General features: G+C 36.1%; 3 protein-coding genes and 2 long non-coding RNA genes across 15 annotated transcripts; 3 read left to right on the top strand and 2 right to left on the bottom strand.

The window, feature by feature from the left end:
• The first annotated feature begins 5,266 nt into the window (after positions 1 to 5,266).
• Positions 5,267 to 5,973, top strand: LOC119770599. Its single transcript, XR_005278906.1, has 3 exons — positions 5,267 to 5,458; positions 5,533 to 5,619; positions 5,677 to 5,973. It is a non-coding gene; the product is annotated as an uncharacterized LOC119770599 (long non-coding RNA).
• Positions 5,974 to 25,081: 19,108 nt separating this feature from the next.
• On the top strand, positions 25,082 to 31,342 carry LOC6050603 (lebercilin). 7 transcript variants are annotated; one of them, XM_038265357.1, is made up of 7 exons: positions 25,082 to 25,374; positions 25,475 to 25,511; positions 28,255 to 28,456; positions 28,513 to 28,769; positions 29,834 to 30,053; positions 30,109 to 30,216; positions 30,291 to 31,342. In XM_038265357.1, the coding sequence occupies exons 2-7, from the start codon at positions 25,480 to 25,482 to the stop codon at positions 31,185 to 31,187; spliced, it is 1,716 nt and encodes a 571-aa protein (XP_038121285.1). In that variant the 5' UTR covers positions 25,082 to 25,374; positions 25,475 to 25,479; the 3' UTR covers positions 31,188 to 31,342. The 7 variants fall into 7 exon arrangements, with proteins under 7 accessions (XP_038121285.1, XP_038121284.1, XP_001867180.2 ...); XM_038265356.1 differs by having other exon boundaries at positions 30,285 to 31,342; XM_001867145.2 differs by having other exon boundaries at positions 30,109 to 30,234.
• Positions 31,343 to 36,040: 4,698 nt separating this feature from the next.
• LOC6052234 (transcription factor mef2A) lies at positions 36,041 to 92,024 on the top strand. Of its 5 annotated transcripts, XM_038260650.1 has the most exons (11): positions 36,042 to 36,168; positions 36,368 to 36,927; positions 44,152 to 44,217; positions 77,112 to 77,220; positions 80,187 to 80,468; positions 80,734 to 80,874; positions 85,796 to 85,894; positions 86,104 to 86,193; positions 90,280 to 90,638; positions 90,699 to 90,792; positions 90,853 to 92,024. In XM_038260650.1, the coding sequence occupies exons 2-11, from the start codon at positions 36,848 to 36,850 to the stop codon at positions 90,961 to 90,963; spliced, it is 1,431 nt and encodes a 476-aa protein (XP_038116578.1). In that variant the 5' UTR covers positions 36,042 to 36,168; positions 36,368 to 36,847; the 3' UTR covers positions 90,964 to 92,024. The 5 variants fall into 5 exon arrangements, with proteins under 5 accessions (XP_038116579.1, XP_038116578.1, XP_038116580.1 ...); XM_038260651.1 differs by having other exon boundaries at positions 36,041 to 36,927; positions 80,737 to 80,874; XM_038260652.1 differs by lacking the exon at positions 85,796 to 85,894 and having other exon boundaries at positions 36,042 to 36,927.
• On the bottom strand, positions 38,378 to 39,084 carry LOC119768889. Its single transcript, XR_005278285.1, has 3 exons — positions 38,810 to 39,084; positions 38,665 to 38,745; positions 38,378 to 38,577 (listed from the first exon to the last, which is right to left on the bottom strand). It is a non-coding gene; the product is annotated as an uncharacterized LOC119768889 (long non-coding RNA).
• Positions 92,025 to 99,847: 7,823 nt separating the features above from the next.
• Positions 99,848 to 110,933, bottom strand: LOC6052233. Its single transcript, XM_038259947.1, has 4 exons — positions 110,918 to 110,933; positions 106,892 to 107,113; positions 101,286 to 101,416; positions 99,848 to 101,221 (listed from the first exon to the last, which is right to left on the bottom strand). Exons 2-4 carry the CDS (start codon positions 107,101 to 107,103, stop codon positions 100,941 to 100,943), a joined length of 624 nt encoding a protein of 207 aa, XP_038115875.1. The 5' UTR covers positions 107,104 to 107,113; positions 110,918 to 110,933; the 3' UTR covers positions 99,848 to 100,940.
• Positions 110,934 to 113,320: the final 2,387 nt, after the last annotated feature.

The raw sequence follows: 113,320 nt of genomic DNA, 5'->3' as shown, positions 1-113,320 counted from the left end.
CTAAAATCTTAAAATTCTTAAATTTTTAAATCCTATAACTCTTTTATTTTAAAATTCGGAAATTCTTGAATTGTTAATTTTTTTTTTTATTCTTCAATTCTATAATTGTTTAATTCTTTAATTTTTGAATTCAACAAACATAACATTTTTGCCACCGTCTTAAATTACAGAAAATTAGGTAATTTTGGAGCATTGTTGAGTCAGTTTAGGTTAGAGGTCTCAAATTTAAAAAAATGTGATTCGAATATCCGGAGTGAAATTTTGGCGAGGACTTTGGATAATCGAGTACGAACTATGATTTTGAAATCCCAAGATTTCAGAATTCTTAAAATATTTTATTTTTTATTTTTTAGAACTTTGAAATTTTGATTCTGAATTATAATTTCATATTTTTATTTTTAAATAATTATTTTTTTTTAATTTTTGGATTTCATTTTTCTGTTTCTTTTTCGTTTTAATTTTTTTGTTGAATTTTTGAGTTAAAGATTTTTTAAGTGTTTGAATTTTTAATTCTTTTTTTTTTCATTTAAATTTTTTTGAACTTTTAAGCTTCTGTATTTAGGATGTTTTAAATTCTTAATTTGTTATAGTTTGTGAAATTTGTAATTTTCGTTTTCGTTTTCGTTTTCGTTTTACGGAGCAAGGTGGGGGGCGCGGCCTCAAGTCAGTCCAAGTCCGGTTTCTTGTGGAAAAAAGGGTAGTGGCCGAACTAGTATTGCATACCAAATGAACACCACCGGAAGATATAGGGGATCGGGAGGGGGAAGGTGAAAGAAAATTAGTGTAGGTGTGAGTAGTAAGAATTTGGATGACTTGAGCAGTTACGTTAATCTAACTTTAAAACTGAATATAGGAAATCTGAAATTATGATTCAATCAAAAACTCAATCGAGATTTATACAAAGGGAACCTATGATGTATTTCAAATCTAAAGGTAATCAAATAAATTAACTGGAAAATGAAAGATGAAAACTAACTTGTCAGGGGCATTTTTTCTGGACCCCGTCCTGTCGCGTCCGTCAGTAGTCTTGTCGTACACTGCAACTAACTTTAATTTAACTAATCATTTATGTCCTAAATTCATTTCAGAAAAACTAACTAACTTGAAACAACAACCTCAACAAAACTGTCTGAAAGTAACTTGAATCTCAAATCCCCGAAATTTTAATTACAAAGCCAAACATTTCTTTGCCTATTTTAAAACCTGTCTTGCTGCTTCCAAAAACAATAAACATTAATGAAACGTTCATATTTTACAAGTTGAACGCTCGTTGTTAAGACGAATATTTCGTGCCTTCCATTTCATTAGGGCACACAAGCTCTGCAAACAAGAGTGTATCCCTATCATATATCTTATGTAATTTGAGTGAAAGAGACACAATCCTGTTCACACCTGTATGTCCTTTTGAAATGTTAGGCTCTATTTGATCGTCAAAACTCCAGTAGATCCTCGATTCGCAACAATGATCGATACAACCATAATCCGAAAACCGTTAGTTCAACAGATTAACGAATTTTGTCCGATATCATTTCATTATTGATTGATCGAGACTCTATGGATTTTTGACAATTCAGAATGGTTAGTATACCACTTCAATTGAAATCAGAAATTCTGATAGCATTACTAAACTGGCTTACACATAACTGAAGTCTGGAATTATTAAACAACCTAGAAAAAGTTACAAAAACTAACTATTCCTCCCCATTATCAAACAGTTTTAAACCTGTTTCTAACAGATTTTACGAACAAGAATATTGAGACTCGAATAAAAAATTTCAATATCTTGTAATTTTACATATTATAAAAGCTGTGATTTCTATCAACACAAGTATATAAATATAAAATAAATGTGTGATATATATCAACATCGGAAACCATCTTGGCAAATAGCCCTGAAACGACGGCAACGTGTGGTTCCATCTCCAGGGAAAAAAATGAAAAATGAATGTGAAATTTGTAATTTTAGAATTTTAATTCTTATTTTTTTTAATGATTTTGCCTTCCTCACATCAATGAGGAAAGGCTATAAAATCACTTGAAAATGAACTTCTTTATTTAACCTCGTAGACCCACCTTCCCGTATACCTATCGACTCAGAATCAAATTCTGAACAAATGTCTGTGCGTGTGTATGCAGTAAGTCCGTGCACCGAAAAATATGCACACGATTATCTCCGGACTGGCAGAACCGATTTTGACGGTTTTGGTCTAATTCGATCCGTCTTGGGGTCCCACAAGACCTTATATAATATTATGAAGTTTAGAAAAGTACTTCAAAAGTTATGCTAAAATAAACCATTTTAGCTAAACTTCGAACGATTGTAAAAAGGGTAGTTTTTGTAAGGAAACTCGTCATGCTTTTAGAAGGAGCGGCCGTGGCTGACTGGTTACGGTGTTCGCTTTGTAAGCGAATGGTTCTGGGTTCGATGCCCATCTGCTCCCAACGAGAAAGTTTAGAACACATAAATTTGAAATAATGAATATGAACGAAAAATCAAAGTCGCTCGAGGCGGGGTTCGATCCTCCGTCCTTTGGATTGGTAAGCAAAAATGCTAACCACTAGGCCATGACGACTTGGTGAGTGTGGACTGGAATTAGGAATACTGTTACAGAGAGCGAGTTGTGGCGCTATAACCACGGCAAAAAGTGTCCAGGGCATTCGTGGAAATACAATGTCCCATCCCAGAGGGTCATAGGGACGTGGCGTTACATCGTGCTGCCACCTGGTTTTTTTAAGCGCAAGAGTGGAAAAGTGCTGAGTCATCGTCTAAAAATAGACGGCGTCCTATCTCGCCCAGCAAAATGAAGTCGATAAAGTAGTCGGTTTCGATGAGAAAAAGTGGAAAACGTGGTCTAAAAATAGCGACGCCATCCCCCTATGGAGTACCAAACCTTCTTAGCATGGTGCTCCCAACGAATACAACCAAATCTCGGAGCGTATGGTGGTGTGTCCCCACGCTTCTTCCTCCCCTGTCGACTCAGAATTGTGTTGTTGTTCGAACACTTAGTGCTCAAACTCAACCCAATTACGAGTAATCTCTGCGATATGGCTTTACGCAGTAGGCCTGGCCGCTTTAACGCTTGTGATGTTTCAATGCATTCTAATGCAATGGCGCACTACAAATGTTAATAAATGACAAGAAGAGTGCTAGGCGTCATCTAACCTAAGGCACTCTCCAGGATCCCTTCGAAAGATTGGCTGCGCTAGGGTCTGATTAGATTAGATTAGATTATTAGAAACTCGTCATGCTTTTAGAATTCATTTTAGGAAGGTATTTAAAATACCTTTCCAACGAAACGTTGAAGATCTGACTACCCTATCAAAAGTTATAACCCCATAATTTTATTTATACACTTTTTAGAGGCCGGATCTCACATATTTTGATGAAAACGTTGTCCGGATCTAGCATGCGACCTATCTTAGGATGGGTAATCAAGAGATCTTTCCTAAGAGTCCAAAATATTAAAAATCTGACAACCCTATCAAAAGTTATAAGTACTTTAGTGTTTCTATTATTTTTTTTAGGCCGGATCTCAGCTATTTTGATAAAGTAAGTGTTATTTATACATTTTTTTGAGGCTGTGAAGTGTATTCACTTTATGAATGTTAGGAAGGCACCAACCACCTAAAGGTGGATTATGCAACGTTTTTAGTTTTAAATTTCTATACATCAGTAAAGCTTACTCATGCTCAATCAGCTGGTGTATTTGCTTCAGATTTAATTTCGATTTAATCACAATCTATTTTTTGTACATAGCAGGAAAATGTGACAAAAGCCAACTAATCTAATCTAATCTAATCGAACACAAGCGCAGCCAGTCCGAAGAAAGCATCCTGGAAGAGCTTGTGGTATTAATAATTGCAGTACATTCGAGTTACCTCGATAATGTAAAGCAAAAATTAAAGCGGCCAGGCCTACTGCGTTGCATTAACCGCAGAGACAGATTCTGTGAACGGACCACATTTCACAGAATCAACAGGGGAGGAAGGATGCGTGGACATACCGTACCAAACGCTCCGAATAAGTTGGGTGTGGTGTGTTAGTGTAAATTGGCAATTATTTATATTTTAGGGGAGAAGTGGAATTGGAAAATTGGAGTTGAGGAAATTGGGATTGGGGAAATTGGGATTGGAGAATAGAAAAGTGAGAATGGGGTAGGAGGGTTATTGAATTTATAATATTTTATTATAATAAAGGGGAATATAGTTAAATAACAAATAATGATGGAAAGCTCTTACCAATGAACAGCAAATCTTCAAAAGACACAGCCAGGTGGGGTCCCGATCGTCAGACCCCAGATTCTTGGCTGTTCCGCTTGCCACCGCCATCACCGTAGTCTGCTCCATCGTCCTCCTTTTCCACCTCTTAGGGAACTTGCCACGCAGCTGCGTTCCACGTAAAACGGTGCCGGCGCACTAATCCGTGCCCCACGGCTCCGATTCTCTCGCGGGATTTTTACCTTGACGGGGACCGTTCACGCTGTGACCGAGGACCGCCTCGCTAACTGCGCTCGCCACCTTCTCAATTCGGGCCAGGGCCCGCATGCTTCCGGTTGTTGTCTATTTCCCGGTCGAACCATCACCACCCTGGTCTTTCGGGAAGTTTCGACGGACACCCTGGAACAAGCACCAGTCCTGATTGAACCGTCCTCCTCCAGCACCACGATCCATCCATGTCGAATGTGAGAAAACTGATTCATTTCCCGACGACTTTAACACATTTTTTAAGACTATTCCAAAATTGGGAAAAATGACGCGGAGCGGAAAAAAAGTTCAACCTCGCGCACCGGTTGCTGCGATCAGGAAAATGTGACAAAAGCCAACGGCAACAAACGCCGGAAGATTCGACTGTCGAAATAATTCAGGACCAAAACTGGACTGAATGGAAGCAGTGGTATATCGATTTTGTGAGTATATGTTCGAGTAATTTCACGTTATAGACATAATTGTACCATGTTCGATAAGTGAGAAATGATAATTATTGGAATTCAGTCAAAATCTAGTGATTTTATAGCCACTCCTCATTGAGGTGAGGAAGGCAAAAACGGTTCTGTTTACAAAAGGTGTTTTCTATTTATTGCATACTAAAACTTGATTTATTCGTATGTAAAAGAAAATAACGAAGAAGATGCTTCCGTTTCATTGAATTCCGCGGAAAAAAAATAACCAAATCTTTCAAAAATAACATGCGACAAATATGCGTACAAAAGCAAAACAAAACAAAAGTGAAATATAAATAATGAACAAATTAATCTTTCAGAAATTTTCGACATGCAGAACTGCCGAATGCTTCACGCAAGTTAACGCTGAAGACGACGTAATCAGAGCTGGTGTTTGAAAATATTGCAACAAAGTTGTTCAGATTTTCATAAAAGAAAAAAACGACAAATGGATCCCAAATCTTGCAGGTATCAAGACTCACAGGAAACAATGCAAACCATGTCAGGAGTATTCGAATGTAAGAACATTTGTTTGATATAAAATTATTTCTTTTAATAACGTTGCAATTTTAATTTTAATGTAACAAAAAAGACGTACTATAAATGCACGTCCATGAGCATGCCTCGAGTCGAGTCCGTGACGGATCCTAATGAATGGCCTGAATGGTTTACCAATTTTGTAAGTATTTCTATTACGAAAGCAAGTATACAATAGTTCAACATAATAATATTACAGGCCACCGACATTTCACATCAGCAGGCTCGATTTTTTTTGCCAGTTCCTGTTGAAATAACGGACAAAAAGTTTGCTGTATGCAAGGAATGTAACCGCGACGTTCTGGTGTACGAGCGCAAAGGTGAAAAGTAGATGTATAAGGTCAACAATTTTTACGAGCACAAGGAAAAATGCCCCCCCGTCAAAGCGGTCATTGACGTAAGATTTAACAATAATGTTTGCAAATCTCTCCAAGAACCGCAATAAAGCGAGCAAATGTGTCGTGCTTCTTGAAGACTGCCGAAACAGCGATTGACTTATTCTTAAATACCAACGAGTGGTAACTGTTATTATTATTTAACTAAACAACTAAACTCCCAAGCTCGAGAAAAAGGGGAACGAACAATGTAATTTCCTGAAGAGAAATAAGGTTTTATTTCGGTTTGTTTGTTTTGATTTATTTTTAGTGCGATTTTATCCTCAGACGCTCTGTTGAATTTGGTGTTCGATGTTGTTTTCAAACTATTTTGTTTTTATACTGTTATTGTTATACTGTTGAATGCTTTTCATTGAAATATTTTTTTGCTTATTAATAAATAAACTAATAAAACATAATGTTCTGCCGTCGTTTTTGGATAAACAAGCAAAAACAGCCACGTCAATGTCACCCCGTTTTATGGTTTACTAGTTCAATGCAACGACGGAACAGGCAACGGCTGGACTAGCAACGGCTGGACTGGCAACGGCTGGACTGGCAACGGCTGAACTGGCAACGACGGAACAGGCAACGGCTGGACTGGCAACGGCTGGATTGGCAACGGCTGGACTGGCAACGGCTGTTGAAACTGACAGGCAACGGCTGGACTGGCAACGGCTGGACTGGCACAGCTGGTCAGGCAACGGCGGGGAAGCCGACACCGACGTCTAATTGTAGAATGGTGTGAAGAATAAAAACGAAGTTTAGTGATTGTTTCAAAAATGTCAGAAATGCCTAAATCTAAAGTTGAAACTGACAGGCAACGACGGAACAGGCAACGGCTGGACTGGCAACGGCTGGACTGGCAACGGCTGAACTGGCAACGGCTGGTCAGGCAACGGCTGGACTGGCAACGGCTGAACTGGCAACGACGGAACAGGCAACGGCTGGATTGGCAACGGCTGGACTGGCAACGGCTGTTGAAACTGACAGGCAACGGCTGGACTGGCAACGGCTGGACTGGCAACGGCTGGACTGGCAACGGCTGAACTGGCAACGACGGAACAGGCAACGGCTGGACTGGCAACGGCTGGACTGGCAACGGCTGTTGAAACTGACAGGCAACGGCTGGACTAGCAACGGCTGGACTGGCAACGGCTGGATTGGCAACGGCTGGACTGGCACAGCTGGTCAGGCAACGGCGGGGAAGCCGACACCGACGTCTAATTGTAGAATGGTGTGAAGAATAAAAACGAAGTTTAGTGATTGTTTCAAAAATGTCAGAAATGCCTAAATCTAAAGTTGAAACTGACAGGCAACGACGGAACAGGCAACGGCTGGACTGGCAACGGCTGGATTGGCAACGGCTGGTCAGGCAACGGCTGGACTGGCAACGGCTGGTCAGGCAACGGCTGGACTGGCAACGGCTGGTCAGGCAACGGCGGGGAAGCCGACACCGAAGTCTTATTGTAGAATTGTGTGAAGAAAAAAAAACTACCTGTTCTTACCTGTTTTCGGATCTATCAGGTTATAGTCATCGCAATCTGCCTGAAACAGTTTGTAGAAATGTTTATCCTTGTAGAAGTGACATTCTCTCTTCACGGTCTGTTCCAAAGAGTCAGAGGTCAAATGTTCATACGTAAAACACGACACCTTGCGCAAGTTATCGTACAGGAGTGTGTACCCATCAAACTCAACCAACTGATAAAGGCAAGGTATCTTTGAATTATGCCGAGGTAACCCTACGACCCCCTGAACTCTTCTATTCTCCAACCACAACGCAGTTTGCTCAGCTGTAAAGTGAACCGCTTTCTTCAACATCTTAGTCGACTTGTATGCAGCTTTTGCCACAACCGCATTTATTGAAACCATATCTTTCTTGAAAGCATCCGGTAACTCTCTCAAAACTTCTGCGATGATACAGGAGGCTTTTGATATGGCTGTGGTAGTAACGCTCTCAACAACCATCAGCGGTTCAAGCAAGACTGAGTATAGTGCTGTCGAAATTACCGACGGCACAAAACCCACTCTCAAAAACAAATCGCAAACAGATTTTTTTGACGAACCCGGATCAAAAACCTTAGCGCGAGTAAGTTTGAGGTCTTCATGCAGTTGAGCAACTTCCGTCGGTGTGTGTGTCGGTGATTGAGCAGAATCGGCGTAGGCGTCCGTTTTGTCTTCTTCTTCGTGAAAATTGTGTAGAACTCACTCTTAAAAAACTCTTCGAGTAATTCCTCGGAGGTTTAGTTCTTTGCTGGTTCGACTGCAATATTTTTATCACCTTCCGGTTCCTCTGCTGCTGTCTGGTTCTGATCGGTTTTCATTGCTGGGTCCACTGCTGCTGGCTGGTCCTGATCAGTTCCCATTGCTGTCTGGCCCTGTGCAGCTTGCAAAGCTTTCGGTTTCGTTCGGATCGTCGGCACGGCGTTTTTTTATAACGCCAGACCTTGCGGTTCGCCCAATGTTTGATCGGTGGGATCAACATTTCTGGTTCGAAATGTTCGGTACAAATCCCAGCGCTCTGAGGGAGTTTCTTATCTGGATCTTCAAAGCCGCAGAAATCAATCCGCTGGCTAAGAAGAAGTCCATCCTTCGGAAACTTGAAGATTCCCACGTCTTCGGGACAGTACTTATCACGATTGTTTGTACAACCGGTCACGTAGCATTTGTTCACCATGGCTTGAAAAAAAAAATGTTTGGAAAATGTTTAAAAATTGTTCAATTCAATCAGACTAAAGCTATTTTATTGGTCTTGACAAAAATTTCAGGTTAGATTTTATTATGTCATTAAGGTGACGACTTCCATCATTGCCATGAATTTTCGTTAAACGAAAAGAATAGGGAATAGCATATAATTCTCTAAAAAAAATCTAATGTTTGTATATCTTCGACGTTTAGTTACACATGGTGTCGATCCAAATTCCAAAATAAAATTCCCTGACCTCTCCAGACCACCAATTATTTTTTAAGAATTTAAGAATTTAAGAATTTAAAAATTTAAAAATTTAAGAATTAAAGAACTTAAGAATTTAAGAATTTAAGAATTTAAGAACTTAAGAATTTATAAATTTAAGAATTTAAGAATTAAAGAACTTAAGAATTTTAAAATTTAAGAATTAAAGAACTTAAGAATTTAAGAATTTAAGAATTTAATAATTTAATAATTTAATAATTTAATAATTTAAGAATTTAAGAATTAAAGAACTTAAGAATTTAAAAATTTAAGAATTTAAGAATTTAATAATTTAAGAATTTAAGAATTTAAGAACTTAAGAATAATATTCTTTTTGTTCTCTTGATTGTTTTTATTTTATTTTTTTATTTTTGAATACCCGAGCAGACGGAAATAACGGGTAAATAACATTTTTTAGTATTTGAAAATACTAGGCCAATAACATTAAATGTTATTTATAACAAGATTTGTTATTCGCCGTTACGATTTTTTTGTTATTGGATTGTTATTGTAATAACAGACTAATAACATTTTAAGTTATTCTTCGAACAAATCTTTGTTATTATTTTTTGTTATTTTAACAACTAATCCGATCATCCCAATAACAGTTGGCGGTATTCTTCCATAACAAAAAATGTTATTCCAAAGTTGTTTTGGCTTTCAACCAATATCAGACCAATAACAAATTTTGTTATCATAACATAAACTGTTATGCAGGCCAAGTGCGAATGATTCTGATGATATCTCTTCAGTTGACGCTCAGGCGAGGAACATCCTGGAAGGAGCGTCACTGACTACGTCCGTAGTTCTGTTAGATCTTTCTTGATCAGGACAGTATAGCTCTGGTTCCTTGCAAGTGTCCTATTTTCTTACCTCCACGTTGGCTTGGTTTTCATGATGACCTAGCTGGTGGCCTGTGGAAACGGATCGTAAACCTTTGACCAGCGAGGGTCAGAGTCGAGACGGCTAGAAGAAAGGGGCGCGCCAATGTGGGAAAGGGAAGTTTGTTGTGATTGTAGACGGTATTGTTTAGATTCGCAGTATGTTGAGTCAACTGCTGTGGATGTACCTGAATGTTGCAGAACGGGGTTTCCTCTCTCTTTTCCATTTCCAGCTACCATCTATCATCTGTTTATTTTGTTTCACTGATTTTCTCACGGAGAGACTGTGCCCAGAAATTTTAACAATTAAAATTGTTGATTTTACTTTCGTAAATTTCACAAAAACGTACTTGTTACGGCCAATTTTCAGTTGAATCAACCAAAATTCAGTAATAATTTAATAACCTGTTTGTTGAAAATGCTAAAGGCAAAAAGCTAACAGATTTCCCGAACTCGAATGAACGTGCTCGACTGTTAGCTTTGGTTTTAGAAAAATCAAGATTTTTTTTGGTTAAATGTAAATATCAATTGGTTGATTATTTAAAAGATGAACTTGGGTTTGTTTACGTTTGTCATTTGAAGTCAGGATTCGAACAAGAGCGGTCGATTTGTTGAGTTTGTGTTGTTAATTGTGAAGTGAGAGAATGTGAAAATCACACTATTTGGCTAATGTTGAAGTGCAAATCGAAGTGAACACTGTTGCAACTGTGGAGGTGCAATTGGTGAGTAAGTTTGTTGATGATTTCTTTGCAGGTGATAAACTATGAAGAACAAGACGAGGACATTCGCAATGAGGACCTCTGATGCGAGGGGACTTCATGACAATGTTTTAAGGAAAGGGAAGGGCAGTGAAAGGAAGAGGCGGGCGAACTCTTGCACGACAATACTTGCACGGGCAAATTTAACAAAAGGTTGGTATTTAACAAAAAGTAAGTATGGATTTATTTTTACATAACAATTTATCTGTTGTGATTTTAATTAGAAAACTGAATAATCAAAAACCTTCGTGCTTACGATGGATACAATTTTAATGAACCATTTTTTTCAGAATCATCAACCATAAAATATATGGAAATGAGTACACATAATATCAAAATAAAAATTAGATGATGGGAAATGTCTAAAAAATAAAATTTATAAAAGATATACAAAAGAAGATAGAAATATTTTAAAAATGCTGTTAATAGAAGACTGCTAAATAAACTGGTAAGTAAAACTCAAAATATTGTTATCAGGAAACGGAGCATTATTGATATTTCTTCTTTCCTCATTATAATTACATTTATTTACGATCCTTTTTTCAGTTTATATAGACAAAATTAAGGATTTTGTATCAAATTACTAATAAATTTTATATGTCTATTTGCAGCAAATGGTTCGTTTTGGTGTAAATTCTGTGTGAAAAATAACTAAACCTGAGACCGTTGTAGATGATGATGACTTATCGGATGATTGCACAGTGATGGTAAGTGAATACAACACTTAATTTTATACAACATAATAACTTACTTGGTGAAATATCTTCAAGGAATTCACGAGAAATTAAACATCTTTTATAAATATGTTTAACAAAATTTGTAATATGTTTTATTATTATTTTTTAGATTTATGCAACGTATTTTTTCAAACTTTAATCAAACTTTACATGTTTTATAATAACAGATAATAAAAAGTTTTGTTTTGATGCTTTTTAACAGTAATTTAATAACTTCATGCAAAAAAACAAATTAGTACAAAAGTTAAAATTTTAGGCAGAATAAATGCGAATATAAAAACACCCAGCATTAATTTGTGAGGCATTATTATAAAATTTACTGCAAATTCAATAAAAATATTGCTAACAATAGCTAATTATTGACTACATGCACGAATGTTTTTCTGTATTTAAGTAAGACATTAGTTAAAATTATAGCTAGAAATTCAGCCCGGCCTGTATCGTTAGATAATTAAAGAAAATATATATCGACAAAAACATAAATTATGTTTAGTTAAGAAATGTTTTGTTATAATTCACTAATAATTTGCAGCATGCAAAAATATTTCAGTTAATAAAACAAAAAAAATTGTTGAAAAATAGTTGAAAAGTATGGCCCATCCTGTTTTTTACAGAATATTCCACAATATTTCAGCTTAAAACAAAAAAAAAATAGTTAATTTTCTGAAAAAAATATTCTAGCAGTCGACTGCTAGAATTTTTTTGGCCATTTAACCAACGAAAATGGCAATTCCAACTATTTTTTTAGTTAATTTTAGTTACTGGTGGTCAGCAATTTTGAGTTAACAAAATCAACAATCGATTGTTGAAAAAAAGCTGTGTAAAAAATTAACCCATACTTTTAGTTAAATTAACCAAGATTTTCTTAGATTTGCCCTGGCCGGTCTCTCCGTGTGTTTTCGCTGCAAACGCAGACAGACACAGAGACAGTTGTAGAAAAGTACAGATACGTCTAGTTTGTAGCTTGTAGCAATTTAAAAAGCCGACTCGGTCCCAGCACCGAAAAGCGTGCCTTCCATTTCATTAGGGCACAAAACTTTTGTAAAAAGTTACTTTTGTCTGGTTCGGTTGTTGCACCAAAATTAATCAGCATAATATGCAGGTGGTACCTTGATGCTTTTTTGTGTGTCTCAACAATTTTATAATGTTGTGATGTGATTCACTTCCTGGATGGCAATAATTGAAATGATGATTTTCATAACTTAACTATAAGGTAGAGGAAATTCGTTACCAAAAAGTATCAACACGTGCATTTAAGGGAAATTCTCATATGTTTGGCATTATTAAGCGGTCGGTCTTAACTCCATATAATTTGCTGATTTGCAATATTCACTAGCGTGCACAGGGTGGGGCAACATGGGGCAACTGCCCCACCATCCACAGAAATTTGTTCTAAATTTGGTCAGGGGGTGTCCACAAATTACGTTTTGTTTAAAACGTCCATATTATTGCCCCACCTTCCTCAAAGAGCTGGGCACGCTGGGACTGGGCCATTCGGCAGAAAATTATTCGGCAGAATGACATTCGGCGGAAAGCCGAACGGCAGAAAAACAATCGGCGGAATGGGTCATTCGGCAGAAAAGTCATTCGGCAGAAAATACGTTTGGCAGAAAAGCTTGTTCGGCAGAAAATCAATTGGCAGAATGTCATTAGGCGGAATGGTACAAATGGCAGAATAACTCGTTAGGCCGAATAAGTCGTTTGGCAGGATGTCGTTGAGCGGAATAGTACAAATGGCAGAATAACTCATTGGGCCGAATAAGTCGTTCAGCAGAAAACCATTCGGCAGAAAGCTTTGTTTGGCAGGATCTCTTCTTAGTTGGAAACGTTCGAATACAATACACAAAACAATAATGAATTAATAAATCTATTTGTTTAGACTCAAAATCAAAGTACAAAAAGATCACATTTTCGCGGCACTTTTGTACACCTTGCTGAGTCCGTCCATCGTTTGTCGTCCGTGCAACCGTACGACGTCAAAATTCAAAATATCAATATTTTTCGACATTGTTAAGCGGTTTTCTAGCGACGACGCACGGTTTTGTTATTCAGGACCATTGTGATGTGCTGTAATTTCGGTTTTCAGGTCAATCATACAAAACAAATAACTTGTTCGAGCTTCAGCATTGTCTTGGCGTTTCTCTATTGCGTGATTTCTACTCGAAACTAGGTGTCCACAGGTTTGAAACGGTAAAGGTGAGAACAAGATTATTCGTTTGACGCAGTGGTGGACGCAGCACTTTGCGCCAGTTCGATTTTTCTGTGATCTGTCAGTTGAACAATCTACAGAGCATACTATGTTCAATGGTCGATGACAGGCAGGCTATGATGACAGCCGCAAAGTTCTGCGTCCATCACTGCGTCGAACGGATAATCTGGTTCTTAGCTTGAGGTGAAGCCGTTGATCATTTTCGAAGAAAATTGATCATCATCATTATAAAATACAAGCCTTACCCGACAAACTTCGTTCTGCTTTTTTTTCGTTTTTTGCTTTTTTGCTAATTCAGCCTCCTGTGATCAAAATTTGAGTTTACGTACATTTTTCCATACAATCTGCAGATGCTCCGGAATCGCTCCAAGAGTGGCCAAAGTGGAAATTTTTTAGCATATAAACCTTCCTTGGGCTTACACGAACCTAACGCAACAAAAAGCACCTCGATCCGACGCTCCGTATTGAACTGATTCGTGTTTGAACAAAACCGTCGAAATATATAGATTCTGTATTAAATTCAATTTAACGAATTTCAGCACCAAAAGGAATCAGCATGTGCCGGTTGTTACCTTCTTGAAGCCACTGAAAGAATTTTTGATCTAAATCAAATGTGCTTCAAAATTTATAAAATTTGGTGGCACAGTCATTGACGTCCTACTTGGCAGTCATTGATTAATGACGATTTCCATAACTTTTCAAGGAATGGGATAATCGTTACCAAAAGGAATCAGCATGTGTAGGGCACTATTCTAAACAACTTGTTGGAGGAATTTTGTCAAAATAATGATAGCGACGCAAAATTTATATCTTTGAACGAAAAATCATGACAATGATGGAAGTCTTCACGTTAAGATAATCCAAACCTCTCTTTACAATTATTTATCGCTGTCGTGCTGTCTTGTCGTACGTCGTATTTGACGTTCCGAGAAAAACGAGTTTTAAAGTTTGATCTTGAATAAACAAAAACGAGAGCACGCAATGTAAACAATAACAATTACGTTATGTTTGGTTGACCATTCTGTGCATTGCCCCGAAGTTTGGCTGAATTTGGTTGCCGGAGTCCCGAAATATAATTGAAAAGGTTTACGGTAGTCGAGCTCGTATCTGTGTCAAACGCTTTCTGACCTGAAATCCCTTTGGCCAATTGGGTCCTAAAATGAAGTTTAAATTTGTGATATTATTGGTCATAACGATAAAGCTTATTTTTCTGAGTACAACGACCGCAAAGGATTTAAAATGGATTTTTAATTCAATTTTTTTTTTAAAACCCTTGAAAATGATATTATATATAAAAATACAAAATTTTCGTTTTACTTGCTACTGGGACTGATAAGCCGAGAACTAAATTTGAGAATTGATCCACCAGTTAAAAAATTAACTTCACTGTCCTTCTTGACATGAAAGGTCCTACTTGACAGCCCGTTCCAAGGGGACCATACTTGATCCATCAAAAAAATTTTGTCTTGTCAATATTTTTTTTTGCATTAAAATAAAAAAAAAGTGATCACAAATGGTTTTTTATCGTGTTTTTTACAATTGTTCATAAAAATTTACATAGGGCTTTATTACCCAATTGTCGCACTTACATCAAATTTCAGGCTGTGTCAAGATAGCACGACAAGTTTCAAACTTCTTTCATATGGAAAATGACAAAAATGCACGAAGTTTTTTTGGTTTTTGTAGAATATCTCAGTATTGAAATCGAATTTTCGGGGTCTGTTTCTATAATGGTACGTTCGTTTGAGGGCTAGTTTCGCACTGAGTGCCGCACTGTCAAAGTGTTTGTTTGAAGAAACTCGCGCTAGTTCCGCACGAGTTTCACCGCCATCTTGGAACTGAAACTCTAGTGCTTTTCAATATATTTTTCAGTTTCATGCGAGTTCCACGCACACTGACAAATGACGTTCGATTGAACCAAAACTGGCACCGACGAGTGCGTCACTCAGTGCCGCACCGGCTCTTTAAACGAACGTACCATAAGTTTACAATAAACTAGCGCTCCTATTCCGTGTACGTATCGGTTGTTGCGTTTGACACGGAATATGTAATCGATTCGAATTGAATTCCGTTTCAGAATTCCGATTGATTGACTGGGAATAATTTTCACTTGTACTGCACAAAATTTCACAATTCTAATGATAATGGCAAACACGACAATGTAGGTTAGGGTAGAGTAGTCATCAATGAGACACGGGGAACAATGATAAAATGGCTCTCACAAGTAGTAGTTTCAACCAAACAGGCTCATATTTTGGGGAAATGTGTGTCTACACGATACACGTCTGCCATAATAGTGGCTTTGGTTATGGAAGCTCCCTTGAAAAGTTATTCATTAATGTTTGATTCTGGGGTGTAACAGTAAATTATGGACAAAAATTAGTTTTTCGCTCATAGGCAGCCATAAACACCAAAACTAACATTTCTCCAGATTTTTTATGACGTTTCATAAGGAAAGAGTTGGGCTACAATGTCCTTTCATTTGGTTTGGCCAAAATTAAGAATATACCAAGAATCCAGGGCTACCTTATTGTTTATCACTCCTTTCAGCCCATGGGTAACAATGAGACACTTTGATTTTTCTTCTTTTCAAAATCTATGTAACTTAGGGCGATAAAAATCATGGATTTAGCTCAATACTGTTCATTGGTGAAAATCTACTCTTCAATCTGAACAAGAATAGCCGTTTTAGATAGCTTGAAAGATTAGTTTTTGCTCTTTGTTGTGCTTTGGTTTTTAAATGTATCAAAATTTTTAATCCAGTGTGATTCAAATTAAATAAGTCTCTTATAAATACATATTTTTAATTTTTTATATGACATGACCAGAAAAGCTTCAACAATTTTTTAAAATGTCTAAAACAACAAATAAAAAAAACAGCAAATAAAATCATAACAAACAATATTTTACAAATTATCTTAATGTCCCTACCGCCAACTGGAGAAAATCTGGAGTACAAACTGAATAAGTACACGAGATTTCAGAGCAATTAATTTGGAGATCGGTGTACTAATTGTTTTGTTCTGTTTCTGTTTTAACCGAAATCAATCAGAAAAATCAAAACATTATGCAAAAAATAAACTAAAACAGCTGTTCTGATTCGATACATTCGTCTTTGTTGCCAAAGATGTTTCATAAAAAAATATTTAAAATTACTTTTTTTCAATTTAAATTCATGAATATAAAAGTGAAGAGAAAATATTTCAAGCGCTAGGCAATTTACGGATCTAACCATTATTCTCTATAAGTAAAATTATGCTTAATATTTATTTTTGATTCGTTGTTCATCTATTTCCACAACAAAATCTGAATTTCCAGACCAAAATTTGATATTTTTGCCGATTTCGGGGATTCCCGGATAAAATATAAAAATCCCGGGATTCGGGAATTCCCAGTTTTGGAAAAATCCCAGGAATTTTGTCCCGGGAATTCCCGGGATGGACGCACTATATGTAACTCTTTCAAAATATTAATTGAAAGTGATTTTTGGCAAATTTATTGAGTTTTAACTCCATTTAACAAAAAATATAAAGTTTTTTGGTATAAATATTAGGATGTAACAAAAATGACTTTTTGGCGGGCATTCAGGGGTTTGTTCTGGGCATACTGAGCCTAAATCCCGAGCTTGATTGACGTATTCCGCCCTTCAATTTTAAATGGGATTTAACCCGTAAAAGATTTTTCAAAATGTCACTTTTTGAGGCATTTTGCCACTGCGTTTGTCACTGGCGTGTAGGCTTGCGCATCTTTTGGTATATAAACATTGAAGTTTGAGCTGGAGCTCGGTACAGACCTTCAAAGTTTGGCATCTTTTCGAAAAATCGGTCCCAGCAAAATCAAATGGCGTCTCGGGCGTCGCGAGGTGCGACGCATATCTTTTTTGCCGGGGCCGATTTTTCGAAAAAATGCCAAACTTTGAAGGTCTGTACCGAGCTCCAGGATGCTCCAAACTTCAATGTTATATATACCAAAAGATGCGCAAGGATCTGGCCTACACGCCAGTGATGTTTTTGGTAAACGCATTGGTGGCCAAAATGCCTCAAAAAGTGACATTTTTGAAAAAATCTTTTTTTACGGGTTAAATCCCATTTAAAATTGAAGGGCGGAGCGCCAGCTCCTGTTACGTCCAATCAAGCTCATATTTGGGATTTAGGCTCAGTATGCCCACCGGAACAAACCCCTGAATGCCCGCCAAAAAGTCATTTTTGTTACACTCTAATAAATATATGGATTTTACAAAATTCTAATACTTTTTGGTATAACTTTTGTTAATTAAAGTTTCAAGTTGGTAAAATTGCTTTAAAATAATTAAGGCAAGTTACCTGCAACGGAACAATACTAAAACATGACATTTTATTAGAAAATAATTGATTTTCGTAGAGTGTCTCATTGTTCCTGCCAAGCCATAATGAGACAGTTGAATAACTCGGGCTGTAGACGTAATACCGATGTCATATTTTGGTCAATGTTGGTACACATTAAAAGAAAGTACTGTATGTAAAAAAAATATTTACACTCCTTGGGCACTATACACATTTTGTGATGAAACATATAAACAATTAAAAGTTTGACAAAAACCTAGTACTACGTTTTATTCAGAAACTCATGCCGAACATTTTGCTATAAAAAGCTCATGAAAAGATGATTTTCATAAAAAGTTATATAACTAATACTATTACAGAAATAAAAAAAGGTGCAACAAAAGTTTGTACACCTTTCGAAAAATTAACATAAATAAAGTTATTTGTTGATAAATCACCATAATTCCAGTCTCCCAACTCCAAATAGGCATCCTTGACTGATTAAAAAATAATTTGGATTGAATAACAAGTTTACTACTTACTTAGTATGAAAGTTTAAATAACTCTGGAAATTCTATATAAAACTTATCTAAACTTAGTTTTGCAAACATTTAATTTAACTGAACGTCAATATATTACCATAGAATTGCTAATTGTGGGTATAACACCGTTTTGGGAGTCTTTGTATCGATAGAATAGATTTTTCGTTGGAATTTCGTTTAAACCCGAAATTTCGTCGTCGGAAAATCCGCCGGCATCCGAACCGGTCCACGATTCACAAGTCAATCTCTGTGGCATTGGAAAGGGCATACCATTTCCGATCTTTGATACCCATACATCAAGGTTTTCTATAAAACCCACGTTTTTAAATACTTAGGCAAAAACGTTGTTATGGTTTCGTTTGAGCAATCTGCCAAAAATGTATGGACTTTCGTAATTTTTTTTCTCGTGGATCAAACTGGGCAAAAAGCCCAGGTATTTAAAAACGTGGGTTTTATAGAAAACATAGATGTATGGGTATCAAAAGATCGGAAATTTTATGCCCTTTAAAGATTTGTCTGGTCACGCCTTCCGTCGGACGGGAAATTGAATGTTGGCCCCCGTCGGACCTACAGGTTAAGTCGTAAGCTCAGTCCAGGTTGTCTCACTGGGTCCTGTCTCGATAAAGTTGCTGGTAGGAAGTTAGACAAAAATGACTTTGTCTGCCAAATAATATTCTGCCTTATGATATATTCTGCTTAATGATCTTTTCTGCCATTTGTTTGTCTGCCTTCTGTACTTTTCTGCCATATGAACCTTTCTGCCTTATGTGCTTTTCTGCCAATCGACGTTCCGCCAAATGACCCTGTCTGCCATTTGACCTTTTCTGCCGAACATTTTTCTGCCATTCGTACTTTTCCGCCGAATGTACTTTCTGCCGAATGTTTGTCTGCCGAATAACCTTTTCTGCCTTCTGGTTGTCTGCCGAACGTCATTCCGCCGACCGTCATTCTGCCGAATGGACCAGTCCCATTTGTTACTAAATTTAGGTTGAAAAGGCTTTTTATGAGCTGTAACATGGTGTCGATTTCTGGAAAAGTCAGGAAAACCTGGAATTGTCAGGGAATTTTATTTGACCTGGAAAAGTCAGGGAAAGTCAGGGAATTTTAAGCTGGGTCAGGGAATTTCGATGATCTTAAAAATATTACTACAAAATTTCATTTCTTTTTGAAAATTCGCCCTTGATGTATTTGAATGTTTTCCAGGCCAAACTTTGCAACATTGAAAATATTTAAATTGTTATATTGGTCAGTCCGGAAGGAACGCAGAACTCCATATAAAAAATGCTTAAGAAAAGGGTCACGATGAAAAGCGCCTAGCTTGTTTGCAATATGTTTAGGTTTAAAAATCAAATAATTTGGATTTGATTTGGATTTCCGTTCAACAGAAAATTACAAATTACTAGCGCACACAGGGTGGGACAATATGAGGCAGTTGCCCCACCATCCTCAGAGATTTGTTCTAAAATTGGTCGTTTGCTTAGCATATAGGGACCATAGAGAAAATCATACATTTTGTCAGAAAAATTGAATGATTTAAAAAACCAAAAGTTAAAAATTCGAAAAACATCTAAAATTCTGAAGCATAAAGATTCTATTTTTTTAATTTTGAATTTCTGATATTTTGGAATTGTTGATTTCTTAATTTTTTAAATTATTATTCTAAAATTCTAAAAAAATGTAAGGTTAGAAAATTTTCCAAAATTTTACTTTAGTATTCGTTATCTAAATTTTTATTTTTTCTCAAAACGTAAGCAAAATAGTGATGGTGAAATGGAATTCAAAATTAAAGAATTGAATTCAAGAATTAAAGAAATCAAACAAAAATTTATGGAATAAACAGGGTTGTTACGGACTACACTCAACTCATTTTTAAACATACTGACTCTGAATATTTAATTTCTTTAAAGTTTTGAGTTTTTTATCCTTATTTATTGATTGGACGTAACAGAAGCTTCTCCGCCTTTGAATTTTAGATGCGGTTCAACCAGTAGAAATGTTTTTTTTAATTTGAACATTCTTGAAGAAAAATAAAAAAAATCAAAACATTCAAAAATTACCACTCCAACATTCAAAATTGGATGAATCAGAAATTAGGAAATAAACTTAGGGAAAATAGTATTTAAAAACCCAAAAAAAAATTCATATTAAAAAAGAAATTAAAAGATCCGAATTTTTTAAATTAAAAAATTTAGAAAATCTGAAAACAAAAATCAAAGATATCAATACCCGAACAGACGGTAATAACTAAATTCATGCCATTTCAATAACAAATACTGTTAAAATAACAGAAAGTGTTATGGAATATTCTTGCAAAATCCATTTTAGCATAAGAATTTAATAACAGTTTATGTTATTCGCAATTCGCAATTTTCAGTGTAAGAACGGGCCTTGACCGATCTTATGCACCAGGTTCCCGACGAACACGCACTGCCCTTACACCTACATCTCACCCTTGCTCTGAGTCAGTACGAGCAACACGCTAGAACACGCTTTGAGTGTTCGTGCCAGGCATGCACACCTTCTTTTCCGGTTACGCATTTTAACTCGGCCGGGGGTGGTACATTACGTAGGGTTTGATGTAAGTATAAGCGCCTCACCATTTATAGTGTGCCTATCAACGTTCATTAAAGCAAAAACTGTTTATATTTTTAGTTTGAATTCAAAAACTAATTGTTATTTACTGTGTATTGTTTTCTCCTGAAATCTTTCCTAGTGTTGAGTCGTGTTTATATGTTGCTATTTCTTTTGTCGCGGTGTTTTGTTACAATATTTTGGTCCTAAGCATTTTATAAAAGTTTTTCAAAAGTACAATAGTAATATTTGCGTTAATCCTTTAATCATTCCATAAATTGAGTAAGGGCTCGAACCTCACTTGCTTAAGAAAAAGGTGAAGTTTCAAAACAATGGACAGTGAAAGAAATATACTATGTAAAGAATCAATAGTAAAAGAAAGATAGTAATTTATGAAGAAGATAAAGAAATTAACAATAGTTAATAAATAGAGGTAACAAACATGCTTAGATTGTATTGAGGGCAATTTACAGGGAAGATGAGAAATTATTGAAATAGATAAATAAAGAAAAGGCACATGATAAACAAAATTGACATCGCTGCCAAATTAAGGGAAAGCAGACAGTTTGTTGCAGCAGCATCAATTAGTAAAATAGAGTGGAAAAGCGTTGAGAAGTAAGAGAATCAAATAAGTTAAATCGAAATCAAAAGGAGAATAGTAAACAAAAGCCGTTTAAGCACGGAGAGACCGGCCAGGGCAAATCTAAGAAAATCTTGGTTAATTTAACTAAAAGTATGGGTTAATTTTTTACACAGCTTTTTTTCAACAATCGATTGTTGATTTTGTTAACTCAAAATTGCTGACCACCAGTAACTAAAATTAACTAAAAAAATAGTTGGAATTGCCATTTTCGTTGGTTAAATGGCCGAAAAAAATTCTAGCAGTCGACTGCTAGAATATTTTTTTCAGAAAATTAACTATTTTTTTTTTGTTTTAAGCTGAAATATTGTGGAATATTCTGTAAAAAACAGGATGGGCCATACTTTTCAACTATTTTTCAACAATTTTTTTTGTTTTATTAACTGAAATATTTTTGCATGCTGCAAATTATTAGTGAATTATAACAAAACATTTCTTAATTAAACATAATTTATGTTAGTGTCGATATATATTTTCTTTAATTATCTAACGATACAGGCCGGGCTGAATTTCTAGCTATAATTTTAACTAATGTCTTACTTAAATACAGAAAAACATTCGTGCATGTAGTCAATAATTAGCTATTGTTAGCAATATTTTTATTGAATTTGCAGTAAATTTTATAATAATGCCTCACAAATTAATGCTGGGTGTTTTTATATTCGCATTTATTCTGCCTAAAATTTTAACTTTTTGTACTAATTTGTTTTTTTGCATGAAGTTATTAAATTACTGTTAAAAGCATCAAAACAAAACTTTTTATTATCTGTTATTATAAAACATGTAAAGTTTGATTAAAGTTTGAAAAAATACGTTGCATAAATCTAAAAAATAATAATAAAACATATTACAAATTTTGTTAAACATATTTATAAAAGATGTTTAATTTCTCGTGAATTCCTTGAAGATATTTCACCAAGTAAGTTATTATGTTGTATAAAATTAAGTGTTGTATTCACTTACCATCACTGTGCAATCATCCGATAAGTCATCATCATCTACAACGGTCTCAGGTTTAGTTATTTTTCACACAGAATTTACACCAAAACGAACCATTTGCTGCAAATAGACATATAAAATTTATTAGTAATTTGATACAAAATCCTTAATTTTGTCTATATAAACTGAAAAAAGGATCGTAAATAAATGTAATTATAATGAGGAAAGAAGAAATATCAATAATGCTCCGTTTCCTGATAACAATATTTTGAGTTTTACTTACCAGTTTATTTAGCAGTCTTCTATTAACAGCATTTTTAAAATATTTCTATCTTCTTTTGTATATCTTTTATAAATTTTATTTTTAGACATTTCCCATCATCTAATTTTTATTTTGATATTATGTGTACTCATTTCCATATATTTTATGGTTGATGATTCTGAAAAAAATGGTTCATTAAAATTGTATCCATCGTAAGCACGAAGGTTTTTGATTATTCAGTTTTCTAATTAAAATCACAACAGATAAATTGTTATGTAAAAATAAATCCATACTTACTTTTTGTTAAATACCAACCTTTTGTTAAATTTGCCCGTGCAAGTATTGTCGTGCAAGAGTTCGCCCGCCTCTTCCTTTCACTGCCCTTCCCTTTCCTTAAAACATTGTCATGAAGTCCCCTCGCATCAGAGGTCCTCATTGCGAATGTCCTCGTCTTGTTCTTCATAGTTTATCACCTGCAAAGAAATCATCAACAAACTTACTCACCAATTGCACCTCCACAGTTGCAACAGTGTTCACTTCGATTTGCACTTCAACATTAGCCAAATAGTGTGATTTTCACATTCTCTCACTTCACAATTAACAACACAAACTCAACAAATCGACCGCTCTTGTTCGAATCCTGACTTCAAATGACAAACGTAAACAAACCCAAGTTCATCTTTTAAATAATCAACCAATTGATATTTACATTTAACCAAAAAAAATCTTGATTTTTCTAAAACCAAAGCTAACAGTCGAGCACGTTCATTCGAGTTCGGGAAATCTGTTAGCTTTTTGCCTTTAGCATTTTCAACAAACAGGTTATTAAATTATTACTGAATTTTGGTTGATTCAACTGAAAATTGGCCGTAACAAGTACGTTTTTGTGAAATTTACGAAAGTAAAATCAACAATTTTAATTGTTAAAATTTCTGGGCACAGTCTCTCCGTGCAGTTTTTTTTTTGTCATGGTATAGAATGTATGGGCAAATAAAATTAAGCAAAGCTTGAAATTAATTAACTACATTTCTCTTGTACTAAGCTTGCTGGGATTCCTATCTAGTTAGCATAAGAGAGCACAGAGGCATCAATTTACTGCCCTTGTTTGCGAAAATGTCCCATATGCATTTTTTTAAAGTTTAGTAAATGAGTTTCAAAGTTTAAAAAAATAATTATCAATTTACCGTCATCTGGGGCGAATCGGGACACATGGGGCGAATTGTAACAGTAGTTTTAGCATTGTCATTGTCAATCGATCGGGCGTCGAAAATCGATCGTCCATGATTTTTTTGCAGATTTTTCGAATGAATATTGCTCGAGAAATGATTTGGGAACGAAGCTGGATTTGTCGTCGGAGCCAAAAGCAAACCCTATACCTTTCTTTAGTAAGAAAGGCAAAAATGGAAATTTTCTAAAATCTGAACGGTAAATCCGAATGAGGTCAAATTTGTTTTAGAACCTCGATTATCGTCTAGATTATGATATGGAGAAAAAAAATAGATAAAATGCCAAAGGAATAGTTTTGGCATTCGGTGAAAGTTGGCTTTTACCTTTTTTAGGGGCTTTTCCCCCTCACAGTGAATTAGTCCTCAAGCTGTAAATCAAGAACCACATTACCGACATGGATGAAAATTTGGGAGGTAGTAGGGCTCGAAAAATGCAATTCTTTGGATAAGTAAACGATTTCAATACTTCAATTTTCTACCGAATTTTCATTTGAAAACCGCCTGATCAGGTCAAAACACACTCCGAGTCCCCATAAAAAATGGATAAATTCAAATTTGGTATGGAACTGGTTCAGGTTCAGCACATCGCCTTTTAAATGCGGCTTAAGAGAGCTTAAATCCATAATGTGGGCTCTGAGAAACCCCCTACCACAAAATTGAGCACTTTTTTACCACACACGGACGTCACGCGTGCTCTACAGTAAATTAAGCGCCAATATTCGGATATTGAAGATAAACCAATTCTGTCATTGTCAATCGATCGGGCGTCGAAAATCGATCGTCCATGATTTTTTGCAGATTTTTCGAATGAATATTTCTCGAGAAATGATTTGGGAACGAAGCTGGATTTGGCGTCGGAGCCAAAAGCAAACCCTATACCTTTCTTTAGTAAGAAAGGCAAAAAGACAAAAAAAAAACAAACATTGGTTTTTAGATCACAAGTTTTAAATCTAATTGAAACATAATTCAATAATATGCCCTTATTCAGCCCAGTCATGAGGCATATAGATTAGATAGATGCACTAAATGCAGATCAAATGGATTGTAAAAGGCTTTTTGAACAAAAATATTTTTTCCAAAAGAAATCTAAAACCATAACAACCCTGCCTTTCGTCGATAAAAATCTGGGAAAATCGACCAAAGCTCTGTCGGAAAAACCTAAGTAGATTTCAACCAAGGAACCGATTCATTGACGGTTACCCATGGTTACGAAGCAAAACAAACAACCGCAGGATCCCAACGTGAGTCGTGTTGCAGTCGAGTTCGGAAATCAGCTGAGAAGAAAATTTGCATTTTACACAGCGAAAACGGTCCATTGTGAATTAATTACAGCATAAGTGGTGTCTTTGCGGGAAGCCGGGTGTGGATTGGCTGGCAAACTGTTTGAATTTGGCGCGCAACGGCTCAAACAAGCTGAACGGTGAAAGAGCTCCTTTTCGTTTCCGGTTTGCTGTCCTGCGGAATAACCGATTGATCCGAAAATGTCATCCAGTATGCGGTCATCGTGAGTATTTCAGTAAATGTCTTTGATTTTTACTTAAAAGTGGCTATTCTCTTGAGAAATCAGTTTAAAATTAATGAAACGCGTAATTTTTCGCATGCAGCAAGGATGCTCAAAACTTCGTTAGGCGTTGAAACGGGGTAAATATTCCTAATTGAAATCATAAACAAGTTTTACATTGTCCATTTTTCATTTTGCCTTTTTATTTGTGGGTATGCGTAGAAAGTGAATTTTATTTATTTACAATACTCCTTTCGTTCATGTTTCCTTGGAGAATTGAAAATAGCACTAGCGTTTTCTTTCTTTCAATGTCGTTCCAGGATTTGCTTATTTTGAATAGTTTTCTTTTATAACTATTTCGGTTAATAAAATTTCAAACATATTGTGTTGCCAATGTTCGCATAAATGTCCTATATGCAAAGACAGTAAGCTGAGCACAAATAGTTTTCTTTTTTTATTTTCATTTTGGAAGTCGAATTCGTATCTAGACGCGAAAAAAATATTACAATAAGTTTGATGCGCCTGTACGATTTTTATAAGAACCGCAAAGTTGACTGATATTCTTCAAAATGTCATAAACTTTAATGTGTAGTTTTTATGGAAGACCGGATTTTTTAGAACTTTGAAAACATAGAAAAATACTTCTGATTTTTTTTATAAACGTGGGTGGTCAAGCTTGGTCATGACTTCTACAGGTAAAAAGTCATGGCAACAAGTTGCAAATAGAAGAATTTTACAGCACGAGTCGTACATTTATCTAATGAGTTTTGCCTTTGGTTTTTCCAAGTTGGAATAGGATGAGTGCTAAAAAATTATTTTGCATCCAGTTGATTTTTTTTGTATTTCTGGAAATCACCCATGAATTTGCTTTTTTTTCTTCTGTGAAACGTTTGTTTTTTCCGCTTGAACAATGTCGAAAAGTGATACTTTTCTATACAAGAACCGCAATAGTTCGAAGGACGCCGCTAGGAGCATTAGAATGCATGTCTCAACATCTGAAACCTAGAAATTAATAAAATGCTCAAAATACGTTCAGCGGACGGTGAACCTTATCCAAAATCAGGACCAATGATATTCAAAAAGGATTAGAACTGATTTAACGGAACATTAGCCATAATGGCATGTGTTGCCTTATTTAACTGTGGTTGTCCCCTATGCCTGGGGAAAACAGGCAAACAAGGTTTCGACAGTTTTAAAGTCCAGACTCGATTATCCTAAGTTTCGATTATCCGAAGTTCGATTATGCGCAGGTTTATATGGGAGTTCGGATAGTCGAATCACGAACATTTTTTTTTATTTTTGTTGTTTTGACATCAAATTCGAGTTCTGAGACCCCATTTCAGACAAATTTGAATTGTTTATTGCCTGTTACAAAACAAAATGCATTTTTTTATATTATGAAGCTCGACAATCAAAAATCAGACAACGAAAAAAAATGTTTTTTTTTTCGTGTTTCGAGTATCCGAAGTTTTCACTATTCGAAGTAAATTTTATCCGAAACCTTCGGATAATCGAGTCTGGACTGTACTTTAAAATTTATAAATATTCCTTCATTTATAAACAACTCGAGATGTTTTTTATGTTCTACGGAATGTTGGAGACAAAGTAGGTGAAATTTAAATTATTCCGCATTGATTCTATCGATTAGTTGATTTCTCTGATGGTGTTTTGATATCGGAAAACTGCAAAAGTGTTGAGGTTTGGCCGAAAAACTTAGCGTACTGAAAGTGGGCACCTACAACTTTGTCGAAAACAACAAATCGATTAGAAAATCAGTTCTCAAGGTAAAGTTTTTAGAATATTTTAACAGCATTTTTGTATGGACAGCTGCCAACACTCTATGGAGACTTGCAGTTATGGACTAACCGAAGGACTAATTAATGAAGCAGAATGTCTTCTTTGATCGTAAAAAAATCCGAATAAACAAAAATTAAGAAAAAACTGTTGCCCAAAGCCTCAAAAAATTGTCATTAGGATTTACAGCCTGAAATCACGAGCGCACACGCACACACATTTTCAATGAGACACACGTGAAAAAATGTAATCAGGACAGCCAAGCTGTCATATTTCTAACCTAAAAATTGAGTCGGCGTAAAACCTAATAGGTTTTCATGGTTTCTAATGGCCAGGCCTACTGCGTAAAGTTAATCGCAAAGATGATGCGTTAAAGTGGATTGAGTTTGAACATAAATGTTAAAACAACAATACAGTTCTGAATCTGCAGTGTGGGCAGAAACGTAAGGATCCTTCTCTCACGTTCATATTTGTTTGGGTACTAAATCGATGATGAACTCTATGCTAATAGTCATAGTAAAGTTTTGGTGATCATGAACTTCTCTTATTGAAAATAATCACCAAGATGTTACTTTTCTAAAGATTATAAAACTATTTTTTATTAACATCTTCTAAAACTCCTCGTTGCCAATCCACCCTCACTTTCAACTGGAGTGAATCATGCACCAATAACAAACCAACCGCCACGTGAATATTGACATGCTTTTTCGATCGGAGCACTGTTCCTTTCAATCAACCCCACTCGCCATCCTTGCACCCCATCAAGCACGGAAGCACACCCTTGAAAGGGATTCATGTTTGCCCCCGGTAGTAACATAAAAACGATTCACCTAGTAACGGGACGACTAGATACGGCCATAATTGTTAGCCAAGTCAGTTTTAGTTGCTTGCTAGCCGTTCGTCACGCCGGTGTTTCGTGAAACGTTTTAAAAATTCAAACCCACTTTCACTCTTAGTCCTTTTGAGTGCTGATTGAATTAATTAATTATAGATTCGTCCTTGCTTATCGTTCAAAATGAGGTTAACCGTGATGTGGTTCAACTAAGTCGTTTAAACGTATTAAACTAACTTTTGTCTGTTTATTTTCAGGATTTCTATGCGAAGCATGGAGAGTTTGTACTCGAACAAGAGCTCCAACTTTTCGGCCCTGCACCGGAGGAAGGCGATCGCTGCCAGGCAACCGGCGATTGTGATTTCTAGCAACGATGTCCGACATCGGGTCATGTCGGCGCGAGTTTTGCGCTTCAAGCAGCTGCAGAACCAGCTCGAAGCGGCGCACCAAACCATTGCCGTAAGAAGAGACTTTTGATCTTAGTTAGGGCTTAGTAAAGTTTGATATTTCTGTAGGAACTGACCAAGGACAACCGGCTGCTGCGGGCACTCCAGAAACGTCAAGATTCTGCACTGTCCAAGTACGAGAATTCGAACGCAGAATTGCCAAAACTGCTGCACTCACACGCGGAAGAGATTCGGACGCACCAGATGAAGGCGCGGAATCTGCTGAACCAGAACAAGGAACTGATTAACAAGTTGAAGCAGAAAGATGCTCACATTCTAACTATTACCGACCAGAACAAGCACCTGATTCAGCTGAACAAGGACAAGTAAGATTAGTGTAAGGTCCCGGCGTAACGGACGCAGCTTGTTGGCTGCCAGTCATCCTCCCGACCACCCCTGACCTACAGTCCGTCGCCAATTCCTCTGCGGATCCTTCGGATCCTTCGGAACCTGATTCCGGTACCTCTCGAACCACTCGCGTCGCAACACCACTCCGCGCAACGTGCACTTCCACTCCCCGTTCATCCATGACTGTCAGTCTCTTGTTCCTACTCTCCCGCCCACTGTCGCTCTTCTCTCCCACGACTACCACTGACACACCTCATGTGCCATTTTTTTTAACTCAAAAGTTGATGAATCATCCTTCAATTCAAATTATAAATTTTAAACTTGTCTTACGTCATATTGTTGAAATTCTTTGTCAAAACCGTTTGGAAACTTAACATCAAATAAATTCATTTACTACATTTCAAACTTATCCTACGTCATACGACCGAAGTCCTACGTCAACATTATTTGACTTATCGTTTTATTTTGGATCACTAAACGCACCCATGTTTTGTTTGACGTTTCGCCTTTCTCAAACGATGATCAAACGGTCGAAACTCCTCACAGTATCTCTCCTCCTCCTTTTCTGAGTGCACTCACACTCATTTGAAAACAAAAAAAAAAAACATCTTCAAACAATGGCCTGCTTAGCCCTATATTCCATCACACAAAAAAAATCACTGTTACCTGCGCTTCATCCTCGTCGCCAGATTGTAAGGTCCCGGCGTAACGGACGCAGCTTGTTGGCTGCCAGTCATCCTCCCGATCACCCCTGACCTACAGTCCGTCGCCGATTCCTCTGCGGATCCTTCGGAACCTGATTCCGGTACCTCTCGAACCACTCGCGTCGCAACACCACTCCGCGCAACGTGCACTTCCACTCCCCGTTCATCCATGACTGTCAGTCTCTTGTTCTTCCTACTCTCCCGCCCACTGTCGCTCTTCTCTCCCACGACTACCACTGACACACCTCATGTGCCAAGGGGTATCACACTCGAAGGGATCAGACCCTACAATTAGTTTGGTAAGAATTTGCTTAGAATTATTTAAAAATCTCTTCCAGACATCTCGAGGAACGCGAACGGTTGGCGGAGCGTGTGCGTGATCTCGAAACGCGTTTGATCGAAAAAGACAACGATACCAAGCTGCTGGCCCGAAGGCTGCAGCTTGAGACGAAGAACTTCAAGGCACAGCTCCAGCAGGAGGTGCTCAAACAGCGGGAAATTGCGCAAAAACTGGAACGAGCGCACCACGAGATTCAACGGCTGAACTCGGTTATTGAGGTATGAAGATTATTAATTGTAGTTTATGTCATTGCTGAAATTTCTACGTTTTAAGATCTACGAAAAACGAACTCCGTCAACGCTGCTGAAAAACAGCAATTATCTGATGAAACCGTCAAAACCCACGTCTGGCCAGTTGGCACGACTTCCCAACGGATCACCGGTGAGGCCGGCGTTCCCGGTACGAGCATCACATCATTTCACCGCCAGCTTTCTAATCAATCCTTTCAGTTACAGAACCTCGCAGAACCGGCTCCGGTGACTAACATGGAAATTGCCCCCAAACGAATCCCCGACGAGGGTGGTGACGGTGACCACAAGCTGCCCAGCCCGAAAACGCTGGAACCCCTGAACAGCAGCATGGTGGATCCAACGCCCGCCGTAACGCCGGCAAAATCCAGCAAGATTAAGAAGCGCCACAACACGGTTCGAGTGCACGAGGAGAAGAACCTCAACGGAACCGACAAGGACCCAAACCAGCAACATCAGTTTGACGAGTCATTCTGCAAGGATTTCAATCAGTACGCGCTCCAGCAGGAGGCAGAATTCGACCAGGCAATCGAAAGTGAGCTGTTCAAGCTGAAGAAGGACATTCCCTTCAGCAACGGATCGACAACGGACAGTTTACTTCAGCGCAGGAACAAGAAACTGTACCAAACCACGGAAGTCTCGTACGAAGACGATTACGAGCCGGATTCCTCTCCAGAGAAGGGACGGGCAAAAATAACCGAAATCTACGACCACAAAGCGCACATCAGCGAGCTGGAAGAGCAAATCCGTAACATGGGAGGACCGCTGATGAACGGATCGCTCGGTAAGGACACGAAGCTCAAAGCGCGGAAGGCGAGCGCCTCTTCCGGCGATACCGACCAAGAATCAAACAGCAGCACCACCGTCTCAAGGGATTCGTCTTCGAAAGAGTTTGAATCGATGAAGCGAGAAATTCGGGAAAGCATCCTGAAAAAGGAGAGCCTGCTGGATTCGTTTTGTGACGAAATCAACGGGAAAGATTCGCACAAATCGCTCAGCATGCGAACGAAGGAAAGCCAGAAGCGAATTCAGATTGATCCGAAGAAAAAGAAGAATCTGCTCGAGGCGCTGAAGGCCATCGACGGAGAGGGCGTTGAGAAGTGAGATGGGAAGCGAAAATGTGCTTTATTTTATAATGTACGCGTTTGTGTGTGCTAGGAGCATACGTTAATCACGCTTTCTTCAGTGAGTGACGATTTGAATGTATATATTTTTACGATTGTATTCTGTGGAAAAATATATTTTGTAAACAACTATAATTTTATGTCTATTTATTTAGTCCTGGTCAAACGGTATTGGAATCAGAAACTTTGCTTTCGATTTGTTCTCCTTACTATTCACTTAGTCGGTCGCCAACAATGCTTCCAAAAGCTTCAAAAAACGAGAAAAAATGTTTTCGATTACAGAAACCAAGAGTCCTGATTACTCCAAAATGATTCATTCACTCGCGAGTACAAATTTAACGCAACGCAAAACTGCTCTGATTGATTCCTACCGTTTGTCACCTCCACACCAATCGCTACTGAAAACTCAATCGTGGCGCTCACTCCAATCGGGTATTTAGTATAGCGATTGCAGCGTCGTCGGTTGAGCGATTGGCTCAAAGAGGCCGATTGCGCTATGTCGCTCAAAGCTGACTCTAAACAGTATGCGATCAGCTTTGTTTTGATCATTTATTAAACTGCTTAAAATCAATGTTATCAATCAGGGGCGCCGACTCTGGGGGGGCACGGTACTTTTTGCCCCCCCTAAAATTTGGCTGAGGGGGCAGCGCATACATTGTGCCCCCCCAGAAATTTTGGAAGAAAAATATTTTTATTTCAAATGTAAAAAAACACAGAAATAATTGAAAATAGTATATTAAACTTAAATGGAACATTGTTTGTACACACGGATAGAATTCTTGTAAGCGAATCCGTAAAATAGTTCAAAAACATTTGTTGTTTTCGAAATCGCTGAAATTTTTCGAACAAAATCGTTTACAATTTTCTGGATTTAGATGCATTTTTTTTTCTAAATCGACAACGTTTTATCTATACCACTGTGCTCTCTAGGAAAATCAGTTATCTAGTACAAGAGCACAGAGGCATCGGTATATGATTTGAGAGATATCGTCAACATAAATTTTACGGATTTGCTCATAAGATTTGTATCTGTGCATGTTGTTTCAAAAACAAAACCAATGTACTTTTTCCATAGCACCTTATCTACAATCACCAAGTTTTCAAACGCAACATTCTGCGATTTGCCATTGTAGATCAGGATTTAGCGAATATAAACTGAAACACTTTTCAAAATGGTCATTTGATGACTGCTTTACATTTACAAAAATGCTGAGGAATTCAATATTTTTTTAGTAATTTTAGAAAGGATTTGAAAAGATTTCAAATACATTTGTTAACCGTTCTATACCAATTTTAGCTGAAAAATACAATTGTTTCAAAAGTAAATTTTGGAAACTAGAACACCGATTTACTGAGAAGCTGACAAATTAAAACATAATCTGAGACAATTCCACATTATAATCATAAAACACAAGTGTATTGCTTTCTGCAATTCATGATCGATTTAAAAAAATAAAAAGGCTATAGAAATTTTAACTGCATCCTCAAAAAATATATCAAAAATTAGGGAGTAGAAAATAATACTTAAAAATTGAATATTAAATTCTTAAATTCTTAAATCCCTAAATTCTTAAATCTTTATATTCTTAAATTATTAAATCCTTAAATTCTTAAATTCTTAAATTCTTAAATTCTTAAATTCTTAAATTCTTAAATTCTTAAATTCTTAAATTCTTAAATTCTTAAATTCTTAAATTCTTAAATTCTTAAATTCTTAAATTCTTAAATTCTTAAATTCTTAAATTCTTAAATTCTTAAATTCTTAAATTCTTAAATTCTTTAATTCATAAATTCTCTTCTTTTGAAATTTTCGATTTTTTTTAAACATTGAATTTTATTGTTATTTCTAAATTTCTGATTGTTTAAATTTCTGCTTTTGATTTCTTAACATTTTCAAGTCATGAGTTTTTGTAACCCTAGATTTTTTTTTCTTTATTTTTTTTTTCTCTTTTTATGCGATGCGTTACGTTTTTTTGATTTGTAAATTTCTCTGGAACGACGCAACATTTTTGCAATCTTTTAAAAGCAATTTGTAGGTTGAAGGTTCAGATCTAAAAAACGCCTTTGAAGCTTTCAAAAATAAAGAGAGGTTTCTCTGTATTTTTTTTTAATTTTGGAATATTGAATTTGGTGTATCTGTTTTTTTTCTAAATAGCAGATTTGAAAAATGGATATTTTTTTAAACGTGTATTTGTATTCTCAAATTTCTGAAGTTCTAAATTTTTGCATTTAACTTTTGTTTTTATTTTTAGAATATTTGTATTGTTGAATTTCTAAATATGTGATTATTTTTATTATTGACTGTTACTTCTAGAAAATAACTACGAATATGACAATGAGAATGAATTCGCCTTCCAAACATATGAAAAATTCCCTCCAATTAACATTCTCAATCACGTTTTAATAAATTATATATTTCTTAAAAAATGGATTCCGGATGAAAAAAATCCGTTTCACATCGTAATAATTTTTTTTTTAATTCGTGATATACAAGAAACATAAACATCTAATCGCCACTCTTACCTATTGATTTCGGAAAACAACCGTGCCCCCCCAACATTTTGGACTAGTCGGCGCCCCTGTTGCAATGGAGCACCCGATTCGAGTGGTAGAAATGACAGTTTTCTCATAAGGAATACATTGTAGAAAAAAGCAAAAACTGCTCGAATGGAAGTGCTCCATTCAAAGAACATTTGACAGTAATTTCCTCGGTAATTTCCAGCCGTCTCTTAACATGACAATTTTCGTGAGTTGCGCGTATCCACCGACAGATGGCGAGTGGGCCTCGTCGGATTCCGACCATTAAATACGCAACTCAAAATTTGCATCTAGGAAACTTTGTTTTCGTGACGGCTTTCGCGGTACGCTCCCTTCAACTGTTCAAGACTAACATTTTAACGTGGCGTATCTGAAAACAAGTTTTTCAAGAAAATGATTCCAGAATGCTTATTCACAAATCGAGTAGGCTTCCTCACAGCAAACACTCTCGTTACTCACCGTGAGTGTGAGGGCTGAGTAAATTTACTCATATTTGAGTAAAATGAGGGCGTGAGTAGGCCGTTTCCAACAATGTGTTATTTATAGAATCAATGAACATATCAATCCAAAATCAATCGTCTCTATCAATCGGTTGTACATTCGAGGTAGCGTCAATATCTGTAAATCCGAAGGTTTGGTGTTGGTATTAATTAGGCATAAACTTTTTTTTTGTTGTCTGTCTAGTATTTTTTTTTCATTGCTGAAAAGGAAACCTTGGATTGTCGAAGTCCAGCGGCTGGCGGATGGGCAATTATTTTCATAATTTTAAGATGGGCGACCGGTCGAAATCTGTTGTGGATTGACCTACCGCGGGATAAATCGGAGGCCGCAGACGGGGGCAGCTTCTGCGGGTGGATGTTGGCAGCCATACCAAAAGAAGATGGCCGTGTTGTTGTGGGTAATGGTCACTCCCTTCGACAGCTGTGCAACTGTGGCCATTCCCGGTCGCTGTCAGTTCTACCAAAATGCCTTGCCTAAAAACCAGGACACGCCAGTGGAGCCTCAGCGGATGCCGGTGGCCCTAGCCTAAAGCTGTCCAAAGCACTGGATCGGCTTTTTTTAAATTTTCAGTGAACCTCTAAGCCAAAGCCACCGGCAGCTACTGTAACTTCTTCCGGATGTCCCGATTCTGCAGCATAACACATTTATACAACTGTCGACGACTGGGAGTGGCCACTTACCTCAGCAACACGGCCATCCACTGCTGGTAAAGCTGTTAAAATCCACCCGCAGATGCATTCCTAGTCTTAACAACCTCCGACCTATCCGTCGGTAGCACAAAACTCGTTGAAAAAAAAAAAACAGATAAAAATCAGGATTTGAACCACTGTGATAAAAAAAAACTTCTAATAGAGCTTTATGACGTTTCGCGTACACACACTAGCGCACCATTTGATTTTGCTGTCCGGACAAAATTTAACCTCAATCTTTTTCGTGTACGTACACGCAACACATGCGCACGTAGATTACTCTATTAATAGCACTGCGTCTCTACCATCAGGACTACTTTTCCGCTGTTGAGTGAGCAAGAAATTCACCAATGTAGAGTTTGACATCTCGAAATTTGTTTTCAAAAATAGCCCTCATGAGCCCTCTTTGTGAGTAAATGAGCAAAGCCCTCACACTCACCGAGAGTGTTGAGTAATTTACTCGCAGGTAACTAAGTATTTCCTCATGGTTGAGTAACCCGTGAGTGAGTTTCCGAACTCTGATTTAAACTATTCACCATTTTCAGATGTTTGGCTAGATAATATCAAAGGTCGCCATCTTAGGCCCACTGGGCCCACAAAAAGGGGTACGCTCAGTTTGTATGGGAGCTGTCAACATGCTCCCGGGCTGGTAATTTCCATCCTGACAAATATAAACTTACGGCAAACTGTGGTAGTGCAGGCCAAAAGAGCGCCGCTGATATTTTTTTCGATTACAAGCATTACACTATCAAACTTATGCTAAACTAAAACTAAACAAGATAAATGCACATACAAATACTTACCTATTCTATTATGTAGTTCTAATCTATCTAAGAGCACCGCTGATATTTTTTTCGATTACAAGCATTACACTATCAAACTTATGCTAAACTAAAACTAAACAAGATAAATGCACATACAAATACTTACCTATTCTATTATTTAGTTCTAAAATTTTACTGTTTTCTGTGGGTCACCCTAAAAACCATACTACTGGCTGCGTACTTGTCCCGGTACAGACTTTTCGGTACGATTAATACAGCTGTACCTTTTGACGTTTCTTTCCCCCTTTGTGTTCTTCGCCCATATGATTCATTCATTTCGTGATTCCGTTTTCCTTGTGCAACTTCAGAGCTCTACTCGCGTATTTTGAAATGTCAATGTTCGTCTAGACGCGGTCGTGGTTGGTCGTTTCGTGCGTGCGTGCGTGAAATTTTGAGTAAATACAGGAAGGTAGCAGCAGTATAAAAAACTTGTTCGGCAACTTTGGCAAGATTTCTCTATCTGCGTTCGCTTCGTCGAGTGTGGGCTGTAGGAAAAGAGGCAAGAGATCGTTCTTTTTCAGTAAAGAATTTTCCTCTTAACAAATTTTCACCGATCGCTGCAAGTGCAAGCTATTTAAATTTTCGCGTTTTTCCTTCAACATAAAAAGAATCCAGAAAGTGTGTGTGGAAGTGGAATTCGGTGTATCGACAAAGCAACCTTCGATGAAGAGAGCGTACAGTGAATGAAGGGAAATTCGATTGCTTTGATTCGAATCGAGGCATAACAAGAGAAAATCCACCAGAAAGAATTTGATGCCGAAGAAGTAGATAAAGAAAATAAAATAGTAAAGTGAAGAGTGAAACTAGTGCAGATATCATTCCGGGGGGAATCGATTCCGCTGAAGGAAGAGGTATAATTACGAAAGTCAATTCAAAGTGTAAATCAATGTGTGACAGAGCAGCTGTAAATAGGGGAGCACAGCCAGCGCGGTTAAGTAAGCGCTGAAGGTCGGATTAGTGTGGGGTAGGCAGCAGGTAGTAGGCGAGCCCAAGGCAGAAAAATAATCAACAACAAAAACAACAACCGTGTGTGGTGAATTGATTTTGTCTGAAGCCGGAGATTCCTGTGTGGGATCGGACACAGAACCATGGCCCGGCTTACGGAAGAAATGGTCATTGCGCGATCCAAGCAGTCGGATTTGGGTGCTATCAAAAAGCTCAACTGCTGGTAAGTTATCCCTCTATTGACAATAATAATTTATTTTTTCTTTCAAAACTTTTAATTTTTTCTTTTGTGTACTGATACTACTGTAGGATTGCCTCAAAAAGCCGAAACTCAAAAGGCAGAATCTTGGAAGGCCGAATTTTGTCTTTTGCTTAGAAGGCAAAACGTCTCAAAAGGCCGCATGGCTCAAAAGACAGCATGATTATGGACTTCAGAATTTTGTTCATATTTTCACAATTTTCATTTATTATGATGTCCAAAGATACAGTATACTAACAAAATGTGTTTTTTTGTTATTTTAAGCAAATTAAGTACATAGTGAGTACATTCTGTTTATCTTTACCGATCATATTGTTAGCATGCATGAATTAAAACATTTCAAAAGTATTTCGAAAGTATTTCAAACTTTTTTAAATTTATGGTGACGATAACCGAAATTTGATCATTCGTTACCAAGTACTTAAATGAAATAAAAAAAAAATACAGTTATTTCTATGTGATAGATAAATAGAAACTTGAAATTTAGTTAGTAGCAATGCTTGTGATTTTCTTACATTTTTCATCTTTACATTTTCCACAAATCCTTTTCCTACTCCTTGTGATCGTTTTTCACGAGAATACAACGTATTAACAAATTTTAATCATTTTAATTCATATGTTTTACTCAATCGTGCACTTTTTGTTCAGTGTTACTTACAAGATCAATTGCATTTTTCTGCTTGTTCCGCCGGAATCCAATTCTGCCCTGCACTGTATGTCGTTATTGCTCTGTCCTGTGGGTTAGCACAGAAATTCATCTCTTTTTTTCTAGCAGATAAACATTCGCGATTATACTCCAGTTTCTTATAGTGTTTCAAGTTAATATTTGCTCAATTTGCTGAAGATTATTTAATATGAAATCTAATTCCAATAAATGACCAGGTAGCAATTTTTGATCAGCGCGCCTGAGTGCTTCTAATAGATGTGGCGTATGCAGCCGATGTAGATAATCTCAAATACTCAAAACTTTAAAATTCGATAACTCTGGAACGAAACATATTCATTTCTGTCGACAAGTGATTCTTATGTAAAATTGGCCGGAGAATGCGATGGTAAGGTCAAATAAAAAAAATTGGGTGGTTTGAGATTCGTCATTTAAAGTTTGCAATTGCGAAATACAGGTAGAACAAATAAATAAATTGAAATGTTTATCTCGGGAATGAATTCTACGTCCTTTCCTGGGTGGTGCGATTTGGATGAAATTCGGGATTCTTGCATGTTTTGATAGTATCAACAGCCCTGCCAAATTTGAGGAGGATCGGAGAGGGTAATTTTCAAATGCTGTTCGGCTTCAGATGGAATGACCCATATACATTAACAAAATATAATTACAAAAAATAATAGTATAAGCAAAACACAAACAGATTGATCAATATATTGTAAGTATCTGTAAATTTTCTTTTCATCTGTGCTACAGGTTGAATTTAATTTCACTTGCATTGTTTCAATATCAGCGTAGGATAAACTTCAAAAGCTCACGCGCTTTGGCGGCACCAAGAAATGGCAAAAGTAGAGCTCATCATACCCGAAAAGCAGCGAGATAGCGGTACTGTTCCGCTTCGGCATCGCATGTGTGTATGTGTGCTCGTTTGTATGTGTGCTTCTAATGCCGCGCTAAAAAGTTTAAAAAAGACACACACAGGTGTGTGTAATTTTATGTTATCTTGTGTGTCTGCGGTTGAGATGAGTACTCAGACTCACTCCAATACAGCATAAATAGCAATTGCTTCTGCTTTTTCGGAACAATAACGTGGGTTGTTGTTTGTTGATGGTCCATTGTGCCTGGTGGTGGAAAAATCTCAGTTAATGGGGTCACGGGTGAAAAATATTATTTATGCTTGCTAACCTGTTGTGCTTTGGTTCGTCGATTTGAACCACAAACACACATAGGTAAAACTGTTGTAGGCTTTTCTGCTTTTGCCGCGACCACTTTCTCCCTGGTTCAACCGCACATTTATGAGGTCATAACATACTGGGGCCACTTGGTCTTGGTGGTGGCGGGTAATCATCAGCACGTGTATTTTTTCTTGTTAAAAAAGGGTATTTTTCAGTTGCTGAATTTGCTGTTGATCAACAAAGTACGTCGTTTGAATGTGGTCACATAGCCAAGCGCGTTCTTGCTGTTAGTTCCTTTCACCGGTTATGGCAAAACTACACAAACCGGTTTTGTCACCAAGCATTCCAGGCCATAGGGTGGCCCTTTTTGCCTTCCTCACTTCATTGAGGAATGGCTAAAAAATCAACTTCATGTATACATATCAACTCAGAATCATTTTCTGAGCAAATGTCTGTGTGAGTGGTGAGATGTTGATCAAAGAATTGTCACTCGATTATTTCGGTACTGGCTGAACCGATTTTGTCCGTTTTGGGATCATTCGATCCGCCTTGGGTCCCATAAGTCGCTACATCGATGTACATGGTACATCGTTAGATGGGTAATAATAACACCTTTCCAACGAGCCTAAAATATTGAAGATCTGGCAACTCTATCAAAAGCTATGAGTACATGAAGTAAATTATTTTGGAAAAAAAAGAAACTATATTCACGTGAATAACGTGAAGAAGGCACCAACCACTTTAAGGTGGATTAAGTAACGTCTTTAATGTCAAACTCTTATCCAACTAATTTGAAAGTTTTATATTTTACTGCCAGATTATCAAAATTTTTATTCATCAAAGGTTTTCCAAAAGGAAGATCGAAATACATGTAAGTAATTCTTGACGTCACTATTACTAGAGTTTTGTAAATTTCATAATCTCTCATAACATTGAATTCTTTTTTGAGTATTCGCAATTAAAATACGCAGCTTTTCGTGCCTATCGTTTTATTTTTTTGAGCTGCAGTTTTAATTTAAAAAATGTTTCAATTCTCATTTTTGCCGCTTTCCCTGTTTAGAATCATGTTAAGGGGTTACATACATGTAAACTTTTTTATAATCTTTCTGCATGGCATTTAAATGTACATCTATTAAACAAATAAATAAGAAGACATTTAGATGTACCATTGCCGAGACATAGCTATTTTAAGTTAGCAGTTTCAAAAACGCCCAAGTAGCAAGAAGAACATCGCTTTTTATTTTTTTGTTGAACAATTGCTGCACAAGCGTTTTTATACGTTAATTATTGAACTAGTGTCATAACAATTTGTAATTTGTTCAAATTTTGATCAAAAAACCAGTTTCAAAAAGAAGTTTTTTTTTGTGTAACATAAATGCCAAATCTAGCAACGGATTACGAAAAGTTCATTTTGAAGTTTATTCTGACTTAAATGAAACATGCTTGTAGAACTCGGAGAGCAAAATGACATTTGTAGACATGATGTTTCATTTCAGTTTGCTAAACATGATAGCATAGTAGATTTGACCTTTGGCTTCAGCTGGGATTTCTCGTAAACAAGTTGTTAATGTAAAGTTTGTCTTCGTGTTTTAAAAACCGAGAAAGAACATGTTGACGAAACAAGCACAGATAGTTCTAAAAATAGAAACAGCTTATTTTCAAGGGAAGTTTTAGCAAACTGTTAGTGAACTTGGTAAAAGCTAGATGACCGCAGACTTCTAATTGACGTTTAGGCCTGCTCATCCAACATAACCCCTCGTGGAAAGAAGCAGACGCGCGCCTGGACTTAACATTTGGAGTGATCGAGGGTTCGATACTTGCCGTAAGGATTCTTCATCAAAAAAAGGAAAACTGAAAATGCAGCCACCAGGGGGAACCAGCAGCAGAGTATTATATAGCAGCAAACGATGTTGATTAGTACTTAAAAATTGAAAAAAAATATCTCCATAAGCATAATAATGAAATTGAATGATTTTTTTTGCTGATATTTTTGTTATCCATCGTATCCCTATCAAAACTGACAAATCACAAAACTAGTAGTTAAAGTATCGTAAAGTGACATTACTTACAAATAAAGTTTAAAATAAAGATAAATATATTTAAAGCGAAAACTTGGGACGTATACTATGAAAAGCCTCTGTAAATTTCTTGTCTGCCACAATATGTTCTTGGACGGTTCTCAAAACGTTTTCCTAACTCACTTCTGAATCTTAAAGGCAGGATGTTGTTAAAAGGTTCTAACAACGTTCACCAAACCCAATTCAGAATCTTATAGTCAAGAGTTCTTATGACATGTTTTACAAACGTTCTCTATGCAATGATGCAAAACTAACTTAAACCACGCACATTTCTGACGGATGAAGAGATGCTCAACAACAGAAAAACGTGCGCTTTTTCCAGCGTTCAAGAGTCCTCAGGGACGTTGGGAAAACATAGTAAACGAGTTCAACAAGCAGTTCGGAAATCTCTTGGCGAATAAAGTGTGCTACTTGGGCGGGTGCCACAATATCTCAACACTGCTTTGACCAAATCAGCTCAAAATTTTGGTGAAGACTCATTAAACCGGTCCTGTGTGCATTACGAAGGCCAATTTTCAAAATCCTAATTTAAAAAAAGATAAAATTTTTGTGTTTTTCATATAAACAACGTCAGTTTTTGATTTTTGTATTAAAAAAAGAAAAATTTCAATAGTGGGCAAAGTCATGCACGCACGTCTTGAGTCTTCACCCCGAATCTTAGCCAATTTGGTCCATCCCATCTCGAGATATCGTCTCTTACTCAGTTACATCATCTTTTTAGTAAATTTAGTGAATTTCCTGTAATATGAAATTTTGTGATTTTCTACATGTATGTAATCCCTTAAGGTGACAAATCATGGAACGATTAAAAGATTAACACAAATATTACTATTGTACTTTTGGTAAACTTTCATGAAATGCTTAGAGGCATTAAAATTGGACTTTACTTCTTCCAATAGATAATTGAATTTCCGGTATGAATGGTCCAAAATCCCAAATATGAGCTGGATTGTACGAAAATTTGAGCAGCTAAAGAAAAATACATTTTCAGTTATGAGTATGTATGACCATGTTGTTTTCATTTTTGCGAATAATTTGACGACACGTAAGAAATATTTTATTTAGGGAAAACTGTACAGAGCTTCAGAAAGCTAAATATTTGAGCTTTCTGAAGCTCTGTACAGTTTTCCCTAAATAAAATATCTCTTACGTGTCGTCTGGCGACGGCCCACCCTCGCACTATGGGGTTTCAGGCGGCCATAAATCGAAAAACCGACATACTCTAATTATTTTTTTTGTATTTTTTTTTTCGAAAATAAACATTCTAACTAAGAAAAATCCGGAGTTTGAAAGTTGTAGGTTCAAAATTCACTGAATTGCAGACCTTCAAAGGCGAAAATGGTAAGAAAAAACATGTTTTTTGACAAAAAAATGATTATTTTTCATAGTTGTACTGTGTAGCTGTTTATGTTATTTTTCCTGCATCATTATATATATTCAGAAAGGTAATTGATTCAACTTTTCAATAATATTTTACAAAACACACTTTTACAGGCAAAAAAAATAATAAAAATAAAAAGAGATGGATTTTTTTTCAAAATTTAGTTTTTTTCAACTTTGTTGATGGAGTACTTTTTTTGTGTGCATTTGTGCGATCTGAAAATTTTGCAGCTTAAAATTTGAACCATGTCTTAACTTGTCTCCAAATTTCAAAGTGCACTTATGTGCACTTTTTGAGTTCTGCCATTTTGAACATTTTGATTCATGCAAGGAAATTAATGATTTCGCGTATACGCTTGGTTAAAATCACATTATTTACCTGCGGAGGCAGAAATGACGTACCTGCTATGTATGTTTTGAAATTGATTTGATATTAATGACTTTGTTGGTACTTAGGTACGTTTAATAAAATTAGACATTCCTATTCTAAGTATTTTACAGAAACGATTCGTCGAATATTCGTATCAGTTCGTTGTTGTGTTCTTTTGAAAGTATGGATAATAATACCGTAGTGTCCCTGTACGATATAACGAAGCACTATTCTGAAAACGTGAGAACTGCTTTCGAGTATATTTGTAAGAATTACAACATTGCAGAACCATCACATGATCAACTCAGGAAAAACCACAGAGAAAAACTACGCATGCTGTTCTGTAGCTTCAAAACGAAATATACAAAAGCCCATAGAAGAAGTTCATATTTTAAGTAATCTAACGACAATCGGTTACATAGTGATTTTGATTTAGAAGAATTTATCGTGGAAAACGTGAATTTTGCAAGTGGATCAACCAAAAACGTGGACGAGAATCCATACAATGTTCCATAAAATAAACCGTCTAAAATTCTAAAACACCGCAAAAATCAAATTTTAATTGGAGGGGAGGGGGTCTTCAAAGAGAGGTGGATTTTAACTCAAGAAAAGGGGAGGGAGATTGAACGTAAATCAGAAACTTTAACATAGCATAAACCGCCATTCCGTGCATCAAATAGACAGAGCACGAATATTAAAATTCACCACTTTAATGCATGTGGCCTCAAATATATGAAAAAATCGAAAATTAAACTTTTTTTTTGAAAAATATCAAAATTCATTTGTTTTCATTATACTAAGTACAAACAACACAAAAAAGTCCTAAAAAAGCAAAAAAATATTTTTGGCCGCTCGCTTATATGGAAATACCCCATAGTGCCTCGTCACCTTGTGTGTTCATAGCAGGATTCAAGAATTCGCAAATGAATGAATGAATGAATGAATGAATGAAGGTAAAGCAAACGAACGGCAAGTCAAAAAGATATCAACAAAGCTAAACGCGTGGTTGGCGAATAATAATTCTTACTCATAACCACGTTATAACATTCTCGCACCAGTATTTTTTTGCCTACCTACTGCTGGGTACAATATTCAAAGAGGAACGTTCTTATTTGGAATCCAACCGGCACATCACCTAGCCCCGGACAGAAGGCGTCGTCGTCGGCGGTCGGAAATGGCTCTCTATAGCAGCAGCCTTGATGAGTTACTCCCACGTCTCCTACAAGTAGATCTATTCTTGAACTTGAATGTTTTACTTTTTTGCAACTTTGCTTCATGTTCCAGTTAAGTTGCGGCGTTCTGTTGGATGCAAATTATTTTGCTCACTTCCCATGTTTGGAGGTTACAGTATGATTTGCTACTCAGATTAACAACTAATCGATTGCCTCAACTTTGTTAGAGGTTTGAGAATTTTAATATTACTGTTCACTATCACCGTTATTAATAGCGATGACAGCCAGCATGATTCATTAGTGTATGTCAACATCCTTTTGACGTGTCCTTTTCTTCTCTTCTACTCCACAGGGGAAGTGAACTAAGCGATGTCTCCATCATCCGACGCATGCGTGGCGTCGAAGTGCTGGCATTCAGGTATGAAACGCGACTTGTGTTACGTCACCCGCCAACACCACGGATCCGTTCCGTGACCATTTGTGTACCTGGCCGGGTAAAACAATTTTGTCGATAACAATCAGTAAGGATGCAAAGTCATCAAAATATTAGGTCGCCGTAACGTACCCATTCCGCGCGAAACGAGGCCACATTCCGGGAAACCACCCCCGAACGTCATCATGGCAAGTGTCATGATGGGGCACACTTGGTGGGAATTAAATAGCAACTTCACAGTACGGAATGTGGTACAAATTACGAAGGAATCACGCCGAGGCTAGGACAAAGCACTCTCTCGTTTCGATCTAGTCCGGAGCTAACGCGGTAAATTAGTCGGGCCTTCGCCGCGCGCCAGCACGTCTTTAAGACGCCATCTCACCAAATCTGATTTTAACTTATTATTATAATTGGTGTCGATTTCTGGAAAAGTCAGGGAAAACCTGGAATTGTCAGGGAATTTTATTTGACCTGGAAAAGTCAGGGAAAGTCAGGGAATTTTAAGCTGGGTCAGGGAATTTTGATGATCTTAAAAATATTACTACAAAATTTCATTTCTTTTTGAAAATTCGCCCTTGATGATGTATTTGAATGTCTTCCAGGCCAAACTTTGCAACATTAATAATATTTATTTTTTTATATTGGTCAGTCCGAAAGGAACGCAAAACTCTATATAAAAAATGCTTAAGTTTGCAATATGTTTAGGATTTGCTTTGTTGAAAATTACAAATTACTGGCGCACACAGGGTGGGACAATACGAGGCAGTTGCCCCACCATCCTCAGAGATTTTTTCTAAAATTGGTCGTTTGCTCTGCATATAGGGACCACAGAGAAAATCATACATTTTGTGAGAAAGATTAAATGATAAAAAAAATCTAAGGTTAAAAAATTCGAACTTTTGAAAATTAAAAAAAAAATCTAAAATTCTAAAGCTCAAAGATTCTAAATTTTAAAAAAAAATCTGATATTTTGGAATTGTTGATTTCTTAATTTTTTAAATTCTTATTCTATAATTCTGAAAAAATGTAAGGTTAGAAATTTTTCCAAAATTTCACGTTTGTATTCGTTATCTAAATTTATATTTTTCTCAAAATTAAACTGAACAATGATTTAAAAATGATCCAAAGTAATCTAATTTTGTGTAATCTAAAATGTAAGCAAAATAGTGATGGTGAAATGAAATTAAAAATTAAAAAAATAAATTCAAGAATTAAAGAAATAAAACAAAAATTTATGGAATAAACAGGGTTGTTACGGACGGCGCGAAGTTGGCGCGGATCTCGCGCGGTAGCAATTTTGATAAAAAAAATATTGGGAGAAATAAAATTACTTTCAACTTTAAAAGAAAAATATTGTTAACAATCAGGATAATTTTCTGTTTTTTTTTTCGTTGAGTGCAAAAACTTCGTTTTCTTTTTAATTGAATTTTCTTACTTGTTTTTATTTTCTCAATAAGAAACGTCGAAAGATGAAGATGAAAATTATGAAGAGATTTTTTTTTTTTCAAATGTGTTGTTGAGGATTTCTTAAATAAAAGTTTTACTACACTCAACTTATTTTTAAACATACTGACTCTAAATATTTAATTTCTTTTAAGTTTTGAGTATTTTTTTTACCCTTATTTAGTGTTCTTTTATACTGGATACATTCAATTTTAATCTTGTGAATCTTAATCATGTTTTAAACTTTTCTCGAAGATACAGACATTAGGATGTGGGTGTACTGTGTTTATATCAAAAATATGAGCTTGATTGGACGTAACAGAAGCTGGCCTTTGAATTTTAGATAGGATTCAACCAGTAGAAATATTTTTTTTATTTAAACATTCTCGAAGAAAAAATGTCTGCCACACAGGAGTCTTGTCGCAAAAAGAACGATACACGCCTGTGGATCCGTTGACGAAACCGAAAGTTTTAAGAGGGCCACATTAAAAGGTGTTACGTCGATTCCGTTGAAGAAAAAAAAATGAAAACATTAAAAAAAAGTTCAGCTCCAACATTCAAAATTGAATTATTCAGAAATTTGGAAATAAAATTAGAAAAATAGTATTAAAAAAACCCAAAAAATATATTTAAAAAATGTAAAAGATAAAGATCCAAAGCTTTTAAATAAAAATTTAAAAAAATCTGAACAAAAAAAACAATGAAAAGAACAAAAAAATATTGTTATTATTATTATTATTATTTATCTTTATTAATGAGCTAACAGCCGGAGGTTCAAGGAACAAAAAAAAATTCTTATTTTCTTAAATTCTTAAATTCTTAAATTCTTAAATTCTTAAATTCTTAAATTCTTAAATTCTTAAATTCTTAAATTCTTAAATTCTTAAATTCTTAAATTCTTAAATTCTTAAATTCTTAAATTCTTAAATTCTTAAATTCTTAAATTCTTAAATTCTTAAATTCTTAAATTCTTAAATTCTTAAATTCTTAAATTCTTAAATTCTTAAATTCTTAAATTCTTAAATTCTTAAATTCTTAAATTCTTAAATTCTTAAATTCTTAAATTCTTAAATTCTTAAATTCTTAAATTCTTAAATTCTTAAATTCTTAAATTCTTAAATTCTTAAATTCTTAAATTCTTAAATTCTTAAATTCTTAAATTCTTAAATTCTTAAATTCTTAAATTCTTAAATTCTTAAATTCTTAAATTCTTAAATTCTTAAATTCTTAAATTCTTAAATTCTTAAATTCTTAAATTCTTAAATTCTTAAATTCTTAAATTCTTAAATTCTTAAATTCTTAAATTCTTAAATTCTTAAATTCTTAAATTCTTAAATTCTTAAATTCTTAAATTCTTAAATTCTTAAATTCTTAAATTCTTAAATTCTTAAATTCTTAAATTCTTAAATTCTTAAATTCTTAAATTCTTAAATTCTTAAATTCTTAAATTCTTAAATTCTTAAATTCTTAAATTCTTAAATTCTTAAATTCTTAAATTCTTAAATTCTTAAATTCTTAAATTCTTAAATTCTTAAATTCTTAAATTCTTAAATTCTTAAATTCTTAAATTCTTAAATTCTTAAATTCTTAAATTCTTAAATTCTTAAATTCTTAAATTCTTAAATTCTTAAATTCTTAAATTCTTAAATTCTTAAATTCTTAAATTCTTAAATTCTTAAATTCTTAAATTCTTAAATTCTTAAATTCTTAAATTCTTAAATTCTTAAATTCTTAAATTCTTAAATTCTTAAATTCTTAAATTCTTAAATTCTTAAATTCTTAAATTCTTAAATTCTTAAATTCTTAAATTCTTAAATTCTTAAATTCTTAAATTCTTAAATTCTTAAATTCTTAAATTCTTAAATTCTTAAATTCTTAAATTCTTAAATTCTTAAATTCTTAAATTCTTAAATTCTTAAATTCTTAAATTCTTAAATTCTTAAATTCTTAAATTCTTAAATTCTTAAATTCTTAAATTCTTAAATTCTTAAATTCTTAAATTCTTAAATTCTTAAATTCTTAAATTCTTAAATTCTTAAATTCTTAAATTCTTAAATTCTTAAATTCTTAAATTCTTAAATTCTTAAATTCTTAAATTCTTAAATTCTTAAATTCTTAAATTCTTAAATTCTTAAATTCTTAAATTTTAAATTCTTAAATTCTTAAATTCTTAAATTCTTAAATTCTTAAATTCTTAAATTCTTAAATTCTTAAATTCTTAAATTCTTAAATTCTTAAATTCTTAAATTCTTAAATTCTTAAATTCTTAAATTCTTAAATTCTTAAATTCTTAAATTCTTAAATTCTTAAATTCTTAAATTCTTAAATTCTTAAATTCTTAAATTCTTAAATTCTTAAATTCTTAAATTCTTAAATTCTTAAATTCTTAAATTCTTAAATTCTTAAATTCTTAAATTCTTAAATTCTTAAATTCTTAAATTCTTAAATTCTTAAATTCTTGATTTTTGTTACCATCTCAGATTACAGAAAACCTGATAAAATTTGAAGTATTTTTGGAGTTATTTTTTTTCGGTTAGAGACATTTTGAGAAGAAGATGTAGGAAAATTTTCTTCGATTTTTCTAAGTGACGCTTTGGTAAGATTATCGAGTATGAACTGTATCTTAAATTTAAAATCTCAAGATCGAGGATTTATTATAATTTTTAATTTTTATTATTTTTCTTTATTTAGATTTTTAGATCTAAACTTCTAAATGTTGAATTTTTTTATTTTTTTGCCAAATACCTAATCCTAGCAAAAATACATTTTCAGCGTTTCAAGATTCTGTGTTCTGAGTTACAAAATTGAATTTATTATGATACTCTTTTGTATGTTTGCCGCATAATAATTTATCTTGAAATGACGCGGATTTTGCGTTGATTGGGTTTCGGGATGGCGCGGATTTTTTTTTTCGAATTCTCTGTAACAACCCTGAATAAAGAAATTTGAGAGTGTTCAAGAGTTTATAAAATATGGTCTCTTCGGAAAAGTTGTTTCAACTTTTATTAAGATCCAGCATCCGAGATTTCATAGGGATTGTACAACTACATTTTACATATTTTTCCCAAACAACATTCAAGGGTTTACAAGGAGGAGTTCCCGTGGTCAGATTGAGCTTAAATTTGAAATCTATTCCAATACACCCAAATATCTAAGTTTGATAAATAATGACTTTTTGAAAAGCTCGAGCAAGTTGTACTTTAGGCTCTGGTCAAGGTAGACATTTTTTTTAATTTCATAGCAAAAATATTTAAAAAAAATATTTAAGAAAATGTTTTCTTCAAATATCCAGAAAACCGTTAACTTTAAATACAAAAATTGTTGAAAAAGACCTAGATCTTTTTTAAAACCGTAAACATGTACTTGAAAAATTCACATTTAATTGTATATTTTTCTAAGTTTTTTAGTTTTTTAAAATCTTAAGGTTCGGCAAAATTACATATTTTTTCAAGTGGAGACCAAAACTTTTAGTTTATTTTTTATAAAAACACAATCAAAAATGGCATCGACCTAATTCGTTTGAAAATTCGGCAAAAGGCATCAATTTTGTTTTTTTTTGCAGAATCCATCTTTAAAAAAATAAAATAAAAGAGTCATTGAAGTTTTTCAATATCTTAAATTTCCAATATTCAAAAAGGAAAATGCATGAAACCATAAAAACGCTCCAAACAATATGTTAGTAAAAAATAGAAGATAAAAAAATGGTGGTCTGGAGAGGTCAGGGAAAAGTCAGGGAATTTTATTTTGGGATTTGGATCGCCACCATGTATATGTACTTGTGTAGGAACGTTTTGCTAACAAAACCGTTGATTTGCTGAAAAAGGTTTATGCAAATCAGAGCGGATCAATTCTCTGCGAGGTTGAGTGAATTTTCGGTGTTTTGATTATTTATTTTTTAAAATTTGGAATGATTGAATTGCCATGAATTTAGAACAACTTAACATAACATTTCACATTGAACAAATGAAATTTTGAAGGTACTTTCTCTATGACCAGACAATACATTTTGCATCATTAGTTTGTTCCTACAAGTCTTCATATAATTTAGGAAGCTGTCCATACAAAAGTGCTATTCAAATAATCAATACTCTGTACCTTGAGAACGGATTATCTGATCGATTTGGCGGCAAAGTTGAACGTATGAAATCTTTGAAAAAGATGTTACGCTCTTGAAAAGTTAGGTATTCAATTTTCAGCTTGGCTTTTAAAATCAAGAAGTTTGATATGACTAGTTAACGATGTTTGATAAATACCAGTTCCAGATGTGGCCACTGGAGTTCCACCGGTTCCGATGAGTCTTATGGTGATTTTATATTGTTCCAGGATTGATATACATGACGATTTAATGTTAAAGAAAGGGAATCAGCTATCGTATCTATACATTTATCTAAAGTTCATGAAATCTGGATCTTCCCGTACTCCAGACACCGGTCCATGCAGTGTGATTTTTAATCGGATTATGATTCCTAGTGCAAAAACGAAGCGTTTGATGTATACAAATCAATGGTCTGCAACCATGTTTCGGCATTTTTTTATTGAATCCTTTTTCCATTGTGTTTATGCTGGTGCTTTTTCAAGAAGTTTGATATGTCGAATGATAGGTTTTATCGCATATTCCGGAAACGTCCCCAAGGGGCCATCAATAACCGATTCCAGAATGGCCAGGATGGGTCAGCGAACCACGGTATGATCGTAGATTGACGCATCTTTCGATTTCACGAAGTTTGATGTGCTGTTGCATGTTTGATCGGTTTTCACCAAAAAGTCAAGTTGGTTGTTCATCTGGTACCTGGGAACCGGTTCCAGGTTACCCAGTGTGGCCAGTAACAATCCAGAGTGATTCTGTCCATCGTATATTGTGTTTTTTGTATGTTTTATGTATCGATGGATCAACTATCGTAAGTGTAACGGTATCGCATATACGTGAAAAACAGTAAAAAATATACATTTCGGATGTTCTGGATTTCCGGAACCGGTAGGTCACGTTGTCTTGATATTAATATTTTTGGTCAAAGTATAGAAAATACATGTCGAATGCAACCCGATGCATCCTGATTTGTTGAAATTTTCTGGAGATACAGGTCGTCAATTAAATTTAGGTGTTCCACAATTGTGGGAGGCACAATAACATTCCACAATTATGGAACAGGCAATTTGGAGGCAGTGTTTTCCTGCTCTGGATAAAATAGTCCTGAAATTAGATTTTTTGTTTTAATAGTATTAATTTTGCTAGTGAAATAGCAAGAGAATGTCCAAATAATGGTCCTAAAAATAGCAGGGATGACAGAAAAGTTGCATTTTGCATCCTATTGACAAATTACCACAAAAGTTTTCCGAATTTGTGGGTGTTCCGAATACGTGGGATGGCTGTACCATTAGGGTGTAATATGGTTGTATGGAAAAAAATAAAGTTGTCCAAATTTAGCGAGCACAGCAATTTTTCAGTTCCTTTTGGGGTCCTAAACAACTCCCCAAAGTTTGGGAACGATTGGTTTAGTCCTCACTTTGCGCAAAGCGATTCAATTTTCCATATAAATTTGTATGGGAAAAACCATTTTTTTGGATTTCGATATTTATAAAATCCACGTTTCACGCTGTACTAAAACCGGATTCATATTCGGATGCTCTAGAAGGTGCTCTACAACTTTCCAGAAGAGAGTATGGTGCTAACTTGCTCCTAAAAAAAAGATACAGCGTGTTAAAAACTCGTCTAAAATGTGTTTTTTGCTCGAAAATCACGTTTTAGACGAGTTTTGAGGACGCTGTATCTTCTCTTAGGGACATGCTAGCACCATACTCTCTTCGGGAAAGTTGTAGAGCACCTTCCAGAGCATTTGAATATGAATCCGGTTTTAGTACAGCTTGAAACGTGGATTTTATAAATATCAAAATTAAAAAAATTGGTTTTTCCCATACAAATTTATATGGAAAATTGAATCGCTTTGCGCAAAGTGAGGACTAATCCAATCGTGCCCAAACTTTGGGGAGTTGTTTAGGACCCCAAAAGGAACTGAAAAATTGCTGTGCTGGAAAATCGATTTTGATATTACACCCTACTGTACCATGCGACTCCTTTAAAGTTGCAGGTGAATAAAGTAAATGAAAACGTAAGAAAAAGTTTATCCAGGTGGATCAAACGAATCTATGATATTTCCCCGAAACCCACATTTCCGAAAAGATATTTCCCCGAATGCCACATCTCTGAAAATACACTTTCCCGAAATGTCATTTACCCGAAAATCACTTCGCCGAACAATCCATTTCCCCGAACGGTTACATCCCCGAATGGCGACTTCCTCTAAAAACCGTTTCCCCGAATGGCCACTTCCCCTAATTTTCCACATCCCTGAAAATCATTTTCCCGAATGACCATATCCCCGAACGGCCATTTCCCCGAACGGCCATTTTCCCGAACCCAGTCAGGCGGGTATGCCCGTTGAAAGTTCAAAAAATTCCGAGCTTCATCTGAATTTTTAATAATTTCTAAGTCTGCGGAGTTAAAGGATTCGAACTACGGATTCTAAAATTAAGTTACTCCAACTGCCTTTCAAAAAGAACTGACTCCACCGAATCCAACAAAAACTCCGACTGTGACAACTGGCCAAAGAAATTTCAGGTCAGAACGCGTATCACACAAGTAAGAGCTCGACTACCGTAAACATTTGTAATTATAACCAAACGTCAACCAAACAAAACGTGCTCAATTTTTCTTTAATTCAAGGTAAACTCGTTTTTTCTCGAAACGTCAAAAAGCGACAAACGACAAGACAGCACGACAACGTCGATTTGATACATTGAACATTTCGCCAAAAACTGTATTTAGTTGAAAATCAAAATACAGTCCAGACTCGTTTTTCCGAAGGCCTTGTCAAAAGTTCACTACGGATAATCGAATAACAAACCATTTTTTTAGTCGTCCTTTTTTTGGCTTAAGCTCGACAAGTATAACCCTTTAACTACTTTAAAGTGATTTAGAAATTTTAAATTCAAAATGGCGGTGATGAAATATTCAAAAAATGATTTTTATAATTCAATTATCAACTATTTAGATTTGACTAAAAAGGGTTGGTCGCAGAAGTCGAATTTGACGTAAAAAATAAGAAAAAAAAATGAATTTAATATTAAGGTCATACGTTTGTAAAAATATCCCTGAAAAAAAAAACAATTTATTTTATATCTAGGTTATCTTTCGGGACAATTTAATTTTTGGGAAATAACCATTCGGTTATGTGTCCATTCAGGTAAATTACATTCGGGGATATGGAATTTTCGGGAAAATGATTTTCGGGGAAATGGCACTTTCGAGGAAATGATTTTCGGGGATGTGGAATTTTCGGGGAAATGATTTTCGGGGATATGGGATTCGGGATATGGGATTCGGGAAAGTCGGATTCGGGGATAAGGGATAAAACCGATGAAACTGGGTTGTTTATTTATGTTTAGTTGACAAAATGAATTGACTTTTTTGATTTATCAGAACTAAATGGGTTTTATCCCTTATTCCCGAATCCCACATCCCCGAATCCCATATCCCCGAAAATCATTTCCCCGAAAATTCCACATTCCCGAAAATTATTTACCCGAAAGTGCCATTTCCCCGGAAATCATTTTCCCGAAATTTCCACATCCCCGAAAATCATTTTCCCGAAATTTCCACATCCCCGAAAATCATTTTCCCGAAAATTCCATATCCCCGAATGTAATTTACCTGAATGGCCATTTTACCGCACTGTCGTTTTCCCGAATTTACACATTTCCCGAATGATATTAACTTAGATATAAACTAAATTGTTTTTTAGGGATATTTTTACAAAAGTATGACCTTAATATTAAACTCTCTTAATATTAAATATGGAAAAAATAGAAAACAGATAACCGAAGAAGGCCATTCATAAACCACGTGGTTTCGAGATCATCCACGTTCAATAAAAAAGTTTTTTTTTTTGTGTGGGCAATTTTCAGCAAAGCACAATTTTCCAAAACGGTATCCACGTGGTAAAGATTGCACAGCAACGATATCTTTAAGCGACGACTCGAAGCGCAGGAATCAGTTTGTTCTAGATTTTGTTTAACTTTTTAGTTAAATCTAAATAGTTGATTATTGAATTACAAAATACACTTTTTTTGAATATTTCATCACCGCCACTTTGGGTATAAAATTACTAAATCACTTTAAAGTAGTTTAAGGGTTATTACCCGAAGTGAACTTTTGACAAGGCCACTTTGGGTATAAAATTACTAAATCACTTTAAAGTAGTTTAAGGGTTATTACCCGAAGTGAACTTTTGACAAGGCCTTTGGATAACCGAGTCTGGACTGTATTTTGATTTTCAACTAAATGCAAAAAAGCGAAATGATCAATGTATCACACGACGCTGTCGTGCTATCTTGTCGTTTGTCGCTTTTTGACGTTCCGAGAAAAACGCGTGTTAGTGTTTGACCTTGAATAAACGAAAAATAGAACACGCTATGTAAACAATAACAAACACGTTTTATTTGGTTGGCCATTCTGTGCATTGTCCTGAATTTGTTTGAATTTGGTTGCTGAGGTCCCGAGTTATAATTACAAACGTTCACGGTAGTCGGGCATGTACGTGTGTCAAACGCATTCTGATCTGAAATTTCTTTGGCCAGTTGTCGCACTTACAGCAATTTTCAGAGTGTGTCAAGTTAGCACGAGACGAATTGAATTGAAATCGAATTTTGGGTATCTATGTAGGTCAAAAGATGAGGCATTGTGAGCTGCCCAAAATGGCTTTCTTAATTTAATTTGGCCCAAAATCGACGTACGACAAGTTAGCTCGACTGCGACGAAATGAGAAAAATAGGCAAATGTATTAAGCAGCACGCAGCTATTTAGATTTGTTCATTAGAAATATGTACTCTGGTCAAGATGTGGGTCTCGTGGCGCAGGGGTAGCGGCTTCGGCTGCCGATCCCGATGATGCTATGAGACGCGGGTTCGATTCCCGCCTTATCCACTGAGCTTCTATCGGATGGTGAAGTAAAACGTCGGTCCCGGTTTCTCCTGTCTCGTCAGAGGCGCTGGAGCAGAAATCCCACGTTAGAGGAAGGCCATGCCCCGGGGGGCGTAGTGCCAATAGTTTCGTTTCGTTTCGGTCAAGATGTTCTCCTTCTCTACATAATTTGTCATAGTCGGAGTTTTTGTTGAATGCGGCGGAGTCAGTTCTTTTTGAAAGGCAGTTGGAGTAACTAAATCTCAGAATCCGGAATTCGAATCCTTTAACTCCACAGACTTGGAAAATATTCAAAATTTAAGTGAAGCTGGAATAAAACGCTCGTAAAAAACTGTGGACATGATACTTCATTGATCGCCACTTCCCCGAACCCGATCAGGCGGGTATGCCCGTTGTCCAGAACCGCGCGCGCGGTTCTGGGCAACGGGCATACCCGCCTGACCGGGTTCGGGGAAGTGGCGTTCAGGGAAATGGCCGTTCGGGGATATGGTCATTCGGAAAATGATTTTCGGGGATGTAGAAAATTAGGGGAAGTGGCCATTCGGGAAAATGGTTTTTAGGGGAAGTCGCCATTCGGGGATGTGGCCATTCGGGGAAATGATTTTCGGGTAAATGAAATTTCGGGAAAGTGTCTTTTCGGAGATGTGGCGTTCGGGGAAATGTCTTTTCGGGAATGTGGGTTTCAGGGAAATGTCATAGATTCACTAAATGTTGCTGAATAATGTTTATTTTTACATGAACAAATATTTATTTGTCAAATCACAGAGAATTGCTCCGAGTCGTTCTTTCCTTTTTATCCCTCCTCATCATTTCCTGTCGGTTAAGATTGTTGGTCTCTCGCGTTTAACCGTGTCTTTCTGACCAAAAACCCAGATTCGGAAAAAAAAACCTAAGTCCGCCTTAATGAGGCGTCATAATTTGAAGCTTTTCGGTGTTTTCGCCGTTGTCGAACCCTCTCAGACGACTTTGTTTCGCGACGGAGGCGGCACTTTTGAGCAGCACTTGCCTTTTAGAGGTACGACTTCCCGGTGTTTCGGATCTCTGCAACGTGCTTTACATGACCAAAATGAATGAGGAGTAGCAAAGTGACGCACCCCACATGACAGGTAAAACTGACTGGCTGGCTGGCTTTGAATTCCTGGTGTGCCTTTTTCGGGGCGACGTCGTCCAGCGCTGAGAACCGTGCGGGCGCGAATGCGATTATGCAAATTTGTCTTGCCCCAGCCGGTGGCGGTGGAATCCTATTGCGTATCGCGCGGACACGTGTTGTGACGGCTCGTGTGTGCGATGCGTTGGTCGTCACGCTGTTGTCAGTACAATTTATACGACTCTACTTTGTTGACACTACCATGGTTGGGCGGTAATAATTGAAGAAAGTAATTATTGTTAACGTAAGTAGAGGTTCGTTGTCTCTGGTGACACAATATTGTTTTGAATATTATTTTTTTCGAGAAAGGAAGTGATGAGATCATTGTTACAGAATCATTTGGCTTAGGTGATTCATCTGTACAATATGGAAACACCGTCATTTTATCGGATGATGCCAATAAATCAAGAATTAAACATTTCATTTGAAAATGACTGCGCAGTCTCAATTCGAGGGGAAGCATGAACCGTGATTTTTATCATCAATCTTTAGGCAGGGCCGAATGGTCCGAGACCATTTTTAAACTATTATTGTTAAATGTCGATTTTGGCCGTGGTCGAGCAGTCGGAAGATCATATCGCTTCAAAAAGTCCTTCCATTGGCATAGCTACTCGAAAGGCACATCGACGGATGAGTTTAGATCACTATGATACTGGAACGTAAACATGCTTTTGTTTTGAAAATTCGGTTGAGATTGAAAATATCGTCCAATCCAGTATAATAAGTAATCCATAGCAATAACAAAGCTTACGTTGGTTGGGTTAACTGTATCAAAAATATGCGTACTTGAGCAGTGATTTATAGACAGGTTCGACAGTTACACAATCAACTGGCGCCTGTAATTTATTTTCTACGCTCAAAAAAGCATTGCACCGTCCGCGAAGGTAACGTAATGTAATCATTCTTTATTTTTTACTTTATTTTGCAAACCTCCACCAGGTTGCCCCCAAGTCCAACGGCATAGATATTTTATCGCACTGGAGCGTGTCTGTAGTAGCAGCAGCAACAGCTCCACGCGGTCCAACCTGGCCAAGCCCAGCAGTGACGATTAGATATGAATTCGTTCTCCCCCTTTTGAGTCTTCAAAGTGCCTGTACCATACTTTACAACCTGTTGATTGTGGTGCGAAACGATGTTCACAGTTTTGTATACCGCCATGTCCCTTTCGATTTCCTTGTTAGACCACGCGTGTTTGTCTAGTCTATACTAATTCATCAAAGAAAGACATTGTTGTTATCAGTGATGAAAGGCTGGCTGTTCTGACTTTGCGAACGACTTAGAACAAACACAAACAGGTTTACTTCTGACCAGCAAAACATGATTGAAGTGAAACACGATATAATTTAATTTATGTCAAGGTGTTCAGAACAAACCAACAACCATATCAGATGTTGCCGTGCAAAATAATAGCCAGGATTAGCTTTACCCCTAATTACCCTATACCTCACCACGTTGAACGATCGAATTTCCGAAATGTGTTCACACAAACTTGGCTTTGACTTTTCCACGGGATTATGTTACGAATGTTGACCTAGTCTGTTCCATTTAGCTCCAAGTCTCTGTACCAGAACCCAGCAGTGCACTCAATGCAAAGTAGCTGCTGCTGTAATGCTTAAGTCTGCAGCAACCAACTTTATAAGTTTGTCACCCGTGCACGTTGCGACACAAAAAAAGTCAGCAAACCTCGCGAACCAAAAAGTCACAACAAACTACAGGCCAAAGTTATGTTCATCAGACCAACGACCGCGCGCGAAGGTGTCTACTACTTTATTGTTGTTGCCTATCGTGCCAACACTTGGATCGTTATGCAAAAACTTTGTCTTGTTGTGTTTTTCTCAAGTGAAGAGGTGACACCGTGTGAAGAAGTTTGGTAATCATATAACCACTTAATTTGCAAGTTATAAATCTGTCGTCTTATCACGAGACATTTCTATTGCAATTTACAAAACTCTTTCAAACATATCACTCGCGAATCGTATCTTCTATTTGCTTATAAAAAAGCAAAAGAACAAACTTTTGCATGTAAAATTCTAGGCACGTTTCGTATTAAATTGCAAGCCGTCGTAAAAACGACTTTACATCAGACGACCTTCCTACAGTCTATGACACGGCTGGCTGCTGGAAGCTGTTTAATCGAGATTCGATGTTTGAGCTGTCTGCAGTGAGAGAGAGCACACGACAAAGATGTATTTTGCACGCATTGCACGGCGACATAAAGTCGACAACGGCATCGGTGATTCTCGCTGGTGGTGGTGCCTGCTGATATCGGTCGTAGAACAAAAGCACAAAAATACAAAAATACAAAAATACAAAAATACAAAAATACAAAAATACAAAAATACAAAAATACAAAAATACAAAAATACAAAAATACAAAAATACAAAAATACAAAAATACAAAAATACAAAATACAAAATACAAAATACAAAAATACAAAAATACAAAATACAAAAATACAAAATACAAAAATACAAAATACAAAATACAAAAATACAAAATACAAAATACAAAAATACAAAATACAAAAATACAAAATACAAAAATACAAAAATACAAAATACAAAAATACAAAAATACAAAATACAAAATACAAAAATACAAAAATACAAAAATACAAAAATACAAAAATACAAAAATACAAAATACAAAATACAAAAATACAAAATACAAAAATACAAAAATACAAAAATACAAAAATACAAAATACAAAAAAAATACAAAATACAAAATACAAAATACAAAAATACAAAAATACAAAATACAAAATACAAAAATACAAAATACAAAAATACAAAATACAAAATACAAAAATACAAAATACAAAAATACAAAATACAAAATACAAAATACAAAAATACAAAATACAAAATACAAAAATACAAAATACAAAATACAAAAATACAAAAATACAAAAATACAAAATACAAAAATACAAAAATACAAAAATACAAAAATACAAAAATACAAAAATACAAAAATACAAAAATACAAAAATACAAAATACAAAATACAAAAATACAAAAATACAAAAATACAAATACAAAAATACAAAAATACAAAATACAAAAATACAAAAATACAAAATACAAAAATACAAAATACAAAAATACAAAATACAAAATACAAAATACAAAAATACAAAATACAAAAATACAAAAATACAAAATACAAAATACAAAATACAAAAATACAAAATACAAAAATACAAAATACAAAATACAAAAATACAAAATACAAAATACAAAAATACAAAAATACAAAAATACAAAATACAAAATACAAAATACAAAATACAAAAATACAAAAATACAAAAATACAAAAATACAAAATACAAAATACAAAATACAAAATACAAAAATACAAAATACAAAAATACAAAATACAAAAATACAAAAATACAAAATACAAAATACAAAATACAAAAATACAAAAATACAAAAATACAAAAATACAAAAATACAAAAACACAAAAATACAAAATACAAAAATACAAAAATACAAAATACAAAAATACAAAATACAAAATACAAAAATACAAAATACAAAAATACAAAAATACAAAATACAAAAATACAAAAATACAAAAATACAAAATACAAAATACAAAAATACAAAAATACAAAAATACAAAATACAAAAATACAAAATACAAAATACAAAATACAAAAATACAAAAATACAAAAATACAAAATACAAAAATACAAAATACAAAATACAAAAATACAAAATACAAAAATACAAAATACAAAAATACAAAAATACAAAATACAAAAATACAAAAATACAAAATACAAAATACAAAAATACAAAAATACAAAATACAAAAATACAAAATACAAAATACAAAATACAAAATACAAAATACAAAAATACAAAAATACAAAAATACAAAATACAAAAATACAAATACAAAATACAAAAATACAAAAATACAAAATACAAAATACAAAAATACAAAAATACAAAATACAAAATACAAAAATACAAAAAACACAAAATACAAAAATACAAAAATACAAAAATACAAAAATACAAAAATACAAAAATACAAAAATACAAAAATACAAAAATACAAAAATACAAAAATACAAAAATACAAAAATACAAAAATACAAAAATACAAAAATACAAGAATACAAAAATACAAAAATACAAAAATACAAAAATACATAAATACAAAAATACAAAAATACAAAAATACTAAAATACAAAAATACAATTTGATGGTACTCAGAATTCCAAAAAAACGTATTTTTCATCGAAAAAACACTAAAAAAATTTTAACTAACTTTGCAGGGTTATGAACAAATGAGATATAATCATAAGGAGTTTGCTTGTAACCATCACGAGTTATCGCGATTTTACGGAAAAAAAAAGATTTGAAAAAGTTGGTCGTCGTTGATCGTGGCCGTTCCTGGTCACCCGCGACAGACGCGAACGACAAAACAAAAAGAAACGCAAAAATTAACTTTTTCAAAACATTTTTTTTTCGTAAAACCGCGATAACTCGGGATGCAAACTAGTGGTGGGCAAAACCGCTCATTTCTGTGAGCCGCTCATTTTCGTTCGCTCATTTAAATGAGCGGCTCTTTTGAACGGCTCATCCGCTCATTTCGCTCAAAGTCAGAAAATAGACTGGAATGAACTGAAGCATCTGCTCAAGATATTTAGATTTTTTTTTCAAACGACCAATGGAGTGTCCATGAGTGTCACACTTCGTAGGATTTTTGTTGATTGATATTTCAAAAATATATGTTTTCATCGCACTTATTCAAAACAGATTGGAGATCGTCCATAAAACATAGAAAATCGTCGATTTGCTTTATCCTTTTTTTGGAAAACATTTCAAATATAAACATTGATCTCTGAAATCAACAAATATTGAAAACTTTTTTTTCATAGAGAGGTAAACAAACTTGAGTTTTCTTCAGAAGTGAATATTTTCAACCAAATTATTGCTTTCAATTGTTAAAAGTAACGAAAGTAAGCTGAATTATCGTTTTGATAATTATTTTCCCATATTTTGTGAAACAAAAGATTTAATTTGTTGTTCAGTAACAGGCATATTTGAGGTAGCGTTTTGCTGCACTTGATAAAATAGTCTCGAAATGCAGTTTTTGTTTAATAAGAACAACTTTTATTCATGACAGCAAATGAATGATCAAAACATTCGTCAAAAAGAAGATCTGAAAAAATGCCTTAAGAAAACTATTGATCAATTACCACAAAAGAGTACCAAGTTTGTGTGATGTGCTGTGGTAAATTACATTTAAAATCATAAACGGTTCAATACATGGATTAAACCCGCAAACTAGCATGTTCGAATGCGTGTAACAACTTTTGAGAAATCTATCGATATTTTCATAATGAGATCATGCAACATCTGGCGACAATCAGCTGATTCAAAATCACAGGCGCCCCGACAGGCTAGCAACAAGCATAAAGTGCGTCATGATGTTGGAAGTTGGAACATGAGGCGACCGGTGAGAACCTAGTTTCCCCTCTTTTCTCCACAGCACCGTCACCACCAGCGCGTGGAAGAACGAACCGAACGAGAGCGAATGAGCGAGAGCGAAATAACGAAAGAGTGAGCGAAAACGAGGCCGTTCGACGACGTCGACGACGGCGCGAGCGACGCTAATCAAGCGCTCCGTTGAACGGAGTCCGTTCGTTCTTTCCGTTCATTCGCTCTCGCTCATTCGCTCTCGTTCGGTTCGTTCTTCGACTCGCTCTTTGATTTGACGGTTCTTTGAAAAGAACCGGTTCACAAAATGAACCGCCGCTCATTTTTTCTGAGCGGTCGCTCATTCGTTCTTTAGCTTGAGCCGGTTCATAAGAACGGTTCGCTCAAAAAAGCCCATCTCTAATGCAAACGCCTTATGTTTACATATCAAAGTTTCTGTAATTGTCTGCTTGACAACTTTGTAGAACATTGTTACACTCCAAAAAACCCTGCAAAGTTAGAAAAAAACGAAATTTTTAAATGAAATATTTTGTTCAAAATGAAAAAAATGACCCTTCTGGGTAAATGTAGATTCGAAAAGTATGTTAAAATTCTTACAAAATAGCATGTTCCTAAGTATCGAATTGGGCGTCTAATTTTACATAAAAGTCCCTTTGACACCAAATTTCTATCTCATATCCGTTTCTGACTTCAAATTATTGAAAAACACATTTTTTTGCATGTTCAAAAATGAAAGGGGTCGTACCGCCCCTCCGTTACGAGATATCAAAAAACGGAACTCGAATTCGTGATCAGGGACAAAAGTTAGCCCTTAGGACAAAGTTTCTCGCAAATCGAAGAGGGGTCGGGGCAACTTTTCCCGATTTCGTGTGAGTTGGTAGAGAATTACCCATAACAAAAATGTTGATTTTACAAAAATACAAAAATTGACGTACGTATCAAGCGCCTGTGCTATATCAAGATCCATCCTACTCAGTCGCGCAAATCAATCTCCAGGTGTGCAAAACATTAACATTCGATTAGTTTTTTGCATTTCCTTTCCTCCATGTGACCACCGAACTGTGCCTGTGCTCCAGTCCAGATCCGTTCATTGTCAAGTTCAAAACCACGCGGTTGAAGTTATGCAAGCAATTTTCAATAAACAGTCTCGAGCTCATTTTTGACTACCGTAGAAGCGCTTCATTCATAGCCAGCAACGTATGTGTGCCAAGCATCGGCTGAAACCGCACGATGATGATCCACCAAAGTGTTGATTTCATTGAACTGCCAAGATAGATTATTGCTTCAGCCGCCGATCATGTGGCACGCGAAGAAAATAACGAAATTTAAATCAATCTAATGGGGCAGTGTGTTGCTATCGATACGCCCATGATACATCGAATCAAATCAACCATCGCGAGACTTTGGATCTCTTTGATTCGCGCGATGCACTAGCTTGTTGGTGCTCTTGCTGCAACGAGCTCTGTGCCGTAACGCCAAGACACTGCCGTGTTACGTGTAACATCTTGTTTCTTTGTTTTACGATTGTTAAAACCGTGTATGTCTCAGCAGAAGTCCCAACTTCGTCATTGCACTGCAGTTGGATGATGTCTCATTTCTGCAGAGAACATTACTCCTTATTCAGCAAGGGGAAATTCCCTGGTGAAAAAGAAGTACATACATTTTCTGCTCAGATAGTGTTAGCAACAGACGTGCTATCAATTTATCTTGAGTACAACTAGGAAGTGTCATCAATTTTGGAATTTATGATGAAATAAATTTATTGATTTGTATTCAACAGTTGCATTGGTGCCGCCTTTCTTATTTTATCTTCTCCTTTTATAGTATACCCTTGAGATTTTTTTGCCAGCACGATTTATGCGATATACCTAGTTTGATGTTTATTTCGTGCACATTGTTTGCTGCTGAAATACACCCAAAGTTAAAATCCATGCGGATAGTCCTTTCGAAAAGAAACTACTATTTAGCGAGAGTAAAGACCTCTCGCGCTACAACAACAACAAATCGTGTTCATTCGTTCATTAAAACAGTTCATCCCATTGGGTGACTTAATCACCGAACTGTGGTGGCCGATACGGCAAAGGCGCAGTTCAGTATGCCGAGGGTCTCGGGATCGAGTCTCGGTATCGGCACTTTTTTGAAGGGTGAACATTTTGGAAAATGAACCCATGAGTAAAGTACTCTCGGTAATTTCGGGATTTATCCTCTCCGTCCGTTCACAGTGCCATTTTACTACCGAACCATGCTCTTTATTCTCTCGTATACCGATTCCCAGTTCTGGGTGTAGTTTGTATGTATACACTCAACCCCCGGTGGTTGGTCACTTTTTCGTTTGACACTTTTTTAGTTTGTACCCCGTTGGTTGGTCAAAGTCAAACTAAAAAGTGACGAACTGTCACTTTTTACACGGCGCTCACGCACACTATCAAAACAAACGTTTGGTAGTGTGTGTGAACTCCGTGTAAAAGGGGTGTCAAACTAAAAAGTGACCCCGTTCGTTTGACAACAGTTGGTGTCAAACCATCGGGGTTTGAGTGTATGATGATTATGGTCTGTTGCGTTGCAAAGCAGTTATTTTTTTTAAATTTATATGATTGCTTTACTGACTAAAAATTTTTAGAGCAATTCTCCTGAAATCGGACAATTTAATGAAATTTTAATTTTCATATTTTTTTAATTGGTTGAAACATTGTGTTCGCTACCTTAGGGAAGGTTCAACAAAGTGGTAGAGCACTAAAATTTCTATAAAAATCTCCCCTTTGGGAATATGACGAGTATCATTAGGTTGACCAAATTGTGGTGCACGATTTTGATCAAAATTCCGATATTCTGGGCACCCTAATGTCAATGTATGTTCAGTCCAGTATTTTTTTCAGTTAGCTGAAAAATTTCCCCACAAGATATAGATTGTTTGAATGTTAGACTTATATGAACAAACCAATTAAGCCACTTTGCATAATTCTTATCCGAATCAAATAATACAAAAAGAAATGTGACAATCAATCAACTTCCAAAAGTTTGACTTGAAATGTCAAACCGCATCAACTTAGCAGTATTGATTGTGGCTTTGAATTATGAATAACTTGCCCGAGGTTGTGGTTTCCCCAAATCCAAATGACCATCGTTTCTTTCTTCTTCTCTCTATCTCTCTGTCTCTTGCGATAACTAACCCACTAAGCACTTCTACTAGCCGTTAACCTTGCAGCCAAAATAATGATAGAGGAACTGGCGGAGAAAACGACGCACATCAGAGCGTCAATTATGGCAATTATATACAACTCACAACAAACCTGCTTCGAACTTGACGCTCGATTTCTGGCCCAATACTAAAACGGTGAACCACGGCGTAATCGTGTGCAGTAGAATTTCTAAGTTATTGACCTCACGCCATTTTTCGGCTATTACCTTGGGAAGGCTTGGGCTTAGAATTGTGTGGGCCTCGTTGCAAGCCCGCACGCCATTAGTTTATGTACTCGCCTCGCCGGTCAACCCCAGTCACTAAGTCAGCGTGATTTCTGAATGAAACCCTTTTGGAGGGGTGAGCACCGCAAACAGAACAAACACAATTATTATGCCGAAGGTCGCGGTACACATTCGGGTGGCATTTACTGCCCAAAAGCCCACACGTATGCGGGTGGGGGGGAAACGAAGGTGCAAATAACTGGCCCAAAGTCGAGTTCCACCCCTTCCACACCCACCCCGGTATTGAACGGTTCGGAGGGTAGTTTTTGGGTTAATCGTATGCTTCGCGAGCTTGGTTAGCAGCTGATGTTTAGGTTTGCTTTTTTGGGGGGTTCTCTCTCTCTCTCTCTCTTGCTCTATTGAGGGGGTGATTAACGATCGGGAAAAAAAAGTAGTGCAAGTTTAATCGTCAGTGCTCACACAATCGAATCCGGTCCGATCGATGTAATCTGGTGAAGGCCATCGTCGGCAACAGTCTGTTTGCGTATATTTACTTGTATGTACTAAGATTTGAGAATCCATTTCTCAGGAACGCAAAGACTAATCTGCAATGCTTGAATGCAATGAAATTTTCGTTACTTTTTGATATTTTTAGTAATATCAACTCATAGTCACTATTTTTTTAAATCTCAAAACAATTTAACAATTACACATAAGGTATTGCCGGGACCCGTGGTGTAAAGGGTAAGCGTAGTTGCCTTTACCCAGTCGGCCTGCGTACGATCCCAGAAGGTCCCGGTGGCATTTTTCGAGACGAGATTTGTCCGATCACGCCTTCCGTCGGATGGTGAAGTAAATGTTGGCCCCGGTCTAAATCGTTAGCTTAGTCCAGGTGTAGGAGTCGTCTCCCAGGGTCCTGCCTCGGTGGAGTCGCTGGTAGGCAGTTAGACTCACAATCCAAAGGTCGTCAGTTTGAATCCCGAGGTGGATGGAAGCTAAGGTGTTAAAAGAGGTTTGCAATTGCCTCATCAATCAAGCCTTCGGACACCTAGTTTCGAGTAGGAATCTCGCAACGCCAAGGCAATGCTGTAGAGAATGGGGGTGTTAAAAGTTTTTGAGTGGCGGGCCAAATTTGGAGCTCACATAAGTTTGCGTGCCAAATGTGAGAAAAAAATATATTAAAAAATAAATATCGTTGTTTTAAACTAATAAATTGTAAAGTAAAGCTACATTTGTTTTTTTTTGTCATTTAAATATTAGGGAACAAAAAAATAAATCTTCCACAGTTTTATATAATTGGTTTTTAAAACAAATAAAGCAAACAAAATTGTAAAAATATTGCAGTTTTCATGCCTCAACCAACAGATCAGGGTAAACAACAACCTTGTAAAAAAAATCAACGATCTAGTTTATATATAAAAATATTGTAAAAGAGGTGATTCAACTTGGTAAAATGTAGTAATTTAATTTTTAAATAAATTGCTGCTTAAATTATAAATCGTTCAATAGAGATTTTTCAAAAATTATCCCTCCAATTTCAATAATATTTCAATAAATTCTATTCATAACCCAAATGTCATGAGTTCGAATCCCGAGGTTTGTGGTTTTAAGTGCAAAATGTGTTTGGGGCTCAGCCGCTAAAAATGTTGTCTTCACTCATCAATTAATATAGAATACCTATATTTTAGTTGTCTTTACAGCTTTCCACTTTATTAAAATATGAACGTTGCATTACTCATTTCAAAAAATGTTTGATGAAGTTTTTGACGAAATTTACTGTTTTCAATCACGTTTACACACGTGTTTGCCAGTTTCGTATATCCAGGATTAAAGTATTGATAAATCATTGCATTGGTTTCATATTAATGAAAACTTAAAAAAATCACTCAACCTTAATTTTAAGAAGTATACAATCACTTTATAGGTAGTTCAAAGGGCCTTTTCACATGAGCATTCTAAATGGGTCCGCGGGTCACAAAAAATCACCAAATGTGGCCCGCGGGCCATACTTTGGTCACCCCTGTGTAGAGCGAATAATATGATTTTGATTTGACATAAGGTATTGGGGTCTCTTTCGTCCCCAAACTTTGAAAAATCGCAAAAAATCTCGTTTTTGACCAAATCTTGTTCTATTAGTTCTATGTTCTATATGTTGTAACCAGTGGTTAGGTTAGCTTCAAGAGTGATGAGACTGTTGTTCCGCGACGCGTAAATTAGCATGCCGAAAGGGAACCCTGTGAAAGCTGGAGAGCGGAACATCCCCACTCGAGTAGCTGTCCAACGCCAATGGACGCTACCAACGTTGCACGCTGGAGTAGTTGCGCTAGTCACCACCAGAGAGCGCCACGAGAAGGACAATGGATTCGCTAGAGCGAAATAGGATGAGAATGGGGCGAAACGGGAAGGATGGATGAGGTTGAGGATCGCTGGAGAATCTGCGCCATTGGATCGGTCACTTGCCTGGTGATTTAAGAAGTGGACGGTCGAACCAGCTACGTTCGCCGTCAAGTGAAAGTGAAGTGGAACCGGTGCGGAAGACCGGAAGCAAAGGGTCCGTCGATCGGAAGATCCGGACGAGCTGCAGGAGAACCTGCGCAGAAACTGGACAACCAGGTAGAGGACGAACCCAAAGCAACAAATGCCCGAATCAGCCAACCCATTTCTTTTCCGCCATCTTCTACCGCTGCCCCATTGTGCCCTATAGATCCCTTGTGTACGCTTCGCGTACCGATCGGCCAGCCCAACCCTGGGTGCCGGAAGCCCGTGTGACCCACACGACACCCGCAGTGTCCCCTACGGCGATCGTCACGCCAGACGATCGCAGCTCTACACCGTTCCGGTGTGGGAACTGCCAGTCGCGACGCCGCCATTTTGTTCCGAGGAACATCCCTGTCGCGACCATAACCGCCACCGAATCTGCCCACCTTTACAACCCGTCGACGACGGAAACCAGGCAATCCGGTGGACTTGTCCACCGAAGTCCTAAGTCCGAGGCAGAAGGCGAAGAGAGGGTTCGAGTACGTGCTGAAGCAGCTGATCGTCAAGCAGAGCAGCAAACTTTAAATAAAATTTGTACTAGCCTAATCATATCTCCGGAACGGCTGACCCAATTCAATAACGCCATAATTCAAAAAAATCGTTATTGGTTGGTCTTTTCAGGAAACATATGTTGAGGAACTTCATTTGCTGATTTGAATGTCTCATAAATCAAAGAGCCCATATCTGAAAATATGTTTCCCTGATTCCTTTTAATATTCAAGATAATATATCCAAAAATTGAGAATTTTCAATCCCACGATTTGGAGATGTGATTTTTTGAAATCAAAACTGCGATAACTTTTAAAATTTTAACGATGACCTGATACGATACATGTTTGGTTACCAAAAGTTGCGTATTTCACTGGAGCACAAGTCATTGGCAGTAATGCTACTCGTTCAGGAGAATTGTATTTTTCATATCTTAAATGAAACCTAATGGGTAATTCTCCGCCAACTCACACAGCAGTTGCCCCGACCCCTCTCCGATTAGCGTACGGCGATACGGCCCCTTCAATTTTTGAACATGCGAAAAAGAAGTGTTTTTCAATAATTTGCAGCATGAAACGGTGATGAGATAGAAATTTGGTGTCAAAGGGACTTTTATGTAAAATTAGACGCCCGATTTGGTGGGGTACTCAGAATTCTGTCAAAAAAACGCAAAAAACGCGAAAAAAACACTAACAATGTTTTAAAAACTCTTCCATTTTCCGTTACTTAACTGTAATTTTTTTGAAATAAGTCACTTTAAGGGAAATTTAATGTACTTTTCAAATCTATAATGACTCTGAAGGGTAATTTTTTCATCAGAACATTTTTTTTTCATTTTAAAATTTCGTGTTTTTTTAACTTTGGTTATCTTTTAGAGTGTACCAGTGTGTCTGTAGAGCAGACAATTACAAAAAATTGGATATGTATATATAAGGTGTTTTCTTATAAACATCACGAGTTATCGCGATTTTACGAAAAAAAAGTTTTGAAAAAGTTGGTCGCCGTTGATCATGCCCGTTCATGTTCACCCGCGACAGACACAGACGACGAAACAAAGATATAAACGCAAAAAAAAGAACTTTTTCAAAACTCGAAATTTGAAAATGAAAAATTTTGTTCTAAATGAAAAAATCTGGAGTTTTTTTTTAAAAGGACCGATAAACCAAATTTCCAGTTTTTGCTTTTTGGGTGTTTTTCAATACCCATGACTCAAGGCGGTTTCAAAAACACCCAAAAAGCAAAAACTGGAAATTTGGTTTATTGGTCCTTTTCAAAAAAAACTCCAGAAATGACCCTTCTTGGTCAATGTAGATTCAAAAAGTACATTAAATTTCCCTTAAAATGACATGTTCAAAAAAAAAATTACAGTCAAGTTACAGAAAATGGCAGAGTTTTTAAAACTTTTTTTAGTGTTTTTTTCGATGAAAAATGCGATTATTTCTGATTTCTGAGTACGCCATCAAATCGGGCGTCTAATTTTACATAAGAGTCCCTTTGATACCAAATTTCTATCTCATCACCGTTTCAGGCTGCAAATTATTGAAAAACACCTCTTTTTTCGCATGTTCAACAATTGAAGGGGTCGTATCGCCCCTCCGTCACGAGACATCAAAAACGGACGTCATATTCGTGATCAGGGACAAAAGTTACCCCTTAGAACAAAGTTTCACGCAAATCGGAGAGGGGTCGGGACAAGTTTTCTCGATTTCGTATGAGTTGGTAGAGTATCACCCTAATTTCTCAAACAAGAAATATAAAATTTATGCGGCCGTACTGTTGATTTTACCAGATTGCCCCCATTAACATTCCAACGCTCAAGTCTCCAAAAAAGTTGGAACGGTAATTTTAACTCGCTGGTTCTTGGGCATAACTCAACCAATCAAGATGATTCTTTTTTCCTAGAACTTTGCAGAATTTAATTTGATCAAATCTGTAGTTTTTGCGATCAAAAACATCGTTCCAACTTTTTTTTTCGTATGTAAAAAAAATAAAATCGCCGGAAATTCCGTGGAGGCAGTCGTTTAAAAAAAGTTGGAACGATGTTTTCGGTCGCGGAAATTACAGATTTGTTCAAATTAAGTTCTGCAAAATTTTAGGATCATCTAGATATTCTTACAAATCTCTGGATACAAGAATCGGACCGGTTAGTTGAGTTATGCCCGAGAACCTGCGTGTTGAATTTACCGTTCCAACTTTTTTGGGAGGCTTTGGGCGTCCGTGTAAGTTGGACATGCGTTGGCCGTTCCAGTGTTAAAAACTTCATCGAGATGCCAACATGCACAATCACAAGGTAAATAAATCCAATCAAACATGTTAAAATACAGTGTCCACTGCTTTTCTAAATAGAACATCGATTTTGGTTTTGTTCACCTATTCCATCAATTTGCGGTTTCGATTGTTTGTGTACTCCAAATAAATCGTTCCAAATGAGGCGTCAATCCATTTACACACACGCAAAATAAACAAACACTCCACCTCGTGATGGAATGAGCGAGCATGGAAAGCGCAAAAAACGTTTTAAAAAAACCTATTTTCCATGGAAAACCAAACCACACCGCAAACACACATGAATGGAAAGCTTTTTCGGTTGTCAGCAGCGCCGTAAGCCGAGGGGGACCATATCGTCACTCGACATGCAATGCCACACCGACCGACGACTTTCGGAAGGAAGGTGGCCACTAATGCCGTCATTTTGCGGCAGTTTCTCACCGTTTTTTTTTTGTTGTAGTTGTTCACGCTGGTGATATTTTAAATTTGCTTACAAAAGGCGAGTCCCACACCCTAGGTACGGGGCCCAGGGGGAGAGTGAAATCAAGGTCAGGGTTGGGCGGGTCGGGTTGGTGTGTAGTTCTGTGAACTTGTTTTTGGTGGGTTCCATTCAAGATTTCTGCTTCTCGCAAAGTCTCTTGGTTTGGTTTTGCGTAGGAGAAGCTTTACAAACTGACTACACGGTGAACCATCTCCCAAAAAGGTCATTTTGGCGATGGGTTTGAGGATTGGTCAAACTGAGTGCATTTTAGATCACCACCGCGTAATTGTTAAGCTTGAGCTGAGCAGCTTTCGTTCGGCTGATAAGACTTGAGTTACGTCACTAAGGCGGCCACAGCTGGAGCTCTTACGTCTCTTAGTAGAGTGCATTGATAATGCAGCTAATGGCTGAGCTTGAACGGTTGTAAAATCATTACCCCTTGCTTTACAATTTCCAGTAAGCTCAACTACTGTGCGATGATCATAAGACGATAATGGCTAAGGAAATTTTACTGTTATAGGCCTTCATATAAATTTATCCAACTGGTTGCGCTATAGAAAAATGCAGCACTAGGAGTTGAGCTGAGGAAAAGTCAGTAATTCCAAAAGACCGGTTTGTGCTCTCCGGGGAGCTATTGGAGAGCTGGCTGGCTGGAGTCATGCCAGTTAACGAGACTGCTGCTGCTGCTGCTGGTTTTGGCGCGCAGTTCAGTTCTGCGATGGAATAGCAAAATTGTGGGGCTTGGAAGACAAACAAATTGTCAAGGTATCCAATCGTGGATCTGGTTACTCGTGGCTTTCTCGTGCCGACGAAAGGTCTCCCGTGCCCGAGGTTACGGTCATTGATTGACGTTGCGGGTAGACTTGCGGGTGGGTTTAACTGGCACTGTAAAAGGTTATTTCTGTTTTATAAACGCGTCTTACAGTGAACCTGAGTCACACAAGATAGTTCCGGAGCAAATTGAAACCGTAGAGCGTATGTTTGGCAGGATAAGGATTCGGTTCTATTTCCATCCAAAATGTTGTTGTTAACATATTATTTTGCTAAACTTTCGATTGAAACTTGCTTAGCTTACGTCAAGGTGCTGATATCACAGCATTAAGTGCTCGATGCCAACTTTATTCCGCTCGTAGATGGAACGAACTTCTTCCAAAGGATTTTTATTTTGAAGAACTCAGAAAATTTCACAACGGCTTTTAATGTGACACTGAGAAAAACAAAAAATCTTAAAAGATTTGTTTTCTCAGCCTTTCGATTTATTTTTATTTTTTTTTCAAGATGCGGTTTTATTTTATGCAATATTTTTGAATTACAAAAAACTGAACATTTTTTCAAAATGTCCTCCTAAAATAGCCTGTAAATTAAAAATGTTGCGATTTATTCTCGATTGCAAACTTGATTTTGCATTTAAAAATAAATTTCTGAATAGTGTATGACCATTAGGTTGTAATATCAAAATCGATTTTCCAGCACAGCGGTTTTCAAGTTCCTTTTGGGGTCCTGAACAACTCCCCAACGTTTGGGAACGATTGGTTATTAAGTCCTCACCTTGTGCAAAGCGATTCAATTTTCTATGGGAATTTGTATGGAAAAACATTTTTTTTATTTTGATATTTATAAATTCACGTTTCACGCTATTTTAAAACCGGAATTCACAAATTAATTGAATTTCACGGCAATTTTATGGTACTCTTAAACCTGTTCAAAATAATCGCATTTTATTTTTCTTCAGCATAATTATGAACAAAAACGTTACTTAATCCACCCCAATGTGTTTGTTGCCTTCCTCACATTTAAAGGGTAATGCTAATGGTAAACTTCCTGACACAAATTAATATTTGAAAACAAGTTGTATTGAAATAATTTTGAAGCTCTTATTTTATTGCGATTTTAGAAATTTAATTTGCTCAAATATCTCATAATGAAGCACATCCTAAAAGATATATTCACCAAGATTAGCATCAGTAAATAATTGTAATAAAATTTTGTTTTTTTTTCCTAAATTTTAGGAGTAGGAAAATTTTAATATTTTTATAAAGGTAAGGCACTTCTTTTAAATTTATTAATGATTCCGCGAATTGCAAATGTAAATTTGATTTCAACATGTGTTGTATTTCAAACCAACTGAATGATAAGTTATTCTTTTTTTTACTCTTAAATTCAACTTCTTTTTAAAGTTTTGCTGAACATGCACAATTGATTATCTGCATTTCATAGAATATTGAATGAACAATATCTTCAACAAATATTTCTTAATCTGACATGCATTTTTTATTGCGTAGCTGCTTCCAAAATGCTGGTTAAAAAGCTAGTGAAGTGATTATAGGGGAGAGTGGGGAGACTTGATCCCATTTTTTTTTGTATCGCACATAACTCTGTCAATTTCTCACAAAACTATGATCTTTTTGCATGAATTGAAAGCTTAAACATTCAACTATGTTTAGCTGATAAGGGTTTTTCATCAGATAAACTCTTCGAATCATGCCAAGCGTTTTAAAATAATATTTTAAACCGGCGTTTTCAAAATTTTGGGGGTAATTTGATCCCCTTTTCAACATTTTGAAGAAATCTTAAGCAAAATGTGTCTTTTTATCCAAACTTTTAATTTTCTATAAGTTACAGCAATTTCACATTAAACCTGTACGTTTGTGTTCAAAATGTAACAAGTTTAGCATGCAAAATATTTAAAAACTCAAAATTATCTTTTTTAGACCAAAATTGAGCATGTTTACAAAAGCTGGTAATTTTTGTTTACAAAACTTTTGAAAAATGGTTCAAACTGCAGTAAGTTATGAACAACTATACTAAAGGAAACTATGTACACATGAAACCCAGCCCAATTATTTAATCTTGAGGCTGATTCCAGCGATTGTAAAAATGCAGGGATCAAGTCTCCCTAAACGAACTTTTTTAAACAATTAATTGTAAAAATAGTATGACGATAAATTTAACGTCAAATGCGTAAGGGTTTTGGAGTTGATATGTTTATCAAACAATTCATGCATATAAAAAGAAATTAAATAATTTTTGAGTGTTTTCTATTTTATCAAAACAAATAAAAAAGATCTCTTGGAAGTTTTTTGCAGCACTTCTTAGAAAAATGTGTGTAACTCAATCTAAACATATTTTATTTTTTTTCTTTGTTTCCTACAATGAGTTTTAGTAAATTTCGCACAACTTTCTAGAACAAAGCTAATTGTTTTACCCACATGCTGACGAGATACAGGCTTGGGATCAAGTCTCCCCGGGAATCAAGTCTCCCCACTCTCCCCTACTTAAATCTTAAACCTTAGATGAACTGGGAAATGATTTGTCAATTGAATATTTAAAATTTCGTGACATTCCACGGTATTTACCAAATTGCAAGGATTGGAAATTGTGAAAAATCACTAGCCCTATTCAGGAGTTGAGAAAATAATAATAGAGCCGAGTTACTCCAATAACATAAGTGCCTTCAAACCTTAAAAGCTGTTTTTAGCCTTAATCGGAGGAGTGTGGAACGACCAACAATCCTATTTTGAATGCTTTTTTTTATTTTATGTAAACTCAGCAGTGCAGTAAAAAAGCCACAAAAATTAATGCCCTTCAAAATTCAAACCAAACAACTTTCATCGGACAAAATCCAACAATTAAAGTAATTAAACCACAGCAAAATAAACATTCCATTAGTGTTGGATACGATCTGATCTATGAATTTTCCTAAACCGCGCAAAAAGAAAGTGGAAAAGCGTTTGTTGCCGGTGTTTAGTCCGTGCTCGATATTGCTGTTTGTGGTGCTAACATCGCCTCAGTATCGGCGGCTTAAAGTACGACTCAAGGCGCTGTTGGTTGCCATAATCGCGCCGCCCACCAACGCCAAGCCAGCAGATTCCACTATTTTTCACTTTTTATAGTTACATAGCCATCGGAAGCGCGATAACAGATCTTTGCGGTGCGGTTGCTGCCGCGGTGATGAGCTTCGCCATGAGACACTTTTCCGCGGCTTTGGCACGTGTGCAGTTTGCTGGAATTATACAAATGGTTGATTGTTTTTATAGCTGGGCAGTTCCTTCCTATCTTGGATCAACCAAATTTACAAACACTGATGTAGATCTCGTGTACATTTCTTTGAACAATTTTCATTCTTATTTATACATAAGTTTGATTTACTTTTACGTTAAGTTGAAATGTTTGTTTTTGAATTTTGAATGTTTAAATTGAATTATTTCAAAATATGATCTTAAAAATTATTAAATATAAATACCAAAATCGAAAAATTCCCGAAACCAACATCCACGCGTAACCCACTAGACAGCGTGCTTCCAAGTTAAATAAAACAATCATTTTATAGTTTCAGAAGTAAAGCTGATGATGTAATGCCACGCGTAAGCTGCCACTGAAAAAATTGCTTGGTTTTTTTACCTGAAACTTAATCATTATGCCTGCTGGCTGAATTCAATTATTGATAGTGCGTTGTAATAAATTCGTGTTTTTGGAAAGGCACATAGTTATATATGGGTCATTTCGCGCCAACTGGCACACCGATCGAAATGCACGAAATGCATCAAGCTCAAATTTGGTGGAGCAATTGATACTATCAAAACATTTTTTCTAAAAATGTCTTTTTCAAATGACCATGTCTCGGAAATAAAAAAAAAATGATAAAGCAAAACTTGACAGTTATTTTTAAAGGAAATTGGACGCCGAACCGAATGTCTTCATCAGATTTTCATCGCGTTATAGTTAAATTCTGCTACTTAAAGCTTATAAAATCGCTATCTCAAGATAATTTTCGAATCGATTTCGAATTTGTACTTTATTGTGTACAGTTGAGGTGAAATGACACATATGTTGCTTAATTTTTCCAACTAACTGTAAAACAATTTTTTTCCAATTTTCCGTCCCGGGAAAAAAATCCCGGGAATTCCCGGGATTTCCTGTATAAATATAATTCCCGAAATTCCTGCGGAAGTATACATTTTCTAACTTTTTGGAACCATTTGTTTGAAAATGCTCTGAAATGAAGAAACTCAACATATTTTTGTTCAATACAGAAAATTTGATATTAAGATTTATAGCTGTTAATATTGATTTCTGATGCATCTGGAAAATGATTTATCTTAATGAAATTAATTCAATGTTGGTAAGCTTTTAAGGTAACAATTAATTAAAAAAAAAGATAATAACCCTTTCCTGCCAAAGCAAAATAATTATTTAGGTTTTTACGTTTTTGTATACCATGATCGAATGAGATGAAGATTGAATTAGTGTCATCAAATATTTTAAAAAGGTTTGTGCAAGAAGAATTACTTCAACTCAACTCAACAGCTACAAACAGTGGAATACCTAGTATTCAAGAAATTACTATTTACTTATGGTTAATTATGGAGCACTCGTGCAACAATGAGTGTTAGAAGGATAAATAGTTTAAAACAAATTTTATGATTGTGGAGCATGAATTCATTTTACTCACTGTGCAAACACTTTGATAAAAAAATACTTCCCAACATAATTACCTGAGATTATTTTTTGATTTGTTGTACGATTTGTGCCTATAAAATTTAATAAATTATAAACTTACTTGAAGCTTTATAAATTTTTACATGCATTCAAGCTTTTTATTGATCTTCACACTATTGCAAATTATTGATAAGAGCCAAGAACAATTTTCAATAAATTTAAAATTTCCCGTGAATTCCCGGGAAATCGGTTGAAAATTTCCCGTTTCCCGGGAAATTTGTAACCCCGGGAAATTGGACGCTCTAGGCTAAATTGAAACCTCAAAACTAGATTTCAATCCTGAGATATTCAACAAAAAACTGTGAAAACTCGGAGCAATTTTAACACTCTTCAAGTGAAATGTAGTTCCGCGGTCGTTTTGTCACTCTTGCATGCACATTTCATGTTTACATTTTTGTTTATAACTCGAGATTCTGGCATCAATACTCAACCAAATTTCAGAACAAAATTGGTTGAACTGTGGTTCGTTACATTGTTCTTCAGAAAATCTGTTACAAAACTACACTAATATTACCTGATTCATCGAATTGTACACTTCCGTTTTCAAGCAGTACTCAAGATAATCACCAAAAGTGCAACCAGCATGAAGCGCCGCTTCCCCTCTTTTGGGTGGGTTGAACTTGCAGTCAAAGGTCGTTGGCTCGCGAAAGTTGCGTGCATGTTGCTCGCTCCACTGCACTTTAGCATATCAACCGTGGCGCGGCCATAAGAATAGATTAAAATCTAACGGAGTGTGGTAAGACAAAGCAAAACGTCCAATGCAGAAACAACAACTACTCGAGCCGAGTTAGTTGCGTTGGTTTGTGTTTTTTTTTTGTTTCTCGATCTTTATTCGCAGCGTATCATAAAGCGTTGTGGCTTCAATTTATAGCGTATTTTGCCGGTAATTGCCGACGCTTTGTCTGTGGGCTTGGTCTTCAGACCGGGGGGAGGATAAGATCGACCATTGAAACCGATATGTATCGCTCCGGTGCGGATTGGTCCGTCCGTTTCCGTTAAAGATGCTCATTGTTTCCGGCAACCGGCAATTGAAAGCAAAAGTGTTGCTTCTGTTGCTTTACATTTGCAATGGTACACGTGTTTTTTATGCGGTAGTAATCTTAAACCATACCGATTACTAATTGGGATACATCATGTTTTAATTGTTTAATTATTCTCTTTGTTTCAGTGTCAACCGGATAAGCACACTGGCAGATTTTGAAAACTGTATAAACCTCCAGGAGCTGTACCTCAGAAAGAACAATCTGACCGACATCGATGAACTTATGTATCTGCAGGTAAAAATATCAAATATAGCATGTTGATTTCTATTTTTCTTTTTGTAATCTCTGAACATTGAACATTTTTGAATAACAAAATAGTCATGAATTTACAAAATTACGACGGCATAAAGTTCATATTCGGCTATCTTTAAGACTTGTTCAAATATAAAAATCTATGTACATTTTTTTTAATTTCTTGTTCGGATCTATCAGACCGCCCACTGGCCTAACAATCCTAAGATCAAGTCCCGCGACGGACGTCAACATAAGTTTTCGGCGCTCTTTTTTGTGCCATATCTCTTCGAATCTCTTTGGCACACCTTTCAGGAACAAATATATGCTCATGTGAGCAATTCTCCAGCAATTTTTGATATTTTTTAGAGAACCAAAATACATTTTTAAGCCATAGAGAAGCCATGGGAAAAAAAATGATAATAACGGAATAATTAATTTCAGAAAAAGAGCAATGCTCTCAGATTTCGGTCATTCGATTTTTTTTTGTATTTTTTAATCCGGCTGAAACTTTTTTGGTGCCTTCGGTATGCCAAAAGAAGCCATTTTGCATCATTAGTTTGTCCATATAAATTTCCATACAAATTTGGCAGCTATCCATACAAAAAAGATGTATGAAAATTCAAAAATCTGTATCTTCTGAAGGAATTTTTTGATCGATTTGGTGTCTTCGGCAAAGTTGTAGGTATAGATAAGGACTACACTGAAAAAAAAATGATACACTTTTTTTAAAAAAAAGTGTTTTTAAATTTAACTTTTTGTCACTAAAACTTGATTTGAAAAAAAAAACTATTTTTAATTTTGTTTTATTCTTTGATATGTTTTAGGGGACATAAATTGCCAACTTTTCAGAAATTCCCAGGTTGTGCAAAAAATCTTTGACCGAGTTATGAATTTTCGAATCAATACAGATTTTTTTCCAAAAAATCGAAATATTGGTCGCAAAAAAGTGTAAAAAAAAATTCAAATCGAGATTAACATTTCAAAAGGGCCAGACATTCAATATTACGCCTTTTTGAAATGTTAGTCTTGATTAAAAAAAATGAAAATATTGTATTCGAAAAGATCGGAAAATTTTACGAATGTTTCATATTTTAGAAAACATCAATTTTATCAATTTTAGAAAACATCAATTTTCCTGTTTTCCTACATGGCAATATCTCAGCAACTATGGGTCGTTTCAACAAAGTTCAATAAAGCAAAATATAGAGAATTTTCTCAGCTTTTCAAAAATATTTTTTTCAAAGGTGGGCAAACATGGGCACTAATTTTAAAGAATGAAAAACTGCGACTATTTTCAAAAAAGTTACCTTAAAATGGTTATAACTTGAAAACGGTGCACTTTATCAAAAAATCACTAAAGTACTTTTTGATTGCAAATTCGATTTTACATCGAAAAATGAAGTTGAAATTTTTTGCGACCAAAATTTCGATTTTTTGAAAAAATCAGTATTGATTCAAAAAATCATAACTCGGTCAAAGATTTTTTGCACAACGTGGACATTTCTGAAAAGTTGGCAATTTATGTCCCCTAAAACATAAAAAAAAATAAAAATAGTGTTTTTTTTGCAAATCAAGCTTTAGTGACGAAAAGTTAAAAAAAATCACCAAAATTTTTTACCGTTTATCGTTTTTTTTTCAGTGTAGTCCTTATCCATACCTACAACTTTGCCGAAGACACCAAATCGATCAAAAAATTTCTTCAAAAGATACATATTTTTGAATTTTCAGATATCATTTTTGTATGGATAGCTGCCAAATTTGTATGGAAATTTATATGGACAAACTAATGATGCAAAATGGCTTCTTTGGGTATACCGAAGGCACCAAAAAAGTTTCAGCCGGATTAAAAAATACAAAAATTAAAACTAAAAAAAATATAAAAGATCAATTTCGTAGAGAACTGCTAAAAAAACGTTTTCCTAGATAAGTGGTGGTCCAGGTCGCAAAATTAAGTGGAAAATTGAATTTCCGAAAAATTGTGAAGTTTTGGAGCTTTGGTGTCTTCAGAAGAGTTGTTGTAAATATAATGGGGTTTGGTTGAAAATTAGGGCGATTCACGATTAGGGTGATATAGAAAATCTAACATTTCAAAAATATTTTTGAGAATGTTTTTGTCTTGCCAATTCAAGCAACTTTGTCGAAAATGATAATTTTACATGAAAACAAATAATATGACCAAAAAATGTTTTTTTTAACTTTGACTTTCAATTCAGATTCAGCGGCAAACTACATAGAAAAACATATAATTGGACAATTTTCGGATTTCGTTAGGGTGGTCCCATATGGTTTTCCCTTGAAAATTATACTTTTTCAAATGAAGATATCTCGCGTTTAAAGAAAAACACCCCTGAGATTTTTCCAGCGTGTGTTGTGCTGAATCTCCTCTTTCAAATGCAACATGGCGCTTAAAATTTGGTCTGCGCCTTTTCGAGATATTTGAGTTTCCAATTTGCATCTTGTTTACATTAAAATGTCTGTAACTTTCGACCCATGAGTCCAAATTGATTTGTCAAAAAGTAAACATGTTTGTCTTTTTGGGCATCACTTTTCTCTAAAACTTAACTCTGAATTGCCAAGTTGCCATTTTTTTAGGTTTGCTCAAATGCTTTCTCTAAATTTGGTCGTAGAAGGCTTAGATTACTAGATAATATTTTGGTGTCTTCAACATTTTTCGGAAAATCCATTTTCCACTTTATTTTGCGATCTGGACCACTGTGCAATGGTTTCAAACGATTCTTCTCCTTTTTAGTTTTTTTTCTTTAAATAATTTTTTGAAATTTAGAAAAAAAAAAGAGCGAAAGAACCGTTCAAATAAACCGCTCATTTTAACGAGCGAGCGAAAATGAGCGACTAACAAAAAGGGCGGTTTTTCCCACCTCTAATAATCAACTTAATTTTCTAGAAATTCCGTAATTTTAATACAGAATTTAACCAACAATTCGCTATCACTCCATTCCCCACCGCAGAATCTCCCCAAGCTGAAGAACCTGTGGCTGGAGGAGAATCCCCTGGTGGACAGTGCCGGCCCAAACTACCGACAGATCGTACTCCGCGCGTTGCCAAATCTCAAAAAGCTCGACAATGTTGACGTCACCCCAGAGGAAGTATCGGAAGCGATGCGGGCGCAGGTCGCCCCAGCCCAGCCGAAACACGAAGCGTACGAAAATCCTTCCCCTCCACCCCCTTCTGCAGCAGTCCAGCAGCATCACCAGCAACAGCAGTATCGCCAGCAAAGTCCCGTCGTCGAGGTGAGTGTTGAGTCCGCGGGTGTTAATCTACTACGTTGTAGTGTTTGATTTTAATTAAGAGTCGTATTGTGATTGAGATACTTACCACTGACTGTGAAACTCATCCCGTATCTTTTCTGCGTACTTTCATGTGACTAATTGTGTATGTCGATACTAAACCAAACACTATTCGAACTAACAACGCCATCGTCCAACCCCTTTTAAACAAAAAACGCCGCGCCCACCTCCCTCCGCCAATGTGTGTGTGTTGTGTTCGTCCGCGCAGCAGCAATCCCAATCGACGACCCCGTCGTCATCGGCGCCCATGATGCCCCCACCGCTGCAACAGATGAGCCCGGAAAACACGGAATCGGAGTGCATCAGCGATCCGGCCGATCGTGGTTCACTTCCGTCGTCGCCACTGCAGGTAAAACTGGATTTTCCGTTTTTGGCGGGAAAGTCACGTCTAGCTTCCCCTTTTTATTGCATTCCCTGCCGCTGGCCGCTGCATGCTTTCCATCCCCAACCATCCCTCCTCCCCTGCCTAATTCCCAATTCCCAACTCGTCCAGGTGTAGTCGTAGACTTGGCAGCATCCCGCGCCCGTTACATGCATTCTAGAAGCTCAGACACACTTACACACTAAACCATGCATTTTTATTCGCTGGCATGCTGGAGCTTTTTTTATGTTCTCTCTCATTCTCTGTTGCGCTTTTATGTATTTTTTGTTCAGTATTACCAGCAGCAGCAGCATCATCGTGTCATGGCAAAGGTTTAACGTCGACGGCGCTGGGAGAGTAAACTGCATTTACGGTTTTTCACTATTTATGTTTATGTTACCATCGGTTGATGTGGCCCATATATGGAGTATTGAATATTTTATTAAATCTTGCTTACTTTTTCAAAAGGTCGTATGTACATAGGAAACCCATGGCGCATTGGTTGTTTTGAAAAAGTAATCTAGAAATGTGGGAAGTTGGTTTGAGTGGTAAACGATCCTTTTTTGGATTTGAAAAAATGTAACCGATTCTGGAAATTTTTGTTTTTAGGTTGTTTAAGAAGATGAAAAGTGGCATCTTTTGAGCTACAGTTAAATTTTTTTTTTTTAAACATGTGTGTTGTTTTTGTCAGACTTGTATTTAAAGTTTTTGTTTTTGGGCTATGAAATTGACTGAATTTGAAGTTAAACGCATTACTTTCAGCAAATTTAAGCAAAAAGAATCGTTAAATGCTTGTAACATTCCCAATCCCAAAATGTATAAATTTGTTACAGTTCTGCTATTGTTTTAAATTAAAAAAAAATATCATAGAATTTCGGAAAAAAGGCCCTTGGTCTGTGTTTTGTTTTTCAGTCCGTGCTCCCCAAAGCACTGTGGGAAAAAGGGCCCAAAAATTACCGCAACATGGTTTCGCGCAAACCATCAATTGTTTTACATCAAAAGCTTCGTTTTTGCACCAGGACCAATAATCTGATGAATAATCGCACTGCACGGACCGGAAAATCTGGAATTTTGAAATTAGTATCAGATTTATTGTGAACTGATACGCTTTCTTCTCGCTTTATGCAATGTATTCTCTGTAGTTTCTTTCAAAGAAAATTTTATTTAAAAAAATTACAATAAATGTGTGTTTTGCCCCCTGATTTTTTTAGCGATGAAAAAAATGTAATCCTGCTGCGTGTAAAAGGCTTGGACGTAAAATAAATGTTGCACTATTTTTTGAAACTTTATGTAATACAAGCCTTACCCGACAAACTTCGTTCTGCCTTTTTTTCGTTTGTTGACGTTTTTTTGATTTCTTGCTTACTCAGCCTCCTGTGATCAAAATATGATTTTACGTAACTTTCTCCATACAATTGACCGATGCTCCGGAATCGGTTCCAAAGTGGCCAAAGGGTCAATTTGTTAGCGTATAAACCTTCCTTGGGCTTACACGAACCTAACGCAACAAAGAGCATCTCGATCCGACGCTCCGTATTGAACTGATTCGCGTTCGAACAAAACCATCGAAATTTTATATATATATAGATTAGGGACCATCCATAAACCACGTGGACACTTAAGAGGGGGGGGGGGGGCAATGGTGATTGTCCACGATCCATACAAAAAAGTTTTCTTTTGTATGGACAATTGTCCACGAAAGGGGGGGGGGGGGGTAAAAGATTCCCAAAAAAAGTGTCCACGTGGTTTATGGATGGTCCCTTACACCCACCCTACTTTACCAGAATGTCAAGCTTATATAGGCGTTTATCCTTTTCAAACTTCAACGGTCTGATAGCCGAGCGTGCTAAGGCCCCAGTCTTCTCGGTGAGCATTGGATTTGATACCCGATTTTTTGAAAGTCGATCCACCTTTAAGGGCAGGTCAGTTAAAAATCTGTACAAAAAATCAAAAACCGTTTTTTTTAAACGCAATTTTCACCGATAGAATATTTTTATGTAGGGGAGAGTGGGGAGACTTGATCCCCGGGGACACTTGATCCCAAGCCTGTATCTCGTCAGCATGTGGGTAAAACACTTAGCTTTGTTCTAGAAAGTTGTGCGAAATTGACTAAAACTCATTGTAGAAAACAAAGAAAAAAAAATAAAAAATGTTTAGATTGAGCTACACACATTTTTCGAAAAGTGCTGCAAAAACTTCCAAGAGATCTTTTTTCTTTGTTTTGATAAGTATAGAAAACACTCAAAAATTATTTAAAAAAATATTTTCTATACATGAATTGCTTCATAAACATATCAACTCCAAAACCCTTACGCATTTGACGTTAAATTTATCGTCATACTATTTTTGCAAACAATTGTTTAAAAAAGTACGTTTAGGGAGACTTGATCCCTGCATTTTTACAGTCACTGGAATCAGCCTCAAGATTAATTAATTGAGCTGGGTTTTCGTACATAGTTTCCTTTAGTATAGTTGTACATAAATTACACCATTTTTCAAAAGTTTTGTAAACAAAAATTACCAGCTTTTGTAAACATGCTCAATTTTGGTCTAAAAAGAAAATTTTAAGTTTTTAAATATTTTGCATGCTAAAATTGTTATATTGTGAACATAAACGTACAGGTTTAATGTGAAATTGCTGTAACTTATAGAAAATTAAAAGTTTGGATGAATAAAAATATTTTGCTTAAGATTTTTTCAAAATGTTTAAAGGGGATCAAATTACCCGCAACATTTTGAAAATGCCACTTTAAAATATTTTTTTAAAACGCTTGGCATGATTCGAAGAGTTTATCTGATGAAATACCCTTATCAGCCAAACATAGTTGAATGTTCAAGCTTTCAATTCATGCAAAAAGATCATAGTTTTGTGAGAAATTGACAAAGTTATGTGCGATACAAAAAAAGGGGATCAAGTCTCCCTACTCTCCCCTATACAGATTCTGATTCAGGCTGGTAAAATTTCGTAAAAAAAATTGATTTATTCCCTAAGTTCTTTCTTGTTATTACAGTCGACTCTCTGGCTGTCGATCTTCTCGATATCAATAATTCTCCATCTATCGATGAATTCTTCAGTCCCTTCAATCTGCATACTTCAATTATCTTCATTCCTCGATATTTTCCCTTGCTTGAAGGATCTCTTCCTCGACGGTCCCTTGGATTCTGTTTGCTTTAAAAATCTCTTCCGGTTGTCAATAATTTCACTTTCTCATGGCTTGCATAGACATTTTTCTTGCCGAAACGAAGCTTTGAAGGGTGTTTGACATTAGTTTGTTTTTGTTTGATGGACGTTGCCATGATTCTCTCCCATTGCTGGGTATCAAGAAAAAAATATTTTCAATCGAGTCTTCATTTTGCATCGTTCTGTAAACTGATGATTCTCTTCCTCGACGGTCCCTTGGATATTGACAACCAGAGAGTCGACTGTATTAATTATTGTAGTTCTTTCGAGAACCCCCAATGCATAACACTTATTAAAGCGGCCAGGCCTACTGCATTGCATAAACCGCAGAGAAAATTCTATGAATGGAACACATTTCACATAATCTACAGGGGAGGAAGAATGCGGGGATATACCGTACCATTAAGAGTATTAAGTGGCCTTCCTCACAAGGGCGATTTGCATGCGCTTTTCCATCGGATTTTTTGCTGCGTTGATTAATTTCGACTTCTTCTCATGGTTCCGAGGCAGAATGTGTAGTAACAGTATCGTTTTTCCAGCACATAAATCTTTGGTCTTATTCGAAAAAAACGTGAATTAAAACGTCGGTTTTGGTGTGGTGCTGTAACACCAACCAATAAAATTTCTGCGCAGGCTCAACTAATGGGGAAGCATAAACTTTGAGGTCCTCAGAAAGACGTGCAATTTGAATTTTCAAAAATATTTAGACAGGGCCGAATGGATTTTCTACAAAGTTTGTATGGAGGATTAGTTTTTGCATACAATCCATAAATTGCATACAGGAACGAAAAGAATGAACTGCACTAATTCTCCATACAAACTTTGAGGAAAAATCATTCGGCCCTTTCAAAATATTTTTCAAATTGCACGTCTTTCTGAGGTCCTCAAAGTTCATGCTTCTCCTCTAGTTGAGCCTGCGCAGACATTTTTGTCAGTTTTTGTAGGTCAGTGCAATCGGTCTAAATCCATTCTAAAGCCCAAAACCAAGGGTGGCTCACCACCATGTTTTTGACCATTTTTTGACATTCGATTTTTTTGTGTGGAAATTTCCAAAAAGTTTCCGCAAGGCTTATGGCTGGGTCCAATATGTAAATGGTTTTTCATAATTGAATTGAATCGATTTGTATCGCTTTTAATTCTCAAAGAAAATTGTTTTCAACGAAAAATAAAAACTGCACTGGACATGTCAACGTCCATCAATCTACCGTTTCATATTTTATGTCGTCTACCTTATATTTGTCCATTGAAAGAAAACATCATCAAACATGCCTCCCAACGGCGAACCTCCCAGTGACCAAGTGAGCGGACAAAATTACCTAACCATCGAACGGTTTGGAACGGTGAGCTGAATTCGTATCGAATTTATAATTGAATCAATCCCGCTGCCGTGGTATAGATTTGCTCATGCTTTACAAGGCGGCACTCCTGCTTCGCAATGTTGTAGCTTTCGATGAGAGTTGGGGAGTGGGGAGGGGGTCAGTTTCGCCACAGTGCAACAACCAATAAATAAATAGCTTCTTGCCGCTTGACCACCCTCCGTCGTGCGAGGGAAAGACAGATTACTTGCTCTGATTAATAGAATAAAAATGCCTGCGCCAAGCCTCGCATCGAAAAACAAATGTTATGCAACGTTAATAACACCTTCCCTTTTTTCTTCCTGTTTTTATTTCTTTTCTTTTGTTTTTATTCCATAATTTTGTGTTCCATCCACAACCCTACAATACACAGCGAAGTCCGCCGAACCGGGATAGTTACTCACCTCCGCCACAAACTCCGCATGCATCGCACTATTCCAGTAATCACCGCGGTTCCTACCACCAGTACGATGTAAGAGCACATGTTTTTTTCTGTTTACCATTTTTTTTTTGCATAGTTTGTTGTTCTGTGTTATCAGTTTTAATCGTGTTCTTAGTTAATTGAATCGAAAGACTTACATGAGAGAGAAACCGCCATTCCCAGGATAAGCACAATATCCAAATTTTTCACTTCAAAAAATAATATTTCTTATAATGCAATAACCCAAATAATTCGTTTAGAGATCGCCCGGCTCCGACCAGGACAGCCCCGTTTCCGGTTACAGAGAACGCGTCCCGATTGCACCGAGCATTTCGACACACTCCATGAAGGTAAGTCGTTAGTGTAATTGTGATTCGATTCAAAGAAACAAAGCAAAAGTAATTTGTCAATTGCACCATCAGGAATCGTGGTGTAGTGGCAACCAAATTATGATAATCGAGAATTAATAATCGATTGCACAGAAATACTCTAGAACCGTTTTTTCTTCGTTGTTATTCATAAAGATAAAATATTATTTATACAGAACGCAGTTGGGAAGCGTTCTTTTATTACGTAACGCAAAAAATCGAAATTTTAGTCCCCTCCCCCTCTCTTAACCAAATTTCCAAACAAATTTAAAAAAAAATGGAGCGTAACACAGCCTCCGATCCCCCTCCCCCGTATCTGCGTTACTTTATACAAAAAAAAAACTCCCTTATTGGATTAATATCACCGTTTGTCGGCCATAGCGCGAATTGGTAAAAGGATTTAGCTTTTTATGCTCGATATTTTACGTTCTTGTTGCTGTAGTAATTTTTAAACCCGACATTCGATTCGGTTTAGTGTTTCATACTGCGCGATTTGACCCTCTACTGCCCATTTTTTTCGTAAATTTTAATTGTTCCCGTGTTCAGGAGGTAATTTTGCAGCAAATTCTACAAAAAACTTTGCTTGTCTTGTTTTCTTTTTAGTATTTAAATTTGCATTAATCTTGTTTAGTTTATGTTTGTTTTTGGTAGTATTTTGCCTATTCTACCTATCATTACATTTTGCCTTTTCTATTTATTTTTTATTTTTTTAACAGCCACTTTTTCATTTTTTTGTTGTTTTTTTTCACATTTTCTGCTATAATATGGCATCATTATCATTTAAATTGTAAAAAAATCGTAGAGGCATATTCTGGGACACTACAAAATTTTTGCATACTTCATTTAACTTAAAATATAGGAAATATTAGTAAAAAACGTAACTTAATCCACCTTTAGGTGGTTGGTGCCTTCCTCTCATTTATAGAGTAATTCCAACCCCCCTAAAGTGTCCACATTGTTTATGGATCTCCGCTAACGTGATCGCAAAAAAAAATAAGTGATGAGTAAAAAAAAAAAGACTACCTACAGACTTTTTGTCAAGATTATACAGACACCGCCTTTGAGGAAAATGGCATCCCTCTACACGGTTTTTTCGTGGCGATCAGACCCGACCAGTTGAGGTTATGTAAATTCAGACCATTTTTTTAAACTGCTTGTAAGTGTTGATAGTCAGATCTTGAAAATTCTTAATCCACAAGAAAGGTTATATCAGAACCTTTCTAAAAATATATAATATGACAGGTTTTTATGCAAAAACCACCCTTTTTGCGAATTGTGAATTTTATATGCAGCAGTTTTTTAAGCATAACTTTTGATGTACTTTACGAAATCTTATAAATTTCAATAGGGGTTTATGGGACCCCAAGACGAATCGAATGAGGCCAATAAAAAAAAAACACAGACATTTGCTCAGCTGGTGATTCTGAGTCGATATGTACAAATGACGGTAGGTCTAAGAGGTCTAATTAAAAAGTTCATTTTTCAAGTGATTTTATAGCCTTTCCTCAGTAAGGTAAGGAAGGCAAAACGTTACTTAATCTACCTTTAGGTGGTTGGTGCCTTCCTCTCATTTATAGAGTGATTCCAACCCCCCTAAAGTGTCCACATTGTTTATGGATCTCCGCTAACGTGATCGCAGCATCTAAGAGGTCCTATTAAAAAAAGTGATGAGTATAAAATACAGACTACCTACAGACTTTTTGTCAATATTGTACAGATACCACTTTTGAGGAAAATGACATCCCTCTACACGGCTTTTTTGTGGCGATCACACTTGACCATTTGAGGTTATGTAAATTCAGACCATTTTTTAAACTGCTTGTAATTTTTGATAGGTAAATCAGATCTTGAAAATTCAAAATCCACAAGAAAGGTCATTTCAGAACCTTTCTAAAAATATATAATATGGCAGGTTTTCATGCAAAAACCAAAATTGTGAAATTTATATGCAGCAGATTTTTAAGCTTAACTTTTGATATACTTCACTAAATCTAATAAATTTTAGTAGAGACTTATGGGACCCCAAGACAAATCGAATGAGGCCAATACGGTCAAAATCGGCTCAGTCAGTGACGAGATATTCCAGTAACATTGGTTCGGTACACATGTCTACATACAGCCAAACACACAGACATTTCGTGTTTGCCATTTCATTAGGGCACATAACTTTTTTAGACAAGCGTGTGTCCCTTTCACACCTTATGTAAACTGTCATTCGAGTGAAAGGGATACACTATTGTTTACAAAAATTATGTGCCCTTTTGAAATGTTAGGCTCCATTTGCTCAGCTGGTGATTCTGAGTCGATATGTATAAATGACGGTAGGTCTAGGAGGTCTAATTAAAAAGTTCATTTTTCGAGTGATTTTATAGCCTTTCCTCAGACATGACATTTTCAAAAAATGGCAAAGTTCTTTAAATCAAGTCAAACTTCCAACTTCAACACTAAAATATTATTCTATCCAATGCCTTTAAAGATCATAAATTGGTTGAAAAAATTATTTTTGACGAATTATTACATCGAAGCCCGTCTAGAGGCGGGGTTGCGTTAGAGGGCTAATTGTTTGAAGTTTGGATGAGTAGGTAGTTCAAAATTTTTTTTCTCACAAATAAGTGTTAGTGTTAAAAAATAGTTACAAAATAACTCAAATCCCAGTCAAGGTGGGACGTGGAGTATTTAAAAAAAATATATTTTTAAAATTCATTCTAAATCATTTTCGGTCGTAAAATGTCGTAACCTTTATCGTTGCGAATAATAATATCATAAATTTGATAAATTTGAGCTCAATTTTAGTACCCAATACTGTACTGCACATATTTCGAAGATGTTCACTAGGCCTGCACTACCACAGTTTCCGTAAATTTGAATTTTAAATGGAGGTAATTGCTGTCAAATCGACGCCGTCGTGCTATCTTGTTGTACGTCGCTTTTTGACGTTCCGAGAAACGCACGAGCACGCAATGTAAAAAAAAACTAACTTAATACACCTATGTGGTTGGAGCCTTCCTCACAACAATGGCTGTACACAAGTTTCATCTATTTTTTAGATTTTTTAGCTTCCAAAAAGAACATCGATATCACTTAAGTGGCCATATCTCGAGACAGGTTTGCCAGATTTTCAATGTTTTGGGCTCGTTGGAAAGGTTTTTTGATAACCTAATCAACGATGAGTCGGATGATGGACCCGGACATAGTTTACATACATTTAAGTGAGATCCGGCTTCAGAAAAGTACATAAATGTCAGTTAAGTGGCCATATCTCGAGACAGAGTTGCCAGATCTTCAATGTTGTGCACTCGTTGGAAAGGTCTTTTGATAACCTAACCAACGATGGGTTGGATGATGGACCCGGACATAGTTTACATACAGTTAAGTGAGATCCAAATATATGTGAAAACTCATTTTTATACATAACTTTTGAACTACTTCTCGAAACTTCAATCTGTATAAAACTCGATCTATGGGACCCTAAACCAAGTCGAATGCATTAAGTTCGGGTCAAATCGGTTCAGCCAGTGCCGAGAAACATGAGCTAGTTTGTTGGTCACATACATACATACACACACACATTTAGAGCAGGATTATAGCCTTACCTCAGTGAGGAAGGCAAAACGTTTTGTTTGGTTGACCATTCTGTGCATTCAGGTGCGGCATTGTGAGCTGCACAAAATGGGGTTCTTAACTTGATTTGGCCAGTTTGAAAATTAAACTGAAGTTGCCAGTCAGATGTTGCAAATGATAAATTAAATGCTTTTAACGCTACCGAAAACATTTCGCCTTTTTTTTGATGATTAATTTACAACAATTTAGTAACATTTGAAAAGGGCGCATAAGCATTTTGACAGCTGGAACTATTATGCAAATTCCGAGACTACAGGTAACTATTTAACAAAACCCGCAGTATTGAAAGGTAGCTGTGCAGGCCAGCTATTTATTACCACGTTCAGTTTTGTGAAAAAGTTTCAATTAGCCCGAGAATTTGCAAAATAGTTCAAACTGTCAAAATGCTTATCCGCCCTTTTCTCGTGTTGCTCCAGAATTTAAACATCATTTTCTCCTTATCTCCAGGAATACTACCAGTCCGACTACCAGCGCCAGAACCCGCCCGCTCACTATCGCCACAGCCAGCTTGACCTGACGGAATGGGAAGAAGGAGGTGGCGGCGGCGGCGGTGGCCACACCCAGCAGCAGCAGCATCACATGAACAACAACAACGGTCACTCGTCCAGCCACATCAACCAGTTCAACCAGCATCCTCAGTCGAACCCGCAGTCACAACAGTACGGCAACTCCGGCCATCCCCAGAACCGGCGGAGCATCGGCGCCAACAGCGAACGGGATCTTTACCAGTACCGCAACGGCAACGGCAAGGGGCCCGATTCCCGAGACGAGTGGGAGGACGTTGACCGCCGGCGGAACGAGAATAGGTTGGTACTTTTGATGTTGAGTTTGTTGGGTTTTGGATAATTTGGTTGGTTGTTTTTAAGGAGATCGGATTCGAGATTTAACGACAGTGCAAGTGTGATATCGAATGCCGTTCTGAACCACTTTGCCGGAGTACACCGGAGGCCTGTCAATAGAGTGAGTATCGAGGCAATGCTAAACAAATCTACTCACTTACGAAGCAACTATTTCTTTTAGAACTCAAACCTGCTCTCGGCCACGCTGTGTTTGGTGAAGGAGCTCGACTATCCCAGCCTGGAGGTGGTCGAACATGCCGTTCGGTGTCGCATCGACGAGCTGGCGGAATAATTTTAAATTTTGCTGAAATCCCGAGCAAAACACCAACACCAATCGCGCTGCTGTTTTATATTTTTCTTCTTCTAATCTTCTACTAATAGTTCTCTCAGTCTTGAAATTTCACCCGTTTCGGGGGTGCGCGAACGAATCGCAATAACTTTATTTCTTTTCTCTTCTAACAATTGGAAACGAGAGCAAATAATCCGAGAATGGGCCTTGTCAAGATGCGTTCAACCGCGCGAGGGAACCGTGTTAAATTAAAAACAATTTGTGATTCACTTACATTGAGAAAAGACTTAACCACATGCCAGACAAAAGAGCATGGAAACAGCAACAGGATCATATTGTCGCGCGAATGATCAACTCAAATAAAACTGTATTCATTAGTAACAAAAAAAGGTGAACAACATCAACAACAAAACAAGAAGCAAAACACAATAATCTGCCAACTTTGTAATAGAGAATCGTAAAACTAGAAAGATAGTAGTTCCCAAGAAACTAACACCCCTCAACATAATGCCTGTTAATTATTATTTATAAGGAAACATAGCTTATTTTGTTATGTTGAGAGAGAAAGAGAGCGAAATAAATTGCAGCTATAATTATTTTATACACATCCTTTTTGGCAGCTTTAAATGCAACCCTTACTAGCGTTTCAGTCCAATATCAGTACAAATCGAGCAGCAAGTCAGGAAGAATCGTTTTACAACAAAGAATAGAAAATTGAAACTGAACCAGCAGAGTGTAGCAGGTACTGATGAGAAAGCATTGTATGATTTGGATAGTGGCATGCAAGATTGCATTCAAGTTGTTTCAGTGCGCGCGCGCATGCGCCAAAAATCCGTTATCATATGCGAATTCGTCCAAACTTTGGGTTTTTAAGGCTCGCTTAGATGCAGATGTCGACATCCTATTGCCGGCAGGTGTTTTCAAAATTATTATAGCGCAGATGAGATAAAGTTGCGGAAACGTTCTAAACGTGACAAAAATCAGCGAAACAGCAACTGGGTAATCGGCGCTGCGACGAAAAAATAATGCAATGGTTTAATAAACAAGTACTAACAAAAATTAAATAGTGTTTATTTTCTTTAGTGTCCTGCAACTCGAATGGTACTAAGCGGATTATTGTTCAACCTAAATATCTAGAGTTTTTTTATAAGGTCCTATTAAACATATGTAAACATTGAGTGTATCTCTTTCACACCTTATGTTAATGTCCATCGGAGTAAGCGGGGTTCACTCAATGTTTACATTTGTTTTTAGGACCTTATAAAAAATATTCCAGATATCTGGAGTTTTTTTTAAAAGGTACGAATAAAACCAAATTTTCAGTGTTTGCTGTTTGGGTGTTTTTTAATACCCCTGACTCAAGGCGGTTTTAAAAACACCCAAAAAGCAAAAACTGAAAATTTGGTTTATTGGACCTTTTCAAAAAAAAGCTCGAGATATGGTATATTCCTTTGACTTTTATTCAGCACCAGGTTATTTGTTTTACTACATATTACATACACTCTGATAATCAGCAGTTATGACTACTACTTAAAAAATGGGTTTTAAAGTTAAGAGATTTCTTTACTAATCTGTTTTTTTTTTGAAGATCAATCCACCTTTTAATTTTCGTACCAAACATAAACCATTTTTTTAACTCAATTTTCACCGATAGAATATTTTGATTTATACAGATTCTGATTCAGGCCAGTAAAACACAACTTTCTCCGTATAAATCTCTGATGGGGTATCTCGGTTTATAAAATGCTGCTTCATCCACGCCGTGCAATAAGTTGAACCATTAGGGTGTAATATGGTTATATGGAAAAAATTAAAGTTGTCCAAATTTAGTGAGCACAGCACTTTTTCAGTTCCTATTGGGGTCCTCAACAACTCCCCAAAGTTTGGGACCAATTGGTTTAGTCGTCACTTTGCGCAAAGCAATTCAATTTTCCATATAAATTTGTATGGAGAAAACCATTTTTTTGGATTTTGATATTTATTGAATCCACGTTTCATGCTATATCAAAACCGGACTCATATTCGGATGCTCTGGAATCTGCTCTACAACTTTCCAGAAGAGAGTATGGTGCTAGCTTGCCCCTAAAAAAAGATACAGCGTGTTCAAAACTCGTCTAAAATGTGTTTTTTGCTCGAAAATCACGTTTTAGACGAGTTTTGAGGGCTCTATATCTTCTTTCAGGAGCAAGTTAGCACCATACTCTCTTCGGCAAAGTTGTAGAGCACCTTCCAGAGCATCCGAATATGAGTCCGGTTTTGATATGGCATGAAACGTCGAATTGTTAAATATCAAAATCCTAAAAAATGGTTTTCCCCATACAAATTTATATGGAAAATTGAATCGCTTTGCGCAAAGTGAGGACTAAACCAATCGGTCCCAAACTTTGGGGAGTTGTTTAGGACCCCAAAAGGAACTGAAAAAGTGCTGTGCTGGAAAATCGATTTTGATATTACACCCTATTGAACCATAAATCAAGAAGCAGTGGTAACTCTGTGTTACTCAGTTAACACAAGTTCTCAGTTAATTGACACACAGTAATTTTCTTGTGTCAGTTTGACAGATCATTTGCTGAAGATTCAACAAACGTTTCTGGTATTTCAATTATCAAAATTTGATTTTGCTTGCCATTAAAAATGTTTCCAGTACTGTTATTTATACTTTATACATTAATTTTTTCCCAGTTTTCTTACCTTTGTTTCTAGAGATACATAATTTAAAAAAGAACACAACACATTTGGAAGAGGATTTTCTCTCGGCAGCATCCAAACAAAAAGTCTTTGGGGAAATATACCCTTTCTAATCAAACAGCTATCTTCGTCATATGGAGAGTTTGATGCTCGATTAAAGCTCTAAAATACTATTAAGGCTCAAGTAAGCACGCAAATGTACGCCACTTACTGGCCAAAAAAATCAAATTTAATGCACTTTTGATCATAATTTCTATTTTGCGAGACCATTTCTCATCATGTTGTTGGCACACACATCTACACGCAAGATGAGAGGTTAACTGCTTACCGAAAGTCGCCATCAATATCTTTTCACTTGCGCTAACGATTTCAAAGCGCTTAAGATATAAAATTGGTTCCAAATACCGGCAACATGTTCTTTTGCCCATTAGTTAGTCACTCACTTGAAAAATAATCCTGAAACATGTAAATAATTAGGAAAGGGCCAAAAAAACAACAAACACGCCAAGCCTTTTGACGTTTGACTTTTGACGACCCATTCCAATCGAAGGTTGAAGAAAGCCGAGCGAGAGGCGAAGGCAAATAAAGAACAAAGGGTGACCACCAACACCACACAGAAAAAAATATGTAAATTTCCACGTCATGTAAACTATGTTTCAAATGTAAACTTGGTACATGTAAAAATTAAATCAGATGTAAAATGCTAAATCAGATGTAAAACGCGATAATGTAAAACAAAATTGCATGTAAATAATATATCTAATGTAAATGGAATTGATTTAGGCAACAATGGCGAAATTCGAATCATGTAAATCTTAAAATAGATGTAAATATCATCAAATGTAAATTACGAAATGTGTAAACTTACATTATCCTTGCTGTTCAAAAGGTGACAGCTGGACAATATGAAACAGTTCTATTTTGTTGTTGTTTGGAAGCGGTCGTGAAATAAATGGTTATAATCGAATGCACTTTAATTTATGCAATTATGCGCTGTTAGCACAAGTGTAGCAACCGGGCTTTCTTCGCCAGCATTCGGTGAAAATCATTCAAATCAAAACAAATCGCTGTTAACGAAAGTGTTTATGATTCGTCGCCAGTCGGCTTGCTGAACATATTGGTATGGCCAGGATGGCCACCAGATGGTCCTGGATCAGCAATTGGTTATCGATTTTAAGTAAGTATTGTAGGTTGGTGTTGTGATTCGATGTCGAATTATATAATTTCCAGCTTTTTTTAGTTAAAGATTTGCTCTTATTTGGGTTTGAATAGACTGAAATGCTACACTGCTTAGATGTTCAAGGAGTTGACGAATTTGACGCTGAAGTCCAAAAAAACTCGCAAATCAGTAGTCGTGCTTCGTTATAGTTGCCGATCAAAGAGGACCAGATCTTCCGTCGTTGCCGGGAGAGCAGCTCATCATCCTGTGGAAGGATTTGTACCTTTCGCCGCACTCAATGGGCATTCCCGTACCAAAAATGCACCCGCTAGACGTCGAGAATCGGTTCACGCTGCCCGGCAATTTAAGACGGGTGAGTTCTTCATGAATAACAAGCTTTTTCAGGCTAATAAACTAAAACTATGTTAAAAAACTGAAAACATCAAAATTGACATTCTATTTATATGCCAGAGCCAGCTGCCACACTTCCGTAACCCTCTCCGGTCTCGCTCTCCAGCAGATATCACATTTCTCACAATATAGATGATAACGGGATTTCAGTTGTATCAAATTTCTTCATAAATCACATTAAATTATAATTATTTTCTTTATCTTTTATTCAGCTGGAAGTCGCGGCAGTATTGTTTACATCTTCCGTTGACTTTTCTCGGTTGATTACGGTTGTACGTTTAAAAAATCTGAGTGATTAACTCATTCATGTTTTTAGATAAGGAGCAATTTTGGATTAGAGTGTAAAAATTGCACCGTTCCACCCAAAATTGTGCGGTAAAATGCCGTTTCGACCTGTTTTCCAACGCCCTTTCATGTGACAGTTCATGAGCTAGCGCGTTGTAAACAAAGCTGCAATAATTATTTTGCTTTTTCGGGTTTTTGCTTCGCCGTGAGTATCGGTTTCGGTCGTTTCGGTTCTGCGGTTGCCACCAACCACAAAGTTCCGAGAATGCTGGTGCGGCACAGCTGATCAGGAGTCATGCATCAGGGAGTTCCTGCTGGGAAACTTTTTTAATGTCCTGGAAAACTTCTAACAGGAACCGAACAAGGCGAACAGCGTGGATTTTGTTTTTTCACAGGTGAGATTCTATAATGTTTTTGTTAATTGCTAGATAAAATTTTTAATTTTCCTTTGGAATTTGCTAGATTTTAAAATGTAAACGATATCTTCACCACAGATTGCTAATGTAACAACGAAGAGTTCAAAAACGATGACAATGAGGTGGAACGTACGCCCAAGAACCGAAGGAAGCAGATTCTGGTGCAAAGAATACGGTTCTTGAACTTTCTGTCAGCAGCGAGTTTTCTAAGATAAGGTAATTTCCACTTTATTTTGCTTTAAGTATGATTTCTAACAATGATTTAGTTCTTTTAGATCATCACCATGTTGACGCAGCGGTCATCGCAAACGACGGCCATCATTATTTTTAGAATTTGCCAAAATTTCAGCGTGAAAACTGCAACTATCAGGTAAATACATTCTTTAGTGTTAAACTCACAAAAAAACTTTCTTTGTCACTGATTAAACACTAGGATTTCTTCTAGACTTAACCCTTTAATGCAAATGGTTACAACAGTGCTCACTCTTTTACATGATTTTGTCAGAAAGATAATATTTTCACTACCGTCATCAGTGATAAAATTAGGTCTGGGGTGAGATTGGGTTATACAAATTTCAGCAATTTTGTATGATCCAATTTCACCCCCAGAAACAATGTCACTCCTGATGACGGTATGTAACTTCATCTTAAGCGAATTGGGACAACTGTTCTAGCCAGCTTCTAGCAATATATTTTGATTTTTTATTGAATTCAATTAAAACAGGTACAAATCACCAAAAATAGTGCATCGGATCCCTAATTTGAAGCAATCCTTACAAAACTGCTGTCCATATTTAGACTTTAATCCTAAGTCGCCCCAGTTAACTGTGACTTATTAACTAACTTCTGGCCAAAATTCAATCAGAACCATAAAGTACGAGCTTTGTTTTTAACCAAAATTTAAATAAAAGTTGATAATTATGAAAAAAAAAAACAATTTTGCAACTATGGGCGTGTACCTAAATAAACTCCGTTGTATCTACAATCTGATAACAGTATCAGATTTTAGATTCAACGGAGCAAAAAAAAAATTTTTGGTCGTGTAGGTTTACATCGAATTTATTGGAAATTTACACGTTTTGAAGTGCTTTTGGAAAGGCTCATTTACGATGAAACTCATGTAAATTTCCGATGAAATTAATGTAAATATACATTATTTATCATGATACCTTTTGGTACATGATAAATAATGTAAATTTACAGGAATATTTTTTTCTGTGCACCAGCAGCGTCTGTTGGAGTGAGCCAGTGATGCCAGGAAATATTCTCTATAAATGCAACTTTTCGTGAGTGTTCGCTTAAAATTTCATCTATTTTGGCAGCACTAAGCAAACCCAAAAGAGCGCTGGAAGAAAAAAGCACTGAGCTGAAAATAGAAAAATGGGCGTGGCCCAATGCATTCTCGTTTGATTAGAATACATTTGGGAATTGTTGTTTTTAAATGCTTGTAAAAGGAATAGAATAAATTTTAGTAAAAGTGAAAATAAACAGAAATGTTTGCAAAAAGTTGCTTTACTCGTTGGTGGACTTGGTTTGAGTAAATTTCATGGTACATTCCAGATTATCCAGCATCATTCAAACACGACCGCTAATTAAGCTTAACGGTGCACATCAACCGGAGCTTTTGTACCCAGAATTTTGTTACAGACATTTTAGTATCTTCAAAATTACGGGTAATATTGAAATGCAGGCCAAGGATTGATACCTAAGAGCATGCAATGGCATTGGCCTTGTTGCGTGCTCTTCGGTTGACGTCCACGTAAGGAACATCCTGGAAGGAGCGCAACTAACTACATCCGTAGTTCTGTTAGATCATCCGAATTATCTTGATCAGAACAGTATAGCTCTGGTTCCTTGCGAGTGTCCTATTTTCTTACCTCCACGTTGGCTTGGTTTTCATGCTGACCTAGCTGGTGGCCTGTGGAAACGGATCGTAAACCTTTGACCACCGCGGGTCAGAGTCGAGACGGCTAAAAGAAAGGGGCGTGACAATGTGGGAAAGGGAAGTAATTTGTGATTGTAGACGGTATTGTTTTGATTCGCAGTATGTTGAGTACCCGAAACATCGCACAACGGGGTTTCTCTTCTGTTCATTCTCAGCCTCCTATTTTTTATTTTGCTGTACTGATTCTCAATTTCTAAAAATATACTTTTCCTTAATGTACTAGTAATATCAAGTCTATTTATCATTTGTCTAATCTTTTTTGATTTTATTGCGAATTTATTTATTTGAATAATTCTTTATCTGTCCTATAAATTATCATTACTATAATCTAAGCTTGTTTTGTATCTCTATTTATTAACTATTGTCTAATTTCACATCTAATACATCTAGCTTCTCATATTTATTCTTCAAAATACGCTCATCATTCTCTTACTATTGATACTTGATTTTTATAAAATAAATTCTCTTTTATTGTCTATTGTTTTCAATCTTTACCCTTTTTCCAAACAAGTGAGGTTTGAGCCCTTACTCAATTGATGGAATGGTTAAAGGATTAACACAAATATTACTATTGTATTTTTGGTAAACTTTTATAACAACAACACTAGGAAAGATTTCAGGAGAAAACAATACTCAGTAAAATAACAATTAGTTTTTGAATTCAAACTAAAAATAAAACAGTTTTTGCTTTAATGAAAATTGATAGGCACACTATAAATGGTTAGGCGCTTATACTTACATCAAACCCTACGTAATGTACCACCCCCGGCCGAGTTAAAATGCGTAACCGGAAAAGAAGGTGTGCATGCCTGGCACGAACACTCAAAGCGTGTTCTAGCGTGCTGCTCGTACTGACTCAGAGCAAGGGTGAGATGTAGGTGTAAGGGCAGTGCGTGTTCGTCGGGAACCTAGTGCATAAGATCGGTCAAGGCCCGTTCTTACACTGAAAATTGCGAATTGCGAATTGCGAATTACGGGTAATATTGAAATATTTTTTATTCATCGCTTAATGTACTGTCCACAAAGTGATTTACCACAAAGTTTGACTCATTTTATAATCCCGTTGTTGCAGGATTGGGTCCGTAAGTATGACAATTTTGGAAAAAGAAGAGCACAACTTCCTTCGTTGCTGTGGGTATATTTCTCCTACAATGAAAAAAATATTTGAATTTTTGAATATTGAAAATTTGGTATGTTGAATATGACATCTTTTTTGAGTAATTTTACATAAAAAATGTGTATAAATGTGAACCTGATGAATATTTATCAAAAATTGATGAAAATTCATCATTTTTTGGGGTAAAATTATTATTTTTTTTGACACAAAATCTGTCACCATTTCCTGATGATTAATACCATTTTTTTTTCTGTGTAAGTGACAGTTTGACATATATGCAGTTTCGGATTATTCAGCAATTTTTTTGTTCATTGCCGAAATTCAGCAAAGGTGATGATTACTGAAGCGCATTCAGTTATTTATTTTACTGAAATGGCAATCCAAAATTTGCCTTGTGAATTTGGCATGGAAATTTGCTAGGCACAACGTTGACGAATAGTATAAACGAAGTCGAGTCGAAATTTTCGCAACTCAAATACTCTCTCTGTGTCGATATTGAAGGGACCGTCGAGAGTCGAACGAAAGAGTCGAAGCAATGGAGCAATATTAATATCGAGATGATCGACAGCCAGAGAGTCAACTGTATGTGTTTTGGATGATGATTAGCAAGCCATTTCGTCACTTTATATTTAGGGTTAGTGAATTTTCACGAATTTTCATAAACATAATGGATTGAGCGGGATTTGTGTTGATGAAAGATACGCTTAGAGAAACATTCCGATTTGTTCAAAAAGCCGAATGCATCGAATACTAAACTTAAAAATTACTATTTTTATGAAATTCGTGGCACTTACTCGATATACTTAAAATGGTTTTGGTCTGACACCTGTTGGGCAGTCATATTTTTCAAATAAAACAAATTCGAATCCACGATCTAAACATGTAATTTTTAGTTTCCAATAGTACGGCTATGACTAACTCATTAATCATTTTATTGTCTCAATGTCATTGCATTTTTAGCGTTGTGCTGAATGTGTACAATTTTGTTTTGATTTTTATTTAATATAACAGATATATAGTTCATTGTTTGCTCGTATTTTTCCTTTTCCGTAACAATGTATTATTTCCATAACCATAGAGTACATCAAGATACGGGTTTAGCGTTTATTAGAATGTCTGATGAGAACAATCGAAATTATCGTGGAATTCATTCATCGCCTTGGATTTTCTTTCGTTTTTTTTATTTTTAGATATTTGTTGATGGTTAGAGCAATCTTATATTTTAATGACATACTATATGAATAATCTCAAGCAAGTTAAGCACATATTCATCAACTTTTCTCTTTTGCATTATATAGTGAGTTTTCTGCCAAAGTACTGTTTATTGTATTTATTGTCTTTCACAGCAGTTTGCTCATTCTTGTCAATCTAGCAGAATGTATGTGTGTACATGTTTTATATATTAGTCATTTGTTTGGATGTTCAATCAACAGAAAGACGCCAAGTTTGGTCGTACTTTTAAGGGAAACTAATTAAAATTCTCATCATAGAATTTATACTAAAAATTGACGCTTGATAGAGATGCCCCTATCAGAATGGAGTTCAATTTCGTCCAACTTTCGAGCTGAAAGTAGGGCGAAAGATTTATAAATAACAAATACTGAAATACTATATTCAAACCAAGGTTCTAGTTGTTGTAAAGTCATTCCGGTGAGGAAATATACACTTTTTCTACACATCTACGACGAATATTCCTCTGAAGTGACATTTGTTTGGAAGCCCTTTGATTTCAGTGTTGTTTCATCTTAATGTTAGTTTTTTTTTTTAATTTAAACAATAAACTTTAACAACTTTGTCAAATAAACTCATAATTGAACGTTCTTCAAGGAAAAATACAATTGAAATTTCCTTTCGATATGTCTTGATTTGTTACTCCTGATTTACTTGTTCAAAAAATAGCTACCAAAAACAAAGCAAACACTTTCAAACAAAACATAATCGCTTGAAATGACCCCTTTCCTAAATGAAAGGCGGCAAATCACAATTGCACACTGTCCCACCTTCGCCCATTTTGCACCACACCAGGCAAAGTTCGTCCCAATTCGGTGTCGTGTTCGGAGCAGGAGTGGTTCGACTATCTGTTACCAGATCCGTCCCTTGGACTGGGCCTTCTTCCTCACATGGACCGCACCCGTTGAGCTGAACTTTGGCCGTGGTTCCGCAAAACGCCTTGCAAACGGCCGCATGATCGTGGCCAATCGCAGGTGGTGAAGTTGGCTTGCAGTTACACTTATTTGAGCCTACAAGAAGGATAAAAAATAATTGGTTTTGCTATTTGCAAAATACTCTCATAATTAAACTTACCTAAACCATTCTCACAAAGCGTGAGACAAACTGCGTCTTGTGATTTGCGGTCTAATTTAATGCGGTTGGACTCATCGACGGCATTTTGCTGCAGGCAGGCCAGCCCGCAAGCCGGCCCTCCGAATCCCTCACTGTAAAAGAAATAAAAGAATAAAGTTTTAGTTATTGTATTCATACCAAGAGAAGCTAAAACAATCTTAGTGATGTATATTGTGTCTTTGTGTCACGATGTTCACGATGTCGGCCACTATTGCTAGTACCAACCAATAGTGTCTTCCTTTTAACTACAAGGACTTCGCCGCCCTGGGCTCCTAAGTGTTTGAGTACGGCACGGAGCGACGGCGCCGGATACCCATATTTAGAATTTTTAGAGCGCCCGCTGCGGGATTCGAACCAGCAACCTCTGGATTGTTAGTCCTTTGCGCAGTCCGATTGAACCACACGGGTGGAGGAACAATGGAGCTTCTATCCACCAAAAAAAAAATAAATAAATAAAACAAGCGCCTCCACTAAAGTAGAGAGATACCCCCTGGCCTGATTTTTTAGGCAATAATAAGATTGAGCCAGGGGATCCCTGTTGTCGATTTTTTTAAATTATTGTCACCCTACTCCACTCCTTGGATTCATTCTTCTAAGGAGGCGCTTGGTTTATTAAAATGGCTCCATAGCATTTATGTTTAAAAATTATTTTGTTTTCGTAGTTTAGCCAAATAAGGGATTTTAATTTAAGCTAGTAACTACTGTAGGCTCGGGTTTTTATTACGTAAGGCTAAATTTGGGATATTTAAACCCCACTTCTTGCCCTAAATTCGTTACGTAATAAAAGAACGCTCCTTATTCGTTCCTTATGGCGAACGATTTCAGCTTCTGACAGATTGGATCAAGAAGGATCCTTTGTCTTATGCTCGATTGGTACCTCCATTTGACAGTTCTCGTGCTTCGATTCGCGATTAAAAGCTCAAATATTCCGACAGATGGCGCAAAGCATCGAAGAATGGCGATTCAAATTTTCGCTGTTCGGTTACATAGGAATGCAAACTTAAAATTGAATTTACAGCTCTTAGAACAAGTTTTGAGGAAAAATTCAAGTAGTACGAGTGTAAACTTTTTGCCCTCTATAAATTAACGCAATAAAAAAAATTGGAAAAAAAATAATTTTGAAAAAATAATATTGTTTAAAATGATAGAGCATCAAAAGTTAACAAAGTATCAGCTCGAATTTTTGCTCAAAAATTGTTGTGAACGCTGGAATTTAACAAAACAGAATTCGCATACATAACCTCAAAGGGCGGAAATTTCAATCGACATTCTTCGCTCTGTTCTGCTACTCAACACTAGGTGTCGCATGTCGTTTGGCTCTTGAACGGCAATTGGTACTTTTGGTTTGAGATGACCGTTCTCTAATAAGCTCCAGGCTCTCTAGGGTGTGCAACCTCAGTCAACCCTCTGCTGCAGCGAATGTCCCCTTGAGCTGTGATACTAGAATAAGAAACGTCTCCTTTCCTCTAACTATCCCCCTCCTATTAGCTATTTCGAAGGTTATTTTGTAACTTTTTTCCTTCAGTAGATTTACTCGATTCATTAAGCACCCGCAAACTCTGTTCCTAACTTTGAATTAATCAGCTGTTGAAAGGTAGTCCATATCTCAGCTTAGGATAGTAACTTCACACCAATTTTGCTTAAACAACGAAATAAATAAATGAAATAAAATGAAAATGAAAATTTAATTTTGTTCTGTCATTTTTCAATCAAATAATTGATTCCGAAAAAATATTCTCTTGGAAAAGCTTGACATCCAAACATTTAATAATTAAATGTTTCTTATAATGTCAATTTATTTTCATTTATTCAGCATTTTATGAACAGCACTGGGCCAGTCATTGTACAATTTTCGAAAGCCGTCGCAGGCCGAACCTCGCCCGCGGGCTATTTATTAGGCACGTCTGGTTTTCACATTAATGAAAACAAGTCTATTTTTTTTTTATTTGACTAAAATGAGGTCGCAAAACTCAAATTTTAAGTTAAAAGCAATAAAAATAGGAAAAACTAAATTTTGCTAATGATTTCATTATCCGAAGTCCATACGAACCTTAGGATAATCGAACATGGGATAATCGAAACCTTGAGTAATTGAGGCTTCGAAAGGAAGTATATATAGGAAATTAGCATACAAGTTTCTATCATTAGTTTTAAAAAGTTGTTTAAATAGTGAAAATCAGAAAATTTGACGGAGTTAGGAGCGTGTGCTTAACCTGCCAAACATATGAAAATTTCCCCTACTAGTCATAATTATGATTTTTAAGTCACTTGATTACACCTTAAAACTTGATTTTGTTTGGTTAGAAGGTTGTTTGTAGTTTGTTAGTGAGTAGAAGGTTGACCTTCTCGTGCTTAGCTCCGGCATTTAAACTTTCCATTTATGATTCTCAAGAAGGCAAAGTTCGCAGAGTAACTGAACCACCGCAGCTGAGAAGATAGGTTCGAAGGAGTGCCAACACATTTTTATATATGTTCCAGACCCAATTATAGCGGTATACGCACTTCGGAAGGAACCGGTCAAGAAAAAAAATCAAATGGACAGCAGCGGCAGCGAAAGCAAGCCAGAGAGGGTGAAGAAAAGCCCCAAGAAAACGCTCCTTCTCCTTTATTCTGCTGTTCGTAAAGCTGTTTCTTGACTTCTTTTCTTCCGATCTGCATACTAGCCTTATACAAAGCCTTGATTGTTTAACACTGGAACGCCCAACGCATCTCAAACTTACACGGATGCTCAAACCTCCAAATAAGTTGGGCCGGTTACTTCAACTCGATGGTTCTCGAGCATAACTCAACCAATCGGGACGATTCTTCATTACCAGTTACTTGTAAGTAGAGCGTCCAATTTCCCGGGGTTACATAATTCCCGGGAAACGGGAAATTTGAAATTTAGCGAAAATTATTCTGATCCTGTTTCTGATTAATATTTTGCAACAGAATTGTATAGAACAGCAACTTTAATGTCCAAAATGAGTGTGAGGATCAATTAATGGCTTGAATCCTTGTAAAAAACCATGCAACTTTGAGGAAATATTATAAATTTTCTTATTAAAGACAGCATTTTCAAATCGTCAAAAAATCACCAAATCAAAAAAAAAATATTATTAGTATTTTTTGTTGAGAAGTATTTTTTTAATCAAAGTTTTTGGACAGTGAAAATGTATACTCCACAACAATAAAATTGTTTATAAATTTGTATCAGTGACCATAACGGTGAAATGAAAAAAAATATCATGCAGATATAATTATTATTTCAGAAAAAGTAGTTTTAACTTGTAAATAAATAGATAATCATTCAATTTACCTTAAAAATCTAATTTCTAGCGCTATTTAACTTAAAACACTATTTCATGAAACCAAACTCAAAGTTTTACAATATTTGAAGCCAGTTTTTGAAATGCGGTTGCATTCTTTTGGGTAAATATGAAGCTGTTTTTAAATGATTTTTCATGATTCCATTTATGGTAAGATTTTATATAATTTATATAATTATGTGGCCTGATAAATTAATCAGATTGAAATAATTTGCATGGTGTATGTGTGGTTGAAATTTAACGATATTTTTTCATATTTAAATTTATAACTTCAAACAGTTATTTTTCGTATAATTTTAAACGAATTCTTCTCGAACAAAAAAAAAATGAAAAATTTAATTATATCAATTCAATTTACATCCAATTTGGTCAAGGTAAACAAAAAAGGCGAATATCTTATTTTGAAATGATATAACAAAAAAAAGTCGTTTGTATGATTTCAAAACATTGGTGCCATAAAGTTAGGAAAATGTTATTCCCGTTTGTATTTTGGGAATTTCCAGGAAATTGTCAAATTTCCCGGGAAACGGTAAATATTTTTTCCGGGAAATACCGGGAATTCCCGGATTTGTAAAACGCGAAGAAAAACACTGGTAAAAAAATCATCCTGATTGGTAGAGTTATCAGTGTGCCTAACAAATAATTCCTCATATAACGTCATGATTCGAATTCCCGGACGCTTCGAAACCCGGACACTTCATCTTGTTTTAACAATTATTTGGATATAAGTTCGCATTATGAATGTCAAATCTGTTTTATTTGATTAATTCCAACATCAACTTTCATTTAAAGTTTGTTTGAAGGCTGTAGTTAATGCCAAAACAATTTAATACAATAAAATTATAAGTTTACCAAAAATGCGAAACATTTCACTTGAAATATTTCATAGGCGTTCAAAGCACCGGGAAGGCAAAGTAGAAATTTATGGTGTCGATTTCCTTAAATTCTAGCAAATGTTTATATAAACTATCGATTGTTTTGATGTTAACAGCTTATTTGAGACCTAAAGAATGCCATTCACTAACATTTCAGTCCAAATTTGTGCTATTCATAAGTAAAACCGAGTGTCCGGAATTCGAATCAGCTTTTATCAGTGTCCGGGATTCGAAGCACAACAAATCATTTTAAATTCAAAATTCTGATAAAAAATTGTTAAAAAAGACTTATTTTGCATGTATTTTCTTGAAACTGACTATTTATACTACATCCTGATGATGTTTCTACATTTCCAACTTATTACATGATTTTTTGCCAGCTATAACAAAACTGATATGGTACTAAGTGTCCGGATTTCGAATCATGACGTTAGTGACACATTGTTTGTGGTATAGTGAACTAAACAACAAATCGTTTTTACTATTTTTTTCTTCATAATATTATTTTTATAAGTTCCTTTTCGGTACTGGGACCTGGTAAGGACCGAGTCGGCTTTTGTAATTACATTTTACTTAAAGCTAAGAGTAATTACAGAGGATCTTGTGTGTTATGTTAGTGAGAGGGAAGCCGATTAACTAAGGCTTACTCGGGGTTAGTAGAGAAGGGATTGATAAAAAAGACAAGGCGTGGAAAAGGAAGGGGGATTGTGTAGGGATCTTAGTTGGCGCTGCTGGCCTTTGTTTTTGTCCTAAGCCGCAACTCGGTGTCTTTTTTGAGGGCTTGGGCGTCCGTGTAAGTTTCAATGCTGCTAGTAATGAAACCGAAATTGTCTAGTCGTTTACTATTTCGTTTTATAAGACTTCATCGATCATTATTTTAATAGACAATCACACCGTCAGAGAATATGGGCGGCAATCGAACCCCATATCATGAGGCCCCATATCGGCAGGCAAAGTCGCTTACCACCGCGCCACGGAGTCCTTGTTATTCCAGTAGATTTGTTTACCGACTACACAGAATTTAAATATAACATCACTCCATCGTTAGCAGCACCGACACAATGATTTTATCTCCCAAAGTGACCCATCAGGATCAGGAACAATCATTAATCATATAAAAACCACATCTCTGAACACCATCACCAACCAGCCATACACACTGATTTGGCCACCAGCCAACTTCCAGAACCGTTGGACCATTGAGTGTCCCTCTCCTGCACAACTTTTCCCATTAAGATGACACACTCACACTCGGTTCTTTGGCACCATTTGTCACTGGCAGACATCCCGAAACAAAAAAAAAATCCCCACCAGAATTCCCGGGACCGCACCACAAACACTTTTCTTCTGCACCCAAATCCACTTTGGTTGGTTCGGAACTTACCCGCAGAGTTGTTGGCAGGTCAGCTTCCAGTTCACAACTAAAGTTTTTCCGACCGGATCTTCACTTTTACCCGCCTGGAGGGTGGATGGTGCTTGTACTTCCTTTTGGGTGGGAGAGTCCTGCGCGGTCACTGTGGCCGAATCCTGAGCAAGGACATGCGCAGACAACACCACCACCCAAAGAATTCCCCTCTTCAGCAGCAGTAGCTTCATGCTGAATGACCTGGAATATTGACGGTGTAAATAAATGAATGGGACGTGAAATGAGAGGGCGTGGATAATTCGAATTAATAAATTGGAATGAAGGATGAAATGAAGGAAGAGAAATTATATTCGGAAACAAAAGTTTGTTCAATATGAAAAAGTTGGAAACTATAAGGTTATATTGAAAAGTTTGGCAAACATAATCCGTAAAAAAAAAAAAAAAACTAAGCGTGCATATTGTATTTCTTCGCATTTGTGAAATAAATGATGAATAAATAATTCAACTCTTTCAGAATTATTGAAACTTAAAAATAAACAACAAACCGCGATCGATAAAAATAAACAAGAATAAAAAATAAAACATATTTATATGAGATGTACACTATCATTTTATTTTTAAGGGAGCCAAGAGTTCTGATTAAAATGGTTGTTTTCATAAATGAGTAATTCCAGCCCAAAACAGATTTTTTTAGGTACTTTTTTCTCGACCCTCTCCGATTTCAATAAAACTTTGTAGACATGTTATCCTACGCTTATATAAGCCATTTTTGTGTATATGGAGCCAGTTTAGCTCGATAATGACATTTGAGAATGGCGTAAGTATTTTAAATATTTTTGTATTTCGTAATTTAAATATAGCTGTATCTCGAAGCCATTTTTGTATCATCGTATCAAAAAGTGGGCTTTCCGAAAAAAATACACTGAAAGAAAACAACATTCCACTTTTATGAGATTTTTTGATTTTTAAGTTTAAAAGTCAAATTTGAAGGTGAGCTCACGTTTTTTTTCCTTTCAAAATTTTTGTGAAAAAAGCCTTAGATGTTACAAAAAGACTCACGAAAAATGCAGGATGGAGCAACTCACCTAAAAAAACAAAAATCATTTACTGAAACTGTTTTTTGGACTTTTGTCCTAAGTCCAATCCTTGTGAAGTTACAGCGGTTTTAAAAACAAAAATGTTGAAAAAATAGGTTTTTGATGGTTTTTGGCCATTTCTATATTCCAGACTTGATTTTTCAGTCTCGAAAACATTATTACCGGAAAGCTCGTCCAATTTTCCATAAGTTTGTCTTTGACTACATTTCAATTAGATGTATGGGCTTATAGATATAAGCTCATAACTGAAAACATAATATTTTTTCAGTGTTGTATAGTAACCTGGATAGTAAACTTAAAAATCTAAAAATCTCATGAAAGTGGAGTGTTTTTTTTTCTTTCAGTGTATTTTTTCAGAAAGCCCTTAAAATTTCCTACAAGTTTGTCTTTGACCACTTTTTGATACGATGTAACGGCTTAGAGATACAACAATATTTAATTTACAAAACACAAAAATATTTAAAACCCTTACGCCCTTCTCAAATGTCATTATCGAGCTAAACTGGCTCCATATACACAAAAATTTCTTATATAAGCGTAGGATAACATGTTTACAAAGTTTCATTGAAATCGGAGAGGGTCGGGTACAACCGATTCCCTATTTGACATGGAATTGCTCAAATTTAAATCACAGTTTCAAAATGTTTGAAGCAACATGATCTTCCTTTAGTATTTTGTTGATATCATGCAAAAAAATGGTTACAAATTGGTAATTTTTTTCGATTCTACAAACAATATCAAACACATGGACGTCAAACCAAAATCGGAAAAGTTTCGCTGAAAAACCAATTTGAAAATATTTTTTTTTAGAAAAAGGTATTGGACCATTCATAAACGACGTGGACACAATTTTTGAAATAATAGATCCCCCCCCCCCTCCTTGTGGACAATTTCCATACAAAACAAATATTTTTAGTATGGAGCGTGGACAATCGAAAATATTGGGTTTGATAATTTGATTTGTTTCATGTGACTTAGCCAATGTTTTCATATTTTCAAAAACCTTTAAATTTTTTATCTAAATAGAGGTTTAAGTAGTTCACAAAACTATTTGAAATGAAATTTTCTGCATTTTATATCATGTTCAGATTGTTTGGGATCGATTCAAAAAACCGTAATCAGGGTTGACATTAGGTCATACAAGTTTTGAGATTTCTATGAATAACATTGCGGAATAAAAACTCATTTTTATATATTTTTTTATAATTTTGTTGGTCGGTGTAATTAAAACAACTTGTTTTAATTTGAATTAAAAAAGATTTTTCCTAACCTTGTATCGATAAATTTATGACACTCACTACGATTAATTCACTGCGACAATCAGCAAACTTTTACTCAAACCGGACCTGCACTTCCAACTCGTACGTTGCAACTGATAGTGAAATACATTGGAACCATGCGTTGACAAATTTCCGCTTCCCAGTGATTTACTTTGTATGGGTAAACAGTAATTATGATAACTGTGTGCTTTCCTGTTGTGCGGGAATCCTGATGTATAGCGCAATGAGGTTAAACAGTTCAAATATCACCCAAATATATGACAAACTAGAAATAATTTTGAGCTTCAAGAATATTGGAAATAGAAATGAAATGAAATTTTCTAATCTAGATACGGCTGCCGGTAGGGTATAATGAAAAACTTCAAAACAATCCAACTGTATCACTCAACTTGTACCGAACAATCACGTGATTGTAAATTTAAACTCCCCCAGCTACTGGACTGGAATCACACACCCGATTGATTGAAAGATCCTCCACCGCTGATCTACCGATTTGGACTAATTTCAGCCAACCAATTACGGTTCGATTTTGTTCATTCTGGCCTGGGATTAAAGTGGCAATATTTAGTGCCCAAGATATGGGCCCATATCTTTCACGGGCTGTTGGTGTCACGGTAGTGTGCGAGAGTTGTTTATATTGGAGTAAACGCGACATGATTTGATAATGCCTCCATCGATTTGCAAACTAGGAACCCTCCAACGAAGTCAGTTCGTCGCTGTCGTGCTATCTTGTCGCACGTGCATCTTGGGCCAAATTAAGTTGAGAACGCCATTTTGTGCAGCTGCAGCATGCCTCACCTTTTGACCTTCACATATCCCCAAAGTTCGATTTCAATCCTACGATATTCAAAAAAACGAAAAAACTGAAAGAATTTTCAATCTTGTCGTGCTATCTTGACACACCCTGAAAATTGATGTAAACGCGACAACTGGCCAACTGGATTTCAGGTCAGAACACGTTTGACACACGTACAAACCCCACTACTGCAAACATTTTTTATTATAACTGGGAACCTTAGCAACCAAATTCAATCAAACTTCGGAACAGTGCACAGAATGATCAACTAAACAAACAAGCTTGTTATTGTTTAAATTGCGTGCTCTATGTTTTGTTTATTCAAGGCCAAACATTAAAACACGTTTTTCTCGGAACGTCAAAAAGCGACGTGCGACAAGATAGCACGACAGCGTTGAGTTGGTAGTAACTGAACCGATACTGGAGGAGAGATGGCACCAAGTGCGGCTACGTTTAAGGCTTTTTATACGCATGTCATAAAATGAGCAATTTGCTGAAATCGCACCTTTATAATCAGGCTCCAGGTATTGGGCCCTAATTGAGTTGCCATCTGGACCATGGTGAGTGTAATGTTTTGATTTTGCCTGTAGGGACGCAAACAAATTTTTTTTTTAAAAAAAGGTTGAAAAGAAAAATGTTGCATTAGTATTTTTTTTTGTACTTCTTTTTCCTATTGACTTATACATTTATGAACATTAATTCACATTTCTGCATTCCTCACCTGAGAAATTTGACCTCCTAGATCCTCCAGGGGGTTTTTGAGAGAAAAAATATTTAAAAAATTATAGAAGGGTATTTGAAAGAGTCGAAAAAGTCGAAATGATTAAGGATCCAACAACCCTATCAAAAGTTATAATTACTTAAGTGTCACCTGATTTCATCACTAACTCACTGAACTGTCAAATCGGCGTTCCAATTGAGCAACAAGATCATGCAAGAACAAGGTTGGAATCAATTTAAAATAATTTTGTCAAAAAACGAGACTTATAACAATTAAAAGTATTGTAAAACTGTTGTTGATAATAATCTGGTAGTTTTTATTATGTTTGTGCTTGTTTGGTACAAGCAAAGTTCCAACACCAAAGAAAAACTACAAGTTTTTCAACCTTAAATTTGAATGACTTTGGGTGTTTGGAATTTCTCCCAGAACATTTCATTTCCCTATGTAGGTCCCTAGGTCGAAGGTCTTCAACCTTCGATTGGAATGGGTCGTCAAAAGTCAAACGTTAAAAGGCTTGGCGTGTTTGTTGTTTTTTTTTTTGCCCTTTCCTTATTATTTACATGTTTCAGGATTATTTTTCAAGTGAGTGACTAACTAATGGGCAAAAGAACATGTTGCCGGTAGTTGGAAGCAATTTTATATCTTAAGCGCTTTGAAATCGTTAGCGCAAGTGAAAAGATATTGATGGCGACTTTCGTTAAGCAGTTAACTTCTCATCTTGCGTGTGGATGTGTGTGCCAACAAAATGATGAGAAATGGTCTCGCAAAATAGAAATTAAGATCAAAAGCGCATTGAATTTGATCTTTTTGACCAGTAAGTGGCATACATTTGCATGCCTACTCGAGCCTAAATATTATTTTTGGAGCTTAAATCGAACATCAAACCACAGACAAACAGACGTAAATCATTGAACAAATTTAACGAAAATCCATCAATCACAAAAAAAAATGGAAAAAGGTTAGCTAGTAGCTCGATCTGGTGGCCAATACTAGCATTAAGCATCACTGTATATGAGAATTGGTTAGTGTGTGAGTGAACGCGGTCACTCTTGTTGTAGTGAGAGGAGGGAGATTTGTTTACTAACATTTACATTTGTTTACCAACATGTGAGAAGAATGCAAGAAGTTCAAATTCTTAACTCACGCAGACGGTCCACGTCCGCGTCCGATTGCGGCCATGCACTAGGTAAATCTTGCCGAGGAAACATTCGTGTAGGCTGCAGAGGTTGATGGAAAGATGCACCAGTTTGAGGGTGGTTTGGGTATTACTGCGCTGTTTGTGAACAATGCCCACAAATTGGCCATGAGTTTAAATTATAAATTTCTTGGCGTGAGGTTAAGCTACCTTCTCGGCAAGCAATTTAGTCCACTTGCAAGCAACCAAATAATCCTATGAGACCAGGTTGACCTTGTTGACGACGGTCTATACCTACATCTTCAACCTTACCAGTGGCCAGATTTTGCCATCCAGCTTTCCTGGAGACCAACATCGGCGATTCGGCGTTGAACGTGAAAAATCGGATGAAATAACAAAATCAGCTGAATGGGACGGCGTCTCGTTGTTGGAATTGCCTAAGAATCTTCCGATGTTCAGAACACCGGAATCGTTACTCGTAGCTTCCGGCATTTCTTCGTCCAGTGGCTCGTGTCGGTCTAGCAGTAGACTTCCGCAATTCGCATCCGGCATATCTTCATCCTGTAGCTCGTGTATTGTGATAACACTTTCAAACCAATCCGGCGTCTCTTCTTCTAACGGTTCGGCCGGGAAGGATTGAGGATTATCTAAATGCTCAACAGACCATTCAGCGGAATCCACACCCGGAGGCGGGTCCGGATCCAAAAATTCCACCGACCAATCTTCTCCAAACTGGTCCATCCTCACACTCAAGTAGCAGCAGAAAAAAAACCAAACTTTTGGCGCGCTAGCTGAAACTTTTGGCGCGCTAGCTTAAACGTCATTTGAAAGTGTACCTTGATTGCAGCGCCATCCTATTCTGGTGGCTAATCCGAGAACTAAGTTTAAATTCAAATCAGCCGTTATATTCCTGATTGATGGAATTAAAAAGAGATTTACGTCTGTTTGTCTGTGATCAAACTCTCCATATGACAAAGATAGGTGTTTGATTAGAAAGGGTATATTTACCTTGTTTCGAAGCCGGAACTCAGATATTTAAAAAATGAAACTTCCAACGCGTTCAAAAGATTGAAGATCGAAGTTGAGTTTAGAGGAAAATTGTAGGTCGGACATTGTTATTTAACAAAAAACAATATTATTGTGAGAAGCCACCTTTTACCTTAAAATAAGGTGGATTAAATAACTTTTTTCAATTTGATTTATCTAAATGAGAATGCGAACGATAACTGATAAAAAAAGTCGCGTAAATACACTCAACCCCCGGTGGTTGGTCACTTTTTCGTTTGACACTTTTTTAGTTTGTACCCCGTTGGTTGGTCAAAGTCAAACTAAAAAGTGATGAACTGTCACTTTTTACACGGCGCTCACGCACACTACCAAAACAAACGTTTGTTAGTGTGTGTGAACTCCGTGTAAAA

This window comes from Culex quinquefasciatus, chromosome 3, assembly GCF_015732765.1.
Source record: "Culex quinquefasciatus strain JHB chromosome 3, VPISU_Cqui_1.0_pri_paternal, whole genome shotgun sequence".
In the NCBI taxonomy this organism is placed as follows: domain Eukaryota; kingdom Metazoa; phylum Arthropoda; class Insecta; order Diptera; family Culicidae; genus Culex; species Culex quinquefasciatus.
Note: the sequence above shows the minus strand (reverse complement) of the source record. Positions and strands in the feature narration are given on the sequence as shown.

Coding starts and splice junctions, on each gene's coding strand:
- LOC6052233 (XM_038259947.1), bottom strand. CDS start 107,103: ATGAAGCTACTGCTGCTGAAGAGGGGAATTCTTTGGGTGGTGGTGTTG. Junction 101,417..106,891: donor ACCTGCCAACAACTCTGCGG/GTAAGTTCCGAA, acceptor TTTCTTTTACAG/TGAGGGATTCGGAGGGCCGG. Junction 101,222..101,285: donor GCTTTGTGAGAATGGTTTAG/GTAAGTTTAATT, acceptor TCCTTCTTGTAG/GCTCAAATAAGTGTAACTGC.
- LOC6052234 (XM_038260650.1), top strand. CDS start 36,848: ATGGCCCGGCTTACGGAAGAAATGGTCATTGCGCGATCCAAGCAGTCG. Junction 77,221..80,186: donor ATGAACTTATGTATCTGCAG/GTAAAAATATCA, acceptor TCCCCACCGCAG/AATCTCCCCAAGCTGAAGAA. Junction 80,875..85,795: donor TTCCGTCGTCGCCACTGCAG/GTAAAACTGGAT, acceptor TACAATACACAG/CGAAGTCCGCCGAACCGGGA.
- LOC6050603 (XM_038265353.1), top strand. CDS start 25,480: ATGCTCAAAACTTCGTTAGGCGTTGAAACGGG. Junction 28,770..29,833: donor ATTCAGCTGAACAAGGACAA/GTAAGATTAGTG, acceptor AATCTCTTCCAG/ACATCTCGAGGAACGCGAAC. Junction 30,054..30,108: donor GGCTGAACTCGGTTATTGAG/GTATGAAGATTA, acceptor CTACGTTTTAAG/ATCTACGAAAAACGAACTCC.